This window comes from Mercenaria mercenaria, chromosome 2 (assembly GCF_021730395.1).
Source record: "Mercenaria mercenaria strain notata chromosome 2, MADL_Memer_1, whole genome shotgun sequence".
In the NCBI taxonomy this organism is placed as follows: Eukaryota; Metazoa; Mollusca; class Bivalvia; order Venerida; family Veneridae; genus Mercenaria; species Mercenaria mercenaria.
In genome coordinates this window covers 116,076,313-116,201,384 of record NC_069362.1, presented here as the reverse complement: position 1 = coordinate 116,201,384, position 125,072 = coordinate 116,076,313, and the positions used below count along the sequence as shown (strand labels likewise).

Here is a 125,072-nt window from a genome sequence, read left to right as displayed (position 1 = left end):
AGTTCTGTCAGATCATGTTAGGAAATCAAACATAAGCATTTTAAATTCATGGAAAATATCAATTTCTCATTTTTCTTTAACCTAAATTTGTGGAGATGAAAGATCAAAATTGCTGAAAATAGTTTATTGCCTGTTCATTATGAATCCCTATTCATCAGAGTTGACTTGGCTAGTTATAACGCACATTAGTTGAAGTATATCATTCTGAGGAAGTCAGTTGTGGGTTTGCAAAATATTTTCCTTTGTCCTGCGGTGGTAATTTACTATAATACAGACTCTTTTTGATCGAATAGATTGAAATGTGATATAATTTTAACGTAGTTTATATTGTGCGGTCATGTCTTTTTGCCCTAAGTAGAGTGCGCATGCGCGAAAATTTACTTCTGTTGCTAAGGATCTCGCGATGTGTAAATCCATCTATAGAATAGAATAGAATAGAACAGAATAGAATTTCCAATCATGGGTCAGTATACATGACATATATGAATCAACGTATATATTCTAAACACTAACAAGAGGTAATTATTAAGTAAATGAAGTATAATTCAGATTTGAATTTAGTGCAACACAAATAACAAGACATGTATATATATATTAATGGTCTGACAAACGCTATGATAACAATGCAATTCTAGATGACCAGTACCCAAAAGAATGGACCACAACAAGCCGCACCGCTAGGACAGAATATCAACAAGTCAAGCACGAATAACAGCAGTCTTTACACACCCTTACACTGGCTAGACTATGCAACTGAACATAGACCATCTAACGACACACAGGAGCTCCAGTTGACACCAACAGAGATTAAATATGGCAATACCTGGACTTTCTAATAAAGCCACCTCTAGGAAATGTTATATGTATTTAATCAGTTCATTTTTTTTTACATTTGAGCAGTTTTTCATAGTAAAAAACGTTTATGTCCTTTTCTCTTATTTACAATATTATATATTTTTATATATTTCTTGGAATACGTAAAATCCCCCCCCCCCCCCCACCCAGCGAATTTAACCATGGCGGACAAAAGCCAACCTTTGATTTTTAAAGGGAATTGTGTCCGCTTTTCTTCTTTTGAGCAGGAAGTTTTGAATTTTGTCCTTCATTCATGAGTTTTATATACACCACACACAGATTTTGAAAACCTGTATTATATTATTCATGTTATTTAATACTTAAAATCAAACGATATCATCATTATCAACAAAAAGCAAACGTTAAGTAGGCTAGGAAGTAAATAAGACGATATGTAAGCCAGTACGATGAAAGACATTTCATCCATCAATGGTAATATTTTGAACATTCATGCAAAACGTGTACACGTATTCCCAAAATAAGAGCCAAATTCTAAAAACAGATCCCATCCTTATCAACACCATTTAGTTTCAAAATCAATAAATCGAGAATCGATAAATACAAGGTCAAAGACTGTTTTCTTTTAACCCTTAACCTGCTGGCGGCAGATGATTTTGCCTTTGCGACCAGTGCAGACCATGATCAGCCTGCACATCCGTGCAGTCTGATCATGGTCTGCACTGTTCGCCATTCAGTCAGTAAATTTTCAGTGAAAACCACTTTGAGTAATAAGTGGTACAGTCCAAACTGAAAGATGGACCAGTCCATTACAGAAATATAGCAGATTAAGGGTTAAATATTAATTATTCAGCTTTGGACGGGTTTACCCTCTACCAGAGGTATCGGTATGCTTCTAGAACATCATAGAGAAAAAACTTTCAAAAAAAGAAATCCTTTCAAACCGCTTTAATTAATTCCTGGTCTGTTTAGACATGTTTATTATTCTCATTATTCTGCAAAAATATTCTCCTTTGATATTTTCTGCATGAAACAAATTTAAAATAAAAATGTAATAAAGAAAACAAAGGTGAAATAGAAAATAACAGTGATAGCAGTGGGATTTGAACTCATTAAAGGCAGAACAAAAAGATTTTCTTATGTCCAAAATTTAACCACTGGCCTAATTCTGTCTGAAAACAGTTTCATAGCATCCTCGAAGATTGGAGGGGTTTTCAATGGGGATACACTGTATACAAATCCTTAGGCTGATGTCATTTCATGAGAAGGATAAAAGTAGAAGCTAATGGCTGTGATCCTTGTACTTGAGTCAGAGTACAACCATAACACAAATCACACCCCTCGGCGAATTCGCCATTCCAGGCTAGCTCAATAGCCGCAGGGGGGCGGGGGTGGGGGGGCAATAGCAAAGTGAGCTTTGGTTAAAAGAAATAAAATAAAAGATCAAAGTACGACATGTACAAACAAAAAGAATCTGACCAGTGAGAAAATATGATAGTGAAAAACATAAGTACACATTACGACTGGTGCATCTTAAAAGGCAAAGTGGTTCCTGCGCTTGTATGTAGTAGTAACAAGGCCGCTCATAAAAATGGTCCGTCATATTTTGATGAAATTGGAATAAAGACGTAAACGTAACAAGGCTCCTTTAAATTCACATTATCTCATGCTTATGATAAAGCTTAGATAAAAAAAGTGCAAATAATTATCACTATGAAATACAGTATATTCGCTTAACCACAACTTACATTGAATCATCTTGGATAACCTTAGGACGGCCAGCACATATTTATGCAATCTCGCCAGGCATATGTATGTTTTTGACAACACAGTAAATGACGTCACTCGACCTTCAGCTATTTCCGGAAGTAAATAAAAAAAGTAGAAATGTTAAACTTGAAAACGAAAGCTGCATTTTGATTCGTAGATAGTCAGGGGTCACGCGCAGGGGTCACCCCGTCTAAATGTATGCGCGTGGACTTCTTTTTTTTTTTTTTCTTTTTTTTTTTTTTTTTTGCTATTGGGGAGCCAATTTTCAGTACTTTATTACGAATTGAAATTACCTGGGCTTTAGTACAGTATGTCAGCTTTTAATCTATGAAAAAATATTTGAGCTCTTGATAAACACAAATCCCACAGGGGTCCGTAACGGACCAAGCGTACATTGATAATTTTGGAACTTCATCAAATCGCTCAAAATGTCATTTTTTATGTTGTCTGAGAGTGTCAGTATAGGCCTCAGATGTAAGATATAACCGTGTTTGAGAGCTGCAGACCTAGACATTTCAGAAATATTTTCAAAATAAGTTTCGTGTAATAAATGTTGTTTCTACGGAAGCGTGAAAGGGCCATCAGACGCTAATACGTTTTAGTACCTTAAGGCTGTGGAAAGGATATGGAAAAAAAAGAAATCCCATTGTTTGTGACAACAATGCTTTGTAAGCATACATCAATGCAACAGAATCCTTTGAAACTGAATTGCGGATCTTAGCTAAAACAAATACTTTCATCTTTTCTCATTTATTGTTTCAGCCGATTATTAATTGTTTTAGCTTGAGAAACAAACAAACGCAGACAAGAAAAAGAAAAAGCGGGAAAAAAACTCTTTGCAGAGAAACATTTTTATTTGTTGGGTTTAACGTCGCAACGACACAATTATAGGTCATGTGGCGACTTTCTAGCTTTATGGTTCAGAATTAATGAGCCATGCCATGGGAAAACCAACATAGTGGGTTTACGACCATCATGCATCCAGACCAGCCTGCGCATCCGCGCAGTCTGGTCAGGATCCATGCTGTTCGCTAATAGTTTCTCTAATTCCATTAGGCTTTGAAAGCGAACAGTATGGATCCTGACCAGACTGCGCGGATGTGCAGGCTGGTCTGGAATCATGCTGGTCGCAAAGCCACTATGTTGGTTTTCTCATGGCACGGCTCAGTTGGTTTAATAATGAAAATCATCATCATTATCTCTTGTCTTATAGGTATTTCATACATTATAACTTTTTAATAACTGAACTACAAATGAATAAGATCGGTGAAGCGTAACATTGTAAACAAGCGATTATATCTATGGTGACAGGCACATTTTTCATTTATTACTACATTTAACTACCTCGCAAATACAATGTATTTAAAAAAAAATTCTAAATTTAATACTGTTTTTTTTTTCTTAGGACACACCAGTCAATCAGCGACCTTGAAAAATACTTAAGATATTAACGTCTAAATTAAGGTAAAGTAAGGTGTGCGAAAATTTGTATAAACTTTGGTGAAAAGTAGTGAACAGAATTCCTGTCCATATGTAACAACTCAAATCATGTTCATATGAACATTTGCGGTTGAAGTTGTTAGCATTACAAAACGAACCAACGTTCGATGGCTGCTGTGTATTTTATCAGCATTAAAAAGGCGTATCAAACATGAACTTAAAAAATCAAAAAGAAATAAAATTGAGGGTCAAGTTTGATGCAAGAAAATAATTTCATCTTGTTTACATTAATTTAAAAACTTCATAACGTTTTAAACAATCACTAACCAAAACATATTCAAGATTTCCTGTAAATATGTATTACATCACTATCAATAACATTAGAAACAGAAAATGCGGATTGCACGAAATTCATCTATCTATCTATCTTTTCAAATATCTTAGTGGCCTCTATGCCTGAAAAGTGTACCGTACCTGCAGTTTACATTTTAAAAATATAATGTATTTTGTATGAATCAAATGCATTGTATTTCAAATTAATCGTGATTATTACTAACGAGATTGAATGGTTATATGCAGTTAGATGTGTTATATATGTACATGCCTTTCCTATTGCTCATGGATAAGACATTAAAGCTGCTCGCCCGCACAAAGGTTTATGGATTTACCGCACTATATGGTTATTTGGAAAAAGTAAAGCGTTTCAAACGGTTTATTATTTTTCAATATAGCCATATAATGCTGTGAATCCGTAAACTTGTTTTCATCAGCCATTTTCTCATAACGCTACGTAGATTTTCGCTTATTCTGTTGATTATACCTTTTCAGTTTATATTCTTGTTACAAAAATGTTGCTTTTGAGAAATTTAATTTTTTCGACCAAACTGAGGGCGAGCAGCTTTAATAAGAGAATGGTATTAAAACTAGTCCTTGCAAAACTGATAAAATCACATGCAAAATGTTATGTATTATTCAAACAGAAAATATACGTATTAGTAAAAACGTCTATTTCTTCAATTCCAAGATAAATATCCGTGACACTGACTGAAAAAGCTGTTACAAACTTTCAGTACACTTTATAAATGCCAAGAAGTTAAAGTATGTTCTCATCCTGTATATTTGGATCGGACGTAGAAACATTCCCGGAATCTGTAGATTTGGTTTTGGTGTCTCTAAGCTCCAGTTTTTTGCTCTCACTCTGCGTCTCGCTCGTCGTCTCTGATTGTTGGAGCCTGTATCTCATGATCAAGAAGATCCCGAGATTCAAGCAGCCACCAATATTTGTGAAAGTCGTGACGAAATGAAAAATCACCTGGGGAACGTCATCGTCCACGAGCGCCCATACACCAAATAACGCCAGAGACCACCACTGAATGAAGAACGCGACCACAAACATTGACATTGTCCTGGCTGCACGCTGGGAGCTACTTAGCGTCGACCTGCTTTTTGTTGAGCCTCTGCTTTCCTTCATTGAACTTCTTATGTTTCTCGTCTGCTCTTTTATACGTTTCCACGTGAGAACATACATGACGCTGTTCATGACGATAATAATGAGTAGGGGAACCGTGGTGAAACACATGTTTGCCGTCACGCCTTTGACACCGTCAAAGTAGCAACTGAAGAAAGGATATTGTCAGATTGTTAGAAGGTTAGATGATCAATGAGAAACAAGCTTACAGGACTCATATATATTATTTGTTCAAAACGAGAAAATGCTTTCATCTTTTTGTTGTCGTTGGATTTAATGTCGCATTGACACAATTTAAGTAATATGGTGACATTCCAGCTTTGATGGTGGAGGAAGACCCCAGGTGCCCCTCTGTGCATTATTTCACCACGGGTGGGCACATGAGTAGAACCACACACCTTCCGTAAGCTAGATTGATGGCTTCCTTACAAAAAGGATTCTACACCATGAGTGAGGCTCGAACCCATATCGGTAAATGGCAAGTGATTTGAAGTCAGCGACCTTAACCACTCGGGCACGGAGGCCGTGCTTTCATCTTTTAGCGATGATAATAACTCAATTTTGAAACCAAAGTAATTACAAGTCTGTCAATAACTTCAACCTCAGCGTCGTAAGTCAAGAAATAGAACCGTTCCAGTGGATATAATTTAGACGTATTGTAGGTGTACGCTTACACATAGACGCATCATATCAACTGAAATAATATTATCATATTTCATATTTCATAGAGGATGGCGTTTTAAACATTTTTATATTGCGATTTACATATCTTATTATTACGAGTTATTTGTTGTCTAGCCAGTAATTTGTCTTTTATGAATTAACGATAAAGAAACGCGTTTATTTCCTTTTACACGGATGCACCGGCGTCGTGTACATAACAGGCTTTCTGACAAGAAAACCATTGCTTACATCTCAGTCTATAAGTCTGAGAGCACTTCGAACAAAACTTCTTAAATGCAGTTCTTACATTACTGTGCACAGTTCTGTTTTCCCATTCATGAGTTCTAGATCGTAGGCAATGTAAGTTCATAAAAATACAGCTAAAATTGTAATCGTCATTACCTATACATTTTCTTTCTATTGTTTCCTTCTCAATTGTAGTAAGTAGCATTGTTTTGTGATATTGTTTTCTTATCTATTCAGCTTTGAATAATTCATAGTCACTTATAACATATTTTTGTTTTCTTCTTCTATTATCAGCCCATTTTCCCCTCTTTACCTCTTATCACGAAGTGCCATTCTCTCTGCACGTTTTTCATTTTTATATTATCTGCTGTTCTTTTTCTTTAGTCTATTTCTGGTGTTACAATATCAGGTGGCGTCATTTCATAATTTAATATGATATACAGTTGAAACTCGATATTTCTAACTTGCTTATCACAAAAGTCCGGTTATCTCGAAGATATTTTCCCTAAATTACGTTCACAATATATGAACCGTGCCATGAGAAAACCTACATAGTGGTTTTGCGACCAGCATGGATCAAGACCAACCTGCGCATCCGCGCAGTCTGGTCAGGATCCATGCTGTTCGCTAACAGTATCTCTAATTCCAATAGGCTTTGAAAGCGAACAGCATGGATCCTGACCAGACTGCGCGAATGCGCAGGCTGGTCTGGATCCATGCTGGTCGCAAAGCCACTATGTTGGTTTTCTCATGGCATAGCTCAATTATCATTTTTAGTAGAATTTCGAAGTAAAACGCTCATAGTTAAATTGACACCATTAATTTTACAAAATTGTTCTACGATAAACTTCGGTCGGTGTCAGTTGCCTCCTCAAAATGAATAATGACGTTTTGGCCTACGACCTTCGGGCAATTATGCACTTCTTTGGGCAGTTATTCCGTAATCGCGCAGGGTTGTCAATTTTTTACCCCAAATTACATTCTTTCAGGGTCATTTGTCACTCAAAGACACCGCCCTCCCATGTATTTACCTGTTTTTTACATGCTTACCTATAATTTATTAAGAAAGTTTAGTATTGTATTTTATTAGTACCGACATAATAATTTTCAGCTACTGACATAATAATTTTCAGCCTTAGGAAGGATCGAGTATTATTCTTTAAAGGCGACTTTATATCTGAAAATGTCTTTACAGTTTGTTTTGTTGCTTATAGTACAGTTTTGGATTGAAATAAGTTATTTCACGAAAAAAAAACATGACGTTATGATGGTGGCTTGTATGATATGATACTTTTCGCGGAGAACATACACTACTTTGCATTTATGTTCTTGTTTTGTTTGCCCTTTTTACCACTGCATCATTTGTATTATAACTGATATATATGTTATTGTTATTCATATTCTAGCTGTTACTTGATGTAGATTTTGAAGCTATTTTTCCGGCCGGAAGCCGGTATTGATTTCATCTTTACTTCCTGTTTATATCTGGGGTGAAGGTCATTTAACAGCTGATTAAAACTGTACATTTTGATTGGTGGATGAAAAATTCCACAGGTTTCCGAATGGAATAGATAATATTTTCTTAAAGGGTGTGCAAGTGCTCTGAGCTGTATTGTTAGACAGTATAATCCGTTGCAAGGCTCCTGCGGAAACAGCTTGTTATAAACGTCATAAACCTGAATCCCCTGCAGCAGAGTCTCGTGAACTCGTTCCCACTTTGTTCATTTCGTATCCCTTGACGATTTTAAAAATGATCATTTCGCAACCCGCCCCCGCCGCCCCCTTTCAGCCCTTCTTTTTAGTCTTTTCTTTTGTCAAAGTTTCTTAGATTGTGATTAATATAATTATGATGTAAAATATTAAAATATGTGTTCTGTAAGATATTAAAAAACATGAAAATTTTACTTTACAATCTACATTTTGTTTTGCTTTATAAATACCCGATTGTATGTAAAAAAATGCAGAGTGCATGCTCGTTTCGTTGCTTAAAGTGTGCACTGACTAATGCGGCCGTGTATCTTTTTTAAAGATACTTCTTGTTAAATGTCAAATATAATATAATGTGCGTGCAGATATAATTTATGTCAAATTCTTTTCATACTACTAGATACTGTTTATGCAACTAAGGATTAGTTTCTTCATAATATTACTTTCATTCATATCTTTCATTACTTAAAATAACTGAAAATAAACTTCTCGAGAAACAAGTTTTGATTTCTTAGACTATAGTCTAAAAAGGTGTGTTCCAAAAAGTTTAGATTATCAAGTGATCTTCGTAAGTAATTCCCATTGTATTCAACAAAATCTCCTGTTGATTTTATGCATACAACCTGTCATAGCAGTGATTAAGTATTTTGAAAGCTTCTAGGATGTGGAAACAAGCTGAATGAATTACAAAGAGATATATATGAGCCGCGACATGAGAAAACCAACATAGTGGCTTTGCGACCAGCATGGATCCAGACCAGCCTGCGCTTCTGCGCAGTCTGATCAGGATCCATGCTGTTCGCTAACAGTATCTCTAATTCCAATAGGCTTTGAAAGCGAACAGCATGGATCCTGACCAGACTGTGCGGATGCGCAGGCTGGTCTGGATCCATGCTGGTCGCAAAGCCACTATGTTGGTTTTCTCATGGCGTGGTTCATACCATCTTACATCTCTAAACCATCTGAACGTACCAAAGGGGGATGTATGTTCATACATTCAAATCCATTCAATTCATATAATTCTATTTACTAAATGCAATATATCGAAATCCTTTGAACAAATGTTGTTGAATACCTAGGCTATGTTAAAATTAGTTGAAAGTTAGGCGCATCTTAATTTAATATTTCTACTAATAAATGATCGTAGTTTCAATAAAATTTCTGTCGAAGTCATTTTATTACGTTTTCTTCGGCAAGTCGTATTACACCCAAACGACAGATATGTAATTGTTTAACTTTGCCCAGTGCAGTCATTAACAACTTTATACACTGAATTTACATAATAATCGTAAAGGATTATGTTGGAATCGACGCGAAAACATATACAGCTTGCGTGTATTTAGCTTATTTCTTAAACTTTTTAAGAAAAAAACGTTTACTCACAATGAACCATTTGGTCCTAACTGTCCCAAGATTCCAGCAATGGTGGCACCAACAAACGGCAACCCAAACGTCCACGCCAAGAGCTTCCAGTCACGTCTTCCAAAATCTAGATTCTTATTAAAATACATCAGCATAAATGCGTTGATGGCCACAATATTAACCATCAGGTTTTGTCCCATTATGCTTTCTGCCAGGGTAAATCCGTAAAACTCGCACAGTTCCTTCGGCCGTACGTGATCCTTCGAGATAACGTAGTGCAAATGGTCCACGCTATGAAACACGTTGTAACAGCCGTCACAGAATGCCAGATATACGATAAAACGCTCACTTTTGGACCAAGTAGTAAAAAACGTCTTCCAGCTCTTTCTTTTGAATGACAAAATCATGACAGTCACAACGCTGCAGAAGCTGAGAAAGATGCAGCAGAGCGCGGGAATATGGATGTAATAGAAAGAGCCAGTAGCAAGTCCATACACCGGCAAATCATATCCACTTTTCTTCTCCATTATAACAGTTTCTTCCGTTGTATTTGATGTAGTCATATTTACATTATTCATTTTGCCAAAAATATTTATTTCTAATTAAAAAGAAATCAATTCTTCAAGTTAAACCTTAAGTTGAACGGGATATTTTCATTAGTTACTTGAAAAAGTGTTTATTTACTCTTACATAACCGTTTTAACGTACTTTGTTACTTCAGAAATATTTTGAAAATGTGTTCATATAACTTATCAATTGCAAAATGCACTCAAGGGAATACAGGTCTTATGTACTTGTATCACGTGAAGGTTGGTATATGGATAAAAGGGGGAGTTATTCTAGATGCCATCGATATACGATGTAAAAGATGAAGCTGATAACCTTTCAACAAAACAAATTTTTTTTCTGCGTGTGAAATAATTTTCGTAAGTAAAGATTCGGGACGTCCGCCAGTTTACCACGGTATCTGTTATCACTGTGCATTTCAAGATGTAAGTAAATCGGTATTTTTAACGCAACCTTGAAACAAGTGTAAATATACCTATGATCGAGTTTTAATAAATTCTAAATGAAGAAAACGCTTGTTTACGTATTATATGCATGATTAATTATTGTAAAATGCAAGATTCAGTGGTATTTTGCTGTAGCTAAACCAACATTTCTATCAAAATCTTACTGTGTGACTAACGGGGTAAATTGACTGAAAGATTACGTGTGTATCTTTTATAAAAAAACAGCATTTAAGGGTTAAAATGGCCGGTCGGTGGACTAGGGCTAGACTGTACATTGCTGAAAAGTGGTCAGTCGCACTGTACATTGCTGAGAGTGTCACTATTATCGTCGCAGTAACATTTGTCCATATATTACTCATATGAAGTAACGTCCCTTTAGTGATATATCACTTCCAGTCTAAAATCAGTTTCAGTCATGCGCAGTATAACAAGTTACAGTCTAATGTAAAAACGGTAATTTTGATATTTATTAATAAGATGTTCAGATTACAAGTAACATACTTATTTTCTTTTTTTTCATTTTGTAACAAAACGTGAAGTATTTTGAAAAGACATACATAAATTATGTATAATATCACACACAAAATGCTAATCTTTGTCTTCTTTTTTTTTTCATTGTTAAGCAATATTACCTGATATATATCAAGTATCCATTACTGTCGCCATATATATATGTGTGTATTTGCCACATGCTGGATCGATGACCTACTGGTGTTTATGAATAAAATCTAAATCTAAATCTATAACAGTTTTGGTTTTGATTTTGCTTTAGTTGTTTTCTTAACTGCAATAATTTGACATAATTTTGCCTCATTATTTATCAGGTGTGAATGAATCACTGCCTAAGAAAAACATATTTTTATGGAAAGAAACAAAGTTGGCTGATTGACCTCTTGTTCTGAATCTGTTTTGTAATCTGATTCTTGGTGTGCCATTATAAAATTATTCTAAGCACAGGTACTCTGCTGCTCTATATACAGCCGCCATGTTGACTTCCCGCCGCCTTTGATTCTAAGCTTTCTCTAAATGGAACTATCGTCCAATATGTTCTTTTTTTTGAATGAGTTCTTGTCCAAATATAAAAGTACATTGATACTACGTCGTTGTATTCTGCATGAGTGAATCTTTGCCAGGCTTGCATCCCACAAGGCGCTTGCGGAAAGTCTGCAAAAGTCAGCATGTTTGTTTTTCTTTCTTTGAAAATACTTGCTGTATGTGTCTAGTTATGTTCCTGTGTGAATAAAATAGGTAGAGGAAATGACCTGCTGCACTCGCTTTTAAACTAAATTCACTAATTTTCCCAACGAATTGCGGACAAAACTACACTAATTGTCCATTTTCAGCAAGAAGACAACAAGCTTACATATATATAGAACCTATGTCCGTTTTATTATATCTTTTTCAGTGAATTATCAAAATCTTAGACTGAAATATAAGTGATATTTTCACAGTGGGAAATATCAATGGTAAATTTAGTCAAAACATGAAATAAAAAGAAAATGTGTTTGTTTTACTTGTAAAATCAATATATATTTCACTCATAAACATCGTATCTTACATTTTCACTCGTTGCTATGCCAATCGTGAAAATATTGCATCTGGTGTTCACTCGTGAAAGATATTTTAATATTACATGGAAATAAACAAATATTCTCTATATCATGTATGTAATTCATATCAGGATTTTTTTCTATTAAATCCAAACTTAAGGTATCCGATCCACAAATAAGCAAGTTCTATCTAAAAGTGCTATTAAAATATATCAAATTTTGATGCCTGGTAAGCTCATGTAATTTTGGTATCATTAGAAAGTGTATTGCCTCAAAATAATTCATAGAATTTTTATTTATTTACTTTACATTCTTCAATGATACTTCAACAGAAATCTAGTTATTACAGTGTAAAATTTATCATTTTGCAGTAAAAAAAACTTGAAATTAATGATTCTTGCATATTTCTTATGGTCATCTTATTTACGAATTCTTATGCAGCAGACATCACTCTTTCAAATGATACCAAAAAAATATGGGGTTACCAGGCCTCGAAATTTTACCTATTTGTGAATCGAACACCTTCATATAAGTATATGTTAAATCTCTATATCCCTGGAAAAAAAAAGATAAGCGATGTTTATTTCACGTCAATCCTACTTCTTCAGAAGTGTTTAGTTATTATAGTATTAATCTGGAAGATGACATTAATTAGATATAGGATTCAAAAGCTGACATTTGTTATTACGACGCTTCTGTTTCTGTAGGTGACTCATCACTTGTAAAGTTTGATATAGCCTTTATAAATCGAGATAACAATTTTTAACCTTATAAATCCTTATTCTCCTCGAGGACTTTTTAATAGAAAATATATTTCAAACATTTTACTCACTGTAACTAAATATTTTAACGTAATATTAACACAACACAAAAAATTCCACAAATTTTTGACAAAAAATTGATCGATGTTTGTCGATATGGGATACAAGGAAACCTGTCCGATTCTATGATACTGACAGAATTTAGTAAATGTTGATATACAGAAAATGCATTTATAGTTATAAAAAGTTCGCGATACATCTGAAATGAAACATTTCCATAGTCAAATGACCGCCCACTAAGCTCAGTAGGGTGAGCGCGGATATACGGATCGCGGGGCCGCGAGTTCGTTTACCGGGCAAGGTGTTTTTCTTCATGACGATTTGATAAAAGACATCGTGTCAGAAGTCATTTCGTTCTCCACCCCTGATTCATGCGGTGAGGTTTACAGTTACTTGCAGAGAACTGGTTATTACTGGTACAGAGTCAATGAACACTGGTTAGGTTGATTGCCCGCCATTAAATAACTGAAATCTGATGAAAAAAAACGACGCTAAACCCCCAAAAAACAACATTATATAGTCACATGCTTGGGAACAGAATATCGTTTTCCTTTTTACACATATCACTGCTGTCTCGTTGCCACAAAGGAAAACAAGAGGGCCAAGATGGCCCTAGGTCACTCACCTGAGAAAAACACCATAATAGGGTTAGCTTGTTTGACCTAGTGATTTCATGGAAACAAATATCTGGCCAATTTTCATTAAGATTGGACCAAAAATGTGGTCTCTTGCATTTAAATAAGTATTTTCTTAAATATATCCTGGAGTCCTAGTTTTTGACCCAAGATGACCCATATTCAAATTTTACCTAAATTTTATCAAGGCAATCATTCTGACCAAATTTCATAATGATCAATTGAAAAATATAGTCTCTATCTCATACACAAGGTTTTTCTTTGATTTGACCTAGTGACCTAGTTTTTGACCTCAGATGACCCATATTCAAAATAGAGAAAAGTGGAAACTCCACAGGTCGCTCAACACGACAAAAACGAATATGTTGCAGGCTCGGTTTGATTGAGCCTGTTCATGGACGGTAGTGGAAATGCATGCTACCGTCCACGCCCTCTAGCCCCGCGTTGAGCAAAACTCAACATTTACACATGATAAAAGTACAAAAATCAATTTAGAGACATCCGCAGATGTATTCAAACGGCGGTGAACATAGAACCTTCAATGATACACGTGTTGAGGCGTGTAATTCCATGAAGAGCGGCGTTTGGTCCCCAGATAAAGTAAAGGGTTTGCCCCAAACGAGAAAACAATGTGCAGAACTCGACCTAGATTCCATCAAGGCAATCATTCTGACATAATTTTATGAAGATCAACTGAAAAATACAGCCTCTATCGCATACACAAGGTTTTTCTTTAATTAGACCTACTGACTAAGTTTTATAACACAGATGGTCCATATTCAAAATTGACCCAGATTTTATCAAGGCAATCATTCCGACCAGATTTCATGAAGATCAATTGAAAAATACAGCTTCTATGCATACACAAGGTTTTTCTTTGATTTGACCTAGTGACCTAGTGTTTGACCCCAGATGACCCATATTCGAACTTGGCCTAGATTCTATCAAGGCAATCATTCTGACTAAATTTAATGAAGATCAATTGAAAACACACAGCTTCTATCGCATACACAAGGTTTTTCCTTGATTTGACCTTGTGACCTAGTTTTTGACCCCAGATGACCCATATTCAAACTTGACCTATGTATTTATTTGTTTTGTCCTTGTGTGTTTATTTTGTGTGTGTGTGGTGCGAGTGTTGTTCGTGTGTGCCTTTGGGGAGGCTGCGTTTTTGGAACGTGGCTTTCCCTGTTGGATATTCTTCCTTGTTTTTATAAAGGCAATCATTCTGACCAAACTTCATGAACATCAATTGAAAAATACAGTCTCTATCGCATACACAAGATTGTTCTATAATTTGACCTAGTGACCTAGTTGTTGATCTCAGATGATCTATATACAGACTTGACCTAGATTACATCAAGGCAATTATTCTGACCAAATTTCATGAAGGTCAATTGAAAAATACAGCCTCTATTGCATACACAAGGTTTTTCTTTGATTTGACGTAGTGACCTAGTTTTTGATTCTAGATGACCCATATTCAAATTTGACCTAGATTTTATCATGGCAATCATTCTGGCCAAATTTTATGAAAATCAATTGAAAAATACAGTCTCTATCACATACTCAAGATTTTTCTATAATTTGACCTAGTGACCTAGTTTTTGACCTCAGATGACCCATATTCAAACTCGACCTAGATTTCATCAAGGCAATCATTCTCACCAAATTTCATGAAGGTCAATTGAAAAATACAGCCTCTATCGCATACACAAGTTTTTTTTATTTGACCTAGTGACCTAGTTTTTAACCCCAGATGACCCATTTTCGAACTTGGCCTAAATTTTATCAAAGTTATCATTCTGACAAAATATCATGAAGATCAGTTGAAAAATACAGCCTATATCGCATACACAAGGTTTTTCTTTGAATTGACCTAGTGACCTAGTTTTTGATCCCAGATAACCTATTTTCAAACTTGGGCTAGATTTCATCAAGGTTATCATTCTGACCAAAACTCATGAAGGTCAATTGAAAAATACAGCCTCTATTGTATACACAAGTTTTTTCTTTGATTTGACCTCGTGACCTAAACCCATTTTCGAACTTGGCCTAGATTTCATCAAGGCAATCATTCTGACCAAAATTTATGAAGATCAATTGAAAAATACAGCCTCTATCGCATACACAAGCTAAATGTTGACAGACGGATAGACAGACAGACGCCGGACAACGAGCGATCACAAAAACTCACCTGAACATTGCTCAGGTGAGCTAAAAACGACTGGGTTTTTCATAAGTGAGTATAAAAATATCAGATATTCATCCAGATAAAAATGTGAACCGGTTTTATCCAGAACATCCCAGTAAGAAGATAATCAGAACTTGTTTTCGAATAATTAGGTAACTAAAAGTGAACAAAATAATTTTGTATATTTTACTGTATTATATACAGATATGGAAAATACTGATGGCTAGCAAACATACATTATTCCACATTCTGGAATAAACATATAACAATTTATGACACATATCTGAGATCTTGATCACCACTTAAAATAAACAGTTTTTCCTTTTTTCAATAAAACCACATTAATGACAATCTGGAATAACAATTTCATATTTGCATAAAAATATTTATGTAAAACATTACTGTTCAATCCACCAGCTTTTTGTAAACTGCAAGATTCAGATATAACTATATATCAATCTAAAGGTCTCCACGGGTGGTAGTAGGGTCTATTTGAATTCTTTAAATGTCTTTAATAACCTTACTTTTACGGCCAACAATGTATTCCCCCATTGTAAAAATCGAGCGAATTCGCAATTTTGAAAAGAGAGAGAGAATATTTTAAAAACAAATTCATACAAATGCTGCTTTTCTGCTAACTTAGATGTATATATAATCCATTCACAAATAAAGTCAGAACTGATTTTATTTTGCTTTTTATAGTAAACAATTACAGAAATTTACAACAGAAAATACCCTGGCGAAATCTTTTTCTGACAATAAATTTAAAACTAATTAAGATATTTTGAAAAATTAAAAAGTTCCTATTACCTCCCTTAGAGTTCTTTAGAATTATGTATAATATACAGATGGTATTGTCTTTTCAAGGAAAACCCTTGTTACAGAAACGGCGGATAAAACAATAGCTACATTTTTAACGATACAACAATTCTTGAACATTGCACATTTTGCACCTCATTCCTTTCTTTGAAACTGCTATTCACATTTTTGCATGCATTTCCATTATACGTCGTACTCTTCGCAGACTGTTTTCACTTGTTAACCAAGCACCACCATCGGCAATCACAGTGGTACCAGTCAACAACTGTGCAGCGTCGCTGACACAGTACAGCACGGTATTGGCTATATCTTCCCGTTTACCCAGACGCTGTATAGGAATATTCTTTACATATTCATCCGATATTGTTTTTCCTCCTACAATTACAAAAGAAAAATGTGTCAATTTAAAGGTTACTTTTAGTGATTTAAACTCATCAAGATGGCACTCATAATTTACATCTAAAAGTGCACCAGAGGCCACCATTTTATATCTATATTTCAGAAAGTTCCAGGGGTAGACCCCCTGACCCCAGGAACATTTTAAATCTTGTAGCTTCCAAATTCAAAAATTTTCCTCGTTTTTGTATTTTCTTTCAATTCTTTTATTCCTATAATAATTATTTCTCTTTACGTGTCATTCAAGAATCCCCATTATTGTGTGTCCATAGGACACTGGTGCCCTCACTTCCTGTTACTGTACATGTTTTCGTGACCCTAGGTGGAATAACTTTATGACATATACAACATTAACTTTTAAGCACTTTATGTGTATTTTGACTATTTTCTTCTAAGTCAACGACCATAATACTGATCTGGCTGAGTGAAATAACAGAGAGAACACGAGGTGCACAATCATGCTATATAATACTCCTCTATTGATATATGACTCTAGGTCAGGTACATTTTGAGTAGTGATGGGCAAATCGGTTAGATTTGCCAATCGATTAATCGGCATAATCGGACAAGCCAACCGATTCGATTAATCGGATATAATCGGATAATCGGTTACTCTAGTTGCATATATATAAGTTCACCTCACAGTGAATGTTTTATTGCATTACTTAAGATACGAACCACACAGACGTCAAATATCCTATTTCTATTGTATCCCTTCATAGACAGATTAAGTTAACAGCATAAAAATAAAATATTTGTGAAGATAGTAAACTTCAAATTAGTTACTCGTCATAATTTCACCAGGGACTTATCCAGTGATATTGTGTTATTAAAATAAAATTATTTGGAGCAAAAAAAGTATTACCGATTAATTACTTCTTAGTAAACGACTGGAATGAGTTCAATCCCACAAAATCAATAATTGAAAAAACCTTTGCTTATATGCTTGCGCAAGTCTTACGGCATGCTATGCATATTGCCATACTAATGTCAAGAGTTTAGGTTGATGGTTTTCCCGGCTTAAGTTTGTAAAAGCCATATATCTTCCAAAATCTGGGTGATCACAGATGACCTCAATTTCTTTCGAGATTTTGGAGGTAGCCATTTTTGGTGGCTGCTGCCACCGGTGTCAAAAAGAATACTCAGTTTGAGAAATCTTGTCAGTTCTTAAGACCATCCTAACAAAACAACCAAAAATAGTTCCAAGCTTTCCAGGTAAACAATTATCTACACAACGTGCAGAATAGGCAAAGCTACAATATATGCCTTAATACCATTTTTAATGTAAATTCGGCGACTAAAATCAATACAAACTGAAGTCAACGTTTTAATTAAAACAACCACGTGTATGAATACAAATATGCAAATTTATGGTCACGTGAATAAACGATGACCTCATGTCACCTGAACTGGAGCGATGATAATTGATATTGATTAGCTATTGCTTAGTACTGCCACAGAGGTCACGTAGCTTATAACGTAGAAAAGGTAGCTTATATATGTAGAAACCTAGCCTGGGAATCCAGACTGACAATTCAAAAATGTTTCCTAACCGCAGTGTCACATGTATAACTCCCCAAATTTAAGGCTTTATTTGATAAAAAACAATTACTTCTGCTAGCAATAATCCGCGGCTAAAAATAGAAACGGAATTTCAACGGAAAAGTTTCCAAACATTTCCGGTCCATAGACAATACCAGTTTGTACCTCTGATAGCTTTTCCAGCAAGTTGTAACACTTTTCAAATATGTCAGAACAAACTTAAATGTTCGTCATAGCTATCAAATTGTAAGATATTATATTAATGCAACCCTAGTGATCTAAGAATGTTACCGAATTTTCGACTGCATTGTCTCGTTTTCGTTTCAAGCACGCAAAAAAATGACCACATGTTAATTAGGCTATTTGTAGAAAATCGATAATCAGCAGAGATATGAATTTCCTCAGGCGTTGGTACTGCCAATTAACACTAATTAGCGCAAATTTAGTGAGATGCTTTATGAACAGGGCAGTAATTATTGATATAACTTGAACATGTAAAGTTCATCGTTATATCAAGAACAAAATATACTAAAACATGCTTAGCAATACGAGAGTGAACAAAAATAAAAGAACATTCAGTTAAAAGTCATTCGATATTGTTTGCAGTGTGACCTGCCGTGAGAATCAAAGACATGTATGTTTTCTAAATAATATTCCCTCACGGATAATCTTCCTTCAGCAAATGTACAATATAAGATACTATATGTATGCATAAATACACATGTATTCCGGTACAATTTCGTCTGACAAAACACGAATTATCAACGTGGAAACGTTGGTCGCCCAAGGTGACAAATGTTGCAAGCTCGCTTTGACTAAGTTGTGCTACTGTATCACGATTTCATCAACTTGTAAGCCCGTGAAATTGGGCGCAGCAATGATACTAATACTCGCCTTTTTGAAACGGCAATCTGTCAGACTGCAAGTCGTCGGATAACAGATTTGACCAACTTAAAAATTGAATTGTTTCAAGACAGATTCTGCTCACTTCAGCTACATTCATTCGAGTCGCACCATGAGAAAAACAACATAGTGCATTTGTGACCAGCATGAACCCAGATCAAACGCGGATCCACACACTCTGGTCAGGATCCTTTGTTCGCTAACGGTTTCTCTAGTTGTAATAGGCTTTGAAAGCTAACAGCATGGATTCTGACCGACTGCGCGGTGCACAGCTGGTCTGGATCATGCTGTCGCAGTTTGTTTCCTGCATTAATCTGGACTTGATATTGATTTCTATGGTCAGTTCAAATAGGTTCGTTGGCATGATACAATTTATGATATAATTAACTGCTTAGTTTGAGTTGTCTGACTTATTCCCACTTTTTTGCGAAGCTCTGTTGTAAGTTTGTCTGAACTTTGTATAATATGCGAAAGCTGATGCCTCCTAAAATAACTTGGCTATAACGAGGAGTGTATTTTGCTTAATTTGTGCATGTTACTATGTATTATCACTTGGTATGGCCATATTTGTGTTGTTGATTCAAAATAGAACATGAAAAACACAATAGGCAAATTTAAATTTATAGACAATCACTATTTAAAGCTTTAATAAATACTTTAAAACAAAATTGAGCAAGTAAAGTTTTAACTTAGTCATATGAACATTTATTCTTCGATAACTTTTTGTATTTTGACAAATAATAAAAAACAAACATTCGACATTTAATAATGCAATCAGTGGAATAAATTCAAGAGGTAAAAAGAAATTTTGGAAAATCGATGTTACATAGCAATGAAAAAAGTGTCTAAGGTTTCATTAAGTATCAAAAAATTGATGCGCTTTTTAAATTTTTGTATTAAAATTGATTAGCGCACATCAGCTTTGAGCGCTTTTTCTAGATGTTGCCAATAATGTCGTAACTCCAACAACCGTAAATTTAGACAAATTTCATGTCAAGATTCTAAATTACAGATTTAGGTTGCAAACTGATATAATCTGTACAAAAATGAATGGTGCAGATCCTTTACAGCCACATTTTTCTAATTGCCAGATTGCCATCCATTTAGGAAAAATTGGACAAAAAAAAAATATCGCTCAAAGCAAATGTTAACTAAGTCGAGGCAAGACTCGGTTCAAAGTAAATACGAACACAAAAAACCCCCGTGACAATGCTCATGAGCTAACAAAGGTATACCTGGCGCTCTACTGGAATATGGACTGCAGTTAAATCAGAACAAACATGCAAACTTTAAAACGACAGTTAGTACACTCATTTATGAATTAGTATTACATTTGTTGCAAAAATGTGTACCAATAAAGTTTCAAGCTGTATTTAACAAGATGGCTGATGGCTTATCTGAACCTTTTGAAGTCTATTGGGCTCTGAACAATTACAAACTCGCACATTTAATATAGACATTGGTTATTAAATTTTGTTCCCAAATAAAAAGCAAGCTTTGTGGAAATTGATGTGTACATTTGCATTATGATCCAAAAGTGTGACAAAGGTTGCATCGAGTATCATAAAAAATGGATGCTGCGTTTTAACATTTCTTGAGTGTATTAAAAAGAATATGAATACTTAAGACGAATATTTCTAGCTTTTAATTGTATATGCCAATAAATGTCTATAACCTACAACTAACCTTATAATTTGATCAATTTTCTACTGTCACGAGTTCTTTTACAGATTTGTGTTTAACTGCTATAACTCTGTTCTCTGATTTGAACAAATTTTGTAGAGGTCCACTAGGCAATGCTACATGTCAAATATCTAAGCTCTAGGCCTTCTGGTTTATTTTTAGAAAATTTTGAAGATTTTTCTAGGTAAAATCAAGTAACCCCATGGAACGGGGTCAATTTGACCCCGGGGGTCAAGATTTGAACAAATTTTGTAGAGGTCCACTAGGCAATGCTACATGTCAAATATCTAAGCTCTAGGCATTCTGGTTTATTTTTTGAAAATTTTGAAGATTTTTCTATGTACAATCAAGTAACCCCATGGGACGGGGTCAGTTTGACCCTGGTGGTCATGATTTGAAAACTTTTTGTAGAAGTCAATTAGGCAATGCTACATGTCAAATATCTAAGATCTAGGCCTACTGGTTTATTTTTAGAAAATTTTGAAGATTTTCCTGTATAAAATCAAGTGACCCCTGGGGCGGGGTAAATTTTGACCCTTGGGGTCATGATTTGAACAAATGTTGTAGAGGTCCACTAGGCAATGCTACATGTCAAATATCTAAGCTCTAGGCCTTCTGGTTTATTTTTTTTTTTTGAAGATTTTCCTATAGAAATCTATGTAAAATCAAGTGACCCCTGGGGCGGGGTCAATTTTATCCCGAGGTCATGATTTGAACAACTTTAGTAGAGGTCCACTAGGCAATGCTACATGTCAAATAACTAAGCTCTAGGGCTTCTGGTTTCTGAGAAGATTTTTTAAGATTTTCCAATGTAAAATACAGTGACCCCTGGGGCGGGGTCAATTTTGACCCCGGGGTCATGATTTGAACAAACTTGGTAGAGGTCCACTAGGCAATGCTTCACACCAAATATCTAAGCTCTAGGGCCTCTGGTTTTTGAGAAGAAGATTTTTAAAGTTTTTCCTTTCGGTTGCCATGGCAACCAGAGGTCTGCATAGAATTCAATTCTTTGAACAATTTTTAAAGAAGACCATCCAAGGAACATCTCTGTGAAGATTCATCAAAATTGGCCTGTTGGTTTAGGAGGAGATGTTGTTTAAAGGAAAGTGTGGACGGACGACGGGCGGACGGACGGACGGACGGACGCCGGACGGTGAGCGATCACAATACCTCACCCTGAGCACTTTGTGCTCAGGTGAGCTAAAAACATGAAAGTAGTTCAGTAGGTCAAGGTTACAGTCAAGTGACATCATATTACTTGGAGTCATCAGGTAATTATAATTAAACAGTCTTGGAAATGGGATCAGATGATTTTTAAGTATTTTTCCTATATAACTCACATAATAACTAAGTGACCGCACCACAGGGGCATAATTTGAATAATTTTGGTAGAGGACTACTAGACAATGCATCATACCAAATATCAAAAGCCTAGGTCGTATGGTTTTAGACAAGATGATTTATAAAGCTTTTTCCTATATAAGTCTAAATAAAACTTGGGACCTCCAGGGCAGGGCCTCTTTTCAACCAAGGGGTACAATTTGAACAATTTTGGTTGTGGACCATAAGACAATGCTACAAACCAAATATAAAAGGTCTTAGTGTTGTGGTTTCAGACAAGAAGATTTTTAAACTTTTTTTCCTATATAAGTCTATGTAAAACTTGGGACCCCCGGGGCGGGGCCATATTTGGTCCTAGGGGGGATAATTTGAACAATCTTGATAGAGGACCACTAGATGATGCTACAGACCAAATATCAAAGCCCTAGGTCATGTGGTTTTGTACAAGAAGATTTTCAAAGTTTTCCCTATATAAGTCTATATAAACCATGTGACCCCCGGGGCGGGGCCATATTTGTCCCTAAGGTGATAATTTGATAATGTTTGGTACAGGACCACTAGATGATGCTACACACCAGATATCAAAGCCCTAGGCCCTGTGGTTTTGGACAAAAAGATTTTTAAAGTTTTTCCTTTCGGTTGGCATGGCAACCAGAGTTCTGCATGGAATTCAATTCTTTGAACAATTTTGAAAGGGGGCCACCCAAGCATCATTCCTTTGAAGTTTGGTGTAATTCTGCTCAGTGGTTTTCAAGAAGAAGATTTTTTTAGGAATTGTTGACGGGACGACGCACGACGGACATCAAGCGGTCACAATAGCTCACCATGTCACTTCGTGACAGGTGAGCTAAAAACACAATCAATTTTCTACTGTCACGAGTTCTTTTTACAGATTTTGTGTTTACCTGCTATAACTCTGTAACAAAAAACAATGGTAAGACAATTCTTTAAGACCTTTACAGTTCCAACAATTCCTCTAACTTGCAAGATATCACAGCAAATCTGTAGATGAATACGCATTCTTTCATTAGAAACATTTACATTAAATATTTACCAAGTCTGCTGAAGCCTTCTGTATCAGATATTGGACCAGGGGCAACACACATCACTCGTATCCCCTTCTCTCCCCATTCCACTGCAAGATGTTTGGTCATCGTTTCTGACAAAATAAAACATCTCAACCATGTAATTTCTTAAGCGAAAACATGCTACATGTTCTGTCACTGTTTCTGACAAATTTGAACATCTAAACAGACATAACAAGCTAGATGTTTGAACATTATTTTTTTCTAACATAATATAACATCTAAACCGACAAAACATTATATAAGATTGGTCATCGTTTCTGAAAAATTAAAACTTCGAAACAGGCACAACATATCATAACTGCAGACACAATATGCAAGGTGTCTGACCATATTTTCTAACAAATTAAAACATTTAAACCGTATCATTACTGCAGAAAAAACATGCTATATCCTTGGCCATCGCTTCTTACATATCATTTCTGCAGACACAACAATCATGCTAGATGTTTGGTCATTGCTTATGACAAATTAAAAACTTTAAAGCGTATCATTACTGTGACACAAAATGCTACTGTTTGGTCATCGCTTCTGACAAAAAGAACACATTTAAACCATATCATTACTACAGACACAACATGCTATCTGTTTGGTCATCGCTTCTGACAAAATTAACACATTTAAGCCATATCATTACTGCAGACACAAAATGCTATCTGTTTGGTCATCGCTTCTGACAAAATTAACACATTTAAGCCATATCATTACTGCAGACACAACATGCTAGCTGTTTGGTCATCGCGTCTGACAAAATTAACACATTTAAACCATATCATTACTGCAGACACATCATGCTAGATGTTTGATCATCGCTTCTGGCTATATATTTATTTTCTTTTGTTGGGTTTAACGTCGCACCGACACAATTATAGTTCATCTTTGATAGTGCAGGAAGACCTCCGTGCATTATTTCATCAAAAGCGGGCACCTTGGTAGAACCACCGACCTTCCGTAAGCCAGCTGGATGGCTTCCTCACAATAAGAATTCAACGCCCCAAGTGAGGCTCGAACCAACATCGATGATGGGCAGGTGATTTGAAGTCAGTGACCTTAACCACTCGGCCACGGAGGCCCCCGCTCATGAAAATTAAAACATTTAAACCATATCATTTCTGCAGACACAAAATGCTAGATGTTTGTTCATCGCTTCTGACAATTAACACATTTAATCCGCATATACTTTCTGCAAACACAACAGGCTACATGTATGACCAACACTTCTGACAAAATTAACACATTTAAACCATATCATTACTTCAGACACAAGATGCTAGATGTTTGATCAATACTTCTGACAAATTCAAACATGTAAACTCTATCATTACTGCAGACACAACATGCTAGATGTTTGGTCATCGCTTCTGACAAAATTAACACATTTCAACTATATCATTTCTGCAGACACAACATGCTAGCTGTTTGGTCATCGCTTCTGACAAATTCAAACATGTAAACTCTATCATTCTACAGACACAACATGCTAGATGTTTGGTCATCGCTTCTGACAAAATTAACACATTTAAACCATATACTTTCTGCGGACAGAACATGCTACATGTCTGATAATCGCTTCTGACAAAATTAACACATTTAAACCATATCATTACTGCAGACACAACATGCTAGATGTTTGGTCATCGCTTCTGACAAAATTAACACATTTAAACCATATACTTTCTGCAGACACAACATGCAAAATGTTTGATCATCGATTCCGACAAAATTAACAAATTTAAACCATATCATTACTGCAGACACAACATCCTAGATGTTTGGGCATCGCTTTTGACAAAATTAACACATTTAAACCATATCATTACTTCAGACACAAGATGCTAGATGTTTGATCAATACTTCTGACAAATTCAAACATGTAAACTCTATCATTACTGCAGACACAACATGCTAGATGTTTGGGCATCGCTTCTGACAAAATTAACACATTTAAACCATATACTTTCGGCAGACACAACATGCTAGATGTTTGATCATCGCTTCTGACTATTTATTTTCTTTTGTTGGGTTTAACGTCGCACCGACACAATTATAGTTCATCTTTGATAGTGGAGGTAGACCTTCGTGCATTCTTTCATCAAAAGTGGGCACCTTGGTAGAACCACCGACCTTCCGAAAGCCAGCTGGATGGCTTCCTCACATTAAGAACTCAACGCCCCGAGTGAGGCTCAAACCAACATCGATGAGGAGCAAGTGATTTGAAGTCAGCGACCTAAACCACTAGGCCACAGAGGACCCCGCTCATGAAAATTAAAACATTTAATTCATATACTTTCTGCAGACACAACATGCCAGATATTTGATCATCGCTTCTGACAAAATTAACACATTTACACCAATTATCATAATTACTTCAGAAACATTTCTGCAGGACACAGCATGCTTGATGTTTGATCATCGCTTCTGACAAATTCAAACATTTAAACTCTATTATTACTGCAGACACAACATGCTAGCTGTTTTGTCATCGCTTCTGACATAATTAACACATTTAAACCATACCATTACTGCAGACACAATATGCTTCTGACAAAATTAACACATTTAAACTATGTCATTTCTACTGACACAACATGCTAGACGTTTGATCATTGCTTCCACAAAACTTTATAACAAAAACTAAAAGTAAATGTTTGTCCTCTTGTCCTGGCAATAATGTGTAAAATGCATTAAAGTGACAGAGGCCACTCTAATGGTCACTTTGGAAATAATTAGTTTCAAATGGCAGTTCCGTCCCAAATTTGTTATAAGAGGGTAATTTGTGGAGAACATCCTATACCTATAGCAGCTTTGGCACAGCCAGCATGAAGTTGATACACCTGACCTCTGACTTGTAGTGTGGCTGTTACATTTATTATTACACCTCCATGTTTCTGAAATTATAACAAACAAAATATGTCTCACTGATATCTTATTTCTGTGCTACAGTACTTGTTCCTACATACAGATAAACATGTCTCACTGATATCGTCTTTCTGTGCTACAGTACCTATTTCTACATACAGATAAAACGTGTCTCACTGATATCTTCTTTCTGTGCTACAGTTCCTGTTTCTACATACAGATAAAACATGTCTCACTGATATCTTATTTCTGTGCTACAGTTCCTGTTTCTACATACAGATAAAACATGTCTCACTGATATCTTATTTCTGTGCTACAGTTCCTGTTTCTACATACAGATAAAACATGTCTCACTGATATCTTCTTTCTTTGTTACAGTACCCATTTCTACATACAGATAAATATGTCTCACTGATATCGTCTTTCTGTGCTACAGTTCCTGTTTCTACATACAGATAAACATGTTTCACTGATATCATCTTTCTGTGCTACAGTACCTATTTCTACATACAGATAAAACATGTCTGTCTCACTGATATCTTCTTCCTGTGCTACAGTACCTGTCTTACTGATACCTTCTTTCTGTGCTGCAGTTCCTGTTTCTACAAACAGATAAAACATGTCTCACTGATAACTTCTTTCTTTGCTATAGTTCCTGTTTCTACATACAGATAAAGCATGTCTCACTGATATATTCTTTCTGTGCTTCAGTTCCTGTTTCTACATATAGATAAAACATGTCTCACTGATAACATCTTTCTTTGCTACAGTTCCTGTTTCTACATACAGATAAACATGTCTCACTGATATCGTCTTTCTGTGCTATAGTTCCTGTTTCTACATACAGATAAAGCATGTCTCACTGATATCTTCTTTCTGTGCTACAGTTCCTGTTTCTACATACAGATAAAACATGTCTCACTGATAACTTCTTTCTTTGCTACAGTTCCTGTTTCTACATACAGATAAAGCATGTCTCACTGATAACTTCTTTCTGTGCTACAGTTCCTGTTTCTACATACAGATAAAACATGTCTCACTGATAACTTCTTTCTTTGCTACAGTTCCTGTTTCTACATACAGCCTTATGAGGAACAACAAGTCTGTAAATAATACTTTGACCAAATAATACTACAGGTTATATTAGCATGAAAATATAATTTCTCATACCTTCATGTATTCATCAAAGACAACTTTTGTGGTATTAAATGTTCCCATGGTATCAATGTCCATCACTGTCCTAAATGCATTGAAGGACAAACCTTCAGCTGGACACAGAAAGTTACCTGCTGCACCTGAAATAAAACCAGTACCGTAATTGGAACAGTGGTATTCTGCTGCATATTAAACTATATAATACTGTGGTATAAATGAAAAAATGACAATACAAAAATAAAAATGACCAGAGGGTATATAACAAGAGCTGTCACAGGAGAAAGCGCGCTTCACTATTTCAATACTGGATAGCAAAATTGGGCACATCTGAGGAAGCTCTAAGTAAAAAGGGGGCATAATTCATGAAATATTGGTATAAGAGTTGTGGCCCTCGTGTCATATGATGTGGATGATAATGTGCTACAACTATTTAAGGTTTGAATCAAATCTGTTTGGTAAAAACAGAGATACACTGTAGAGTGAAGTGCATCAAAACTTTAATCTGATATTTTAAGTAAAAAGGGGGATAACTTATAAAATACAGGTGTCAGAGTTATGGCCCTTGTAATCTAGGTAATGATGCTGAACAACTATTTCATGTTTAAATCAAATCCCTTCTGTTATAACAGAGATATAGTGAAAATGCATCAAAATTAACATAAAAGTCTAAGTAAAAAGAGGGCATAATTCATTTAAAATTGGTGCCAGAGTTAAGAACCTAGATGTACCATATGAAGTGAGTGATGATGTGGAACAATATTTTAAGTCTGAATCAAATCCATATAGTAATAACTGAGATTAAGTGGAATTTCACCAAAACTTTAACCTGAAATTCTAAGTAAAAACGGGGGGATAATTCATAAAATATTGGTGCAAGAGTTATGACCCTTGTGCCATATGGTGTGGGTGATGATGAGGAATAACTATTTTGATTTTCTGAAGCAAATCCATCAAGTAATAATAGAGATAAAGAGAAAGTGCATCAAACTTTAACCAAGGTGCGCACACGGAAGGATGACGACGCTGGGTCAAGTAGGATAGCTCTCCATACTTTGTATAATCAAGCTAATAAATAGGTCAATTAATAGCTTTCTATAGCCATAATGGCAAACCTATAGTTGCATAATTACCATTGGACTTAAGTACCACTTCTTATTCAAAGGAAAATTTAATGACTGTATAGTGAACAGTGCAGAACTCGGCCTGCACTGAAGTGCAGACTGGTCTTGATCTACACTGGTCACAAAGGCAAAACCACTTGCCGCCAGCAGGCTAAAGGAATTCAATATGCATGAGTAATTAGTATATTTTTAGACATGTTTAAAACCACTTACTATTGATAAGGAAGTTGATTTTTCCAAATCTTCTCATCGCCTCACCAACAGCTGCTTGAACCTTCTTTGGCTGGTAAAATAAACAACAGATTTTAAAATCATAACTGAGCCGAGCCATGTGAAAACGAATATAGTGGCTTTGCGACCAGCATGGATCCAGACCAGCCTGGTCAGGATCCATGCTGTTCGCTAACAGTTTCTCTAATAGCAATAGGCTTTGAAAGCGAACAGCATGGATCCTGACCAGACTGCGCGGATGCGCAGGCTGGTCTGGATCCATGCTGGTCGCAAAGCCACTATGTTGGTTTTTCTCATGGCATGGCTCATATTATTCTTGCAACTCACTCAGAGGTCATATATTTTCAAAATATCTTTATTAATAACATCTTAATTTTATCTACTGTCACTTTTGATAACATTATAGGAATTCAATCATAAATTTTAATCAAAAAATTAGGATCTCTAGCATTTTCAACTGATATTAGTGTATTTTTATTTTATTTCTACTAAATTAGTACAGTGCCTTCTAAAAATTATAATTCTTCTTAAACTCTAAACTGTTGCTATATTCTAAAGAAATTAAGCTTAATGACAACTTATTATGGCAACAAGAAAAAAATTGTTGATTAATATGAAAAAAAAAAACTGATGCAATTTATACTCTCTGCATCCTCTTACAGATATACATTTTTCAGTGCGCCTCTAGCTAGCTGCAGACTTAACTTGTCATCCCGACTCAATATTGTATCACAGCATGTCTAAAATGTACCAACAGTGCCAATACTGAATTTGATAATAAAAAAATCTTATAAAATGTTACCTGAACAATCTTGATTAGACTTATTAAGGAAACTTTGTTCTTTATTCCTCTTAAAATGCACCCTTCAAAGCTTTAATAGAGCAACACTTTGATATATCAAATATTTTCATTGCAAATAAAATGTATAGTTTAAACACAATAATAAATATATCAGAGATGTCTGTGTAAGCCAAGAATCTGTAGTGTTACAATAAGGCTTTAAAAATAAATTTGTTCAGCCATGATATGGTGGCAGTAAGTTGTCAAGAGACAGAAACAATTTGGTATCTTTACCCTGCTAAGTTTCTAAAATGGTCTGGTCCATCATTCAATTTGGGCAGCACCTGTGACTCAATATTATTCAATGAGATGTTCACTGAAAATTTAATGACTGAACAGCGAGCAGTGCAGACCATGATCAGCCTGCACGTGCATCCATGCAGGCTGATCTTGGTCTGCACTGGTTGCAAAGGCAAGATCACTTGCTGCCAGCATGCTAAAGGTTAAAAGAAAGTCTATAAAGCATGTACCTAGCTGTGTGTACCAAAGTATGTTACTAAATATAATAATTAAATTTACCTCATGAGAACTTCAGCAATAGTAAAACCAATGCCCGTTCCTCCGCCTGTTACAAAAGCCACCTGGCCCCTGGAAATAATCAAAACATATCATGTATCATAAAATGCACTAGACTCTAGTCCTAAATATAAGACCTGACATCACTCATAATATATCACTTTATAAGTTCATTTTAATTGATATTTAACATTTTTATTTTCCATGACGAAAAAGGCTTTGATAGTAAAAATGTGAAATGTCAGCATAAAAATGATGAACGTCAATTAAATGACAACTTTTTACGTCTTTTCACGTCTAATTAGATCTATTTGGACTAAAAATGCACAAGGGGAAAAAATGAAATCGAAAGTAACTGAATATATTGACATAGGCTACTACATGCGTATATTTCTAATTTTAAACTCACTTCAGTAAGTCCTTGTTAAATAAATATTTGTATCCATCAATGCACTTTTCTTTGCTCGATGCCGCTGACTGTGACATTTTGCTGGTGGGTAAGTGTCAAAAATTAGCATGTTAAATGTTTATATTCACATGTCTATCACGTGACATAGGTTATTTTCGGGGATGGCAACTAAAAGTAATATCGGTTGAATAGTACTAAATTTCTCCTACACAACTTACCGTCTTTATACCGCCTCAATAGCTCGGCGCCAACAGCTCGATGATCCAGTGTAAGTTTTGAGTTTGGGAGGCAGAAGATTTTTGACAATATTCCTGCGTGGAGGACCTGTCTGGTTTATTTTATCCTAAGTCAGCCTATCTCTCTGTCTGATCATGCTGGCACTCTGTGGTATTGGACATTGGTACGTGTTTGTACATACTCAGTAATAAAGTTTAATAATATTTTATTGTGATTGTTATTACGGCCATTAAAAACTAACAAGAACAAATAAGTAGCATGTACTAATCACTTAAAAAAGCGTGGTAATAGAGTATATAGACAAACACGTTTATTATTGATAACTGCATATGACAGGTATATATATGTATATATGAGCACAACTGTTGTTTCAGTAAATGAAATAACAACTTTTTGTTATAAGTAATTGGTTCACTCATGTTAAATGATAAACGTATTTATGTGGATCTGCTCAACAGATATACCTAATTTATTTTTGAGAAAACTAAGTGCATATACTTTTGTACCTGTTTATGAAAATTACTGGAACATATTATATGTAAACATCTTCTTAATCATCTAGAACGGAACAATATTTTGACTAATTTAAACCATGGATTTAGGTCAGGTCATTCGTGTGAAACCCAACTTCTTGTAACCATGGAAGATTTATTGAAAAACTATGAAGAAGGTCATCAAACAGATGTTATAATATTGGATTTTTCTAAAGCCTTCGACACTGTCCCTCATGATGAGTTATTACACAAATTACAAAGTTTTGGCATTGAAGGCCCTATACATACATGGATAAAGAACTTTCTAACCACCAGACACATGCGGGTAGTTGTCGACGGTGAATGCTCCCAGAAAGCTACAGTAGATTCTGGTGTGCCCCAGGGCACAGTGATGGGACCTCTTCTATTCTTGTGTCACATAAATGACTTACCGCAATCAGTGCAATCCCAAGTTAGACTTTTTGCAGATGACTGTTTACTGTACAGAAAAATTCGTTCCCAAACGGACTATGAAATATTACAAAATGACCTATTTGAACTTGAACACTGGGCTGCTAAATGGGGCATGCGTTTCAATGCCAAAAAGTGTTATTTATTAAGTGTTAATAATAAATCACCATATTTTTACACGTTATGTAATGTCATCTTGAAACAAGTTTCTGAAAATCCTTATTTAGGCCTTACACTCAGCGATGATCTTACATGGTCAACACATATTACTAAAGTTGCTAAGAAAGCCAATTCCACCATGGCGGTTCTACGTAGAAATCTTAGAAATTGTACTAAAGACTGTATGAAAACAGCATACATTTCACTGGTTAGGTCATTGATGGAATACGGAGCCATTATATGGGACCCATACTTACAAAAAGATATTACCAAGCTTGAAAGAGTGCAACCTCAAGCAGCACGTTTTATAACAAATGACTACAAAACCAAAAATGAAGGGTGCATGACAAGGATGCTACAAGAACTGGATCTTCCACCCCTACGAGATCGTCGCAGATCCAACCGACTCGTCTTCCTATATAAAGTGGTCGAGGGGTTGGTACCAGCTATACCACCCGACGAATTCATCAAACCAGCTAGAAGCAAGAGACAAATTAAAACTAGTAGTGACCCAAACTTTAATACAAAAAACATAGTGGATAGATATATAGTGAATAACCATCGTGGTCTTATAATAAAAACTGCAAAAACTGAACAGTATAAAAACTCCTTCTTCATTAACACGACTGTGGATTGAAACCATCTGTCAAGTGAGATAGTCGGCGCACAGACAGTTGAGGGCTTTAAGTCTGCCCTCCCTCAGTATTACTAGCGCACTCCCCCCGGTGTCCTACGCTGTAAAAGGCCCTACACCGTACCGAAGCAGAAGCAGAAGCAGAAGCAGAAAGGTTCGCTATATAGTAACATAAACAACAGGTTACTGTTGTGAAAATTTTCATAGACTCACAGTCGATGTAGAAAATATCTCTGATACTGGAAAATAGCAAAAAAGTGAAATCCTTAAGGCTTTACTAAACTCTTGTAAAACATATGCTGATGTTTATTTAATTCATCCTCGGGTGAGTTATTACCGTGTCGAAATATTTTGAACTGAATTTGACAAATTGCATAAGTTTATTTTGAAATAATTAACTCTTACGTTTCTTTCAAAAATGCAGTTTCAAACAAATACTTGTAATTTATAGTAAATTATTTCAAGTCTGTGTAAATTTCAGAAGTGTCATTCAAGTAGATGTTTACTAAGAATATATGCAAAATCTAAGTGTTTCATAAAAGATTCTTTCATTGTAATTAGTTTCGTCACGAATTGAACCTGTGTGAGAAGTACCAGTTAGCACGATGGCCTAAAAGCATGAGATTCAAGGCTTTAACTAGGGGATAAGTGTTTAGGGAGAGAGGCAAAAATGTTTTATATCAATTCAGTTTCTTTCAAAGTTGCACCAAACAGATAATCTGATTAATTAAATGATAATTCCAGAGTATGCCTGTGATGTTTGAACTGAGTGGCTTTTTACATATTACATAGTTTGATATTTCATATACATATATCATAAACATACAATAAAGTTTTCGGGGCCTCCTTGGTAGTGGTTAAAAAATTAGGAACGCTGACTTCGAATCACTTGCCCTTCACCGATTTGGGTTCGAACCTCACTCAGAGCGTTGAATTCTTCATGTGAGGAAGCCATCCAGTTGTTGTTTATACCCAGGTGCACGCCCGTTATGAAATAATGGATGGAGGATCAATTAGGGTCTTCTTCCTCCGTCAAAGCTTGAAAATCGCCATATGACCTGTAATTGTGTCGGTGTGACGTTAATCCCGACAAAAAAGATTTCACAAAAAGTGCAAAGGATCGCTGAAACTTGTACTATAATTAATTTCGTTTACTTATCATTTGCAAAAGAAATAACAATTTGTCCTAACACCATGTAGGTTAATGATACTAATTCGTATTTGTCTTTATTTCATATAAAGAGCTATAAAAATAAAATAAAGGTATTTTTTACTTCTTTGTTATACATATATATAAGCGATTACCTCTACTGATGACAAAATTATTAGTACTTTAGACCATTTCAGTGTCATGAAACCACATATAAGCATAGAGTCAGTTAGTATAACGTGTCTACTTAACAAAACAAAAAAACAGGGATGATAATTGTCGGAAATTGTCGAAGGTAGCGCAAAGGTTCATGTGAAATGTAAAAAACAACAACAACAAGAAATTCATAATTTCTTATCCAGTCAATTTATGTCGTTTCCAAGAATCTTAACAAATTGAGATATTATGTTCATTTTAACTAAGAGTATGTCACAAATAAGATCTCGTTGTTAGCACGAACAGTTGAGTAGGATTTAGATTCCCATTACGTCCTTATGAATGCAATGTTCACATCAATTGGCTGTTTAAGAAATACATTGTGTAGAATACCATCTACATTTGATAAGTAATCTGTTCCACTGATCTGTCTAGCAATATGTTGTGGTGTAACAGTAACTAAAGTTCACACTACTAAATACCAGCAACAACAACAACTGTTCTCTATAATAACTACTGTTTAATATAGTACTATGTTCTGAGTTAATATATACAACAATGTCTTCCTTCATAATTCTCTAACATAGTTCACTAACATTTCACAGTTATTAAAAGAACTTCAATTCTTCGACATAATTACTTCAACGTTAATTGCCTCGGTCTTTATCTAACTTATTCATTTTTGCGCGTATCGGACATACGCATCTAACCTAACTGAGTACCAGAATGATACTGAAGTTTTGTCTCAAAACTTCTGCTTATTTAAGGAAAACTGTCTATCGGATGACTAAAATGTTTTTCTCGGAGCACACACGTAAATGACCATTAGAAAATAAACATGTCATAATTCCTATTAAGTCAGCTTGTCAAAACAATTAGTAATTTTGAAACATGCATTGCTGGACAATGCATTAACTGGGCGATATAATGTAACCTGTCATTCTTAATGCACATGACTAATTCCTAGACCGTAAAGCTACGTGTGAAAAGGAATGCGAAATATATTCTTAAAGTACATGACTTATTATTGACCGAAAAGCTATCTGAAAAGAATGCCTAAGAAGTATTTGGTATAATGGATTCGTTAAACCACTGATTATATCACAATGTAGTATAAATGCGTGGAAGAGTCTACATTTGATAAGCTCATTAATGGCACTGGAAACTGGAATTTTTCATGGAATATCTCCACCAGTCCAGAACAATCTTATTCAAAAACAATACAGCCGATATGATTTCCGTTATTCTAATTTGTTACAGATCCCTCAAGTGAAATCTACTAAAGCTGGTAAGAATTCTTTTAGGTATGCAGCCCCTGTACTCTGGAACTCTCTCTCTGAATCCTTCCGTCAGTCCTGTAATTTTGGCCAGTTTAAATCAATGGTGTCAAATTGGAATGGTAAAGACTGCAAATACTCAGCCTGTCACAAATAAACAAATTCAAACCTACAGAGTCATGGACTGCATGCTTAAAATGACTGTTACTATTCTGATACATTGGCTGTATGTTCCGTGCTTTTAATGCTAGCCTGAATGTGATAATATGTAATAGTGACTTGTTTCATAAAATTGTGTTGCTTATATGTTAGCAGAATAGTTTCTTGTTATGATAAAAAAAATATACTGTCACATTTACGTTTCAATGTCTTGTATATATTTGTCCTTTCAAGCATGTATTGTGCCTTCTGTTGCTGCCTGTTTTATTCAGTTCAACTTTTTGTTACACTTGCTTTTTGTGTTTCCTGTAATGCTTTTCATGTTGCTTTTAAGTTTATTATTATTATTATTGTTCATCTCCTTCTGTCACTGCATGTGCCCTTTGTGCTTTCTCTGTTTACCATAGGAAAGCCTATCTGTTGTCAACTGGACGAGTACTCTGGTTGGACAGATTAGACATACAAACGTCAGTAAAAGTCCTGTGATAGGATTGCTTGATCACTAATTTAGCTTCTGGCTTAAGTGATTTATACTGTAACCGCCTTGCACTTAAAAATATATGTATTTCTTGTGGCGGTACTGTTAACTCGGTAGTAGAGTTGATAAGAGGTTAATATTTAATAAGCTGTCATGTGATACTTGCTTTCTTAAAACCATCTTTTATTTTGCCTTGTCTCTTAGCTTTTCGTTTATGTAAGTAGTGTAGTTAAGGATAGTATGTAATCCTAACAAAGTTATATTTTATTTGTTTAAACTCCTGGTATTTAAAAAACTTAGAATTTATGAATTTATGCAGTTTATATTGTAATTTGTTTTAAACCATGCATGTACTAATGAAATTATATATTTTATTTACAGCTCTTGTATATTTGTTGCTAGTTGTTTGCACTTGTTTTCAGTAGTCGGTTAAAAAGCTCAGTCTATCTATCTATTTATACTGCAGCGCTCCTCTCTGCGAGTATTATGTGCAGCTGCGCGCCTGTACAAGAAGTTAAAAGTAGATTGGATAGAAGGATAAAAGTAATACACGGTGTGTATTGCAGTATAAATACAGTTGATAGTGTTAAAAACAAGAATTTAAGAATTTACAGATAAAAGCAGTTTAAAAACAGGTCTATCATGTTAAGCATTGTGTACAAGTTTGGTCACACCCTGTTTAAGTCAGAGCTTATGTTGTATTGTTAGATGTCTTGCCGACTTAAAATAAAACTTATCTTATCTTATCTTATTTTAATGTTTACCAAAAACATATAGTACCTCCGAGACTGGCCATATAGACTGGCCATATATTATAGCAAACTCCAACGCAGTGATCTCCCTTGCCGCTTCGCTCATTGATCACTGCCAACCAAACTCCAACGCAGTGATCTCCCTTGCCGCTTCGCAGTGATCTCCCTTGCCGCTTCGCTCATTGATCACTGCCAACACAATGTTTTTAGCTAAAATTCAGCTAAGTGGACTTCTTTTAGTTATATGATTATTTAGTTATTTTTCCCCCAATGTTTTCGAAGTTTACACTTCTTTTAGCACAGGCGAATGTTCCATAATGAAAAAAATAATGATTCTGAATGAAAATAGGTATTTATTTACACGACCGTTAAGTATCCTAAAACGAAACTGAAAGTAAACAAACGAATATGTCGACGTTAATCTTTGACGTCGTTCACTATTAAAATGCTGCCATTTGGCCCAAGCCGAAACAGATGGAGGCTTTTGAATATTTTTTCTGCTGGCCAAGTTATGTTATTGTCAAAAGTTTGGTATATCATATGAATATGTAAGTTAATTTTTTAAACCGATCATCACGTGATGAACCATGGTCACGTGAATGTTGTGGTGGCAGTGATCAATGAGCGAAGCGGCAAGGGAGATCACTGCGTTGGAATGAGCGAAGCGGCAAGGGAGATCACTGCGTTGGAGTTTGATATTATAGTGGTATACAGCCTAACATCGGGTCACGTGATACCTGCTGAAGACGGAAAAACGAGCCAAAAGTAATTTTTACAGGTTTTTTTTTCGTATTTTGGCATTCAGGGTATGATAGACACTTTATGAAAAAAGTAAACGCGCGTTCACGTAAAAAAGTCAGTTATTCATCCATTTCTGGTAATCTGAATCAGGGAATTAGAATATAATACGATTTCGCGAGCCAGCCCTTTCATGGCCTTTTGTTGTAAAGAGACTTTAAAAGAGTAGTGTTCACTCTTCATCTATATCTATTTATGCACCTGTCAATATTTTGCCCGCCCAGGGGGGCGGCGGGCCGGCCCGGGGGAATTTGACATTTCAAAAATTTTGTTGTCTAAATCCCCACCCTAGGGACAACCTTTTTTGTCTAAATTCCACCCTAGAGCCTGGTTGGTACATCAAATGTTTGTCAAATTCCCGCCTGTCGGGAATGGTCTTCTGTCTAAAGTCCCGTGTATGCCCGCCGCTCCCCCGGGCGGGCAAAATATTGACAGGTGCATTATCTTCGAATACTGTCTAACCCGTTACAGGGACGTAGACACTTCAGTGTGCATCACGCCACAAAGATTATTAGTAGAAAAAAAGTGAATCTGACCAAAATAAAAGGTAAAGCTAGGAAAGGAAAATGTGTTCGTAATTTAAAAGATAAAAACAGTGTGAAGAGCAAGGTTAATGTGTTATGGCCAAGTGTGTTCAATGTTGCAAATAGCTGCATTGAACTGCTCAAGGGTTGGAAGGTATGGAATGTCCGGTTGCAGGTTCTTTTTGTTGAAATATTCGACGAAATTCGGCCCCATTCCCCCCCTGGAAAGTAAGTTTTTTCCCCCATTTTAAAAAAGAAAATTCCCCCTCACCGGGGATTAACAATGTATAGCATAAGCACAGCATAAAAACTTTGTTTAGACTTTAATAAAACAGTATTAATTTTTTGGTATGTAATGTAGTGTTCAGGACGGGTGCGACACCTGTCCTTATGTACCAGTCCCTTTATGTACCACTTTGACACCTAAAGTACAACCTACATATTATATAGTAACTGTATCTCATAGTGTAATACTGTGAATAGGTGATAATTACCTGTGAAAACAGTTTTGATTTAATCAGCTCAATGATGTTAATCTGTTGAAACAATTAACAATTATATTTATTTCATTTTATATAAACATCTTATTATGAAATGACTCTATCAAAATAAGTAAAATATTGAATAAAATAAAATATAAGGGATATAATAACATGGACAAGGTATGGTTCTTAACTTTGAGGTAAGAATATTCAACTATAACAAATGCATATAATTTATTTACCTTAAAAATTATGACAATTAACAATTAAATTTAATAGAAAAAAAAACATATCAAGTAACATAAAATATAATATTTTGATCAAATAAAAATAAAAATGATAGTCCACTATTTATCATATATGTGGTACATAAGGTGTCCAAAGTGGTACATAAAGTGCTGGTACATAAAGTGTCTGTTACATAAAGTGCCACATTCGTTTAGGACTAGATACATCTTGCCAGTGCTGTTCCCTGCCTGTAATAATCAAAACTGAAATTATGTGCTGAGATTTAACAAAAACTATCAAATACAGTATATTTCATTTACCTAAACAAAACATTTAAATCAGTTATAAATGAATGCAGACTTACCTATTAGGATATCGAAAGTACTCACGGAAATGATTGTGGCTAGCCTTTAGTTAGTTTTACTAAATTCTGTCGAGGAAAAGTTTTCCTACTTTCTGTCGAGGAAAACATTTGATGACAACTACAAGTAAAGTTTAGTCTAAATTGCAAACTTAGATTTATTGCATTCATTAAAATTTGCAAATACAATAAAATAAATTCTAGGTTAGTGTCTGGTTATCAGGATTACCTGACATCAAAAATAGATCCCCTGACCTCTGGAATAGAGAATAGTAGTTGGTTAGCTGATGAGTGATGAATACAATGGGGGCTAGGCATCTGGTTACTGGATGTCTGAAATGGCATCTGGGTGTTTGCTTCATAGACTTACAGAATGGATGCTACATAAAGGTGTCTGCTTTCTGGGTGTTATTATTTTAAGAATTATTATAGGTGTACGGTCACCTGATACACTGTTGCTGCTTTTAAGAGCAATCATATGCCATATTAGGGTTGAATTTAAAATGACAAAAAAAAACAGAGAAAAATTTAGCACTTACACAATCATGAATGTTTTGTGTTTTAGGCCTTTGATTATAATGTGGTCAAGGTGACTAAAATACCTGCCCTGGACATGGTTTCAGGGGTCAAATTTAACAATAGTTTGTACTAGCTGAAATTAACTAGTGCCCTTTTTGATCACTAGCTAAAATGAAAAGCTACCAGCTAAAGTTAATATTTAATTACTCTATTAATATTTTACTGGCCAAAACTTACTGATTGATCTCTGTTAGTAGCCAGTCACAAACAAAAACATTTTCTGTTAGCTTAAAATAGCTTGTGCCATTTTTGTTGAACAATAAAATATCATGAACATAAATGATATCATTCCTTTCATGAAGAAAAATGTTTACCTTCAAAACAATGAAACTTTATTAAAGCTCTTAAGACATTTGCTTGTTACATTGTATATTATTGACTAGCTGAAATTAGCTAGTACATTTTCAAACCCACTAGCTATTTTAAAATTCCTCTAGCATTTAGCTTGTATGCTTGTCTAAATTTGAACCCTGGTTATGCTGTTACTATGCCCCCAGGGCCCTTCGAAGAAGGACGGGTATATTGTTTTGCAGATGTCGGTAGGTCTGTCTGTCTGTCGGTATGTAGACCAATTGGTTTCCGGATAATGACTCAAGAACACTTGAGCCTAGGATCATGAAAGTTGATATGGAGGTTGGTCATGACCAGCAGATGACCCCTGTTGATTTTGAGTTTAGTCGGTCAAAGGTCAAGGTCACAGTGACCTGGAACAGTTAAACGGTTTCCAGATGATAACTCAAGAACGCTTGGGCCTAGGATCACGGAAGTTAATACGGAGGTTGATCATGACCAGCAGATGACCCCTATAGATTTTGAGGCCATTAGGTCAAGGTCAAAGTGACCCGGAACAGTTAAACGGTGTCTGGATGATAACTCAAGAACGCTTGTGCCTAGGATCATGAAACTTGATAAGGAGGTTAGTCATGGCCAGCAGATGACCCCTATTGATTTTGAGGTCAGTAGGTCAAAGGTCAAGGTCACAGTGACCCGAAACAGTTAAACGATTTCCGGATGATAACTCAAGAGTGCTTGGGTCTAGGATCATGAAAGTTGATAGGGAGGTTGGTCATGACTAGCAGATGACCCCTATTTATTTTGAGGTCAGTAGGTCAAAGGTCAAGGTCACATTAACCGGAATAGTAGAACTTTTGTGTACAGTGACCAAATAATTTCTGTTCCTTGTGCAATTACTGAATACATCAAGGGGGGCATTTCGTGTTCTACGAGCTCTTGCTGTTTTAATATAAGTGTTTGCATTTTCTCAATTTTAGACAAGTGTTTGTGAAGCATGTCTGGTATTGCCCTTGCAAGACTCGGAGAGGAAAGAAAAGCATGGAGAAAGGACCATCCATTTGTAAGCTTTACCAAATTACAATAATGTATTACAAGGAATAGGCATAGGAAAAAGAGATCAATATAATTGCACCTTTACTAATCCTATCAGGTGTTCTGTATTACAAAAGTGCTTCTATTTTGACATTTTGATACAAGCAAAACTGTATTATCTGCACTATAAAATACTAACTGGTATTTCATTTTTAGCTCATCTGATTTTTTGAAAAAAAATGATGAGTTATTGTCATCACTTGAGCGGTTGTCGGCGTCAGCGTCGGCGTCTGCGTCTGCGTCGGCGTTGCCTGGTTAAGTTTTATGTTTAGGTCAGCTTTTCTCCTAAACTATCAAAGCTATTGCTTTGAAACTTGGAATACTTGTTCACCATCATAAGCTGACCCTGTATAGCAAGAAACATAACTCCATCTTACTTTTTGCAAGATTTATGGCCCCTTTTGTACTTAGAAAATATCAGATTTCTTGGTTAAGTTTTATGTTTAGGTCAACTTTTCTCCTAAACTATCAAAGCTATTGCTTTGAAACTTGGAATACTTGTTCACCATCATAAGCCGACCCTGTACATCAAGAAACATAACTCCATCTTGCTTTTTGCAAGATTTATTGCCCCTTTTGGACTTAGAAAATCAGTTTTCTTGGTTAAGTTTTATGTTTAGGTCAGCTTTAATCCTAAACTATCAAAGCTATTGCTTTAAAACTTGCAACACTTGTTCACCATCATAAGTTGACCCTGTACAGCAAGAAACATAACTCCGTCCTGCTTTTTGCAAGATTTATGGCCCCTTTTGGACTTAGAAAATATCAGATTTCTTGGTTAAGTTTTATGTTTAAGGTCAACTTTTTCTCTTAAACTATCAAAGCTATTGCTTTGAAACTTGCAACACTTGTTCACCATCATAAGCTGACCCTGTACAGCAAGCAACATAACTCCATCCTGCTTTTTGCAATAATTATTGCCCCTTTTGGACTTAGAAAATCATTTTCTTGGTTGAGTATTATGTTTAAGTCAACTTTTCTCATAAACTATCAAAGCTATTGCTTTAAAACTTGCAACAGTTTTTCACCATCATAAGTGGACACTGTACATCAAGAAACATAACTCTATCCTGCTTTTTGAAAGAATGATGGCCCTTTTTAGACTTAGAAAATCATGGGTAGGACAATATTTCTATTACACTAAAAAAAATCAGATGAGCGTCAGCACCCGCAAGGCGGTGCTCTTGTATTATCGGCTTGTTAAAAGTTAATTTTTACCATAAGTAAGTTGACAAAATCATAGGAACCAGTGTTTCAGGGGTAAATCAAACACATATTAATAAATCCTAAACAATTTTGTTGTGCAAAAATGTATAATATTGTGTCTTAAACCGTTTTCGTTTTCTACTCTATTGTGTAATTGCAAGGGAAGTAAACTAATAAATATCTCTGCTTTAAAGTACTAGCCCAAGGCAAGAGTTGACATTCTTTGCAGATCACAACTTTGTATTAAATATTAAAATTTCTGTTTTTGATATTAGCAAAGCTATCATACATTGCACATTTGTGAAATCATTTTTGTTAATTTCAAGGACTTGGAAATCAATTTCTAGACTTTATTTAATGTATTTCTATCAATGAAAATGTTAGGGTCTATCTCTACAAGGAATATCAAAATTAGAAGTCTTCAGCATATGGAATTTATATGCACATGTAAAAAGTTACTTTCAAAAATGCTGTTATGCCCCCAGATGGATAGGTGCTATATTCAATTCGTGTATGTCTGTCTGTTGTGTCTATCCCAATACCTTCTTTGGAAGATTTTCATCAAATTTTCATCAGTTATATACAGAAATGTACCTCATTAAGATGACAAGCAGCACGGTTCATGTCCTTAGGTTCACGGTCACACTTGGAGGTCAGAGGTCAAGTAATTAAACCTTTTGTCCATTCCATATTTTCTAAATTGATTGGAAGATATTCATAAATTTTAAACTAGCATCAGATATTAACAGAACATAAAAAATTTCTTTTTTCTTTTAGGGTTTTGTCGCTAAGCCAGCCAAAAATTCAGATGGTACCTTGAATCTTATGAATTGGGAATGTGCTATACCTGGCAAGAAAGGAGTAAGTTCATTTATGTTATACCCACAGTGAAGCTATTACATAAAAGATCAAGAAGGAATTGCCTGTTTCTTTCAAATGACAATGAAACCATATTTTTAGCTTACATGAGCACAAAGTGCTCAAGACGACCATTGTGATAATCCTGTGTCTGTTATGAATTTGAATGGTTTCAAAGTTTACAGGTCAAAATTGTTTTCCAATCTTACCGTAGTTCTGTTCAGTATATCAGATTTTTTTCTGTAGAGTAGAATTTGATTATAGAAAGTTTTTCAGGACTTAAGAATATACCTGATGTTTTGCTAAGCTGGTTTGAAAAATATAGACCTCACACAAGTTTTCATAATGGACATCTATGGGAAAATCACAATTTTGGTAACATTTTCACGAATAGAAATTTTTCTACAATATAAATGTTTATGAAACATCTCGCTGTCATAAATAAACATATTGTCTGAAATATGGTGAAGAAAAGTGTATAGGTCTGGGTACTTATTTTTGAGATATTTGCCCTTCTTTAAAGAGATTTGCACATTTTACGCTGGTTTAAAGACATTTGGAATGATGTAATATATCAAAGTTTTTGATATAACTTTATTTTTAGAAAGATAGTAACATTGCGTTTTTTGATAAATTAACTCTAGGGTTGCCATTAATTCACAAAAGGATTTTCCTTTCTGTTTATGGAGTCCAGGCTTTATTCTATGTTATCCGGATAAATGACGTTACATTTTGTTACTTCCAATTTATTAGACATGATAAAAGAACTTCAGTTATATGTATTGAAATTTTTCCAGATCTCCAAAAGAAATACTTCTTTTATCACATTTGTTACCAACACTACCATCCAATCATTATATATTGTTTCTATCACACAGACTATTTGGGAAGGAGGCTTATATAAACTGAGAATGCTGTTCAAGGATGATTACCCTAGTTCTCCACCTAAATGTAAGTATTCTAGTGTTATTGTACAACACTGCGTATCCTGCCTAGGATAACATGATGTTTACAAACATGACTATATATAGATTTAGATGAAGCAGAGGGAATTCAACATTTTTAGCTCACCTGAGCCAAAGGCTCATGGTGAGCTTTTGTGACCGCTCAATGTCCGTCATGCGACGTGTGTCGTCCGTCGTCTGTCAACATTTTCTAAAAAAAATCTTCTTGAAAACCACTGTGCAGACTTACACCAAACTTCACAGGAATGATCCTCTGGTGGTCCCCTTTCAAAATTGTTCAAAGAATTTAATTCCATGCAGAACTCTGGTTGCCATGGCAACCGAAAGGAAAAACTTTTAAAATCTTCTTGTCCAAAACCGCAAGGCGTAGAGCCTTGACATTTGGCTTGTGACATCATCTTATGGTCCTCTATCAAGATTGTTCAAATTGTGCTCCAGGGGTGAAGAGAGCCCCAGCCCTGGGGGTCACAAGTTTTACATAGACTTGTATAGTAAAAACTTCAAAAATCTTCTTGTCTAAAACCACAAGGCCTATGCCTTTGATATTTTGTATGTAGCATTGCCTTGTGGTCCTCTACCAAAATTATTCAAAATCATGACCCTGGGGTGAAAAGAGGCCCTGCCCTGGGGGTTCTCCAGTATTACATAGTCATATAGGAAAAAACTTTAAAAATCTTCTTGCCTGAAAATGCAAGGCTTAGGCTTTTGGTATTAAGTATGTTGCCTTTCCTAGTGTTTCTCTACCAAATTTGTTCAAATTATGTCCCAAAGGTGAAGAAGAGGCCCTGCCCTGGGGGTACCAAGTTTAACATAGACTTATATAGGAAAAAGAAAGATCTTCTTCTCTGAAAGTTCAAGGCCTAGGCCTTTGATATATGGTATGTAGCTTTGCCTGGTGGATCTCTTAACAAGTTTGTTCAAATTATGCCCCAGGGGTGAAAAGAGGCCCCACCCTGGGGGTCACTTGTTATAATTATGAGTTATATAGGAAAAAATACTTCAAAAATTATCAGATCATATTTCCTAGACTGTTTAATTATAATTACCTGATGACCCCAAGCGATTAGGGATCACTTGACCGTGACCTTGACCTACTTTCTTGTTTTTATGCCCCCAGCATCTACTGATGCAGGAGGCATATAGTGATTGACCTGTCTTTTCATCCGTTCGTTCATCCGTCCGTACGAGGTTAACCAAATGGGACCGTTTCGTCTAGCATCAATACCCCTTACTAGAATGACTTGATACTAATGCAGATGTAACCTGTGACCATTCCTCATCTTCAGACATCACCTGACCTCAGTTTGACCTTGACCTCATTTTGGACTTAGGTTGCTTTGTATGGGCCATCTCTTGGTTAACCAAACCATTCCTCATCTTCAGACATCACCTGACCTCAGTTTGACCTTGACCTCATTTTGGACTTGGGTTGCTTTATATGGGCCATCTCTTGGTTAACCAAATGGGACCGTTTCATCTAGCATCAATACCCCTTACTAGAATGACTTGATACTAATGCAGATGTAACCTGTGAACATTCCTCATCTTCGAACATCACCTGACCTCAGTTTGACCTTGACCTCGTTTTGGACTTTGGTGCAAAATCTATCGACAAGGATGCCACCGGGGGCATCAAGCGTTTATTGAACGCAGCTCCTTGTTTAAGATACAGTCTTGAAATTTGGATGACATGTACAGTTTTGCAAACCGATCTTAAAACTGACTTTCAGTTACCCTGAATGTGACCTACTGATCTACCCTCTTAATATTTTAGCATCAGTTTACCATTTTAAACATGTGGCTCACATTACTCAGGTGAGCGATCCAGGGTCATCATGACCCTCTTGTTGTAACTTGTCAATAGGTTTTCATATCAATTACAAATTAGCTTGGTAAAGCATACTGTTTATTTTCAAAATATCTTTTGTTGTTTGGGTTCGAAACAAAGCAGCAACAGTTAATTTTCTTTTTCATTTTTGCATCAAAAACAATGGTCCTGTTTGACCCGGGAACTAGGGCCTCCGTGGCCGAGTGATTCAGGTCGCTGACTTCAAATCACTTGCCCCTCATCGATGTGGGTTCGAGCCTCACTCAGGGCATTGAATTCTTCATGTGAGGAAGCCATCCAGCTGGCTTACGAAAGGTCGGTGGTTCTACCCAGGTGCCCACTTGTGATGAAATAATGCACAGAGGGGCACCTGGCGTCTTCCTCCACTGTCAAAACTGGAAAGTCGCCATATGACTATAACTGTCGGTGCGACTTTAAACCCAACAAAATCAAATAAATAAATGACACGAGAGATTTTCAAAAGATTCTCAAAAGACCCGGCATGATACTTGCCTGTGCGTCACTCGGGACCCGGGGGCATTTTCCTTTGATAATCCTTTCTCTTATCATTCATTTCCTACGATAAAACTGTGTTGATAAACATGACTGTGTATTCTAAATAAACACTGTGATCACTGAAAGCACGCAATACACTAATAATGATATGCCTGACGTAAGCAGTAAGGTATGGAAGGCAGAGTTAAACCACCATTTACAAGTGAATGCAAGATGAGACAGCAGTAAATTTCCAATAATGTTTCACGCTTACACTTGGTGTTATAAACATGGTAAAATTGTTGCCCCTTATGTATATGGCATCATAGTTGTTCTGTGACCTTTGTTGTGACAATGCTTTGAATAGTGAAGTAGTAATGGCCTTCAGCATCTCTTGTATGTCTTCAGAGTATAGAAGTTAGTTGTTTCTAGTGAGTTATTTAATATCTTTATATAATTATAAGGTCAATGTTCTAGTTTGTCTTTGATATAATTTTATTTTTTCAGGTAAATGTGAGCCACCTCTGTTTCACCCCAATGTTTATCCCTCTGGCACTGTATGTCTGTCATTGTTAGATGAAGAAAAAGATTGGAGACCAGCCGTTACAATCAAACAGGTTTGTATCCGGAGCTGGAGTGGCTTAAAATTTGAATTTACTACATTAGGTTTCAAATAGTAGATTAAACTGGAGTTTTGTATTTAACTTGAGTGAATTTGCTGAGCCTGACTTTGCATGCCTCGGATGGTCCAGCTTCACGTTGGTGTCATTTGAACAGATACATTAGTTTGCTAAAATGCATGAAAGTATAACAATGGAAACACTTGTTCTAATCTTGCACTCCTCCTTTCCTTGTTTGTGTCCAAATTAGTTGAGTTTTAATCCTGTTAGTCATCTTAAGAAAGGAAAGATGGTTGATTTTTACTTTCGTTTAAGAAAAAATTGTTGCGTCTGTTGTACTTATATACTACTGGTTGGCTACCCAGATTTGAACAATTTTACAACCTTTCCAGCTGTCATATTTTCCTTTTCAATGCAAGATCCAGGAAATGTTACCTAAATCAAGTTCAGTTCTTCGGGATCACAAAATGATAATTTGTTTGTATCTAAAAATAAACTGTACATGTCACTGAGGACCGAAATAGGGTACGTAAATTTAACGTTTTTAGCGTGTTGAAGAACCTAGAAATCGGACAGTAGGAAAACGCTAATTATCGTCATATCTGTCTCGCAGAATCACTTGAGGTCGGTGTTAATGATAAAAAGACATGTTTACCTTGTTTACATTCAACTATCAATGTTTGGTATAAGGCAGTTAAGAGTTAAAAAAAATTCAGCTGGCCTATAACGACACAAAATTTTGAGTAAAAAATGGTTTAAACGCATTTAACTCGTGTTTTTAACAGGAAAACCTTGACACTTGTTTTTATCAGTAATCAATGGCGGATCTGCTTTCCGCAGATTATAGATGAGTACCCCTTGAATAAGTGTTGGGGCCTTAAAACAAGTATGCGCTTGCGCACTGAAAGCACATGCAACTTCCCCCAGCAAGAGCTGTCACAACATTTCAGGAACAAATGTAAATATTCCAGTTTTATAAGTTTTACTTACCGATTTGCAATTGTTGCAGTGGATGTTTCACATAAAGCAAGTGTCTGTGTACGTGTCAGCCAATGATAAAAAAGAACGCCGAAATAAGCGTTTATGCATCTGTCTGGGTTTCTGGGTCGTCCGAAATTCTGGGTCGCCAACCAGTATTGTTTGTGACAATGTTTTTGAAAAGTTGTGTGCAACTGTCCTCGAACAGCTTTTGTTTTTCATCAGAGCTAATATCCAGGTAACATTCAGCATATTTCATTATTTTACAATCTCACCAGTGAAACTGATTGTTTAGAATCTTTATGAAATGATGGATATTATATTTATTTCAGATATTACTTGGTATACAAGAACTGCTAAATGAACCCAATATCAAGGACCCAGCACAGGCGGAAGCTTACACTATTTATTGGTAAGTACTATACACAAGGTATTGTTAATTATGTACCAATGTTGTTCATTGCAGAGCTGGAGCGGTCTTCTGTGCATGTACGGAAGTGATTATCAATTGGAGAGCATGGCAAAAATATGCAGTTTATTGCATGTCTGCACGCATTTAGTGTATAACATGTATAATATACTGACTGAAGGTTAGGGTTAGTGTTACAATGGTTACAAAATATATACATTTAAGATACTTTTTGTTCGAATTGCTAGGAGTAGGAAGTTTGGGCATGGGTTAAACTGAACAGTAGTATTTTACTGGTAGTGTATTGTAGAATTTGAATCTGGAGTTAATAATTAATAAATTAATAATTATCATGTTTTATGAAAAGTGGACTTTCTGTCAACAACAAAAATGTTCACCTGCATTTTAGATTAATGTTAATTCGTTGTAATTAAGATGTCTTTTTTGTTTTTGTTTTGTTTTGCGTTTTACACCGTCTTTCAACAGTATTTTAGTTATGTAATGGCGGACAGTTAACCTAATCAGTGTTCCTGGATTCTGTACCAGTACAAAATGTTGTCCGCAAGTAACTGCCAACTTCCCCACATGAATCAGAGGTGGAGGACAAATGATTTCAGACACAGTGTCCTCTATAAAATTGTCACAGAGAACAAACGCCCAGCCCGAGATCCATAGATCTGCGCTCTCCCTATTGAGCTAAGCGGGCGGGTCAATTAAGATGCAGTTATTGTACCTGTTTCATAAATGGCATCCTAAATATCATAAACTGTATGTTTGCATTATAATTATTATCACTTTGTTTTTCAGTCAGAACAGAGCAGAATACGAGAAACGAGTAAAGGAGCAGGCTCTAAGATTTAGGGATCCATCATTGTAGCCTCTTCATCCGTTGTCGAAATCAAGAGTCATCTGACAAAATCTGTAAATTAATTTCGCTCATAATATCAACTTTGGAGACAACAAAAGTTTATATTTTAATAAAAAAAAAAAGTTGTTAAAATTGCTCTGTAATAAGAATATTTATGTAAAATACATTCAAGATATACAATTGTATTTACTGAAATATATTTTTTAAGAACTAACTGAATGTAAAAAATTGTCATCAAATAAATTTGATCGAATGAAAACCTTGTTTGTACAGCTACATTTACAATGTAATGTATAACAAGTTATTCATGAAAAAAAAACTTTTTTTTTTTTAGCAGTAGTACACATTTACACTGTACTTTAATAGCTATTCAATGTATTAGGTATGTATTTTTTAAAACTTAATGCACAGTACTAATGATACACACAGACATGTTATTTTTATGTTTACGTAGATACTATGAAGTAACTGTTCAAATTTTCAAATACCAATTTTGGTATAATATATCTTTAAATTAAGATGTGCTATACATATACTGTATCATCTGTTAAACAGGAGATATTAAAAGAGTGTCTTTTCATACTGAATTTATTCAACAAGTTTAATCAGTTTGATATAGAAAGACACAATTGCAAGATTCTTTTTATCACATCTTTTTCCTCATGAAATTTCTTCTTTCTTTACCTCTTATAACAGTCAGTTAGACAAATGTCTCCTATACTTTTAACCAACATTATTGTCAAAGTGTTATTACAATACAACTGTAATTGCTTTATTTTACACCCATGACGTCAAACATGAGATAAATATGGTCAGTTATACTGTAAAAACTAATAATTGTTGTGGAGGATTAAATTTCATGAATGTTTTTGTCCTTGAAATTAAATCCTTGTTAAAATGTAAACTTACTATCTTTTTAATTTATCAGATGTAAAATCCACAAATTTATTACCCATAGAATTGCAGTTTAGGCAAAAACAGTAAGTTAATGACCATAAATTAACTGTTTTCACAGTATACAAATAGTGCTTTTTTATTTGAAAATGTCATTTTGAGTTGTTGAACTTCGATAGGAGTTGAAGATAATTTGCTATTGTTATAATTTGTATTCCATTGTTTTGTTCGGTAACTTTACAATATATCCTGTTAGTGCTGTTGTCACGTAATATGTATTTTTGGTTTGTTCCGTTTCTGAGGATATTTTCTTTAAGTTATGATTAATTTACTTCAGACCATTGTATGTTTGTTCTGTTGTAAGTGGCAGAAATAAATGTTTCAGAGAGTTTTCATGTACCTGAAACAATGCTTAGGGTTCAGGGTAGGCGGGGTGAGGGGACGGCAACTGTTGTCTTTCTCATCCAATTTGGGTATGGTCTTAACTGTCTCTGAGTCACTTGCACAGCAAGCAATAATCAGTAGTAGTATTTTACTGGAGGCTAATGTAATGTAATGTGAAGAAGCCATCTAATAAAAACAAACATGAACCTGCCTATCTGGAATTCATATATTTTTGTTGTATTTTTGTTAATTAATTTTTTTTCTCTTGTTTTGAACTACTATTACTGCTAGATATAAATTCATAGATTTCAAATTGTAAAGGTTGAATGAATGGTGGAATAGACCCAAACACTACACCTCATGAATACTTAAAGTATGACAGTAATTGAAATGACTTTCCAGAAGCAAGACTAAACTGCCATTGTCCCTGTTTTATTGATAACATATATCATTAACTGTATGTATGGATGATGTCTACTTTTAGGAGTACTGGGGTATCACATTTTTTTTTCAGTCAGAACTGTTCAACAGACCGGAATATGAGAGATGGGTTAGGGAGCAGGCTATGAGATTTATGCATGCTTCATTGTAACATCTTCAGAGTCACACTGTCATATGTCCAGATCTGTAAGACAGCTAAACTTTGCCTAAAAAAAACAGTGGTATAAAATCTTACTGAAATAAAAATATTTATAAATTAAATGTAAAATATATCAAAAGTAATAGGTAACTTTTGTGTTGAAAATCATTTAGTTATATGAGTGGTGCCATTTTTTATGCCGTAATCAGGATCATTTGCTGTTGTTAATAATTTGTGTCTATTGTTTTATCCAGTACTAGTAACTGGATACAAGTTGCAATATATACTGTCAGTACTATTGCCTTGTAACATATAAAAATCTGTGCTTTCAATCCATGAAGATATTTTTAGTGGGTCATTGAGATTAAATGCAGTCAGAACACCCTGGTTGTACTATTATAAAAGCAAACCAGAAATTCATGAATTTTTATAATTTTGGAATGGATTGCTTGTAGCCTCTGTGCTTAGTTATTTGAATGTAAATTGATTCTTGTGATGGTAGCTTATCCTTTATCAGTGGAATATAAGAATCTTTCACTGGTTGAAGGTGCAAGATTGAAATATCTGGCTTTAGGGTAACTGTTTAAATTAGGCAGTAATGAGGCTCTGCTAAGTTACCACAGAACAGTTACTTGAGAGCCATCCGCACCTTCAGCCAGTGATGACTTCTTTTTTGTGTGTGTGCCATTTTAATGCATTAATAGAAGAAATAGAGTAAAACGAAGGCTATTCTTTTAAGCTAAAATGAAGGCTTCTCTTTGGAGTACCACTTTAATGTAGTAGCATATGAATTTACACATTCATTCATAAATTACAGCACACGAGCTCTTATAACCTGGAGTGTATAATTACTTTTTCCAGAATTGGCAAAAACACACGTCAAGAAAATCCTGTCCGGCATGCAAAATAGATAGATACAATACATATATTATGTGATTGTCTGGCATGAAAATTTGACTTGTTCTTTCTAGGCATGGGAAAGAAGAGCCAAACCTCTTGATGTGTTTGAGAGTTGTGTTCATGAACTTATTTACTTATTTAGATGCCATAACAGCTGAAAGACAAATCCTTTAAAACTGAAAGTACATTCAATTTACCTGTTTAAGTTACAATCTTATATAATTTAATTGCCAATTATTTTCTGTATTGTGTTGAGGTTCAAGTATGTTGTTTTGTTACCTCTTGATTTTGGAATGTTTTACTGAACAGATCTTCACAGTATGTCTGGGATATTGATTAGAACAAGCAGTTTTATAGGAAGTTGGAAATTAAGTCTTGCCTTTATAACATACGCTTTGATGCACATTGATGCTTCAGTGCAAAAAGTAGAGAACTGTGTTGACATAAAAAAGCAGTTATCAGTTTTTCACATTGAGGTGACAGTGGTCTTCTATAGAGAACATCCAACTTATTCTTCCAAATGTTGCAATTTTGTATGGCTTATTCGGCTTGTGCAGGTTAAATATTCAAATTGGTATAGAGGGTATTTATTTCAGTGCGAAGTTAATATTGAGAAATATATGATAGTCCCACATTAATTCTGTATGTAATGAGAAAATACCTGTTTTAAAAAAGTTTTCTATGAAAGAAACATGGACAGAAGAAATTTATGACATACATACAATCAGTACTTCTTCCAATTTTGTAATAGTGTCATATATATATATATATATACATGTATATAAGAAAAAAAATTAACTGGGTTGGAGATAACGGAGCACCTTACATGAACCTCAGATGCATTTGGTGTAAATTATATTTTGTAAATAAAAATAGATCTGGAGGTTTCTTTGTTCTCTTTTTAATCCCTGTGCGTAATTAAGTCTGTGGAAAGATCTCTTGCAACCACGGAACATAAATGATTGTTCTCTGTGATTATTAAGGACCAGAGTCCAGTAGCGAGGGGACTTTTTACAGCCCCAAAATTGCACTGACAGACAGCCGTTGTGATAGTTAATTAAGTCTGGAACGATCCTTTGGAAGCAACATTAAGCAGAAAAGGTTGTTTAGAAGGCATGGATATTTAGGCTGTCATACACTTGGTCATGGTGCATATGTTTCTGTGCCAATTTGAATAAATCAGAAATGTGTACATTACAAATGAAATATAAAGGTGGCTGAGTCGTTAAGGTTGCTGACTTTAAATCACTTGCCCCTCATCGATGTGGGTTCGAGCCGCATTCGGGGCGTTGAATTCTTCATGTGAGGAAGCCATCCAGCTGGCTTATGGAAGGTCGGTGGTTCTACCCAGGTGCCCGTGCGTGATGAAATAATGCACGGAGGGGCACCTGGGGTCTTCCTCCATCATTGAAGCTGGAAAGTCGCCATATGACCTATCATGTGTCGGTGAGACGTTAAATCCAACCAAAAAAACAAATGAAATATTGTTTTCTGTCAAACTTTGGGTGAGATTGTGTTCATCTTTCATACATGTACTTCTCTGGTTAATTCAAGTAGTTTTCAATGGATGTTGCATTTACAGTAGGTATTAATTCTCCAACTTTGAATGTACACTATAAATCTAGCTTAAACCTAACCCTAGCATTTAGTCAGTATATTATACACCCAATGTGTGCATTTATCCAGTAGGTGAGAATTAAAGGGACTGGAATCCAGATTTTGGCCAACATAAGCACCACAATGTGGAGCTATTTATGCCCACAGGTATGACGTTTTACTCCCAAGTGTGACCTTGACCTTGATGTGAGCCATCAGAAATATGCTCTGCAATCCTTAAGATGTGGTGAACATTTGTGCCAAGTTTCTTTAAAATCCTTCACGCAGTTCAAAAGTTACAGAGCGGACACGAAACAGTCGTATGACCTTTAACTCGTGTGACCTTGACCTTGAAGCGAGCCATCCAAAACATCTACTCTGCACGTCATCTCGATGTGGTGGACATTTTGTGTCAAGTTTGTTTGAAATCCTTCAAAGGGTTACAGTTTTGCTAACAGACAGGCAGACACGGGCGTCATAATATAATACGTCCCTTCAGGCCTTTAAAAATGTTTTTTCTTTAAAATGAAATTCGGTTTTATGAACATTAGAACAAGAGTTTTTAGCTCAAGTATCCGAAGAATAGGTAGAGCTATTGGACTCGCCTTTGCCTCCCAGATTTGGTTACATTTATGTTAGCTGGTATCTTTGTAACCACTGGTCTCGCCGATATATGGCCTTTTTGTGTTGCCATAAAACCAAGCTCACTCACTGTACCACTGGTGGGAATGGATTGAAACTTCACACACTTACGCACTGTGATAAACTAACACTGCACAGATTCAGTAACTCTTTGCTTTTTTTTACAAATTCATGCCCCTTTTTTGACTTGGCAAATCTTGGTTAAGTTTTTGTATATAAGCTGTTATCTCTGACAGTACCCACAGATGGAAATGGGTTGAAACTTCACAAACTTTTTCACTGTGATGATCTGACTTGCAGTGTACAGATTCTATAGTCTACTTTACAGTTTTACAAATTATGCCCGTTTTTCAACTTAATAGATCGATTCAGTTGACAAGGTTGAATATTCAGGCGGTGCTGTCCTCTACTAGCTCCTGTTTTTCTAAGCTATCTTAAAAATGCGAAGCTGGGAATCGAATCTGGAGAGCCTCCACAATAAAAACTTTCAGACCTTCTTGACCAATATACTATGGAAGAATTTGTACCAATCAGGCTGTTAAATAAAAAGCTTTATAATTACGTTGGTTTTCCTCTGGTACCCCATTACACTTTTCAAGTTTGGATGGAATAATTACCAAAAACAACTAATTCTCTTGTTTCTATAACATACAATCTGTTAGTAACCAAGTTTCAAAGCCTTCTTATTAATAAGAAATATATCAATAAAGATTTGCTATTTAAAAATGTTCTTTTTCTTTGTTGTATGATCTGGAGGTTGGTGCCTTTAATTTTTGCGATACATTTTCTTCACCACTTGTGGATCAGTAAATTCTTCTAGAAGCCAGTCAGCAATCACTAACTTAAGGCTGCATTGATTTTATGAATAAGTTGCTTTCGAAGCCACCAAAAGTAATGCTTTTGAAAAAATTACTGTTTGCACTTGTCACAATACTTTGTGCTTCTCCCAAGCTTAACTATTCAAAGAATAGGCAGACCTGTTACTGTCGTCCATTTGTCTGCGTCCTGCTTTAAGATATGTGTGAAAGCTGGGTTTCACATTAACCACCATCAGAATGGATTTGAACTTCAGTGAATCACACACTTGTTCACTGTGACGATGGCTTTCAACAAGTTCCATAGCTGTGTATTTTTGTACTCCAGTCTTTACAGTGCACAGGTTCCATAATGCCCGTTTTCACAATCAAGATCCTTTTTATACGCCCGAAGGGACGTATTATGTTACGACGCTGGTGTCCGTGTGTCCGTTAGCAATTCCGTGTCCGCTCTGTAACTCTTGAACCCCTTGAAGGATTTCAAAGGCACTTGGCACAAATGTCCACCACATTGAGCGATGTGCAGAGCGCATGTTTCGGATGGCTCGCTTCAAGGTCAAGGTCACACTTTGGGGTCAAAGGTCATATGACATTGTTTCCTGTTCGCTCTGTAACTCGAACTGCTTGAAGGATTTTAAAGAAACTTGGCACAAATGTTAACCACATCGAGACGATATGCAGAGAGCATGTTTCAGGTGGCTTGCTTCAAGGTCAAGGTCACACTTAGGGGTCAAAGGTCATATGACTGTTTCGTGTGTATATTGCGGTGCTCTTGTTTTTATTTGGCAGATCCTTTTTTTGTTCACTTACAATAATTTTTTTTTTGAATTACTTCCCTTTTATGTTACTATAAATAGCTTTTTTTGTAACTTTTTTCATTATTGGCCGTAGGGAAAAACCCATACCACTTTCCTGTGGTACAACATGGATTGTACCTCCAATTTTTAGGTGTATTTTGACATATCTGTACCTGGTAAGGATTTTTTTGTGGAGTTAGAATTTTTTTCTGTCAACTTAGAATTTTATTATTCTTCCCTTTGTTCTTCCTGTCCTTTGGGCTTCAACAGTAAAGTTCTTTAAATTTTGCTCCCATCCTCCTCTGATATAACCCTTCGGGCTTATATTGCCCCGCTTGGTGGAGCTCTTGTTTAGCTATTGGAGTACAGAGTACTACTTTCCATAAAACATTTTATATATGCTTGTCTCTGTTAAAACACTCTTATGCTAGAATGACGTCATGTTTAATGTGCGGTGACAAAGTTTTTGTTGCGGCCAAGAAAGAGCGCTTCTATTTTTTATCTACTGTCTTAGCTTAAGGGCATATTTATCTACTGTCTTAGCTTAAGAGCATATTAGAATGGAAATAATTTATAGCAAAACCTTGTTTTAACACTATTTATACACTCGATCAGAAATAAGTCATACAAATAATTTCACTCTAGCTGCACCCTCGTGAAATTATTACGCCTGACGTAATATGTTAAAACACTATTTTGCTGTAAATTATTTCTTAAGCAGTTGAAACGCTTTGAAATTCATGCAAATATGCAATTTTGATACAGTTTTAACAAACCCCTCCTGGTTATTAGCATTTTGAAATTTCAGCACGTTTGTTTTGGGTTCAACACCATTTTTCAACAGTATTTCAGTCATGTAACGCGGGAAGCTAACCTAACCAGCTGTGTTCCAGGATTCTTTACCAGTACAAACCTTTTCTCCACAAGTAATTGCCAACTTCCCCACATGAAATTTGTGATCAAAAGAAATGGAACGAAGAGCAGAAATAGCAAATGGACATAATATTTGGATGTTATCGGTGAGGGGCAAGTGATTTGCAAGTCAGCAACCTTGACCACAGCATATTTTTTATGCTCCTGGTGAGCTATTGTGACACCCCTTTGTCCGTCATTAATAGTTTTACTATTAACACTAGAGGTCACGTTTCTCAACCAATATTAATACTTGTTCAGAATTTTTCCTTCAGTAAAATCTCAACTTCGAAACTGGATAACCTGGGTCAAAAACTAGGTCACTTGGTCAAGTTGTAGAAAAAATCTTACAAACACTGTCCAAACATTTGTCTCTGTTAAATGTAGATAAAGTTCAAAACTGGGTTACCAGAGTTTTAAAACCAAGCCACTAGATCAAAAGATAGAACAACCTTGTTAACACTTGCAGAGGCCAAGTTTTCTATTTGGTCTTCATATTTTGTCAGACTACCTTTATGAAATCTCGGTCAAGTTAAAAAAAATTGGGTTACCCAAGGTCTTAAACAAAGTCACTAGGTCAAGTCATAGAAAAACCTTGTTAACACTCTATAAGCAACATTTTCTACCTGATCATCATAAAATTTCCACCAGCACGAATTTTCATAACTGTGACTAACTTAAACGCTGAAAGCTTCTAAGTTCTGCTATTCATTACTTCTCAAAAAGGACAAACTGTAGTTTAACATTTATTCAATGCTTAACTAATACATTATATCATTAAAATCAGTGAGATATATCATCTTCCAGCAGGTTTTTTAAGTTTCTTCAGCTTATCAGCCTTGGTCACTTTTCTGCTTTGCTGCCTCGGTTTTTGTTTATTTCCAATGTCATCTTTAACCTTCGTCTTTATATCTGCTTTCCTATCAATAAAGTACTGCATGTCAACAACTTTAGGGGTTTTATCCTTCACCACTGTGTATGCGTCTGTCATCTTCCTCTTTTGTCCACCTCGGACAGAGCTTGTCTTATTACCCTGACTTTCAACCTTCTCCTGAAAAATAATGCTGACAAAATTACACAACCGCAAGATCCTGTCTAAAGCAATAAGCCTAAAATAGTGCATAACAAAAACTTAATTTCTTCCAAATCCAGTCTCTTACATTTACTAGTTGCCGTGATAAACCCTGACATTAAATTGCAATTTCTAGGCAATCTTACTCATCTACATTTATGTAAATATTTCAGTTTTGTGTATTTTCCGATGACACCACTTAAAAACCCTTTTCATACAGAAATCCTGTGCAGAAAATTAAACAACATGGTGAGCAGTCAGTTGACAGCATCAGCCACTCAAAAACTGGGCAACCACATGAATACAGTAGCATCTGCTGACTACAATCAGTTTATTGAGGAACAAGTTGCATATTCATCATCTAGATTGCCAAACAGTAAAAAGACATTCATTTACAAAGGTATCAGTTAAATATTCACTCGGCCAGATGACCATCTTACTTAAAAAGATTTTCTACGCAAACCTTTTTCCAGATAACACCCACATATAGCCTACATATATATTAAAAAATTGGTTAGTTTCCTTTAAAAAATACTGTAAAGTTGATATTAAACCATAAACAGGGGGGAATGTAAGCATCCATTTTTATTACATTTACAACTACTCTTGATTTTATTTTTTCGCCGATTTTACCTACAAGCAAAATTTTGTCTTTGCAACCAGTATAGCTTGACTGTTTACCTTTTCTTTCTGGTTTCAACCTTAAGAAAACTGCTCTCAAAAGAAGAGAATTGTATTTTTTAAACTCTTTTTTACATGTCCAAATTACTGCATTATATGAGAATTGGCAATTAATAAGTCATCCTAACTCCTGTTTGCACTTGGATTTAGATTCTTCAATTCCAAAGGTGACTTTTTATGAAATTTGGACTGTCAAATACTTACTGTTTTAATGTCAACTCTTCCTTGTTTAACGACAGAACAGTTCTGTTTCTTTTATTTTACTGAATAAAATGTTAAACTGCTAAAGTATGGAATTAAAACTCTCTCCAGTAGTTGCTTCTTAATTTCTCTTACCGTTTTATTTCCAGATCCTTTAATGTTTCCCCTGGTGATATATCCTTTAAAAAGGTTTTTCTTGATGTTTTCTTCACTTACACCTCCTGTGTCACTTTTGCTCTCTTCATCTTCCATATCCATCGGAGCTGCTTTGGCTGACTGACCAGATTCTAATTCACTTTCTTCAGAGTCAGAACTATCATCAGATTCAGAAGAGTCTTCTAGACTGCTTCCTTTATCAAGTCTCTTTCCAGTGCTTGCTTTCTCATGAACAGTTCTGTGTACTTCTTTTTCACTTACAGCACTAGACAAAGTGTCATTTTCGTCACTATCACTATCGGATTCACTTTCTGAATCATGCTCTCCACCTTTGTTTCTTTTCTGTACTGGAGTGAGAATACCTCTTTGCCTATCTTTCATCACACCAAAATCATTTTCTTTTTCTGATTCACTGTTAGACTCCTCGTCACTTTCAGATGACTCAGCTTTTTGTGATACTGTTAATTTTACCTTTTTATCATCTGATTTTACATTGTCTGATACAGTATCCTGTAACAAACCTAATCTTTTCAGTTTTTCTGCTTTTTTGCTGTCATATTTTGTTGATGTTTCTTTACTTTTAGTCACTTCTTCTTTCTGCTGTTTCAGTCTTATGCTTTGCTTCTTTTGTTGTTTTGAGGATTTTTCAATTGTTTCAACCATATCTTCATCACTTTCAGAGCTGCTGGATTCGTTGGTTGGCTGATCTGCAGGTAGTTTTGCTTCAACTAATTTCGACTTGTCTTCACTTTTATCCGCCTTCTTGTCTTTACTAGCTGCCTTTGGTATATTTTCTGTCACTGATTCAGGTTCACTTTCAGAACTGCTATCACTGCTATCCCCAGCTGTTCCTGCATCTGCTGTTGTTCCAAGGGTGGCAGGTTCCAGTTCTGCTCCAGGTCTGAACAGAAAATTAATATAGGATTAACTTTAGTATTTGACATAAATTCAGATTTTGTTTATTTGTTTCCAGCCATATTACAATTTTTCCAGCTTTTTATGGTGGACCCAAGGTGCCCCTCCTGTAATTATTCATCACAGGCGAGCACCTGGGTAGACCCACCAACCTTCCCTAAGCCAGATAGATGGCTTCCTCACAAAGAATTCTACAGCTCGAGCAAGGTTTAAAACCCGTATCCGTATGTGTTGATTTAAAGTCAGTGACCATAACCACTCGGCCATGGAGACCCCAAATTCAGGCTCAAATTTACCAAGTCGCTAAAGGGTTTATCCGACAGCAAGGCTGTTGGAAATGGCATAAAAACCTACTACCACTACAGGCGCCTTGTTTCAACTCAAATGATTGTAACTGTGTTTCCTATATTCATCTGACTAAATATATAATAAAGTACCATATAACTTACTGATTAGAACTGATGCCTTTCATACACTGCCAGGTATACTCAAGAAACATAGCCTGTTGAACTAGCCGTGTCATCCTGTTAAAATGACGCTCTGAAAAACAACAACACATTTTTATACAGAGAGTCATGACATTATTTCATGCTTGTTTACCTTCTTACAATCATAGTAGAAACCTTTTTTTTAAGTTCAATGGGCTGAATGTAAACAAATTTCGAGTTGATCATAAATACTTGAACGACTTTATCTGACACGGTTATTTTTAACATTTACTTGATAATCTCCAACTGCACTACTGTGAAAATATGAATGTTTCTGTAATGGATTTGTCCCATATTAAACAGCAGTATTACTGATAACCTCTGCCTACTTTTGAATTTCTTTTTTTCGTTTTTGTTTGGTTTAAGGTCACACTGACACAGTTATAGGTAATACAGAGCCTTTCCAGCTTTTGACTGTCAAGGAAGACCCAAGGTGCCCCTTCGTACATTATATCATCATGGGCAGATACCTGGGTAGAACCACCGACCTTCCATAATCCAACTGGATGGCTTCCTCACAAGAAAAATTCATTACCTTGACCCACATCAGTGAGGGGCAAGTGATGTGAAGTCCATGACCTTAACCACGAAGGCCCCTTCTTGAATTAACTGCACGAGTAGCATACAACTGATTTAGAACAGAAACTAAGGTGTTTTTTTATAGTTGTTCTGCAAAATTTAACCATTTCCATTCTATTGTCAAACATGTAAGATTACCTTACTTCATTCTGGTTGAGAAACAGGTATAGAATTCTGCCTAGTTTGTGTCTCAACAATGTAACATGTATAACAATCTAGTACCTGTATATGGTAGTAGTCCCTCCACTGAAGATTTCAGGTTTCCAAGCTCCTTCAACTGTTTTGGAGGATACATCTTTATGACTGAAGAAAGGACAACCTGCGCCTCATGACAATGTCTACTGTTGGTGTTCCATTTTACAGCAAACCTCAGCAACGCATCTAGTAGGGGGAAGAGAAACAAACAAATTTTAATTCATAACAACATTTTGAATACTGGAAATGGATGACATTTCAAATTCAAATTCTATGATTTCCTACAATTAAGTTCTGCATCTTTTAATTCCCTAATTACTGTGGCCATATTCAGATTGTTGCAGCCCCAGAGATTGTAAGAAAATAATTAAATCTAAGTTTGTTTTACCCTCTTATCTTTTCTGTACTAATCAATATAGAAACAAATTATCAAAATGCAAAATCAAATCCTAGGTAAATTTCACTTAAAATGTTCTTTCATTATGTAGATTACATAGTATGCCATTTTAAGGACCCCTCCCCCATATGTTCAAACACTTTTCTCCATACATGTAACAGAAAAATAAGTAAGATTGTAAAGACCCACCAATTTGGTCCATTCTGAGTTTCTCCAGTGTACTATACAGTTTATCATCACCAGCCTCCTCAGATAAAATCTCTGAAACACAAGAAAAATAGCTTTCAGATAATCAGTTTGCTGTGGTCACACTGGTAGTTTCGGCCATATACATGTACTTTAATCTGTTTCATTAACCTTAAGCCTGCTGGCGGCAAGTGATTTTGCCTTTGCGACCAGTGCAGACCAAGATCAGCCTGTACATCCGAGCAGTCTGACCATGGTCTGCACTGTTCGTTATTTAGTCAGTAAATTTTCAGTGAACACCCCTTCCAATAATAAATGGTACTGCCCAGATTGATGGACTAATCCATTATAAAAATTTAGCAGAGTAAGGGCTGAATATACACAAATGATCTACTACTGACTCCAATACTGAATAGCTGAACAATAAAGGAATTATATTTACCTTTCAAAATATTGAGAAGCCTAAATGGTTGTTCCAAGGTAATAGCCAATCCTATTGCCTTCAGATATTTCTTCTGCTGTATCAAGTTAGACAACTCTTGATCTCTGTAAATTGACAAAACTATTAAGTCCCTTCTCTCGAATTCTGATATTTAAAGCTGCAAACATTCCTTTCCTTTTTGTAAATACATAAATGTAATAATTCAACAGTAAGCTGAAACACTAGTTATGTAACTTGCAATGTAAGGTCACCTTGTGATGCTGATTTTGTTTGTTTTGGGTTTAACGCCGTTTCTTCAACAGTATTTCAGTCATGCAACAGCGGGCAGTTTACCTAACCAGTGTTCCTGGATTATGTACCAGTACAAACCTGTTCTCCGCAAGTAATTGCCAACTTCCCCACATGAACCAGAGGTGGAGGACTAATGATTTCAGACACAATGTCATTTATCAAATAGTCACGGAGAACATACACCCCGCCCGAGGATCGAACTCACGACCCCGCGATCCGTAGACTGACGCTCTACCTACTGAGATAAGAGGGCGGGTTTTCGTGATGCAGTAGATGTGGTTATGGTCACCTTATGATGCTAAAGATGTGTGAAGTTTGAAAAGCATTTGTCTAGTAAGTAATATTTGAGAAACCCGATTACATGCAAAACTTTTATCAAAATTTCTCTAACCCTTGTGAACATGTGAAGTTTGAAAGCATTAGGCCTAGAAACCTGCTAACATGCAAAACTTTTATGATGCAGACTCCAATAATTGATGAATTGGTGACAACAATACCTCTACTATTAGAAAAATTTCAACATTTCAACTGAATATAAAGTATTAAGTCGAGTCTAACCTTATGTAATACAAATGTTTTCTGAAGAGGAATATAAAGATACAACAACAAGATCTAACCCACTTTGTTTATAAATGAAACAAAGAAGGCAATCAAGTGTTGTTTAACATGCTCATGTTTTTATGACTATGTCAAACATTTTTTAAGACATGTGCGATGCAAATCTTTTAAGATACTTTATGTCTAAATTTTACGAAGTCAACATGCATAACTCTAAATTTACCATGTGAAATTCTCTCCCACACCCTAAATAAAATAACTTCATATACTCAATAAAAATCTTACAATGTTACATATCCTTAGGTCGAACACTTCCAGAGATATCTGCAACATAAAACTTTTAGGATGGACATCTAACCACAGTGCCAACTTTGGCAGGTTTATTCGGCTGCTATGCAACTTATCATCTTTCAGATGCCTGACTTATACATTTGTGTCTACCTAGGCATCTGAACTATGAATTACGATATATATCAGACAATAAACCATTCAGGGGGATTAACTATTTACCAACTATTACTTACTGTAAGATAAACTGTTCCTGTTTCTGCCTAACCTCATTCTGTTCTGTTTCTGTAACATCCTGAAATTGACTAAAGTTTTAAATCTGCTCTTATAGGTCAAACGTATACAGTAAAGTTACAGCTCTTAATGTTGAAGATTTTGTCTAACTGCAAAGAAACTCACTTCTTTCTGCAAAATGTCTCCTCTTCTCCCTTGAAATTTTCCCATATGTTCTGGGGGACTAGGTTATAGGTTAGAAACTACCCATATAAAATATTCCCTACTACTATAAAAGTTTGAACTAACTGAAATGAATCTATCCCTTACCTTCCATATAATCAGGTTTGAGTCTGCGCCTCCAGTGATGAAACTATCCTCTGCCTCTCCAATAGCCATTGCCCAGACCTTGTCATCATGTTCATCCATAGTTTTCACACATTCATTATTCTTTATAGTCCAAAGCTTTACAAGGCCATTCGTTCCACTGAAATAATTTCAATATCAGTATATCAGTACCTATTTCTAAATGTTAATTTACGAGTTTTCACTGAAGTTCTTGTGTAATGTTCACATGACATTTTGTTATACATGTATGTATTGTATGGGTAATCATGGTTACAAAGGATTAAACAGTTACATATTCAAACAGAGTAAATACACAATTCTTTCTCCTTCAGAGAAATAATAAATTTAAAAGGCTTCATGATAGAAAAACACATTTTATCACATGTCTGATATTGTGGAAGTGAAAAAAAGCCATTATATAATATTGATATTATACTAGTGTAATAAAGCTTTTAAGCTGACTTCATTTTAAGTATAACAGGTCTATAACAGGTACAGAAAGAAGAAATTATGATGTCTCAGCAGGAGAAGCTAACATGTGATAAAAAGAATATTACATTTGTGTCTCTCTACATTGAATCTATTAAACTTGCTGAATGAAATTGACAAAATGCTGGGCAGAGCCTCGCACTTTATTATTTTATTCAACTCCTTTAACAAATTCAGTATGACAAGACACTCATGTAATATCCTCTAATGAAACAATATGTGACGCAGTAAATTTTCAAACCAAGTACACCATACTTCAGTTCAAATACAAAGGTCAGGAGACCACTAAAGGTAACACATACCTGGTCAGCAGTTGCATTCCTCTGGTGATAAATGTGACCTTGAGAACAGCACAATCATGACCTTCAAATGTCTGAAACAACATGAAAACATTGCTTAAGTTTATATACTATTTTCCATACTACAGGAAGTTACATATCTTTACACAATAATTATACAAGACTTATTAAAGTTACTGTATATACCTTGCAAACGGAAATGAAAAATTCACAGGTTCTTTTGTGTGAGATCAAATGATGCATGTGAAAGACATTTCTTTCTGTGGAAGTAAAACATCACTAAGACAGGTCAGCCTGTCTTGTCAAGCTTGCCGTGTACAGCACGAAACTACTAATTCAGATTTTGAAAATTAGTTCCACGGGCTAGACATAATTGTTCTCTATAGTGAGTTTACAGAAGATACTATGTCTTCAGTTCATTTGGACATGACAATAATGTTAACACCCTTCTTCAAAAGGAAGTATACAATACAGAGAGGTTAAATGACTGTCATTACAAAACTGAAACTCTTTTGAAAAATGATTCTAAACCTTCATCAAATATGAGATTAGTATACCTTCTAAACAAGTAAGTCCTTACCCTAACACAGGAAAAGTCTGCAAGTGACCACAACTTCACTGTTCCATCTCCTGAGGATGTGGCCAGAATCTGTATAAAAATAACAAATCAGTCATACCTTGCACTTTTGTCAATATGTCAATTAATGAAGTAACACAAAAAGTCATCATTCTCTGAAAGCTTCACATCTCATCAGTTGCCTGTTTTTGCTATGCAAAAGGAAGAACTCAACTGTTCAATTGCTTACATAGAGAAGTGAGAGATTACCAGTAAAATGTTAACAGACAGTAGGTTACTACAATGCCTTCCAATATTAGGCTAACACTTCTCTATGAAATCACTGGTTTTTCAAATGATAAGGATGAATAAGCTATATTCATAGAAAATTTGATACTAACATCATTACCATATTAAAACAATTATTTATTGTCTGAAATTACTGTTTTATAAATGACTTCAATTAAAGAAAGATATTTCAATTTCCTTTCCCAGCAATACTGAAGTAAAATTATTGCCAATTCAGGGATCATCCTAGGTCAAAATTTTAGGGAGAAGTGACCTCTCCCTCACAGAATTTAGGGAGAAGTTGAGGAATTTAAGGAGAAGATTCCGCACAGTATTTAGTTTCGTGCCTATATATCCACTTTCGATGGGTCTTGCTATAACTTATAAACTTTGTAATAATTTAAGGAAATTGAATATTGCATTAGTATTATCATGAATTTCTAAATAAAGTACAGAGCTATGGAAAAAGTCGCCTTTAAATTTTATCCGAAATTTACACGTCCGAAACTCGTAAATTTATCAGGTGCACGATCAAAACACCGTGAAAATTTGATTCTCGTGCTTTAATAATGCCTGATTCTTGCATCAACTTGTTCAGATTTATACATTTAATTGATTTATTTATTAATCTTTTCGAAAATAATACCAAACATACTGGCGATCTTTTTACAATATTTTGTACAGCAGTTCAGATGTCTGCGGAATTGTTTTTTATCCACAGCGCCCTGGCAATTCATTTACAGAAATTGGCCATATTTGAAATAAATTTTGAAAAAATTTATAATAAAATCAAGAAATAATATACAATTGACGCATCAGATCATGTTGAAGGAAGTCTAAGTCTGCACTTGTTAAGTTTATCGGCTTTTTACGCGCCAATTGAAAATTTACAACATGGCAGCAGGTCACAATATTATTCATAAACTACAGTGGGATATTAACGCTACGACTGGTTGAAGTTTGACAGGCAAGTAGGTGGGGTTGACCATGGATTTATCGGTAATTAAATCTAGTATATTACGATGTGTGTGCATCAAATTTTACAACTTTAAGTAAACAGATTACAACACTCTGAAAAACTCGGCGATTCGGATTTCGCCCGGAGGCAATAATTAGGCGAAATGGCCGGCCTTACAGCGACGATATCGCTCGAATCGCCCTGTAAGATGATCCCTGCAATTACTAAATACACAGACTGGTTACATTTTTTGCGCTATAAATACATCAGTATTCAAAGGACAAGAACAGAAGAGTATAATTTTACTAACCTGATCCACTGGTGAGAACTCCACACACCAAATACCTTTCTTATGTCCCCTCATAACACCAATTAGTGATAGGTTACTTGCCTTCCATAACTGTTAACAAAAGAGTTTTACCCTAATAACAAGTTGAGTTAAAGGGACAAGATTTCCTCTAAATTCTCCCCAAACATTTAACACAGATTACGCCAAAAATTCAAACAAAGAAATTATGTAAGTAAGTAATACTATCACTTTCCCTTTAGAATAAAATGCTAGGACATAAGATTGCAATTAAGTGCTGCCTAGAAAAGAGCTTCGCAATTATTCCGGACAGTTATAATTTTTTTGTGTTCTGCATTTACTGTCATTTTTCACTGTACAAATTTACATTAAATTTCCTTATGTGTAGCCACAGTTTCAAGTTTTTGGATGGGTGCACAAAAAAATGATTCTAATTCTTCCTTACACAAACACATTGGGTGCAATATGAATATATATTGCCTTTCACTCAGGTTAGATAAAACAGAACAAGAGTGCCAGACTGTCACAAAATACGCCCGTCATCGAACTTGGCCTAATTGAAGGGACATAATCCAAGAGTGCCTGGTGTGATTTGGCTGGTCATCGAACTGCGCCAAGATATAATGCCCACAAACATTGTCAGCAAGTTTGGTGTTTGGATAAAAACTGTTGACTTAGAATGGACAAGTCTAAATTTGCAGTTTTTCAAGTAATTCAAGGGCCATAATCCAAGAATGCCTGGGGAGATTTGGCTGGTTATTGAACTTGGCCGAGATATTATGCCCACAAACACTGACAGCAAGTTTGGTGAAGATCGGATGAAAACTGTTTTGACTTAGAGAGCGGACAAGGCTAAATTCGCTGTTTTTCAAGTTATTCAAGGGCCATAATCCAAGAGTGCCTGGGACGATTTGGCTGGTTCTCGAACTTGGCCGAGATATTATGCCCACAGACATTGTCAGCAAGTTTGGTGAAGATCCGATGAAAACTGTTTGACTTAGAGAGCAGACATGCTTTGGAAACCGACCGCCCACCCGCCGCCACGGTGTTCTTTCAGAGACAGGCGTATAAGAAGTATTCCGCTAAAATTTGTCTAACTTATTTAATTAAGTATCTTTAATAAATAAATCTTCATGTTTAACTAGGGTGAAGTTTATGATATCAAGGGTGAAGTTTATGATATCAGAAACACAATTTACCTTTGCAGTTTTATCCATAGAACCAGAAGCAATAAATTTATCATTAGGAGCAACAACAACAGAACAGATCGTCTTGTCATGTGCTTTCTCAGTTACATTAGCATGCATCTCTTTAGTTACCACAGGGTCAAGGTCATCTGGCATCTCCCATAACTTCAATGTACAATCTTCACTTCCGGTTACAAAAAATTTGGGTTTTGCTCTGTTGAAAGTAATAATCAAAATTCAAACTTTTATACATTAATAGTATTATTATAGAATTACAAACAAGAACTTAACAGTTAACTGCATGAACACATACAAATTCATTCTAGTAGAAAAAGTTAATTTATGACATTACTTCAAACAAAAAAACTTTGTCAGACTAATTCAATCTAATTGAATACTGCAACAAGGTGACTTTTAAGAAAAGAAAACAGAGAAGATTAAAAAGCTAGCAAATAACATTTGTTTCAAAATCCTACTGTAGAACTGACCTTGACATTGCTACAGCACCAACAGCATGTGTATGACCTTGACCTACAGCTAAACAAGACACCTGTTTCAAAGTTGGGTTGATCTTCCACAGTCTCACAGTGCTATCCTAGAAATGAGGAAGTTTTATATTATTACAGATACATTATAAATATCCGAAAATTATTCTGTACAATTGCAAATATAACTTAAGGTTTTATTTGCATTCTAAGTTGAAGATAACAAAAATCAGATTAAAAGCCTCTTTCACTTAATAATTTAAAAAACAATCATTGTCCATTATTTAACAGCCACAATATTCACTAAGTTACTTTCTATCTTATCTTTTCAAAGCAAAAGAATCCTGACTAGAAGATTTTATCTCTGATTTGTTCAAAACTTTGTTTTTGCATCTGAGTAAATCAAGTTTCGTGAGAATTGTATAAATGTGATACATTTACTGTCCTGAAACCTTAACTATTTAATCCCCATTCTTCTATGACTATTCTTTAAAACAAAGGATTCTGCTCAACATCATTTATCATTTACACGTATGCTAATTAAACAGTCAGGAAAAGACTATCAATACCTATTTTCTCATTCAACATGACCTTGTCTTAGCATAACCCATCAAATTACATCATTTTTTTTTTCAAACATCTTAACTTTTTTCCAACAAATTGTCATCATAATTATTATTGATAAAGAATATAATGTAAAGACCCACTTTGACAAGATCAAACGTTGGCCAGTTTAGTCTATGTGACGCTAAGGTTAACGAGCCGTGCCATGAGAAAACCAACATAGTGGGTTTGCGACCAGTATGGATCTGGTCAGGATCCATGCTGTTCGCTAACAGTTTCTCCAATTCCAGTAGGCTTTAATAGCGAACATCATGGATCCTGACCAGACTGCGTGGATGCGAAGGCTGGTCTGGATCCATGCTGGTCGCAAACCCACTATGTTGGTTTTCTCATGGCATGGCTCAAATCATCTAAACATACCCCATTCACATGTTGGTTCCCTTAAAGGATTTGTTGAAAATCTATTCAGCAATTTAGTTGCACACAAATACTCAAGATGTGGCTCAACAATATTATTCCTTCCCTAAAATTACAAATTAACTACCTTTGCACCACTGATAAACATGTCAGCTTTGGGTACAACATCAATACTCAGTACAATGTCTGTATGTCCATACAGGATCTCGCAATCACAGTTTGACAGCTGAAACACTTTGATATGCATACTGTTTGTGGCAACAACAGCGTATTTCTCATCCTCACCGAAATACTTTACATCCAGGATTTCATCATTGTTACCTGCAAACTAGAGCACACAAAATATTTCATATCCAGGATCTCATCATTGTTACCTGCAAACTAGAACACACAAAATATTTCATATCCAGGATCTCATCATTGTTACCTGCAAACTAGAGCACACAAAATATTTCATATCCAGGATCTCATCATTGTTACCTGCAAACTAGAACACACAAAATATTTCATATCCGGGATCTCATCACTGTTACCTGCAAACTAGAACATACAAAATACTTAACATTCAACATCTCATCACTGTTACCTGCAAACTAGAACATACAAAATACTTAACATCCAACATCTCATCACTGTTACCTGCAAACTAGAACATACAAAATACTTAACATCCAACATCTCATCACTGTTACCTGCAAACTAGAACATACAAAATACTTAACATCCAACATCTCATCACTGTTACCTGCAAACTAGAGCATACAAAATACTTTACATCCAGGATTTCATCATTGTTACCTGCAAACTAGAACATACAAAATACTTAACATCCAACATCTCATCACTGTTACCTGCAAACTAGAACATACAAAATACTTAACATCCAACATCTCATCACTGTAACCTGCAAACTAGAACATACAAAATTACGAAAAACCCGTGGTGACATTTCAACTTCATTATTTCACGATTTCTGCTTCATGATTTCACGATTTCCACTTCATGAATTCACGATTTCTGCTTCCTTATTTCACAATTTCCACTTAATGAATTCACGATTTTACGATTTCCACTTCATGAATTCACGATTTCACGAAAAAAACTTCACGATTTCTTGATTTCACGATTTCCACTTCATGAATTCACGATTTCACGATTTCTGCTTCCTGAATTCACGATTTCCACTTCTTGAATTCATGATTTCACGATTTCAACTTCATGAATTCACAATTTCACAAAAAAAACTTCACGATTTCCACTTCATGAATTCACGATTTCTGCTTCCTGAATTCACGATTTCCACTTCACAAATTAACAATTTCCACTTCATGAATTCACGATTTCCACTTCACGATTTCACAATTTCCACTTCATGAATTCACGATTTCCACTTCACGATTTCACAATTTCAACTTCATCAATTCACGATTTCATCATTGTGAAATCGTGAATTCGTGAAGTGGAAATGGTGAATTCATGAAGTGGAAATTGTGAAATCGAGAATTCGTGAAGTGGAAATCGTGAATTCATGAAGTGGAAATCGTGAATTCATGAAGTGGAAATCGTGAAATCAAGAAATCGTGAAGTTTTTTCTGTGAATTCGTGAAGTGGAAATCGTGAATTCATGAAGTGGAAATCGTGAAATCAGGAAGCAGAAATCGTGAATTCATGAAGTGGAATTTGTGAAATCAGGAAGCAGAAATCGTGAAATAATGAAGTTGAAATGTCACCACGGGTCTTTCGTACAAAATACTTTCCATCCACAATCTCATCGCTGTTACCTAAAAACTAGATTATACAAAACATTTCACATCCTGGATCTCATCATTGTTACCTGCAAACTAGAACACACAAAACACTTCACATAATTTTTTAATAGTCAAATAATTGAGGGATAACACGTCTAACACCGATCTAGTTTATCAATTTATATTATAGATCTACTAGTTTCGCTGTTCACACAGCTTCATCTGGACTTCACATAATTATACTGATCTTTTCTTCAATAATAAGACCTAGTAGGAGAACCTATTCTTGCATTTAAATGAAAAAAAAATGCTGACTTATTCCAGCCTGAAGAAAAGGAATCTGATTTATAAATAAATCAATTCTTGCATAATACCTGTTTCTGCAGCCTTAGCTTTTCCAGCCCTAATATAGAGATATTCTGATCATATGTAACCACAGTAATATTGTTCTTCTGTTTGTTAAAGACCATCTGTACAATATTCTGATGATCTTCGGTGTCTGGTTTTGCCGAAGTGTCCACACTTATCTGATGTGTCGAATGTACAGCGTCAGTTGTGAATACACACTTTCCAGAATCAGAATTCCATAGTCTTAAATTACCTAAAATTAAATACATCAGAAATATAATAAATTATCATTTAATATGTGTGTGTTTGTGTGTATTTCTAGGTTTTAGTGTCTTTTTTAGCAATTTTTCAGCCATATAAATAACAGTGTCTACTTGTAGTAACAAGCATAATGCTCACCTTTATAGCAAATATAATCAAGTTTCATTCTTACAAGATCAATTTTGTAATTCTACTGCATCAACATAAGCTTACTAACTAGTTTTCTGCATGATAATATGGATAATGATAACTTCCAGTCATGAAAACACAAAAAGACACCAATTTCATTATCAGGGGACTAGTATTCCTAAATTTTTTTGATTGTTTCAAGCCATGAAATTAATCCCCAATGAACGATAAAAACAATATGTATTCCTAAAATTTATCTCTAAAATTTGAAATAAAAAATTCATGTTCCCAAGAATAAGTCATTAGCCATAAATGTTTATGCCAAAAAGAGTGAATGATTCTACATACCAGTTTTTTCAACAATGTATCGGTGAAAGCAATATTCCACAGCTTGACACTTACCTTTATTACCTGCTGTTATAAAATATACACTCTCACCATCTACATTAATGGCTGGGTAGTCAACATTTTCAGGAAGAAGCACAACAGATTCTACAACCTGAAAATATACATGTACATTAGTCTCAGAACCCTTGCCAACCTGGTAACAATGATAGCAATGGTAGGCTTTTTATTAGAATGGGAAAAACATCAAAAATGACATTTTCATTCACTATGTATGAAAAGAATTGGAACCACTGCCTTACCATTGCATGATCGTAAGAGGCGACTAATAGGGTCTTAACACTTGGTTTTGCTGATTGCAGCAGGTATGCAAATTTTGACTTCATACCTCATGTTTTTATTTCGATGTAAATGAGATGTGAAACTAAAATTTATAGTCCTGTTTGGCGCCATATAACCTATACTGTGTTGGCAAATAAATAAATTTCATTCACTAGCTCTTATCAGTGCCTATGTTTCCGCAAGGTTAATGTTTCAAACTTTGCCACTCAATAGGGAAAGCGGAGATCTATGGATTGCAAGGTCACCAGTTTGTCCCAAAACAAGGCATATCCACATACTCTTACCTATTTGGAGAAGATACCACTTGTCGAGAACATGTTAGTATCTGTAAAAATCTAGAAACACTGAATGTTTACTGCCTGTCATTACATAACCGAAATATTGTTAAAAACAAAGATAACCCCAAAACAACAAACAACATCTGTATCTGCTACTAAATTTTACAATAATTTACCTGCATAATATCATTGTTATCATTAACACAATAAAGAACAGTTTACCTCAAACACTGGAATGGTTTTCCTTATAGCATGTGTTTCGGTATCAAGAATTCTCACTACACCATCTCTACCAGTCCTGTGTTGGAAAAAAAGTATTGAAACACTTTAAATATTCAGTTTATAATAATATATACTTTTAATATCTATTAACACAGAGATCTTGTTCATGCTTAACATACAGTATTTCAGGAACAATACACCTGCTCACATTTCAGCAGGGTTTTACTACAAACATTTCTACAAGAAATTATGATGTAATCGGATTGAAAATGAAGTAGGTTATACTACCAGTAAACTGTTTTACACTGAATATCAGAATCACTGCGAAAATCATTTCCTGACCAAAAGTCTGGTGTCATCAGTTGACACAGGGTTATGAAATAACCAATCAGGTTAAAGTATGCAACATTCTTTTTAATTCACAACCAACATCTATTTTTTCCTAAAATCACCAAGAAGCAAACTTTTTCACCACACATCCTGGATTGCCATCTCTTTCTGTCAATACTAAGAAAAGATATTACAGAGTAGCTCTAAACGTACGTGTAAACACTTGATCCATCAACAGAGAAGTCTACACATGTAACAAGACTGTAATGAGCTGCCACCTCGGCGATACATTTACTTGTCTTCAAGTCCCACACCCGTATCTTATAATCTTCACCAGCTGTATATAACAGTAATCGTGAAATATCTGGATGGAAAGCTACAATACTGAAATATAAAGCAGATTTTACCAATGTAAGCTGCCTGCATCACTTCCACAAAGTATCTAATTTAAATTATTTGCTCTGACAAAAGCAGTTATGTGGACATAAATCAAATATATGCCAGTGTGTATTTAGAAACCAGAAATGATGACACTAACTTAATCTTAGACTGTATGGGCCTGCCTAACAATATCATTGTATGGCAGAGCACTAACTAGTTTTACTATCACAAAATGGCAGCATGTTTGATATGGCACAAAAAAAGACAGTTTCATGAGATTATCTGTGCTACACATCAGGCAAGTTTAAGAACCAAACGGTCTTTTTACAAAGAAATAGGCCAAGTTAGCCAGACAAGCCTGTATAATACATTTTCTCTCTTATTTCTGCAGGCTTTCTCTTGCTTTTTTCTCTGTCCCTCTAGTCAGACTGCTCTGTGTCTATACTAGCAGAGGAGGAATTTGGCACCTTTAGTGGCTGCTTCAGTTTGTAAAGCACTTTTGAATGTGTTTATCATGAAAAGGGCATTATATGAATCTGGTATAATATATATTTCAGTGGGTTCACTTATTATACCATATACTCTTTGGAGTTGCATCTGATAATATATTACTGTTTGCTTGTGGGAAAGATTCTTTTTCATCATTAAATGAGCCGCACCATGAGAAAACCAACATAGTGCATTTGCGACCAGCATGGATCCAGACCAGCCTGCGCATCCGCCCAGTCTGGTCAGGATCCATGCTGTTCGCTAGCGGTTTCTCTAATTGTAATAGGCTTTGAAAGCGAACAGCATGGATCCTGACCAGACTGCGCGGATGCACAGGCTGGACTGGATCCATGCTGGTCGCAAACGCACTATGTTGTTTTTCTCATGGTGCGGCTCAAATTATCATAGTTTGATGTTTACAGGGAACAATCATAAACAGAGTGGCAAATGGGCATAATTCTAGAATTGTTACAAGTAATGGTATGATAAACTCAGACTGGTAAAATAAACACAAACTTTTGTACCTAATGATACCCTGGTGTCCTCGTAGGTTGTGTGTACAGTACTGCTTCTCTACATCCCAGATTTTGATGGTTGAGTCTGCACTACCAGTAGCCAGCAAGGTAGATGTACAGTCAAATGTCATTGATACCACTGGTGCAAAATGTATGGCCTGAAAAATATTTCAACATCAACATTAAATTGAGAACGATAGTAATTTCCTTTAAATACCATTTCTTGCAAATAATGTGTAAAAGGCAACCAAAGTGCATCTTTGTTGTTCTGGCTTTATCCTTTATCTCTAGGATGTATTTTACTAACATATTCTTCAATACATATACAATTGTACTATTTGTTCTGTATGTTTGTTTATATACCATTTTAAGATACAATGTTAGGTCATATGGCAAATTTCTATCTTACAACATGCTGAAGACCTCAGGTGCCCTTCAAGACTTGAGGACATTATTTCAGGCCAAGTTGGATACCTTGGTACAACTGACCTTTCTTAACTGAGCTAAGGAACTTCCTCAGAAAAAAATAATTCTACATCCTTTACAGGGTTTTAAACAATGATTTTATTCAAGAATCTTATAAACTCTGCCACAAAGGCCACTTATAAATATCAGTTTTCAAAAGCAAATTAAACTGCACACAGAATGTGTAGAAAAATGCCTACTTTTATGCAAGCAAGAAAATCAAGTTTAGTGAAACAGTACATCAATCTTTGAATTTATTTTAACAAATAAGCCCAGTCTAATACAAAGCACATCAACCTTGATCTTAATGGTTTTCACCTTTCCACAAGGAATTCCTGCATTTTCTCTCTTCAGTCCTCTCTTACTATAATATTGCAGTGAAAAAGCTATGATATGTCATAAATAATATCACTAACACATTATAGAAGTACACAGCATACAGTGTTCATACATACCTTCCATGTTCTCACAAGTTTTTGTTCCTTCCAGTCCCACTGCCGTAACAACAGCTGTTGTGTAGCTAATATGACATACTGTAATTAACATACATCTTTTCATTTATTTTTTAAATGGAATACAAATAATAAACCAATTTTTTACAATACTTTCCACAGATAAATCACAGGTAAAATCATAACTTATTCATTATTTGTCAAAGCAACTGTTCAAATATTTGTTCCATAAAAATTAAGTATATTAACACATTTTATAAAAACAACCTCTAACAATTTTGCAAATTATCGCAGACAAATATAATAGCACTGATCTGAAACAAATAAAAGGTATGCAATGCTTGATAATGCTGAAAAAAGTCTCTCTTTTTTCAAACATATCAATTTTTTTATTTTTTCCACTTGTTCCATTTTTTTAATCTCAGATAAACATATTTCTGATAACAATAATTCATGTTTAAAACCACTACTGTAACACACATTTAATTATTAAACATAACTGAAGTATATTTTGATCATCATGTATTTCTTATTTCATTACATTTGTATGTGAAATGTCTATTTATAAATTTAGTAATTTTTACTGACCTGATCATTTGGTGTGAGACAGAAGCTTGTTATTTCCTCATCTTCCTCCTGGCCGATCGTGATGTGAACCTTTCCAGTTTCAACTTCAAGAACATTGACCCTGTTGCCACACCCACAAAACATGTACACTCCATCTGATGATACCTTCAATTATCAATTACGACATCTTTCAAAAAATACATTTTGCTACTTAACCAGAATGTTTACCCTAATTAATATTGACTGGAACAACTTGCATCACACTATTACAACCGAAGGTGATGATCAGAACTTGTGAGAGCTTCATGCAAGAAGGCTTCAAAACAATTTTGTGGAAAAACTGCAGCAGTTTCTAGAAAGTCATTTGAATGATCTTCAAGTTACTTACTGACATTGCAACATCACAATGGCTCACCTGAGCCAGTGTTTTCTCAATTAAAAATACCTGTCAAGCAGGTCTTGTAATTACAAAAAAAAAGAAACACTTTTAAAGCTAATCACTCACAGTTTGGGTGAAATTTTTCAATATGTTTATTCCCACAAAGTTTGGCATATAATGTATATATGACACTGAAAAATGATAAAGCGGATGAAAATAGAAGTTATATATTGGTAAAAATGCAAGAAGAATGTAAATTTTCTGCAATATTTCGAAAGTGTTGCAATGGTTTACTACCTTCTGCACAATATTTTTGGTTAAAGAATATCTTGCAAAATTCTTGAGCTGATAAGTTTGTACCACTAGTCACTTTCAGAGTACTCATTTTTTATAGATTTTGAGAGTTATTATTCTTCACCTAAAATGTGTGGGTTAGTCCCTTTAATAAAAACTTTGATAGTCTTATTTTAAATATAATATAATCAACTGAATTGGCTTAAAGTCTTTTTATCTGATTGTAACTTTGTCCAAAATGTCCACACAGCACTATGCTAAGTGCAGAAAGTTTACAATGAAGTTGCTAAACCAACAATGTCTTTTAAAATATTTCTCTAAGAAACAAGGAACCTAGCCCTAAGCCTGAGATGCCACTTAAATATATCCAGTGCTCTTCGACACTCTCTAGTGTCACAATATACAAAAAGATTAAACTTTAAATAACACCAAGGTAATGGTTCTAGTCCAAATTATGACACTAACAAATTTATGCCATTCTCTCCTTAAACGTCAATAGAATAAAATGCTGGCTATTTGTTTTTGTATGTTTTGGGTTTAGCAGCATTTTTCAACAGTATTTCAGTGATGTAACCTAACCAGTTTTCCTGGATTCTGTACCAGTACTAACCTGTTCGCTGCAACTAACTGCCAACTTTTCTACATGAACCAGATCTAGAGGATGAACGACTGTTTAAGCAGAAGGTCTTTTATTAAGTCATCTTGGAGAACACATATAGGCATTGCCTAGGGATCAAACCCATGAGTCAATGACCCTGCGATCCATAGATCTGCACTCTCCCTACTCAGCTAAGCAGGCAGGCTTTTGGTTGCTTGTACTTTTGTGTATTATGCCATACTAACCACAAAAAGGAAAGCTTTCTCTAAATTAGTTCATAAAAGCAAATGCACATGTATTCAATACCTGAATTTTTCCACCCGTGTAGAATGCTTCAAATTTACTTTTCACACCAAAACTGAAAGACATAAAATAAATTAATTAAATAAATAATATATAAGACTACAAATAATTTGCCAAATAATCGACCAAGATTAAATAAGAGCTGTTTGTAAAACACATATTATGCGCCACAAGATCGCCAGTCACAGGAGACTTGTATTTCAAGGTATCAAGTTTCCTGTCACCTTGACTTTGGCAACTTATTCTTATTTTTTGTTTGTTTTTAAAATGCAACACATAATGCAAAACTAGCTTGATCTCAACAATTTAATAGAAGAATTATACTGGAATATAACAAGAGGGTCATGATGACCCTGGATCGCTCACCTGAGTAATATGAGCTACATGTTTCAAATGTCAAACTGATGATTTTTAGAATTTTTTTAGAAGATTTTCCGATGTACAATCAAGTAACCCCTGGGGCGGGGCCAATTTTACCCCGGTGGTCAGTATTTGAACAAAGTTTGTAGAAGTCTACTAGGCAATGTTACATATCAAGTATCTAAGATCTAGGCCTTCTGGTTTATTTTTAGCAAATTTATGAAGATTTCCCTACGTACAATCAAGTAACCCCTTGAGCTGGGTCAATTTGACCCTGTGGGGGGGGGGGGGTCAAGATTTGAACAAATTTTGTAGAGGTCCACTTACCTAAGGCAGTGCTACATGTCAAATATCTAAGCTCTAGGCCTTCTGGTTTATTTTTAGAAAATTTTGAAGATTTTTCTATGTACAATCAAGTAACCAGATAGGGCAGGGTCATGATTTGAACAAATTTTGTAGAAGTCTACTAGGCAATGCTACAAGTCAAATATCTAAGCTCTAGGCCTTCTGGTTTATTTTTAGAAAATTTTGAAGATTTTTCTATGTACAACCAAGTAACCCCATGGGGCGGGGTCAATTTGACCTGTGGGTCATGATTTGAATAAATTTTGTAGAAGTCTACTAGGCAATGCTACATGTCAAATATCTAAGATCTAGGCCTTCTGGTTTATTTTTCTAAAAAATTTGCAGATTTTCCTATGTAAAATCAAGTGACCCCTGGGGCGGGGTCAATTTTGACCATGGGGTCATGATTTGAAAAAGTTTGGTAGAGGTCCACTAGGCAATGCTTCACACCAAATATTTAAGCTCTAGGACTTCTGGTTTTTGAGAAGAAGATTTTTAAAGTTTTTCCTTTCGGTTGCCATGGTAACCAGAGTTCTGCAAGGAATTCAATTCTTTGAACAACATTTGTAGAGCTTCACCCAAGAAACATTCCTGTGAAGTTTGGATGAAATTGGCCTAGCAGTTTATGAAGAAGCGTTTAAAGTAAAAGTTTACGGACGCGGACGGTGAGTGATCAGAATTGCTCACCCTTCAGGTGAGCTCAAAATAAGTTATCTTAATCTTTAAAATATGTCACAAAACAAATACCTTTATAAGCACTTAAGATTAATCTGGTACTTAAGTGTGAAAATTTAAACGTTACTTGTTTAGAAGTATCAAACAAGGTGATGGAGTAAATAATCCACGTATGCCGATTGGTTGTCGTATATATCCAGGGTTCAAATTTAGACAAGCAATACAAGCTAAATGCTTGTTGAATTTTAAAATAGCTAGTGGGTTTGAAATGTACTAGCTAATTTCAGATAGTCAATAATATAACGAGCAAATGTCTTCAGAGCTTTAATAAAGTTTAATTGTTTTGAAGGTACACGTTTTTCTTCATGAAAGGAATGTTATCATTTATGTTTATGATATTTTATTGTTCAACAAAAATAGCACAAGCTATCAATCAGTAAGTTTTGGCCAGTAAAATATTAATAGAGTAATTAAATATTAACTTTAGCCGGTAGCTTTTCATTTTAGCTAGTGATCAAAAAGTGCACTAGCTAATTTCAGCTAGTACAAACTATTGTTAAATTTGACCCCTGATATTGGTAATTTTAATTGGTAGATTTAAGTGACGTCATGCATATAAAGAAGACAGTCTTGGAAAACCCAGAATATTGACATTAGAAGAACACAAAGCCATTCGCCGGCTGGGCGACTATCTCGGAACAATTGACTCGACCAGCTTTAAATCTGGTCGCACTGGGCGAGTGTTCATTTATATCCCTGAAAACTGCGACAAGATCAGTTTGACCTGTGTCATTTGCTGTGCTCAGTTAAATTTATGTCCCAAAAGTGGAATATCAGTGTTTGAATTAAATAACCATGGAATTTCTATTTACATGTTGCCTTGTCTCGTTAAAAAGTTTGGACCAGTGGTAAACAAGTCGGGCCACTTCCCATGTCAACTGGCCCTGCTGGCTAGTAGAAATATCACTGATTCAGCCTTAAATCGACCCCAGAATAGTCTCTAGCAAGTTTTCACTGTCTTTAAAATTCTTTTGAGTAGTGAATAATTTCAGGTTTTTCCCCCCTTCTAAATAGGGGCCTTTAACAGGCCCCTTCCCCTCAGAAAATTTATTTTAAATTATGCAGTTTTTCCCATCAATTGACTTTACATCAGGTTTTTTATTCCCCTTTGCCCAAATACCCAGCTATTTTCCCCCCAAATCACAGGCCTGGGCCCCTTTCCCTCTTGGTAACCCCACCCCCACCCCTGAATTTGTTGTAAAATAATATGAAAAAAATGTAAAATCTAATTTCCTTGAGCTTGCTCTTAAACTTTGCCTTAGAATGGGTGGAACTGATTGTGTAGCCTATTTCCACTCGTTTCAGTCGGGCTAGTTTGGTACACATGTATGCGGGACATGGCAAACAGTCCAATCGAAACATTCAGCGCACCAATCACGTGATCAGGATGACCTGGTAGTGTATGAATCAAGCCATCCTATTATCTGCAGATAATGTCATTACAGATAATCTGTAATTTTACCACTTTCTTTGACTGCTTAAGTTAAAACTACAAATTCGTCCGAGGGATGTTAGTCAAAACGTCCCCTAGTCAAAACGTCCCCAAGTCAAAACACCCCCCATTTTGGTCAAAACGTCCCCCTTTTCTGGTCAAAACACCCCCCTTCCAAAAATTACCAGGTCAAAACACCCCCCTTAAAAATTACATATGTAAATACATATTAATTAAGTTAATTTTGGTAAATATTAAATGTTCATTATACTGTTTTACATGCATAGTTTTTAATTAGAATGTTGTAAACCATTAGTTTTAGAATGTTATAGCATTGTTGTGAAATTATATCTGATGTTTATATAGTGAAAAAGTGATGTTTCTGTTATTTAATATTAAAATTAAATGAAATTATAATGTTGTTATGTTATAAATGAAATTGTTACAACTGCATGAAGACAAAGGGATAATGGATCATAAAACAAGATGTTTGTAAACAATTATTTTTTAAGTATCTAAAGTTTAATTGCACAATAATTAAATAATGTGGAAAAAGTTATAACTATTATATTCAACCACTAATTTTCTTAGTATCCTAGTGTATGTATACTGTCTGTCTCTGTGAATAGTGTGTTGGATTGTTATTTGTTTAAATATCGGTGCTTTTATAAGATAACGTATGTATGGAGTATCCTTGCATTAAGTGTAGAAACGAAGTCAGACCGCGTCAACATGCCATTGCCTGCGACTCGTATGGTACCTGGCAACACAGAACCTGTGACACAGGTAAGTTATATTCATGTTATTATTATTATTATTGATTTCTTGAATTACTAGACTTCAGTAAACAATATCTTTTGCGGAATACTTATCATATTCCGAATTGTCTAACTACTTTTTTGGCAAATATGTAATTTTCTGGCTGAACTATACGTCATATAAAATTATACATTATTTAGATATATACATTATTTAAGAAACAAAAAGGCCCATTACATAGAGTTATACAGTTTGTATGTTTACATTCCATTAGCTGACCAAAATCTGATTAACTACTTTTTACCATTTAATAATATTTTTATTTTATTTTATAAAATATTGTAAAATCTGGTCAGAAAGAAATAAACAATATGCAGATCATAATCACATTATGAAAGCAAACAAATTCAAATATACAAGTAATCAATGCATTGTCAAGTTAATCCAATCAGAGGAGATAATGTGTTATCAGTAGGTGTTAATTCAATCAAGAGATTCTGTATATTGAATGGAATGAGAAATAAACAGAAAATATTTATTTTAAAGTACCAGAATTAAAAAGAAATAATGGGTCTTTCCATGAGGAAACCTGTATTAGTGACCAAAAAAATCAAAATTAAGATAACAAAATATTCATTAAGAACATTGAATTTCTTTTATCTTTAAAATCTTAAAATTTGAAGTAATTATCTTAAAGTATAGGTCCATGCATTGGCCAGAGTATTCGCAACTTTGGACAGTTAATTATGTTCATGCTATTAGTATTTCACTGCCTTGATAAAAAAATTTATGATTTTTATAACACTCTTCTCTTCCAGCAACAGCATGATAAGAGATTTTTTTCGGAAAATTATTTATAGTTTGTGTAAAAAGGTATTATTATTTATAGTTTGTGTAAAAATGTATTAAGTTAAACATTCTTTTCAGTAATATCATTCTCTTACTACGGTATATTTTTTCAGTTACTTATGCATAATTTGTCATTTCTATCTCCTATAAATGTTTCTTATGTCTTTTACAGCTACCGTGCAGGGGTTATGTCTGCAAGTTCCTTGCTAAAAAAGATGAGCACCATTTACAAATGCAGGCTCACTACAACAGTTCACGTGGAGGAATAATTGTGATAAAAACATTAACTAGCATAGGAGTGGATTTGACTTCTTGATATTGTGTAGCTGGAAACTTTGAATTATTATATTGGGAATTTGACTTCTTGGTGTAGAACAGTGAATGAATAGTGCGATATGTGATTTTTACTTAATAACTATGCAGTTGTGACTGTTCTGATGTTTTATTAATGTTTTATAAATAAAGTTATAACTCTGATCAGGATTTTTGTTCATTCTACATAAATTTAGATTGTATAGAAGAAAAGATTTTCCCTTATAAATGTTCACACCTTATTACAATACAATACAATACAATATTGGTTTATTTGTAATACAAGGCCACCGGCCCAAAATACAATCAATATGGCATTAATTATTGTACAATGTAATGACATTATATTTAAAATGTATTCTTTAACATTCTAGATATACTGTTTGAATATAACAACAAAGTTTATTCAGTCTGGAAGAAATTTACCAAAGTTTTATCATATTGCGAATGAAAAAGTAAACACTCAAAAACTGTTCTATGTAGACTGTTAACACCTTATTACTGGTGATTAATGGGTTTATAACACCTACTAATATTAAGCCCTCAGCACAATTAATGCACAACCATGTATAGTTGATAGGTGTTGATTGCATTAATTTAGGTGCTAATAAATCATAAAATTTTGTGTATTATCAAAAGATAATCCATAAGTTTCAAACCCTTTAAAAGATATGAATTAATTAAAAAGAATTAATAGATCTAATACAAAAAAAATTAGGGGGACGTTTTGACCAAATTCTAAACTGAATGGGGGACGTTTTGACCAAAATGGGGGTGTTTTGACCAGGGGACGTTTTGACTAGGGGACGTTTTGACTTGATACCCGTCCGAGTATTACTCCAGTTTAAAATAATTTTAAAAACTTGCTTTTCAACAAACTACCTTGTTTTCAGCTGGCTCATTGTCTGAGACTTGGCATTACGTTGGAAATGAACAATGTCAAAAGTTTACAATATAAAGGGAGACTTCTAGAGACCAAAAATAGTATATTTTTTTTATTCCCGGAAGTCGCACATGTGCCTTTCGGTTACCCGTACAAATATTTAATCGTAATTATCGCAAATTGGGTTACCGGCGGTGTTGACATAAAACATACCCACAAGCTAAAAAGCAGAAATGATGAATCCAGATGCAGAAAAAGAAGAAAAACTACGAGAATCCGCATGTACTGGTGATCTAGATCAGCTCAAAAAGCTCATTGAAAATGACAACACAAACATTAATTCTCAAAATAACATGAATGGCTGGTAATTTTATATGTAACCATGTTCTCATCTGTTTTCATAAATTATTTGCACATTAGATGTACATAATTATATTTAAATGGACGCATTGGTGCAGAGGGCTAAGATGCTCTCCTACGGAGTTGAAGACCCTGGATTCACTTCATGGCCACTCCCGTGGTGTGTCTTAGGCTAGTCTAAATAATGAGACCTCGGGCAGACCGATTTTACATTTTGATATTTTACGTTGTCTACCTAGAGGCGGATATCGACAAGTCAAAATAATATAACGATATTTAACTCTCGAGTACAATTATTTGGACTATGTCTTAGGCTTAGTCTCGATTTTTCGACTGCAAGTCCAAAGAGCTATAAAATAAATAGATTGGCAATTTGAAATGCATATCCTTAGGACGGCCAGCACATATTTATGCAATCTCGCCAGGCATATGTATGTTTTTGACAACACAGAAAATGACGTCACTCGACCTTCAGCTATTTCCGGAAGTAAATAAAATGAAAGTAGAAATGCTAAACTTGTAAACGAAAGCCGCATTTTGATTCGTAGATAGTCAGGGGTCACGCGCAGGTGTCACCCCGTCTAAATGTATGCGCGTGGACTTCTTTTTTTTTTTTTTTTTGCTATTTGTGAGCCAATTTTCAGCACTTTATTACGAATTGAAATTACCTGGGCTTTAGTACAGCATGTCAGCTTTTAATCTATGAAAAAATATTTGAGCTCTGGATAAACAGAAATCCCATAGGGGTCCGTAACGGACCAAGGGTACATTGATAATTTTGAACTTAATCAAAGCGCTCAAAATGTCATATTTGATGTTGTCTGAGAGTGTCAGTACATGCCTCAGATGTGAGATATCGTCATGTCAGTGCAATAACTCAATAAGTGCATATATATTATATAAGCACTTATTGAGTTATTGCGCTGACATGACGATATAACCGTATTTGAGAGCTGCAGACCTAGACATTTCAGAAATATTTTCAAAATAAGTTTCGTGTAGTAAATGTTGTTTCTACGGAAGCGTGAAAGGGCTATCAGATGCTAATACGTTTTAGTACGTTAAGGCTGCGGAAAGGATATAGTGCAAATCTCGCCAACATCACGTGGGAACTGAATGAGATCTCATTTTACATGTATGAAACAGACAGCAGAAGGATAAAAATTTGTGTTGTGAAAAACTTTCTATTAGATTGTTTGTTTATAATGATAATGGTGTTTCTTCAATGTTATTAGTAATTTCTACACGGGGGAGGAATGAATTTATGATTGGAAGTCTGAGAAATCAACAGTTGTCATTTGAAAATTGGAGCCAATACGGTTTATTATGTGCCGGCCGTATCGCCGGTGAAATACTTTAATAAGCATCTGTTGATTTGATCACGAATGATCAAGTCAGCAAACGCTTCAATAAGATAACACGGTGACACGAGCTTACGCGAGATTATCTCCTGTTGCCATTCTGTGTATATTATACTTCTTTGGCAAGGCAGACCGATTTCACAGACTGACATTTACCTTATGTCGGCCTTTACCTTGTACGTGGAAGAGAGATATTGATCTGTGCAAAAATTATCACAATGTTGCAACTAGTGTACAATTAGTTGGACAAGTCTTAGGCAAGACACTTGATCTCAATTGCCTCAGTCAAACCAGTGTTAAAGTTTGCGTACCACCCCAAATATTTTCAAAGTCCATTGAGATATTGCTTTCATATTTTGCATACTTGTTTACCATCATGACCCCAGTCTGTAAACAGGAGCAGACAACTCTATCAAGCATTTTGACTGAATTATGGTCCCTTTTCGACTTAGAATATGCTTATTGTAATGTTAAAGTTTGCGTACCACCCCAAATATTTTCAAAGTCCATTGAGATATTGCTTTCATATTTTGCATACTTGTTTACCATCATGACCCCAGTCTGTAAAAAGGAGGATGCAACTCTATCCAGCATTTTGACTGAATTATGGCCCCTTTTCGACTTAGAATATGCTTATTGTAATGTTAAAGTTTTACTCATAGCTTATATTATACTATCAAGCACTGAGAATAGTCGAGCGCGCTGTCAACTGACAGCTCTTGTTTAAAATAGGGTTGCTCAAAAGCTTTACAGAGCTAATGTTCTCACCTGTTTTCATAAATTATTAGTTGGATTAGTCTAAGGCAAGACACTTGATCACAATTGCCTCAGTCAAACCAGCTGTAAATGGGTACCAGCAAATTGCTGGGGGGACTGTATAATTGATTTTAGCTGTTTTTAAAATAGGGTCGCTCAGATTTTAATTTAAAGCTCTACAGAGCTTATGTTCATTGTTTCACAAAACGACAGTAAATTAAGTTTACCTTTATAAATGTTATATAAAATTATGATGTAATGACAATAACAAATGTTCAATGAAGATTTGAAAGGGGTTCTTACATGTTAAAATGTTCATTTGTATGAATATTTCTTACACAGTTCTACGTGCTGTTTCATTGCAAACTTTTTACCATTCACTTTCAAGGACCGCATTACACTGGGCTTGCAAAAGAAACCACGTTGCTGTTGTGAAATATCTTCTGTCAAAAGGTGCAGACAAAAACATCCAGAATTCCAGTAAAGAACTGCCAGCACAGCTGACAAACACTGCAGAAATCCGCCATATTCTAGATTGTAAGTGCCTAGTTTATTTTATAAACACTACATTCTAGATTGTAAGTAGTTTAGCTTACAAACACAGCAGAAATCCGCTGTATTTAAAATTGGTAGTAGTTTGGCTTACAAATACTACAGAACTCTGACAATTTCTAGATAGTAAGTGCATTGTAATTCAGCTGGCAAACACTAGTATATACAGAGAATGAGAGATCTGCCATATTATACTAGACTGTAAGTGGTTTAGCTTACAAACACAGAAGAACTCCGGCATATTCTATATTGTAGCATGTTCAGCTGACAAACACTACAGATCCATGATATATTCTGGATTGTAAGTAGTTCAGCTGACAAACATGTACAGATCCATGATATATTCTGGATTATAGCATGTTCAGCTGACAAACACTACAGATCCATGATATATTCTGGATTGTAAGTAGTTCAGCTGACAAACACTACAGATCCATGATATATTCTGGATTATAGCATGTTCGGCTGACAAACACTACAGATCCATGATATATTCTGGATTGTAAGTAGTTCAGCTGACAAACACTACAGATCCATGATATATTCTGGATTGTAAGTAGTTCAGCTGACAAACACTACAGATCCATGATATATTCTGGATTGTAAGTAGTTCAGCTGACAAACACTACAGATCCATGATATATTCTGGATTATAGCATGTTCAGCTGACAAACACTACAGATCCATGATATATTCTGGATTGTAAGTAGTTCAGCTGACAAACACTACAGATCCATGATATATTCTGGATTGTAAGTAGTTCAGCTGACAAACACTACAGATCCATGATATATTCTGGATTATAGCATGTTCAGCTGACAAACACTACAGATCCATGATATATTCTGGATTATAGCATGTTCAGCTGACAAACACTACAGATCCATGATATATTCTGGATTGTAAGTAGTTCAGCTGACAAACACTACAGATCCATGATATATTCTGGATTATAGCATGTTCAGCTGACAAACACTACAGATCCATCATATATTCTGGATTATAGCATGTTCAGCTGACAAACACTACAGATCCATGATATATTCTGGATTGTAAGTAGTTCAGCTGACAAACACTACAGACCCATGATATATTCTGGATTATAGCATGTTCAGCTGACAAACACTACAGATTCATGATATACTCTGGATTGTAAGTAGTTCTGCCCCATGTGGCTCTGGGACGATCCATGTATGAAAAGAATTGGAACCACTGCCTTACTTGCATGATCTTAAGAGGCAACTAATAGGGTCTTAACACTTGGTTTTGCAGTAACTCTGTGATTCCAGTAGGTATGCAATTTTGAGTCCATACCTCATGTTTTTATTTGGGTGTAAATGAGATGTGGAACCAAAATTTGTAGTCCTGTTTGGCGCCATATAACCTATACTGTGTTGGTGCGCCATAAAACCCAAATAAATAAATAAATGTAAGTAGTTCAGCTGACAAACACTATAGATCCATGATGTATTCTGGATTGTAGCATGTTCAGCTGACAAACACTACAGAAGTCTAGGTATACATGTATTCTAGGTTGTAACCTGTTCAGGTGACAAACAATTCAAATTCCAGACATGTTCTAGATTGTAAACTATTGAAGTGACAAACTGCAGAACTTTATAACTCAGTTTTAAACTGACACTGCAAACTGACATTTTGTAGATTTTGATAACAAAAGGTATACCTCTAATTGGTATTATATAAAATGCAGAATTTTAACTGTTCCTGATTGTTGTTCAGGTGTGACTAAATCAGGTACTGAGTCTATTGACATCAGAATATTTCAGATTTCGCTGACAATAATCTTATTTTAATACAACAGATTCTGGTAGCGTTAATGATGGGCCATCATTACCAATCACCCCTGGTTATCTAAAACATCCTGTGTTTCCATACATTGGTGACAGAACAGATGAACCAAATCCAGTTCCAGAAATTTCTACCACGTCTCGGTACCAGCCATCTACACAGTCAGTTAAAACAGGGCCGGTAGACCCTAGTGGTAAGATAATGTTGATGAATGTTAGGAAGCAGCATGAAGAGATAAGATTTTTTTATGAAAAATAAATATTAGAGCAGCTGTATTTTCAGGTGCTAATGCATTTTGATTATAAAGATAGTTTCTGTTTTGATCAGCATATCAGGTTGTTTAAGTCCTTATTTTAACAGATTTTATGTCATTTTGTGGCTTTTAGTTGTGTTTGTGCCTTGTTTAGCACACAGTTATGCATATAGGCATTTCTTTGAAATAAATTTATTAAAATATGAGTTACATTATAATGCGATATTCATAAAAGAATTGAAACTGAATGAAACATATGCCTCCTGAGAAATAGGAGTGTTTTAGAGCTATGCAAGTTTTGTGTTTTAAAAACTGTTCATTGTAGAATCATGAGTTCTTGCATGCCAGACAGGAGTTTTTACCGGTGTTGGAAAAGCTCTTATTAACAATGAATGCGTAAATTCATGCGCTTCTATAATAAACCAGTGCTTAAATGTGTTAAAAGAAAAACGTTTGTTATATTTTATTTCTTCTATTAATTGAAGAATACGGCATCCAAGAAAAAGAATCTATCACTAGTTGAAGGTGCAGGTGGAAATATCTGGCTCTCGGGTAAATGTTTTGTGGTAACTTGGCAGGTCCTCATTACCGCCTAAATAGTTACCCTCAGGTCAGATATTTCCATCCACACCTTCAACAAGTGAAAGGTTCTTAGAGTTTCACACATGCAGAAAATGTTACCATTCAATTTTATTCCATTACTTTTCCAGAGATTGTATTAAAGGCAAGAGTAGCGTATTCCATGGAAAGAGATTTTATTGAAGTTGAACTTGCACGCAGCAAACTTACCTATGAAGCATTAATGTCTCTTCTCACAAAAGAACTTGCAGTGGACCGCCAACTGGTGCACAAAATCAGAAAGTTACCAAACACGATAGTACGCAAAGACAAGGATGTACAGCGATTGGTCGACTACCAGGAATTAGAACTTGTGTTAACAAATAAAGCAATGAGTGCCATGTCTAGGAATTATGCAAATGTCACAGGAAGTGATGGATTTAAACATGAGCAGATATTATATTAGATAATAGATATATACATTACAAAGCTTTTTTGCTGTGTAAATTTGTTTCTATTCCCATTTTCAAAATTTACTGGGTTATCTATGTGTTCTTCCGTCTTCTTTGATCAGTTTTCAATGATAATGCTTGTACTGCTTTTATGAATAGAGATGACATTCACTTTTTAGCTCGTCTGATTTAAAAAAAAAAGAAAAAAAACCTAAAAAAAACTATGGTAATGTCATCATTTTGTCGTCTTCATCAGTTTGTTTTTTTTCTTGAAAACTACAAGGGCTGTAGCTTTGAAACTTTGTACACTTGTTTATCATTACATAAGTAAGTTGACTAAGAACTATGACTCTCGATTTTTTTCCTTCAGAATTATGGCCCTTTTCTACTGAGAAAAATTGAATTTCTTGATTGAACTTTTTGTACAGGTAAACTTTCCTTGAATTTTATAAGAGCTGTAACATTGAAACTCTGTTCACTCATCAGTATATTGGTTAACAGAGTTATGGCCCTTCTTAAGTTATAAAATTGATATTTCTTGGTTATTGTTTTATTTTAGTTTACTGAATGAACACTGTAAGATCGAGTTTTGAAACCTTATACATAACTTTATCATCAGGAAGCGAGTAAGATGGCCAAAACCATAATTCTTTTCTTCTATATAACTTTATTTAAACACTTAACAGACAAACTCTTGTTTTGATACTAAATGATTATTATTCATGTTTATAAGTTAAATATGTTCCTTTTTATACGCCCGTTTGAAAAACAGGACGTATTATGGGAATGCCCCGGGTGGGCGGCGTCCACAGACTTTGTCCGGAGCATATCTTCTACATACATGAAGGGATTTTGATGAAACTTGGCACAGTTGTTCACCATCATGAGACGGAGTGTCATGTGCAAGAACCAGGTCTAAGGTCAAGGTCACACTTAGAGGTCAAAAGTCAAATTCAAGAATGACTTTGTCCGGAGCATATCTTCTTCATGCATGGAGGGATTTTGATGAAAATTGGCACAATTGTTCATCATCATGAGAAAGAGTGTCATGCACAAGAACCAGATCCCTAGGGCTAAGGTCAAGGACACACTTAGAAGTCAAAGGATACAAGAATGAAAACTTTGTCCAGAGCATTTCTTCTTCATGCATAGAGGGATTTTGATATAACTTGGCACAAATGTTCACCACTATGAGGCGGAGTGTCGTGCACAAGAACCAGGTCTCTAGGTCTAAGGTCAAGGTCACACTTAGAGGTCAAAGGATACAAGAATGAAAACCTTGTCCGGAGCATTTCTTCTTCATGCATAGAGGGATTTTGATATAGCTTGGCACAAACGTTCACCACCATGAGACGTAGTGTCATGCGCAAGAACCAGGTCCCTAGGTCTAAGGTCAAGGTCACACTTAGAGGCCAAAGGTCAGATACAAGAATTGCTTTGTCCGAAGTATTTCTTCTGCATACATGGAGGGATTTTGATGTAACTTGACACAATTATATACCATCATGAGACGAAGTGTAATGCGCAGTTCCCTTCTTTAGAATTACTTCCCTTTGTTGTTACTATAAATAGCTTATATTGTAACTTTTTCATTACTTGTCATAGGGAAAAATCGAGACCACTTTCCTGTAGTACAACATGCATGCTACATCCAATTTGAGGTGTATTTTGACCAGTCTCTACCTGGTAAAGATTTTTGTGTGGACTTACAATTTTTTTTTTTTTTTTTTTTTAACTTCCCTTAGTTGTTACTATAAATAACTTATATTGTAACTTTTTTTATAATTGACCGTAGGGAAAAACCAAAACCACTTTTCTGTGGTACAACATAGATGTTACTTTCCAATTATAGGTATCTCTACCTGGTAAGGAGTTTTTTTGTGGACTTAGAAAAACAAAACTCTTACAGTGATTACTAAACAACCACAAAATTAAAATTCCATTTGCAAATACAGGTGCTAGAGTAAAGAAATTTGCTGTGATGGGCGTATATTGTGACATTCTTGCACTCTTGTTTGGTCATCTTGTCTTAATTAATCAGAATATCCTGGTCCGTACCTATTTCCATAAAAAAGCCTCAAGTAAAACAATACTATTTTACATACATATGTGATTTACTTTAATTTTGTCAAAAGCCATATCATATTATATCTGTCTCATGTAGTTAAGAAAGCTACATTTTACATGTATTATTGATACAGTAAAACATTGTTCATAAGGGAATGTAGTCATAGCCTCTACTCTGTCTAAACAGCTGATCGCAGGTATTGGCATGCTGCCGTTTGACTGAGGCCTTATAGTGGTAGCCGAATTCGGAGATCTAAAGGGAATGAGGAAAATTCTGGAGTTATCCAGGGTTTTTATTGATCCAAATATAGAAAATGAAGTGAAAACAGACGTGGACCATATGGATTGCTCAAGTGTGCCTGGGTGCTTGAGCCCTTGATTCTTGAGCGAGGGGTGTTTTGCTGTATGTTTTGTCATGTAAGTGTTATTTGTTGGAGGGTCAGCGAAGCATGTTGGTTTTCCAATGTGTGAATGTACTGTGATTTTGTTATACAATAATATGGAGAGGCAAGAGGGACAATTCTGGTTTTAAATATTGCTGATATTTTTTATTGTGCGGGTGTTACTTCTATTTTGTAATTATATTTTAATATTGTTTTTACATGTAAAGCTTATGATTGTATTAGAAGAACAAATTGTCATTGTTGCATTCACATCTTTTTGAATATTTTCAAATATTTTTTTCCTGTTGTCAAAGTCACATTGAAGACTATTTAACACTTAGCCTTACACATTGAGGGAAAAAAATTCAAACAACACCAAATCATAAAAAGAAAGAGTTGTTTCACATGAAAATTGAACAGCATATAAAACATGTATAACACTCTACAAAACAATCGTCAGTTTACTGATATATACATTGAATTCCGGAAAAGGGCTGCATAAACACTTTCGGACAGTTCAACGCATTTCAAAACAAACCATTTTCAAAGAACTGTTACATATCTTCGTTTTGATGCATTTGCCATAATGTCCCAGACCTGAAATTTCACATAACTAGATTGAATGTAGTTTGCAGCAATTGTTTATTCTTATTTCTTTACAAATGGCATTCATTTTGAAAGGGGGGCACATTTTTGAGAATATTTTAAGTATCCACCATATAGGACAGTACAGCAGAACATGTAATGAATGATCAGGTAAATTGTTGGTAAAGATGCTGTTTGTTTATCAAATATTTCTGTGTTTTGATGACAATAAACTTAAACCTTAAGTCACCTGGATAATATATCTTTGTATTTGCCTTCTTTGTCTCAGAATATACATTGTACTTGATTTATTTCACAACTTGTAACAAAATTAAGTCCTGTTTTGGTCAAATTTTGAATGTGTGATTTTACAATTTTTCGGAGTGAACTTGTACAATTATATGATTCCCTGAGCACTTTAGTAATGTCAGATGTCAACAGGAGGTATTTTTAAATTCTAAGTTTTCTGACCTGGTTGCCCAATATAGAAAGAACTTTTCAAACTGCAAATGTCAAATTCAGGGGGGAAAAAATCAAGTATTTCAAAAATACTGCATTACAGTTTCATATATTCAAAAGAATAAAACTTTTGCAGTAAAAATTTATGCCCCAGTGCCAAAGTTGTAGGAGTTATATAGCAACTTTAAACTGCCCATTCATCCGTCAGTCTGTCATTCCATCACACTTTCATGTGTACTCAACTCCTCCTACAGTTTCTATCCAGTTGAAAGTAAATTGGGATACATCACCAACATGAAGAAGACATGCGTATATTGTCGGGAATTTTCATGTCAATTTTCTTTTGTGGAGTTGTGTCCTTTTTGGATGTAGAAATATTATGACTACATTAGAATATAGTGTACTCTACTCTACAGTTTGAAACTCGGTTTACAACATGAAGCAGACACGAGCATATTGTCGAGATGCATCAATTGATCATCCAACCCGGGTAACTAGGTCAGTGGTGATGGTCATATTTGAGGGTTAGACATCTTGATCGCAACATTTTATTGTATATGTATCAAAGCGGTGTCTTGAGTGTATTAATCACCTTTAATAATAGCTCTAGTTGAAATATTGGCTGCCTCTTAATATACCTAATTGTTTATTTTAAAACATGTAACTAACGTATACTAGTACAGTATATGCAGTCAGAGTGTCTAGATACAATATTATCAGAAAATGATTTTGCTATATTTATACCCCCCTTTGAAGAAGGAGGGGTATATTGTTTGGCAGATGTCGGTCAGTCGGTGTGTAGACCAATCCGTTTCGAATTCTTGGGCCTAGGATCATGAAAGTTGATAGGATGGTTGGTCATAACCAGCAGATGACCCCATATTGATTTTGAGATCAGTAGGTCAAAGGTTAAGGTCACAGTGACCCAGAACAGTTAAACAGTTTCCAGATGATAACTCAATAACGCTTGGGCCTAGGATCATGAAAGTTGATAGGGAGGTTGGTCATGACCAACAGATGACTCCTATTGATTTTGAGGTCAGTAGGTCAAAGGTCAAGGTCACAGTGACCAGGAACAGTTAAATGATTTCCAGATGGTAACTCAGAACACTTCGGCCTAGGATCAGCAAAGTTGATAGGGAGGTTGGTCATGACCATATTGATTTTGAGGTCAGTAGGCCAAAGGTAAAGGACACAGTGATCTGGAACAGTAAAACAGTTTCCAGGTGATAGCTTGAGAATGCTTGGGCCTAGGATCACAACTTATTAGGAAGGTTTATCATGACCAGCAAATGACCCCTATTGATTTTGAGGTCAGTAGGTCAGTAACTTTGACCAAGAAAGTAGAACTTTTGTGCACAGTGACCAAATCATTTCTGTTCCTTGTGCAATTACTGAATGCATCAAGGGAGGCATTTCGTGTTCTACAAGCTCTTGTTCATTTTGATTCTAATATGTCTTTCATGTAAATGAGAAGAACTGTGGAAGTACTATTGTATTGCGCATGTATGGCCTCAAATTTAGCAGGCTGACTTGATGTAAATGCATAACTGTGATTTATTAGTGTTAAAATAGGGAGATAATGTAATGTGGGATTTTCAGTCTTGCTCACTATTATTGTGTCATACTTAGAACAGTATCTTAAGTCTTATCAAGCAGTAGTTTGGTTTTTGACATGGGAGACTTATTTTGGGACCAATTCCACTCTTAGTAAAAAATATGGCTTGTTGGGTTGTTACTGTAGCCATGTATTATTTTTTTAAGGATATTTTATTGATTTTGAGTTTTGAATTTGTCTGAACATACTAAAAACTGTTTGATCCACTTAATCTGTAACAGAGTTTTTCATAAGTTGTGGCTTTATTTTGAAAAATCTTTTAACAGTCCATTAACAGATAAAGTCAAATTTGAATATTTTGCAGATTTTATTAATAAGAACGGTTATTTGCAATGAAAAACACCCCAATCTGAGTTGGGATTTTTCACGATAAATTCAAAGCTAATCAAGGTGTTTCAAAAATTTGAAAATTCCTGTTACCACCCTTAGGAGTTTTAGTAAGAAATCCAGTAACAAAAGGTGCATATAATGTGTAGTAAGTAAGTTTATGAAATTATAGCAAATAAATCCAGAAACTGGCAATAAAATTACTTTCATTTTTTGTATCTATTATAGCTATGATCTCAAATCCATCCAGATACAGTATTTACAATATTATACAATAAAATGTGTTGTGTCAGCACAGACTTGTTGTGTTATTTTCTGTGATTGTAACTACGTTTGTGTTTAGTCTGCTGAGTCAAATTCTTGCTCAACTCCATTTTTGCTATTTTATATATTTAAAGAAAAATGACATTTTCCTACAACAATCCTCAGTGTAAGGGAAGTTTGTGTTTTTACTCAGCTGCTTACATGCACCAGCATTTTTTATATGTTTATATTTAACCAACAGCTGACTGAGGAGCCTCGGTGGTTCTACCCAGGTGCCCGCCCATGATGAACTAATGCATGGAGGGGCATCTGGGGGTCATCCTCCACCAATAAAGCTGAAAAGTCACCATATGACCTATAATTGTGTCAGTGTGACGTTAAACCCAACAAAAACAAAACATCAACAGCTTAAGTAAAATACAAAATGTATAGTTTAATATAAGTAGACCTCAGATGTTGGTCAGTCCTAGATAGTTACAGCTGACCTTTGTTCTTGCTGTATTTATAATTCTTCTGTGAAAACATGCTTCAGAGAACATACATTTGATTCAGCTGCAAAAAAAGTAGACAAACCATCATTCTATTATTGCAGCAGATCATGACAAGAATTTGTTTATGACAGACAATGAATGCATGATATACATTTATCAGAACTTCATCATTATAAATCATTTGACAAAAGGTAGCCATATAAATATCACCACTTCTTGAAAATATCACCGACAAGAACAGGCCTCTGCCAAATCTACAAAATATTTTATTATCTTGCAGGACAACAATAGCCTTTTCAGAATTATTTGAATCGGTACAGTTCGAATTAGACCAACTTGTGACGTAATTATCACTTTCATTTTATTATACCCCCACCAAACATGTTTGAAGGGGGTATATAGGAGTCAGTTTTGTCACGTCGCGTCCCGTCCCGTCGCGTCCTGAAATCTTATTATCTCAGTTATTACCAAATGGATTTGATTCAAACTTAAAATACATGTTCCACCTTATCACCCACATCATGTAACACAAGGTGCATAACACTTGACACCAAATTTTCATGAATAATGTCCCCTTTTACTTAGAATTTAAAGTTAATTTTGTTGTATTTTCACTATATCTCAGTTATTACTAAATGGATTTGATTCAAACTTGAAACAAGAGCTGTCCGTAAGACAGCCAAGCATGACATTGAAATATGTCCCAAGCGTAACATATTACCAAAAAGTTAAATATCAAAGAGTTTTAAGTTCAAAAGGGGTAATATTTTTTATTCAAAATAATATCCAGTTATGGACTTTTTCAAACTTAAAACTAGTTTATATAACCCGAAGGACTGAAGTTTAATTCAATATCCATTAGTTTTGGAGATAGAAACTGCATTTAAACTTTAACCATTAAAATACATGCAGAGTTTTATGGACTTGATCCATGAGGTTGTATTGATCTAGAAAAAGAAAAAAATAAGTTCAAATCATATGCCTTTTATAATAGCTGTATGTACTTAGCATGCAAAACTTTAACCAAATTTGCCAAGTCCAAAAGGGGCATGATTTGGCCAAAATAAGGTCAGTATTATGGGACTTGCTGCTATCAACTAGTTTTAATAACCCCGAAGCCGTGTGAAGTTTTCAAATCAATATCTGCATTAGTTTTGGAGATAATAACTTGCATGTAAAACTTTAACCAAAATTTTCTAAGTCTAAAAGGGGGCATAATTTGCTCAAAAAACATGTCAGAGTTATGGGACTCGACCCAGTGAGGTTGGTAATTGATCTAGAAAAAGAAAAAATAAGTTTCAAATCTATATGCCTTTTAGAAATAGCTGTATGTACTTGCACGCAAAACTTTAACCAGAATTTTCTAAGTCCAAAAGGGGGCATAATTTGGCCAAAATGAAAGTTAGAGTTATGGGACTTGCTGCTATCAACTAGTTTTATAACCCCGAAGACACATGTGAAGTTTCAAATCAATATCTGCATTAGTTTTGGAGATAGTAACTTGCATGTAAAACTTTAACCAAAATTTTCTAAGTCTAAAAGGAGGCAAAATTTGCTCAAAATACATGTCAGAGTTATGGGTCTTGACCTAGTGAGGTTGGTAATTGATCTAGAAAAAGAAAAAATAAGTTTCAAAGCTATATGTCTTTAATTGATGGCTGTATGTACTTGCATGCAAAAACTTAACCAAGGTGTGACGCCGACGCCGACGCCAGGGTGAGTAGAATAGCTAGACTATTCTTCGAATAGTCGAGCTTAAAATAGATGTTCCACCTCATCACCCACATCATGTGACACAAAGTGCATAACTCTGACACCAATTTTTTATGAATTATGTCCCCTTTTACTTAGAATTTAAGGTTAATTTTGTTGTATTTTCACTATATCTCAAGTTATTACTAAATGGATTTGATTCAAACTTTAAATAGTTGTTCCACCTCATCACCCAGATCATGTGACATAAGGTGCTTAACTCTGACATGAATTTTTATGAATTATGTCCCCTTTTACTTTAAATTTAAGGTTGATTTTGATGTATTTTCACTACATCTCTGTTATTTCAAAATGGATTTGATTCAAACTTAAAATAGACGTTCCATCTCATCACCCACATCATGTGACACAAGGTGCATAACTCTGACACCAATTTTTCTGGAATTATGCTCCTTTTTACTTAGAATTTAAGGTTAATTTTGATGTATTTTCACTATATCTCAGTGACTACTGAATGGATTTGATTCAGACTTAAAATAGATGTTCCACCTCATCACCCACATCATGTGACAAAAGGTGCATAATCTGACACTAATTTTTCTTGAATTGTGTCCCCTTTTACCTAGAATTTAAGGTTAATTTTGATGTACTTTCACTATATCTCATTCTGATTGGCTTAGAGCCAAAGGGAAGTAACCTTTTTTTAACTTCTGTACTAAGTTTCTTCCACTTAAATTCCAGGAATTAGTCTATTTTTAGAAATACTATTTTTAAATTTTCAATATTTTAGGTATTTTTCTAACTTTTTTATTATAAGTCCTATGTAAAAAGTAAATACATTTTTCTGTGGTAACATGGGTCGGTAAGACATTTTTTTGTATTCACTTTTAGTGTATCTCTAATATTAGAGATTTAATATATTTACTAGTATTACTATACTAGTATTATACTAGTATTACTTATATGTGGAAGCCCAGAATGAAGTACTCTAAAGACTGTAAGACACTTTTTTGTATTCACTTTTAGTGTATCTCTAATATTAGAGATTTAATATATTTACTAGTATTACTATACTAGTATTATACTAGTATTACTTATATGTGGAAGCCCAGGATGAAGTACTCCAAAGACAGTATTTTTAAGATTTCTTATGGTTGCCATTCTTCTGTGACAAGACCGTATGGTGGGGGTATGAGTCACTCCTGTGACAGTTCTAGTTTCAGTCTGATATTATCTCCATCACAGCAATGTCTGAAAACAGGCGTAATCAGTGGTGATTAACACCTGAACATAAATTTAAGCTCCAGAGCATAAGAAATAAAAGAAATACTTCAATTTGCTGTAGGTAATACATTTATCTCGTGAACAGAAAACGTTCTTTTAGAATGTCCTGCATAAAACCTATAAAAAACAGCTATTAAATATATGCATGAATATACGGCATTTAGCACTATGTAAAGTTGTGCTCGATTTGTCCGCCACACTTTATCACGGGTGTTCATGAAATAACAAGCACATGGGATTAGATATAAATAGACCTTTCCCCAAACATGTTTTGCCTTAACATGTTGTAATTTGATGTTAGGTCCTTGTGTAAATACAACTAACACTGTGCTAATACACAAAGAATTAGCCTGTGATGGTGTACCTCGCATTAACTGTTATCTGGTACCATTACATGATGGTGAATGAAATGCGCCAACGTGACGTAATAAAGCAGCGACGTCACCAATGGAGGAAAACAAAATCAATAATATAGGTCAGTTGGTGACTTTCTTCAGGTGTTAAGAAGTGCTCATGACATGAAATTTAGCATATTACACAAAAACTAGCATAAGAATAAATTTGCTATTCAGAAATATTTTTCTTTTCGCCATTAAATCATCACTGTGATAGCAATCATATCTGAAAGACTTAAGTACCTCAGTTACGCCGATTTTAAATAGCCATTGCTTGTGACTCTGCGGACTGACTTTCAGGGGATGTAACAGAGCCACTGATTAGGACTAAGTTCAAATCTGCCCTATATGCACAAATAAATGCTGCAAAATGGATGATAAAAACTTACAAGCTGCATTTTTCATCTTTGGCTTTAATGAGAAATTCACAATTTCTGCTAATAAGAAATCAGATCTCATATAAGTCAAAACTAGACAGGAAACATTCACAAAGTAATTTTAGTACCATTTATTATCTGTTCATTTGGAAATGATTTAAGATACATTATATCCAAATTCATGATATGAAAATAACAATTTCTTCATAGTATCTGTATTCATATGAAATTACCACATTTGTGTGTACAAATAGTACACGTGTACACAATACATGCATGCATAGCTATGTGTATTTGCATAACACTGTTTTGGTGTTCTACATTGTATGACATTTTATAGTTGTTAATATAGTTCTAAAAACACAGTTTTATTTATTCTATTCAAGTCACAATTCATCTGATGAAGATTTAAGTATCACAAAGGTAAACTATTGTACTAAAAGAGGTGCATCAATGGATTCCTTTTATGTGTTTTATAGATTTTCCCCAGACTCTGCAAGTAATGAATCAGAGATATGAAGGACAAAGAACCTGTGGGAATTTCGTCACAGAAAAAACTTGTCTCCCAATTGCATTAACTTACAATATCATGGTTGGCAGTACTTATTGTGCTTCCATGAGCTGATTGGGCTAGCAATTAAGTAATGATCAGTGAGCCACACTGGCCATGAAACAATTGTTTAAGCACCATATAAATACCCAGTGATAAAGGCCTAGTACCTAGGCAGTCTTAAAACCAGTCAAAATACTTCATGCGATATATTTAATATTTAAATTCTGACTGAAAAATTAGCATCAAACTGAATCCATGGTCAAGCTATTAAGGTTGTTATTTCTACTGATTTTTTTTCTTGAAATTATGTAATACCAGAAATTGTTCTTTCCCAACACATCATGTGGTAAAATTTGACAAACTGTTCATGTGCTCATATTTATGCTTTCCTTGCCTTTTTGCCTTTCTTATTCAACTTCTTTGTTTGTTTAGTAGTGGCTACTTCTGTCCACTTTTGTTTCTTCTTTTCAACAGTCATTTCTTCATTGTCTCCACCACTCTTTCTTTTCTTCTGTTTTTTACCTGACTTTCCACTTTTCTTACTCTTACTGATTTCTGCTTTAACATCATCCTTACTGTCATCATCAGAATCAACATTTACAACATCATTTTTATCATCACCTTCTCCAGCTGATATTCCAAACTCTGCACTGTCATCTATCTCTTCCTTTATTTCTGTTACAACTTCATCTGTTTCTTCTTCAGATTTTTTTGCATCTGCCTTCTTCCCTTTCCTACCCTTCTTCATAACTTTAGGACTTTCTTTTCTATCTGTCTCATTCTCCTCATCTTTAATGATCTTTACATGACCGTCAGCCTGTACCATCACCTGACCATGTTCTATTGTAGTGATCTCATCTATGTAGGTGGCAACTTTGTTTGTTTTTACTTTAGGCAACTTGATCTCATTTGCAGAATCTGTAAACAGACATTTCTTGTTTAAACTTTAAGCTATAAGTAAGATATTTTGTTTCAATGAAAGACTGTGTTTGAGTTTTTGAAAGCCAAAATTTAAGTACATAATTACGAAAAAATAGCAAATACAACCTGATGACAAAAGTACAGATACAAATTTTAGAAAACAGGAAGGCAAACTGTCATTGGCAAAGGATTTCAAGAAACCCCTTGAACCAAAAATATTCTAAAATTTGTGCTGGCATTTTACAAATGACAAGAAACCAGTGTATCCCAGGATATACATTCACATACAAAATAAAGTTTCATTGAGAACTGCCATACAAACATCTTACCAAACAAAACCTTCAGCACTTTCCGTATTCTGAGTGACTATTACCACAACAAGTTAAAGAACAAAATATTTGAAAACATTACATCTTAATTTATCAATATGGTATGCCATTTGAAAATATCACACAACTTATAATAGTTTTTAGCAAAATTCTATCAATAAAGGGGAAAGATAATTCAACAGATTATAACCATACACTGAAATGTCTTCCTCAATTCCTATTTTGACATAAAGTATTTAGATGCAAACTGAAATTTCACTGGTTATCCCTTGTTTTCCCCCAAATGAAGGTGGAGGGATATACTTTTGGCGTTGTCTGTCTGTCCGTCCATATCTCAGAAGTGTTTTGGAATATTTAAACAAAACTTCATTTACATGTTCGCCACTATAGGGAAATGTGGCACGTCAAGTTACAGTCAGATTGCCTAAGTAACACCAGAGTTATGGCCCTTAGTAGTTTCTAGTGTTAACTATATAGGGTACTATAAATATGGCAATTTCTGCTTCATAACTTGTGATACCCTGAAATCCCGAAAATAAGCCGTGGCTTATTTTAAATTTTCGTAAGGATTTGGTGGCTTATTATCGAGACCGGCTTATTTTCGGGTCCGGCGAACTTTTGAGTAAATATATTCAGTAACGGTTTAAAGACTGGCGTATTTTGGAGTACCGAAATACTGAAGATATGGATGTCATATAGTTTGCTTTTTAGTAACAACATCCGTGTTGATAAATACCTATACTTCTGACATACCAGTTTTGTTACAATTTATTACAATTTCTTAATGAAAGTAATCCGATGTTAATAGATAATTACCCATCAAAAAGTTTTGTCTGACCTAACAAACAATTGATCGGCCAATGGGTATGAATAACTTAAACAATAGGTGATAAACACTGCATGTGTTATATAGATATAGACCGGTCATGTTAATTAGTAGAATTACTGACGTGACAAAAAGTGTAAGAGACAGAATTTTTTGGGGGGAGTTTTGAAGTTTTAATTTGTCCAGGGTTTTATATATCAGCACAACTTTTTAGGTGTTTTTATTCCAAGCTATTACGTGTGGAAATAAATCTGCTATGTACACGTTGGTAACTTTTGCTATCTCATATGGTGTCCTTACAGTCATTGATACTTTTACTGATACAAAAAGCTGGACGGCTTATTTTTGAGTGCGGCTTATTTATGAGCCCTTTATGCCTGTAGTGAAATGGTGGCTTATTTTCGAGACCGGCTTATTTTCAAAAGCCGCTTATTTTCGGGATTTCAGGGTATATTTGACCTAGGACTATAATACTTAAACTGAATTTAGATCATCATAATGTGGTCGTGTACATTATTTTTTTTTAACCTTTCATGAATATTTATCAACATGCACTGTAGTACCCTCCACCTATCTTGATATGACAAGGAACTAAATTACAATAGGGAACTTGATAACGACAGGGAACTAAATTACAAAAGGGAACTTGATTACGACAGGGAACTAAATTACAAAAGGGAACTTGATTTACAGGGAACTCGATTACAAAAGGGAGCTTGATTACAATAGGGAACTTGATTACGACAGGGAACTAAATTACGACAGGGAACTTGATTACGACAGGGAACTCGATTACGGCAGGGAACTCAATTACGGCAGGGAACTCAATACAAAAGGGAACTCGATACAAAAGGGAACTCCATTACGACAGGGAACTCAATTACAAAAGGGAACTTGATTATGACAGGGAATTACGACAGGGAACTCAATTACAAAAGGGAACTTGATTACAACAGGGTACTCAATTACAAAAGGGAACTTGATTATGACAGGGAACTCAATTACAAAAGGGAACTTGATTACGACAGGGAACTCAATTACAAGGAACTTGATTATGACAGGGAACTCAATTACAAAAGGGAACTTGATTACGACAGGGAACTCAATTACAAGGAACTTGATTACGACAGGGAACTCAATTACAAGGAACTTGATTACGACAGGGAACACGATTACAACAGGGAACTCGATTACGACAGGGAACTCGATTACGACAGGGAACTCAATTACGGCAGGGAACTCAATATAAAAGGGAACTCGATTACGACAGGGAACTCAATTACAAAAGGGAACTTGATTACGCCAGGGAACTACGACAGGAAACTCAATTACAAAAGGGAACTTGATTACAACAGGGTACTCAATTACAAAAGGGAACTTGATTACGACAGGGAACTCAATTACAAAAGGGAACTTGATTACGACAGAGAACTCAATTACAAAAGGGAACTTGATTACGACAGGGAACTCAATTACAAAAGGGAACTTGATTATGACAGGGAACTCAATTACAAACATTCCATATGTACGTTTCATGCTGTTGCTTTTGAGCTAATGAAGCAGGTAGAGGGGAGATAACACAATGTGAAATACATTACCTATATCTTAAATACACACTCATATAAAATTAATTACCAATATCTAAATATACAGGAACAGCTGTAGTGTCTGAACTCTTGATGTACATGTTCCGTATGTTCTCTAGGCCACCTGGTACCTGGTCCGCTAAATGCTTGCTGGCAGCCAGGATGTTGGCAACCATCTCTTTCTTTTTCATCTTGTCATGGGCTACTGTCACTAAACTGTAAAGTATTAAACTAGGTATGGGCACACTTGTGGACAAACCAAGTAAAATATGCATGAAAGATTATATTCTATGTTTATACTAGTTTATACTAATTTATTTAAGATCGATTATGAAGCAAGTTCTACAATTTATATTAATCACTCTCGACAACTCATTCCTGATGGAATCTATTGCCATGAGGATAATTATGAAAGAAGAGGAGCCAGTTTCCCTTTTAATGCTGAGCGCCAAGTAAGGGAGCTACTGGTACAATTTTTCACCTCTTTGGTATGACACGGATGGGGATCGAACCCACGACCTCCCGCACTCGAAGTGGACGCTCTACTACTAGGCTACTGAGGCAGTTACCCTGATAACAAACCCTTAGGTTTTTCCATTATTTGTTTCCCAATATTTTTAGATCTATCAGAATTCCAAATCCTCTACATGATGTGCACATTGGTTTCAAGACTGTTCTTAGTGAATCTACTTTAACTTTTCATAGAACATTTTGTAACCAGGCATTTAATACGCTTTCAAAATTTTGTAAAACAAGGAATGTTCTGAGTTGCAATTGCAGTAATACAATTAAAATTTCAAATTTGTTTTGCCTTCAATATTGTGGCAAAGATGTTTTATCAGTTCTGAGAACAGGGTCGCCAAATATCTCATAGACCAGAAGAACAAGAGAATGATGTGTTTACATTCAGAAAAAACATACCATGATGATCCTGACCCTTGAATTGTACATCTTGTATTGCTGACAGCTCTATCTATCTCATTCTTCAAGTTCTTAGCACCAAGATTCACTTTGACAGGAATAGTCCTGAAAAAAAAAACATGGTTTGTATGTATTTTCATAGTACAGACAACTGACAAATACCTTTAAGTTGAATGAGAAATTCAGAACAAGACACTACAAGTATACCAGTGACTTACCAAGGAAATTCTTTTTATCTATTGCATAAGTACTCTGTAGCCAAACATTTTAGAATCACCACTAGTAAAGAACACTGGGAAAAACTGCTGCTTAAAAAACTACTTTCTTTACCTATTAGAATTGACACTTTATTGATCAATATCTGAGAAAGTTGACCTAGTTACTTTGATCGGAAGAGTTTTATATACAATGTTACTTTTTGTTACCCCACGCCCTCCATCCCATCCCAACAAAGTTCACCCACCTTAATATTTACTGTTAATACAACATGAACGAGCTCCCAATAACATGATCATTTCTTAACTTACTTTTTCTTTGCATAGAATATTTTCCCCAGAATTCCTGGTAGAAGGCCCATCACACAGCTGTCAGCTAAATACAGATCATATGCCTTGGCTAGACTTATCTTGCTAGATGGTAAACTGTAGTCTGTACGCAGTGCTTTAATAGGTACTATCTGTAGAAGAAAATACAGCTGAAAGCCAGTATCTTGCACTGGCTTATCTCAAAATTCCAGCTATCTCGAAGACATTTTAAAGTACCATTCCTAAAACATGTGTAAATATTTTGAAAATATCATTTTTAAGTTGAATTTCGATTACCTCAAAGTAAAAAAGGTTTAATCCCTTGGAATTCAATATACCGAGTTTCAACTGGTCTTTGTTTTCATTCTTAATGTGCAAGCATGCGACATGAAATGATAAGGGTTTACTCTCAATAATGTTCTAAAGCTGAAGAATTCTACCTACATACTAAAGGCACTGACCTCCATACCATTTGGCAACAAAACACAAAAAAATGCTTAGATCTCAGGAAATTGTTGCAATATTTCTCAGGACGACTTTGAAACTTTGTAACTGACAGATTTTTTGTTATGGAAACAAACTGGAATTAGTTGTTTATGCTAACTCATATACGGCCTAAATCTGGTGGTTGCTACATCTATGCTAACTTTTCCATTTAAAATTGAAAAGCCTTTGTAAAGGGGTAATGGAAGTAAACTGCCTTAATCATTTTAAAGCTTAACGTTTAACAGTGAAGTACAAATTGCTCCATGGTGTATTGGTCAAGAGGGTAAGGCCATGCAGCCCAGATTCGATTCATGACTCGGACATGTTGTTACTTCTTGATTTTGCAGGTTTTCACGACTGTTTAGAAACAAAAAGTCATGTTCTAATGTCCCTAATGTGACCAAACTTCACTTAAATAGAAAGATCATTTTTAGCCAATATCTCGAGTCCAGTCCCGTTTTAATGATTTTTTCATCAGTGAGCACTATTGACCAGTCCATATTGTAACATGAAATTTAGCTGGGCTTAAGTCAGAACTTGACGAAATAATTATGAAAATTTATTTCTGATGTACTATCTTTGCTTATTTCAAGATCGACTGAACTTCATAGATTTTGTCGAATAATGACTACTCAATTATATGTACCATAACTATACATCATATAATTTTAACCACATTTTATCACCTATACAGCTTTTGGAACACTTTAAACTGTTATCTACTATCTACATGATATGAATTGTTCAACTTGTTACTGACTTTTGTGATGTTTTCAATCTTGTGCTGTCTGAAGAGGTCCTCGTAGTGCTGAACAGTAGCCTCATATTCTCTGTTCTTCTTGTCCAGATCCTTGACAAAGACACACACTTCCCGTAACTCATAGTGGATAGACGTCGGTAAATCTCTGAAAAAAAAGAAACTTTGTTCTTTAACTAACATAAAAACATCAAAATTTTTTTAATTGTGCAGAACAGAAAGCTACGCAAGTAAATATTAGTAACACCACACAGAACTTTGATCTAAATTTAACTGGGGGCTGTGTACCATGTAAACTCATCAATTGCAACAAAAGGTGATTTAATCCAAGTTTTTCTGGACCAAGAATGATAGATTCTGATTGATTTTGTGCAGGTTACCTATCAAATGTTTCTATTCCTCCAAATCTTTACTGTGCATATGCATAGTGTATGAAACTGTGTCAAAGCTGGCAAAAGTTTAACAGGAAAATGAAACTACAAGTCTTTCAAGGTGGGTCATCTCTGTTTACATGTTTGAGGGTATGTGTTATAAAACTATTTTGTGCATACTTACATTTGAATATTCTTGTGTTTTAGTTTGGGAATCTGCTTCAGAGTAAACTGCAGGTCAATTTTCTTTGGCTGATCTACCAGACTCACTGAATCATCTTTGGTCTTTAACAACGTAAGCACAGCATCAACTGCCCCTTCAACCTGAAATAATTAAAGAAACATTAATACAATTGATCAAGTGGTCCAACCTAGGCTGTCTGCCTATGTAAAAGGTAGTGGCTAGAGAACCGGAATCCGTTCCCTAGACAGCGAACTTATTCGTCCGGAACCGGTTCTCTAGCCAAAGTACTGTGCATAGGCTAGGGAACCGGAATTTTCATTTCTATGCATAAAACTGTCGAAAATCACTTTGTTTCTTTTTGTAAGTATCATGTGCATGTTCTTATCTTAATAACTTAATTAATTTTACTATTTCAGCAAGCTATGCCCTTTTATTTATTTGTGTTTACTGTGTCTCCAGAAGTGTACTTGCCGCATACTGTCCGCCATATTGGAATGATACAATAAACTAGTACGAATGAATGCGAAATCGTCGGCACTGGAGCCGAAATAAACTTGAAATTTAAACTTAAAAGGTATAAGACAATAAAAGAAACGATTAAAACAAATTAAGTAATTTCTGTTATTTAGTATTGATTACATATCTCTGAACGCGAAATGCCGAGGTGTTACAAACCAGTATTTAAAGTGATCAAAGAAACTGTATGATGTTTTAAGCGGCAATTAAATTAATTTGTTCATCTATAAACATGTAATGACGCAAATACAAACCAATATTATTTTATATTTAAATAATTTAAACATAGTACAAGTTTAAAGCAAAATTTAATAACATTTAAAAACTGCAAAGTAGTTTTCACGCATTCATTCGTACTACTTTATATCATTCTAATACAGCAGACACGGTATATATGCGGCGAGTACACTTTAAAAACGCAGATAAATGCAAGGGCATGGTAAAATTAATTAATATAATAATATGCATGACACTTACAAAGAAACAAAGTGGATTTCGGCAGCATTATGCATAGAAATAAAATTCCGGTTCCCTAGCCTATGCACGGTAATTTGCTTAGAGAACCGGTTCCGGACGAATAAGATCGCAGTCTAGGGAACAGATTCCGGTTCTCTAGCCACTGCCTATGTAAAATCTCATTACAAAAAGAAAAAAATCACATTCATTTTGTCAAAATCTCATTGGTTCAAGGCAAATGGGAATTAATCTCATAAAGGTATCTGCCAAAAGTGATCCCTGTGCTAAGAATAACTACTCTTGAGGAAGTATACTTTGGACAACAATGTGTATCCGACTGCTATGCTGTTTTTGCAATTTTGAATTCCATTGTTTTGTATAGTAATGGAACAGATATGTTACATCACCAATAAGTATCAAACAAAAAATTGCATTTGAATACACTCTCGTAAATTTGGGGATATGAATAAGAATAATTCATTACTCGTTTCTTTTCTAACATCTTTTTCACGTGTAATTGTTTACTTCCGGTATCGGGATAAATTTGACGAGCTTAAATCGACATGGACACCGTCTAATAACAACATGGAGGAAAACGTCAAAATTTTCGACACGTCAAGAAAGAAAACACGACATTTTAGCTTTTTCAAAGAATAATAAAAATGTTCCTTGAATCCATAGTATGTTAATAAAAATTCTCTACAAAATGTCAACGTTACATAAGTCTCAGTCCTACTGTGCGCCTAGGTCGTACTCAAATGGTAATCAGTTTTCAGTCAATGATTGGATGCAGGCAATCCGAACCCCTACCCCGTACAGAGTGGGTAATGCAAAATTACACGTGAAACCACGAATGCTAGCATATGCCGCAGTCGTATTCACCGCTGTTTTAATTTTGTTAATATATTTTATACCGTTGTCTCGGGCTGGGAGAATGAGTTTGAACTGTAACAGTGATTTTCCCGATCAAAAATTTGTTAATAACATGGAGATAGATTTGACTTACCCACTGACAAATGCAGTTAAGACTCCCTTGGGTAAACAGTATAGGATAGCACTTGTGACAGATTTAGATACAGATTCAAAAAGTCAGGAAGCCAAGAATACATGGAAAAGTCATTTGAAGTATGGGAATTTAACTATATCGGATAATTACTCTAAGGTTGTGATAAATTTTGATAAGACTGTGATATTGACTTCAAAAGTGTCCGAAGGTGGAAGAGGAATGGAGCTGTCTGAACTGATTGTATTCAATGGACGTTTATACACAGTGGATGACCGGACAGGGATTGTATATGAAATTATAGACAATAAAGTAGTGCCATGGGTTATACTGAGTGATGGAAATGGAAGAGAGGCAAAAGGTACACATTCATTAAGATTTTGAGCTGTTCATTCATCTGTATTCCATCAAAAATATACATAGAATAGATTGGAAATTACAGATTTTCCAGGACTGTGATTTTAATTAAAACCCAGATATACCGTTGCACATGTTATATTATGATACCATTTCCTTTTCAAAACTATTTAAATATATAAAAAAAATAGACACATTATTGCCACCATTTTTGAATGGGACAGATAGGACATAGGAAGAAAAATGCTCATTTATCTATAACCTGCCAAGAGAACAAAAAAAGATCTGGAAGAAAATGAAATAGGAATGAGCAATATAGATATCCTTTCTTCTAAAACAGTGGTAACTCCTCTAGTGTATTCTTGAATAAAGAGAGCCAGAGGTATATTTGATAGCTTTTCTTTGTTTATATCATATCTAAAATTCATTATAAGTAGCGGCAGTACTGATTCTCTAACTTCATTCATTCTAATTCAGTGTTGGATCACGTTTACCATTACACATCAATTTCAGGTTTCAAATGTGAATGGGCAACAGTTAAAGATGGAAGACTGTATATTGGTGGCCTTGGGAAAGAATGGACAACAGGAGATGGAGAAGTTCAAAACACCAATCCACAGTGGGTGAAATCTATTGGACCACATGGGGATGTTAAACATCATGATTGGAAGAATAACTATAATGCACTCAGAGCCACAATGAAAATGAACTTACCAGGTACATTTGTAAGGGTTGTGTAGCCTATTTAGATGTCTTTTAAAGAAACAACCAGAAAATATTTGTCTATAAATATGGATTTTGATAATAGCATCAAACAGACTGAATTAGGAATGTTAGGTAAAGTGGAATAAGTCTTTCATATATATACCATTGTATATATGATTAGAACTGATAAAGCATTTATAATCGTGATCAATACATTTTAAAAGCAATTACAAACTGTTGATTTTCGGATTATGCAAAATGTATGTTATAACATAATGTATATATAGTACAATATTGTTTATACATCATTGACAGATATCAGTCATTAGGTTTCTGTACTGCATGTCAATACTTCATTCGCTTGATTTTCAGGGTATATGATCCATGAAGCCTGTGTGTGGAGCTCAATTCATCAGAGATGGTTCTTTCTTCCCCGACGTGCCAGCACGGAGCGTTATGACGAAGTTGCCGATGAAAGACGTGCTACTAACCTCCTGCTTACCGCTAGTGATGACTTTAAAAAGATTGAAGTCTCCACTGTGGGAAAATTAAATCCAACACATGGCTTTTCATCATTTAAATTTATTCCAGGCACAAACAATAATGTAATTGTAGCATTAAAATCTGAAGAAGATGGCGATAAAAAAGCAACATATATATTAGTGTTTGATATTAATGGACATGTAATATACAATGAAAAGAAAATTGGTGACATGAAATTTGAAGGTATAGAGTTTGTATGAAAACTTGTTCTAGGTCATCTTATTGTATTTTGTCAAACAGAAATATATGCAATTATTTATGAAGGCAAGTAATTAAGTGATGTGACTGCTTAGATTTTGTGTGCCTTACACTAATGAATTATGTGTTAAATACTGAACTTGGTTATTTGTTTGTAATGGTACTAAGGTCTAAACATTGCAATTAATGTCTCAAAATCAGAAAACATTTATTCAAAATAGAGTCACATGTACTTTCAGACAGATTATCAGGCACTTCCTTTTGAAACAGTTGAGTTCGTCATGTGAGGGAGCCATCCACCTGACGTATGGAAGGTTGGTAGTTCTACCCAAGTGCCCACCTGGTATGAAATAATGCACAAAGGCAATTTTTGGCATTTTAAGGCACTTAAAATATATGAGAAATTTTGTGCATTTATATTTTGCCTCTCCTGTAAAGTAAATGGACCTGATGTTTTAGATTGTCAAAGAACATCGACAATACATATAATAAAGATGTGCAAATGAGTGGAAGTTTTAGTGGACAAAGCGAAGAAGTCTCTCGAATCGCCCCCCTTGGCTGATCCCTGTTATTATGTTAAATCTCATCTTCAATGTAAAATAGTGTAAATATATATGACTGTATGGGTATCTGACAGTGATCTCAGCGGTTTATGTGTTCATACTTAGAATAGTAGGTTTTGATTTTGATATAAAACTGAGATAGTACTGTTGCTTCCAAATGTAAATATATAAAAATGTTAAAATAGATTGCAACATTTATTAATCATCGAAAACTGGATACCATTATAATTGAAGCAGATACATTTCACATACGTTGAAAAGCACAGCTAGGTTCCTACTACTTTTCTTAATTTTACTGTGTGGCCAGCTCGGTAGAATTTTTTGCATATAAACATATTGCACAACTGTTTGTTTTTATGTATACTGCCTATATCTGCCTGATACTCAATCTTTTTAATTTTACTTTTTTACAAGTACATTGTGAACTCAATATCTCGAATTTCAAGGGATGGAGCGTTTTACTTTCAAGACCAAAATTTGACTTCAAATAATATTTTGTGTACATGTTTTTGACGGGACTCGAAAATGTCTCTGAGATAGCCAGAATTCTGAGATAAGAGAGTTTGAGATATCAAGTTTCAGCTGTACTAACAAGTGAAAGTATTTTGTCATTTTTAGCTCATCTGATTTTTTTAAAAAAAAAATGATGAGTAATTGTCATCACTTGATCGGTGTCGGCGTCAGTGTTGCCTGGTTAAGTTTTATGTTTAGGTCAGCTTTTCTCCTAAACTATCAAAGGTGTTGCTTTGAAACTTGGGACACTTGTTCACCATCAATAGCTGACCCTGTACAGCAAGAAACATAACTCTATCCTGCTTTTTGCAAGAATTATGGCCCCTTTTGGACTTAGAAAATATCAGATTTCTTGGTTAAGTTTTATGTTTAGGCCAACTTTTCTCCTAAACTATCAAAGCTATTGCTTTGAAACTTGCAACACTTGTTCACCATCATAAGCTGACTCTGTACATGAAGAAACGTAGCTCCATCCTGCTTTTTTCAAGAATTATTGCCCCTTTTGGACTTAGAAAATCAGATTTCTTGGTTAAGTTTTATGTTTAGGTCAGCTTTTCTCCTAAACTATCAAAGCTATTGCTTTGAAACTTGCAACACTTATTCACCATCATAAGCTGACCCTGAACATCAAGAAACATAACTCCATCCTGCTTTTTTCAAGAATTATGGCCCCTTTTGGACTTAGAAAATATCAGATTTCTTGGTTAAGTTTTATGTTTAGGCCAACTTTTCTCCTAAACTATCAAAGCTATTGCTTTGAAACTTGCAACACTTGTTCACCATCATAAGCTGACTCTGTACATGAAGAAACGTAACTCAATCCTGCTTTTTTCAAGAATTATTGCCCCTTTTGGACTTAGAAAATCAGATTTCTTGGTTAAGTTTTATGTTTAGGTCAGCTTTTCTCATAAACTATCAAAGCTATTTCTTTAAAACTTGCAACACTTGTTCACCATCATAAGCTGACAATGTACAGCAAGAAACATAACTCTGTCCTGCTTTTTGCAAGAATTATGACCCCTTTTGGACTTAGAAAATATCAGATTTATTGGTTAAGTTTTATGTTTAGGTCAGCTTTTCTCCTAAACTATTCAAGCTATGGCCCTTTTTGGACTTAGAAAATCATGAGTAGGACAATTTTTCTATTATACAAAAAAAAATCAGATGAGCATCAGCACCCACAAGGCGGTGCTCTTGTTTCACATAAAGTTAAAAAAATTCCCAATATTTCTTTTTTTTCAGTACAATACCAATAGGCTATTTAAATTGCCTGAGACATTGTTACTTTTTTATTTTAAAGATTTTGAATCAGACATATTTTTATTTTGTGATTTGTTATTTAACATGGAGTTAAGAAGTGTAGGAAGGATAATGTGCAAAATGGTGATATTTTTGTTGATATTAGTGAACAGTGGGATTCACGATTAAACAGGCCTACTGCTGTCTTAAACTTCAAATAAGAGTGCTTTAATGTAAAATGAAACAAGTGAAAATAACTTACACTAGAGCATCCAGATTGCACATTTTGCTGGTGCTTTATTGGTGAGGGACTTCCGTGGCCAAGTGGTTAAGGTCACTGACTTCGAACCACTTGCCCCTCACTAATATGGGTCTAAGCTTCTCTCGGGGCAATGAATTTTGCATGTGCGGAAGCCATCTAGTGGGCTTATGGAAGGTGGATGGTTCTTCTCAGGTGCTCCGATGAAATAATGCACGGAGAGGCACCTGGGGTCTTCCTGCACCATCACAGCTGGAAGGTCACCATATGTCGGTGCAACGTTAAATCCAACAAAAAAGTATTTATTGGCGATTTATTAAGTTGTTATTATTGATTTAGAAATCCTGGTATCATTGTATCATGTACATGTAGCTATGGCTCATTGTGCTCAATATGTCTGTATATTTTTGCTTGTATATTTAATAAAAAGGTCATTAAAGCATTACTTTGATCTATAATGATGCATCTGGCTACCATGGATTTTGCCAGGCCTGTTCACTCTTGATGCAAGTGCCTCATGGTAACCAGGCCAGGCAAAATCCATACGAGTCAGATACAGCATTGCATACCAAAGTTCTGTTCTAATAACCCTATTAGGTTTTTCCTGTTGTTACTTGGAATGAATGAAAGATTATCAGCACTGGTTGTAGGTCATTACTGAATGTATGTGTACCCTGAATCCTGCTTTTCATACTTTACTATTGTAATGTCTATTGTTTATGTCACATATCAGATTTTCTATGTACAACTGAGCCACGCCATGAGAAAACCAACATAGTGCAGTCTGGTCAGGATCCATGCTGTTCGCTAATGGTTTCTCTTCTTGCAATAGGCTTTGAAAGCGAACAGCATGGATCCTGACCAGACTGCGCGGATGCGTAGGCTGGTCTTGATCCATGTTGGTCACAAACGCACTATGTTGGTTTTCTTTTGGCGTGGCTCACTTGTTAATTTTATTTATTTTACTGCAGGTGTTTTGATGAATTGAAAGAAACGTTTTTTTATGTAATAGATTTTTTTGTAAAATCTGTTCAAATATTTGTTGTTAGTTGCCATATTGCGATAAACAGCAGTTTTAATAGAGTAGTTATATAGATTTGTTTTAGACATTGTATGCATGTAACAATCTAGCTCAAAGTCCCATCGGTGTTATCACCAAAACACTTTTTTAATAACTGTTCCAGTAAAATTCTATTGAAGTTTCATGTATTAGTTATTTTTAGCTCATCTGATTTTTTGAAAAAAAATGATGAGTTATTGTCATCACTTGAGCGGTTGTCGGCGTCGGCGTCGGCGTCGGCGTCGGCGTCTGCGTCGGCGTTGCCTGGTTAAGTTTTATGTTTAGGTCAGCTTTTCTCCTAAACTATTAAAGCTATTGCTTTGAAACTTGGAATACTTGTTCACCATCATAAGCTGACCCTGTATAGCAATAAACATAACTCCGTCTTGCTTTTTGCAAGATTTATGGCCCCTTTTGTACTTAGAAAATATCAGATTTCTTGGTTAAGTTTTATGTTTAGGTCAACTTTTCTCCTAAACTATCAAAGCTATTGCTTTGAAACTTGGAATACTTGTTCACCATCATAAGCAGACCCTGTACATCAAGAAACATAACTCCATCTTGCTTTTTGCAAGATTTATTGCCCCTTTTGGACTTAGAAAATCAGTTTTCTTGGTTAAGTTTTATGTTTAGGTCAGCTTTTATCCTAAACTATCAAAGCTATTGCTTTAAAACTTGCAACACTTGTTCACCATCATAAGTTGACCCTGTTTAGCAAGAAACATAACTCCGTCCTGCTTTTTGCAAGATTTATTGCCCCTTTTGGACTTAGAAAATATCAGATTTCTTGGTTAAGTTTTATGTTTAGGTCAACTTTTTCTCTAAACTATCAAAGCTATTGCTTTGAAACTTGCAACACTTGTTCACCATCATAAGCTGACCCTGTACAGCAAGCAACATAACTCCATCCTGCTTTTTACAATAATTATTGCCCCTTTTGGACTTAGAAAATCATTTTCTTGGTTGAGTATATGTTTAAGTCAACTTTTCTCATAACTATCAAAGCTATTGCTTTAAAACTTGCAACAGTTTTTCACCATCATAAGTGGACACGTTCATCAAGAAACATAACTCTATCCTGCTTTTGCGAGAATGATGGCCCTTTTTAGACTTAGAAAGTCCATCGGGTTATGACCAAAATTTTTAATAACTTCAGAAAAATCATGAGTTCACGTAAATAGTTATTTTATATGAGTGTATTCAGATTGTGTTGTTAGTGAGGGTTTTTTTCTTTACACATATGTACATAATTTGAAGACTTAGTCTAGGAGGGAAAAGATGTTATTAAAAAAAGAAAAGGAACTAATTAAAACTTACGTTATTGTCATTTATTTATACATGATTTTGTTCAAGACTGAAAAATTTATTTTTAGAAGTCATTTTATGAGAGTTCTCTCCCTTCAGTCACTCACATTAAATTGCTTCCTCAAGATACGGGGAGGTGCTCCAATATATTGGTTTATGCATTTAGGTTTCTGGAAGATATTATATAACTGATGGTTGAATTTATAGTTCTGTATGTTGGTTATGTATGCAGTTAAGATTTTAGCTTGACTATTTGACTATTCGAGGAATAAGTAGAGCTATCCTACTCACCACAGCATCAGTGTCAGCATTGGTGTCACACCTTGGTTAAGTTTTTCGTACCAGTCCACATTGTAACAAAACCTTGCGAGATAAAGCTTTGAAACTTTCAACACGTCTGTACCATCATCATGTCCAGTTTTAGACAAGAGGACATAACTCCATCAAGGATTTCGTGTGAATTATGGCCCCTTTTAACTTAAAAATCTTGGTTAAGTTTTTTGTACCAGTTCATATTTTGTGTAAACTGTTTTACATATGGCTTTGAAACTTTTATCACTTGTTTATTATAACAGTCTCTATCTGTAGGCAAGACTATATAACTCTGTCAACTATTTTTGGTGAATTACTTGGAAATTTGTACAACTTTCATACAAGTCGCTTTGTCAAAATTATTTGACTTGTGGCTTTGAAACTTTGAACACTTGTTTATCATCAGAATTTTCGTCTGTAGGCAAGAGTACATAACTCTGTCAACTATTTTGGCTGAATTATGGCCCTTTTTGGACTTCAAAATTGGTTCAGTTTTCGTACAAGTCAACTTTTTGTCAGAACTACTTGACATATGGCTTTGAAACTTTGAACACTTGTTGATTGTCATGATCTCAATCTGTAGGCAAGAGAACATAACTCTGTCAACTATTTTGACTGAATTATTGTCCTTTTTGGACTTAGAAATCAGTCAGTTTTTTCATACAGAAATCAGTCAGTTTTTTCATACCAATCCATATTTTGCCTTACCTGTCATATGGCTTTGAAACTTTGACCACTCGTTTACCATCATAGTCTACATATGTAGGCAAGACTACATAACTAGGACAAGGACTTTAGCTCAGTTATGGCCCTTTTTTGACATAAAATTAGTTAAGTTTTGCATACCATTCCATATTTTGTCTAAACTAGTTGTTATAAGGCTTTCAAACTTTGAACACTTGCTTACCATCATGGTCACACATTGCCATATACCCGTAGTGCAAGACTTATCCAAATCCACAAATACAGGTATATTGTTTGTCAGTCTGCTTTTATTCTTTTGTCCAAAAATCTCTGGTAATATTTTGATCCCACATTTCCACCAATTCTTCGAATAGTCAAGCGCGCTGCCAACAGACAGCTCTTGTTGAAGTTTTACGGACAATATATTACTGATGGTTGAATTTATAGGCGGGAAGTTTGAAACACTAAAATGTATATAAAATAATCTGTTTCTATGTTTTGTGTTTTTTCTGAAAGTATAGAAGATCATATAGTATTTATCCACATTGCCTGACACTATATACTTTGTTAGGTCTAAATGTTTGTTTGTATTCCTATCTCAGCACTGGTGTTTGTCTGTCACTGGGTCCTATCTGGTGTTTGTCTGTCATTTGGTTCTTCAAATTTATTTTTGTTATTACACTGAGCAAATGGTATTTTGGTTTCTTTGTGTATAAATATATATTTTGTCTTAAAAATATTTAAACAGCATTTAGGAGGGCCGTTTGTTCTTGTTGACATTTGTTTTATATTTTTAGCTGATTTAAGGAGTTCATAATTTTGTTATTGTTAAACATTATTTACAGAAATCTAATAGTATCTCATGCTTACATTTTACAGTTATATTAGTCAAAGTTTTATTCAGATAGAATTTGCATAGCACTATTTTCATGGAGTGTTACAACTTAGTTTTGTGACCAGTCTCAAACTTTACCATTTGATTGGTTGATTCTGAGCTTTATCTTTGAAATGACCAATGACACGCTTGCATTTTGAAACTGGTCTTCAAACTGAGTTTTATGACTTCAGAACCAGAGTTAAGCAAAAATAATGATTTTGTAGTTAATGATATGAAGTCTGTAAATTAAGTAAGCCAGCTTGGCTGAATTAAATTCTGGCAATGTTAATATAATTTTATACTTCATATCAAATTTGGCTTGATGCTATAACATTACCTTTATGCAAATATTCCATTGATAAATGAGTTGTATCTAATCTGCATGTTTATATCGAGGGTTTTAAATGATATTATTTTAATGCTGTAATTATACCCCCACCAAACATGTTTGAGGGGGGTATATAGGAGTCAGTTTTGTCACGTCGCGTCCCGTCGCGTCCCGAAATCTATTATCTCAATTATTACCAAATGGATTTGATTCAAACTTAAAATATATGTTCTACCTTATCACCCACATCATGTGACACAAGGTGCATAACTCTTGACACCAAGTTTTCATGAATTATGTCCCCTTTTACTTAGAATTTAAGGTTAATTTTGTTGTATTTTCACTATATCTCAGTTATTACTAAATGGATTTGATTCAAACTTAAAATAGATGTTCCACCTCATCACCCACATCATGTGACACAAGGTGCATAACTCTGACACCATTTTTTTATGAGTTATGCCCCTTTTTACTTAGAATTTAAGGTTGATTTTGATGTATTTTCACTATATCTCAGTTACTACTGAATGGATTTGATTCAAACTTAAAATAGATGTTCCACCTCATCACCCACATCATGTGACACAAGGTGCATAACTCTGACACCAAGTTTTCATGAATTATGTCCCCTTTTACTTAGAATTTAAGGTTAATTTTGTTGTATTTTCACTATATCTCAGTTATTACTAAATGGATTTGATTCAAACTTAAAATATTTGTTCCACCTCATCACCCAGATGATGTGACATAAGGTGCTTAACTCTGACATAATTTTTTTATGAATTATGTCCCCTTTTACTTTAAATTTAAGGTTGATTTTGATGTATTTTCACTATATCTCAATTATTACAAAATGGATTTGATTCAGACTTAAAATAGATGTTCCACCTTATCACCCACATCATGTGACACAAGGTGCATAACTCTGACACCAATTTATCATGAATTATGCCCCTTTTTACTTAGAATTTAAGGTTAATTTTGATGTATTTTCACTATATCTCAGTTACTACTGAATGGATTTGATTCAGACTTAAAAAAGATGTTCCACCTCATCACCCACATCATGTGACACAAGGTGCATAACTCTGACACTAATTTTTCATGAATTGTGTCCCCTTTTACCTAGAATTTAAGGTTAATTTTGATGTATTTTCACTATATCTCATTCTGATTGGCTTAGAGCCAAAGGGAAGTAACCTTTTTTTTTACTTTTGTACTTAGTTTCTTCCCCTTAAATTCTAGGAATTTTTAGAAATCCTATTTTTAGATTTTTAATATTTTAGGTATTTTTCTAACTTTTTTATTATAAGTCCTATGTAAAAAGTAAAAACATTTTTCTGTGGTAACATGGGTCGGTAAGACTTTTTTTTTGTATTCACTTTTAGTGTATCTCTAATATTAGAGATTTAATATATTTACTAGTATTACTTATATGTGGAAGCCAAGGATGAAGTACTCCAAAGTATTTTTAAGATTCCTTATGGTTGCCATTCTTCTGTGACAAGACCGTATGGTGGGGGTATGAGTCACTCCTGTGACAGTTCTAGTTGTGGTTGAATATTTGTGGGGTTTATTTTTGCAATAGCAGATATGAAAATACAATTTGTATTAAATAAGTGCTTACTGTATAAATTTACTAATGTGCTCAAGGCAAGCAATTTTGATTGCCTAGTGTCCGCTTCTGTCATAGGGCAAGAACTTTACTGTCAAAACTGTAGTGGTCACAAGTTTGTAATATCTTAATCAACTTTGACCAGAATATTTGTTTTTCTGAAGTCATTGCCAATGTGAAAACTGTGTCACCTTGCTTTAAAAACTAGGTCACTAGGTAAAGAAAACACAACTTGTTAACCATCAAACCTTATTAGCACTCAAGAGGTCACATTTTCTGCCTGATCCACATGAATCTAGGCCAGAATGTTTGCTCTTTTGAAATCTAGACCATCTGGAACTGCAGTTCACACCTGGTATCAATTTCTATCTTGTTAGCAAGCAATCCATCTGGTCTACAGTATATCATGGTTCAAACTGGGTGCCATCCCATGCCGGAAATAATTCCTAGAGTGGAAATACTGCTATATGTCTTCATAACTGAAAGTTGCCATTTGGCCTAAATTGTTCCTGGTTGACTTGAAGCTCAACAAAACAAATAGCTATACTGTAAAATCATTTAATTTTGTGGGCATGAAATATCGTGGTTTTGCTCAAAACGGCTATATCATGGGGATATGAATTCGTGGATTTCAACTTTTGAACATAAAATGAATGGGAATTTTATACTTCATTGGGATTAAATTTCGTGGATTGACTCAACCACAAAATCCACAAAAATTAGCCCCCCACGAATATTAATGATTTCACAGTACTATACTTCAGATATGAACACAAAATCACAATACACAGTTTGTATTGAAGTCATGGTAGAAAATTGGAAAGAACTTCAGATAAACCCAACATATCCTAAGTATAACTTTATAGATATTTGTTATTATATCTAACCTGACGTCCAGGTTTACTTGTATCAGAGGGGATACTCTATATATCATATGCCTTTTTTAAAACAGCTTGTGAATTTAAAAACAGCTTTGTACTTTGAAAAAAAAAAAGACACAGGAGTACCATTTTATATCATATATATGACACATTTAAACAGAAGATTGGTTTCCATTTTGTGCTATATTTTACTGCACCATACACGAATTTCAAAGGAAATTTCTCTGTTTTTTTTCCTTTGAGACTTTTGTCGTTATTTTTTTTATACATCTTTAATAGGAGACATTTCTATACTTCATACTGAATTTAGTTTTTCCGATACTCTATTCAACATATTAAATTTTAAAATAAGACATTAGTGGAATATGCAAAACTGGCTGCATTTCCTTGTTTATTTTGAACATGACATCTTATAAACCTTTCAGCTCAGCTAATGTTATATAATGTTATACCAGTTACTATGCTAATCGTATTTTGTGGACCACCGTGTTTTGTGAAAAAAATATTTTTGTCAAGTTTGTGAATGATGTAACTATCCATGAAGTATCCTTACTTTTCTGTAGTATTACACTAGCTTTGTTGTTATTGCTGTTATTTGATATCTAACAAATTGCATTTTAAAATGACTGAATAAAATTTAAAAATGATTAGTTTTAGTTGTGTATATATACTTTAGGCACACAGGAGTTGTTTTAAAAAAGGGTATTCTCACTTCAACAGTGCGGGTTAATGTATTTACACTTGCATAAATATCCCTATTTTCTTAACTACTGCCCAAATTAACATCAAACCCCACATAAGGATTTGTCTTGTGAGGGACAGACATAGTTTTGTTTAGGGTTAGTTAACACAAAGGTCAAGTTGACTGGGGTTAGATGGAATTGTTCTCAGATTCACTGTATCGTTTTAACACTTACCATGCTGGACACGATTGATTCTGCCTTTGCAACCAGTGAAGATCATGATCAGCCTGTACATCCATGCAGTCTGATCATGATCTGCACTGTTCGCCATTCCGTCAGTATCTTTTTGGTAAGCACCCCTTTTTAACAGTTAATGGTACTGTCCAAATTGAAAGATGAACAAGTTCATTATAGAAATTTAGCAGGGTAAGGGTTAACTAATACAGGTATTATCATTTAACCACTTGGTGATTACTGCTATCCAGAGAGAAGATAACTGCTGGTTTTTAGGGACCACAGAGACCAAATTCTCTATGGATAACCTTCCTATCTAACATTTTATTTATTTATTTTTGTTACTGCAGGGCATGGTTACAGGAGCAGAAACCCTGTTCATCAGGATTATTTAGTTATTTAAACTTATTTTACTTGCAGGAGAAAACCCTGGACTCCTGTTGAATTTTATTCCAGAAAGAAAGTTCTTTGCAGTATGTGACCTCAAACAATACAGTAAAAATAGCCAAATGGCAATACTAAATAATCTTTGTCTTGAATTTACATAAATACTAGTATAAGATTTTTTATAAAGCATACATTATGTGTTGAAAGCAAAAACAGCAAATAGCTAATTAAGGCTATACCATGTACCACAAACACCTCGCACAGTCTTGAATACAGATACAGTATGATAACACAAAGTAACAATGTTTGTTACGTACACTCTCGAAAATAAAGATGGAGTCAAAATAATCCAAAAGACTTCCAGACAATGTTTAGTTGTACACGTAGTTTGATTGCAGTCCGTTTAGAAAAATTTTGTTCACACGACAATTATATAACATAGACTGGTTATTGATGCTCTAAGACACACTCTATAACGTGACGACACCACAAAACAACAGGACACCAGACCGGACAACGTGACACTTTTTCCTAGATTGTTTTCGTTTTCGAACATTTTTGTTCTACCCATCCGACTTTAACACCTAGTATTTTCGAAAGTAATGGAGATTTTGCCGGGATATTTGGCAGACAAAGAGATAAAATGTTGGACTTTTTATTGATGGTAATGTCAAGCTTGTTGCTTCAGAAATGAGAAAAAATCCTCGGTTCAATACTAGTATCCAAAACAATGAAAATCTGGCCTTGGATTAGCCATTTGTGTGATTATTTGGTGGTCTTTTTAATTCAGAAAACATTCTTTTAGATGCCGCTTTCTATCCTCGAAACTTGGTAGGAATCTGGCTTTCATTAATTTACATTTTGTGTTGACAAAATTGAAAATACTTATTTCAATACGAAAACAATCTCGTTAAAGTGTCACGTTGTCCGATCTGGTGTCATGTTGTCCTGTGGTGTCGCTTTATCACGTTATAGAGTGTGTAAGATGTTGCTAACTTTCTTAATCAAAGCCTTGAAATGTCTGATGGTTGCGGGGTTTTAGTAGATTTATTTTCTGTTTAAATGCCAGTCTATGAATATACATGAATGAGAAACAAATACAAGTTAAATGTGCCTCATATCTGAGATGAACTCTGCCTGACCCAGCTTGTGATGTAACCATGAGCTGGAATACCTTATCATTGATAGATCTTATATAATCTAAATGGTCAGTGTGAGTGGATACAGGTTGACTAAGAACTGCTTGTTCATTGATAATTCATTCGCATTGTTTATGAATGGGACTATTTTGTGTAGCACATGAACATCCTTTGGATGTGATTCGGAATAAATAAAGATGCTATTATTGTCAGAAATACACTTTTACTTTGGTAGCGGGATAAACCCGCAACCAAAAATGACATTTAGGTATAGAGGTATGCCTCTTAATTGTTTAGAAAACACCACGTACGCTGTATGAGCCGTTCCTCGCAGGTTGCCGAGGTAAAGGCGCTTTGCACGAAAACAACCGTTTACATGCTTGATTGAAGTCTTTTCGCTGCCAGGCATAAATGAAAGGGTTCATTACACTGTTAGCCATCCCAAGAAATACAATCCACGTGGCAATGTCCCACTCCCGTGAATAAATATACTCCGAATTTATGAAGGCACGTAACTGGAAATAAGTGTACGGCAGCCAGCAGAGTGAGAATACGAGTGTAACCGCAGCCAAAGCCTTTGCGCCTCGGAGAACGCTCGCCATCTTTTCCGTTCTATATTTATTCTCCATTTTGTTTCTCTCGATTTCTACTGTCCTTACTAATACTACAGACCCAATCGAAGGGCGTACTTGGTTGTAAACAGTGCATGCTTTCCTTAGAATGAGACCGTACATAGCAACGGTAACTATGGTAAAGATCCACAATGTCAAGGCCATCCAAAGTAATTGCCACGTTTTCACAACTTGCTGGAACACGCATACTAAATGAGTGTTCCAGTTGTTTAGTCCACTAAAAGGAAGAATACTTATTATGCAAGGATACATCCACGAAATTAAAATTAAAAACTGTGCAACTTTCGGAGTCATAATATCCATATACTTTGTTGGATAACAAATCGCAATGTACCGGTCAAATGTTGTGAAGGTCACTGTAAGCTGTGAGGTCAAGGTCATGAATATAACGACATTGTATCTGAGAAGACAAGTGTACAAATTGTCATTCAAACTTGGCACAAATGTGTACAAAATCTGTGATAGTGAAGCAACACCTGTAAACATGTCGGCAACGGCAAGATTAACAATGAACTTATTTGTAACAGCCCGACGGCGCAAATATTTCCATATCACCAAGACAACGATAGCGTTTCCGGAACACGACATCAAAAAGACTATTGTCTGTAAAATCATAAGAACTCTCTCAACCGAAGTTTCTCCAAGCATGTCTTAATACTAGGTAACAAAACATACAGATTTAAGAATGTATCTATGCACAGTATTGTCAATTTCTTCGTTGTAGCATGCTGAAAGATCCATATCTTTAGTCAAACATCCTTCGAAAAATTTTGAAGCATATAAATGGAGTACGTCTTAGATTATATAGACACCGCTCGCTCGCTCTCCTAGAACAGCTCTTGGCTTTTTCTCAGCTTCTGATCAACAATGACGATGTGTTCCATATTTTATGCCGTAATGTTTGCTTTCTACACAAAGTTTTATGAACATTTTATGACTGTTCCACCGATATTACGTTGCCCAGGTCTCCAAAAACAATCGTTTTAATCGATTATACCTTCAACCTTGACCAAGCATCTCATTTGTTTAAATGTCACTAGAACACTGATATAATATGCACTTATGATAACTAAAAGAAGTGGTAATGACAGTTTACAGCCGTCCCCATGTATGCATAGAATTATAATAACACTTGACCATATTCCGTCATCCATAATAAATTCATTGCTCCCAATATCAAAATGATTGCATCGTTCCCATGGACGTGTGAAATATTCTTTGTACCCCTCACCCCCATTTAATATGGAGCTGGGCTTTTCTAGTGACAAGAAACATATGAAACAGAAAATATTTAAAATGGTTTTAAAGTATTAGTGCTGTGTTGAATGTAGCATGGTTTTAGTGGGTAAACGAATAAGAATATGGCAGTCTGGAATTATTTAATGTTCCATCAAAATCTGAATGCTAGATATGTACTTTTAACCACTTATTCTCACAGGCTGTTAAAGAAAATTCAACACAATGACTTGACACCGTACTTGTTGCATATTTTTTCAGCTATACATTGAGTGGAGCATTCGCCCAAAGAGACCAAATGAGGATAAAAACGTTAAAGCTATGCTAGATCCAAATTTCATATTTATTAGTATCAATCATTACTACATATAGTCTGTATAAACATAAAAATAACAAGTCTATGTGTATAAATAGCATTATGCTTTAGGTTTAAAGTAGTAAACACTTGTTACATAATATATGTGTACTATTGTAAAACGACTGGAAGCGTTTTAACAATTATTGATTGTT

General features: G+C 35.0%; 8 protein-coding genes across 9 annotated transcripts; 3 read left to right on the top strand and 5 right to left on the bottom strand.

The window, feature by feature from the left end:
* Positions 1-3,416: 3,416 nt before the first annotated feature.
* On the bottom strand, positions 3,417-10,240 carry LOC123565069 (uncharacterized). Its single transcript, XM_045359077.2, has 2 exons — positions 9,491-10,240; positions 3,417-5,639 (listed from the first exon to the last, which is right to left on the bottom strand). The coding sequence occupies exons 1-2, from the start codon at positions 10,045-10,047 to the stop codon at positions 5,117-5,119; spliced, it is 1,080 nt and encodes a 359-aa protein (XP_045215012.2). The 5' UTR covers positions 10,048-10,240; the 3' UTR covers positions 3,417-5,116.
* Positions 10,241-15,854: 5,614 nt separating this feature from the next.
* LOC123565071 (peroxisomal 2,4-dienoyl-CoA reductase [(3E)-enoyl-CoA-producing]-like) lies at positions 15,855-30,741 on the bottom strand. Its single transcript, XM_053528051.1, has 8 exons — positions 30,584-30,741; positions 30,178-30,246; positions 29,620-29,689; positions 28,800-29,034; positions 27,481-27,605; positions 26,246-26,339; positions 23,421-23,525; positions 15,855-16,876 (listed from the first exon to the last, which is right to left on the bottom strand). The coding sequence occupies exons 1-8, from the start codon at positions 30,658-30,660 to the stop codon at positions 16,662-16,664; spliced, it is 990 nt and encodes a 329-aa protein (XP_053384026.1). The 5' UTR covers positions 30,661-30,741; the 3' UTR covers positions 15,855-16,661.
* A 6,434-nt stretch (positions 30,742-37,175) lies between these two features.
* LOC123565072 (SUMO-conjugating enzyme UBC9-B) lies at positions 37,176-52,755 on the top strand. Of its 2 annotated transcripts, none has more exons than XM_045359081.2 (7): positions 37,176-37,294; positions 40,773-40,855; positions 42,871-42,954; positions 43,830-43,902; positions 46,747-46,856; positions 48,170-48,249; positions 49,054-52,755. In XM_045359081.2, the coding sequence occupies exons 2-7, from the start codon at positions 40,790-40,792 to the stop codon at positions 49,121-49,123; spliced, it is 483 nt and encodes a 160-aa protein (XP_045215016.1). In that variant the 5' UTR covers positions 37,176-37,294; positions 40,773-40,789; the 3' UTR covers positions 49,124-52,755. The 2 variants fall into 2 exon arrangements, with proteins under 2 accessions (XP_045215016.1, XP_045215017.1); XM_045359082.2 differs by having other exon boundaries at positions 37,268-37,307.
* A 4,612-nt stretch (positions 52,756-57,367) lies between these two features.
* Positions 57,368-83,453, bottom strand: LOC123565073 (transducin beta-like protein 3). The gene is made up of 23 exons (XM_045359083.2): positions 83,315-83,453; positions 77,644-77,695; positions 76,088-76,231; positions 75,503-75,580; positions 74,592-74,740; positions 73,411-73,581; positions 72,868-72,943; positions 72,083-72,179; positions 71,317-71,543; positions 69,322-69,522; positions 68,217-68,323; positions 67,741-67,942; positions 66,545-66,634; positions 65,013-65,081; positions 64,436-64,506; positions 63,627-63,783; positions 63,320-63,378; positions 61,947-62,050; positions 61,508-61,579; positions 60,949-61,107; positions 60,109-60,199; positions 58,724-59,645; positions 57,368-57,685 (listed from the first exon to the last, which is right to left on the bottom strand). Exons 1-23 carry the CDS (start codon positions 83,332-83,334, stop codon positions 57,431-57,433), a joined length of 3,573 nt encoding a protein of 1,190 aa, XP_045215018.2. The 5' UTR covers positions 83,335-83,453; the 3' UTR covers positions 57,368-57,430.
* Positions 83,452-95,150, top strand: LOC128555386 (ankyrin repeat domain-containing protein 40-like). Its single transcript, XM_053537628.1, has 4 exons — positions 83,452-83,679; positions 86,181-86,329; positions 88,167-88,346; positions 89,117-95,150. Exons 1-4 carry the CDS (start codon positions 83,549-83,551, stop codon positions 89,428-89,430), a joined length of 774 nt encoding a protein of 257 aa, XP_053393603.1. The 5' UTR covers positions 83,452-83,548; the 3' UTR covers positions 89,431-95,150.
* A 4,345-nt stretch (positions 95,151-99,495) lies between these two features.
* LOC123565074 (ribosomal L1 domain-containing protein CG13096-like) lies at positions 99,496-108,347 on the bottom strand. Its single transcript, XM_045359084.2, has 7 exons — positions 108,294-108,347; positions 106,838-106,977; positions 106,286-106,430; positions 105,043-105,191; positions 104,516-104,620; positions 103,644-103,810; positions 99,496-100,850 (listed from the first exon to the last, which is right to left on the bottom strand). The coding sequence occupies exons 1-7, from the start codon at positions 108,309-108,311 to the stop codon at positions 100,312-100,314; spliced, it is 1,263 nt and encodes a 420-aa protein (XP_045215019.2). The 5' UTR covers positions 108,312-108,347; the 3' UTR covers positions 99,496-100,311.
* Positions 108,348-108,380: 33 nt separating this feature from the next.
* Positions 108,381-114,405, top strand: LOC123565075 (soluble calcium-activated nucleotidase 1-like). Its single transcript, XM_045359085.2, has 3 exons — positions 108,381-109,173; positions 109,683-109,886; positions 110,247-114,405. The coding sequence occupies exons 1-3, from the start codon at positions 108,492-108,494 to the stop codon at positions 110,615-110,617; spliced, it is 1,257 nt and encodes a 418-aa protein (XP_045215020.2). The 5' UTR covers positions 108,381-108,491; the 3' UTR covers positions 110,618-114,405.
* A 7,208-nt stretch (positions 114,406-121,613) lies between these two features.
* On the bottom strand, positions 121,614-124,465 carry LOC123563020 (octopamine receptor 1-like). The gene has a single exon (XM_045355580.2). The coding sequence runs from the start codon at positions 123,972-123,974 to the stop codon at positions 122,988-122,990; it is 987 nt and encodes a 328-aa protein (XP_045211515.2). The 5' UTR covers positions 123,975-124,465; the 3' UTR covers positions 121,614-122,987.
* Between the last annotated feature and the right edge of the window lie 607 nt (positions 124,466-125,072).

Excerpts from the sequence above, each read along its gene's own strand:
- LOC123565071 (XM_053528051.1), bottom strand. The coding sequence starts at position 30,660 with ATGTCACAGTCAGCGGCATCGAGCAAAGAAAAGTGCATTGATGGATAC. Across the intron at positions 26,340-27,480 it reads TCTTTGATGAATACATGAAG|AAACATGGAGGTGTAATAAT; the intron begins GTATGAGAAATT and ends TTATAATTTCAG. Across the intron at positions 23,526-26,245 it reads CTGTGCCAAAGCTGCTATAG|AAACGATGACCAAACATCTT; the intron begins GTATAGGATGTT and ends TTATTTTGTCAG.
- LOC123563020 (XM_045355580.2), bottom strand. The coding sequence starts at position 123,974 with ATGCTTGGAGAAACTTCGGTTGAGAGAGTTCTTATGATTTTACAGACA.
- LOC123565072 (XM_045359081.2), top strand. The coding sequence starts at position 40,790 with ATGTCTGGTATTGCCCTTGCAAGACTCGGAGAGGAAAGAAAAGCATGG. Across the intron at positions 46,857-48,169 it reads CAGCCGTTACAATCAAACAG|ATATTACTTGGTATACAAGA; the intron begins GTTTGTATCCGG and ends TATTTATTTCAG. Across the intron at positions 48,250-49,053 it reads GAAGCTTACACTATTTATTG|TCAGAACAGAGCAGAATACG; the intron begins GTAAGTACTATA and ends TTTGTTTTTCAG.
- LOC123565073 (XM_045359083.2), bottom strand. The coding sequence starts at position 83,334 with ATGAGCCAGCTGAAAACAAG. Across the intron at positions 73,582-74,591 it reads GGACACCAGGGTATCATTAG|TATTGTAGCTTTCCATCCAG; the intron begins GTACAAAAGTTT and ends TTTATATTTCAG. Across the intron at positions 60,200-60,948 it reads GGGACTACTACCATATACAG|AGCGTCATTTTAACAGGATG; the intron begins GTACTAGATTGT and ends GTTGTTTTTCAG.
- LOC128555386 (XM_053537628.1), top strand. The coding sequence starts at position 83,549 with ATGATGAATCCAGATGCAGAAAAAGAAGAAAAACTACGAGAATCCGCA. Across the intron at positions 83,680-86,180 it reads CAAAATAACATGAATGGCTG|GACCGCATTACACTGGGCTT; the intron begins GTAATTTTATAT and ends TTCACTTTCAAG. Across the intron at positions 86,330-88,166 it reads AATCCGCCATATTCTAGATT|ATTCTGGTAGCGTTAATGAT; the intron begins GTAAGTGCCTAG and ends TTAATACAACAG.
- LOC123565069 (XM_045359077.2), bottom strand. The coding sequence starts at position 10,047 with ATGAATAATGTAAATATGACTACATCAAATACAACGGAAGAAACTGTT. Across the intron at positions 5,640-9,490 it reads TTAGGACCAAATGGTTCATT|TTGCTACTTTGACGGTGTCA; the intron begins GTGAGTAAACGT and ends TCCTTTCTTCAG.
- LOC123565074 (XM_045359084.2), bottom strand. Across the intron at positions 105,192-106,285 it reads AGATTGAAAACATCACAAAA|ATAGTACCTATTAAAGCACT; the intron begins GTCAGTAACAAG and ends TTTCTTCTACAG. Across the intron at positions 100,851-103,643 it reads TCCTGTATATTTAGATATTG|ATTCTGCAAATGAGATCAAG; the intron begins GTAATTAATTTT and ends GTCTGTTTACAG.
- LOC123565075 (XM_045359085.2), top strand. The coding sequence starts at position 108,492 with ATGTTAATAAAAATTCTCTACAAAATGTCAACGTTACATAAGTCTCAG. Across the intron at positions 109,174-109,682 it reads AAATGGAAGAGAGGCAAAAG|GTTTCAAATGTGAATGGGCA; the intron begins GTACACATTCAT and ends CATCAATTTCAG. Across the intron at positions 109,887-110,246 it reads AATGAAAATGAACTTACCAG|GGTATATGATCCATGAAGCC; the intron begins GTACATTTGTAA and ends CTTGATTTTCAG.